General features: G+C 41.9%; 4 protein-coding genes and 1 pseudogene across 9 annotated transcripts; 3 read left to right on the top strand and 2 right to left on the bottom strand.

Moving 5' to 3' along the window:
* Positions 1-10,777: 10,777 nt before the first annotated feature.
* LOC129841969 (DDB1- and CUL4-associated factor 12-like) lies at positions 10,778-42,825 on the bottom strand. 2 transcript variants are annotated; one of them, XM_055910336.1, is made up of 10 exons: positions 42,420-42,824; positions 31,717-32,007; positions 31,267-31,539; positions 29,674-29,734; positions 21,263-21,456; positions 21,083-21,148; positions 20,646-20,808; positions 16,522-16,533; positions 15,758-15,936; positions 10,778-13,931 (listed from the first exon to the last, which is right to left on the bottom strand). In XM_055910336.1, the coding sequence occupies exons 1-10, from the start codon at positions 42,477-42,479 to the stop codon at positions 13,773-13,775; spliced, it is 1,458 nt and encodes a 485-aa protein (XP_055766311.1). In that variant the 5' UTR covers positions 42,480-42,824; the 3' UTR covers positions 10,778-13,772. The 2 variants fall into 2 exon arrangements, with proteins under 2 accessions (XP_055766311.1, XP_055766319.1); XM_055910344.1 differs by lacking the exon at positions 16,522-16,533 and having other exon boundaries at positions 42,420-42,825.
* Positions 42,826-51,559: 8,734 nt separating this feature from the next.
* On the bottom strand, positions 51,560-91,255 carry LOC129841959 (ubiquitin-associated protein 1-like). Its single transcript, XM_055910326.1, has 7 exons — positions 91,073-91,255; positions 67,261-67,301; positions 67,038-67,162; positions 62,195-62,971; positions 61,868-62,020; positions 54,743-54,844; positions 51,560-54,409 (listed from the first exon to the last, which is right to left on the bottom strand). Exons 2-7 carry the CDS (start codon positions 67,292-67,294, stop codon positions 54,269-54,271), a joined length of 1,332 nt encoding a protein of 443 aa, XP_055766301.1. The 5' UTR covers positions 67,295-67,301; positions 91,073-91,255; the 3' UTR covers positions 51,560-54,268.
* A 7,397-nt stretch (positions 91,256-98,652) lies between these two features.
* Positions 98,653-110,696, top strand: LOC129841914 (ubiquitin-conjugating enzyme E2 R2-like). 3 transcript variants are annotated; one of them, XM_055910297.1, is made up of 6 exons: positions 98,653-99,282; positions 99,664-99,850; positions 104,784-104,870; positions 104,959-105,056; positions 105,891-106,025; positions 106,158-110,696. In XM_055910297.1, the coding sequence occupies exons 2-6, from the start codon at positions 99,674-99,676 to the stop codon at positions 106,438-106,440; spliced, it is 780 nt and encodes a 259-aa protein (XP_055766272.1). In that variant the 5' UTR covers positions 98,653-99,282; positions 99,664-99,673; the 3' UTR covers positions 106,441-110,696. The 3 variants fall into 3 exon arrangements, with proteins under 3 accessions (XP_055766272.1, XP_055766265.1, XP_055766255.1); XM_055910290.1 differs by having other exon boundaries at positions 99,661-99,850; XM_055910280.1 differs by having other exon boundaries at positions 99,610-99,850.
* LOC129851623 (U2 spliceosomal RNA) lies at positions 106,857-107,003 on the top strand (annotated as a pseudogene).
* A 2,006-nt stretch (positions 110,697-112,702) lies between the features above and the next one.
* LOC129841934 (Rieske domain-containing protein-like) lies at positions 112,703-120,155 on the top strand. 3 transcript variants are annotated; one of them, XM_055910315.1, is made up of 4 exons: positions 112,703-113,492; positions 115,113-115,303; positions 117,446-117,480; positions 119,297-120,155. In XM_055910315.1, the coding sequence occupies exons 2-4, from the start codon at positions 115,138-115,140 to the stop codon at positions 119,597-119,599; spliced, it is 504 nt and encodes a 167-aa protein (XP_055766290.1). In that variant the 5' UTR covers positions 112,703-113,492; positions 115,113-115,137; the 3' UTR covers positions 119,600-120,155. The 3 variants fall into 3 exon arrangements, with proteins under 3 accessions (XP_055766290.1, XP_055766294.1, XP_055766283.1); XM_055910319.1 differs by lacking the exon at positions 112,703-113,492 and adding an exon at positions 113,510-114,559 and having other exon boundaries at positions 115,116-115,303; XM_055910308.1 differs by lacking the exon at positions 112,703-113,492 and adding an exon at positions 113,511-114,559.
* The last annotated feature ends 24,024 nt before the right edge of the window (positions 120,156-144,179 follow it).

The following is a 144,179-nucleotide window of genomic DNA, read 5'->3' as shown; positions in this document are numbered from 1 at the left end:
AGCTGGGCGAGAGCTTCAGTGTCCACATCACTAAGGAATGATCATGGTCACACACATCAATAGTCCACACACATCAATACAGTTGTGAAAAAGCCACAACAACGCCTCTTCCCCCTCAGGAGGCTGAAAAGATTCGGCATGGGCCCTCAGATCCTCCAAATATTATACAGCTGCACCCTTGAGAGCATCTCGACTGGCTACATCATCACTTGGTATGGCAACTGTTTGGCATCAGACTGCAAGGCGCTACAGAGGGAAGTGTGTATGGCCAAGTACAATGCCTTCGGAAAGTATTCAGATCCCTTGACTTTTTCCACATTTTGCTACGTTACAGCCATATTCTATAATGGATTACATTTTTTAAATCCTCAGCAATTTACACACAATACTCATTAATGAAAAAATGAAAACAGATTTTGAATTTTTTCTGCCAATTTATAACAACACTTATTTACATAAGTATTCTGACCTTTTGCTATGAGACTTGAAATTGAGCTCAGGTGCACCCTGTTTCCATTGATCATCCTTGAGATGTTTCTACAACTTGATTAGAGTCCACCTGTGGTAATTTCAATTGATTTGACATAATTTGGAAAGGCACACACCTGTCTATATAAGGTCCCACAGTTGACAGTACATGTCAGAGCAAAAACCAAGCCATGTGGTCGAAGGATCTGTCCGTAGAGCGCCGAGACAGGATTGTGTCGAGGCTGAGATCTGAGGAAGGGTACCAAAACATTTCTGCATCATTGAAGGTCCCCAAGAACACAGTGGCCTCCATCATTCTTAAATGGAAGAAGTTTGGAACAACCAAGACTCTTCCAAGAGCTGGCTGCCCGGCCAAACTGAGCAATCGGGGGAGAAGGTCCTTGGTTAGGGAGGTGACCAACAACACGATGGTCACTCTGACAGATCTCCAGAGTTTCTCTGTGGAGATGGGAGAAACTTCCAGAAGGACAACCATATCTGCAGCACTCCACCAATCAAGCCTTTATGGTAGAGTGGCCAGACGGAAGCCACTCCTCAGTAAAAGGCACATGACAGCCCGCTTGGAGTTTGCCAAAAGGCACCTAAAGGCTCTCAGACCTGATGAAACCAAGATTCAACTCAAGGGAAAGATGAACGAAGCCTAGCACAGAGAGATCCTTGATGAAAACCTGCTCCAGAGCACTCAGGACCTCAGACTCAGGCAAAGGTTCACCTTCCAACAGGACAACGACCCTAAGCACACAGGCAAGACAACGCAGGAGTGGCTTCGGGACAAGTCTCTGAATGTCGTTGAGTGGCCCAGCCAGAGCCCAGACTTGACCTCGATCAAACATCTCTGGAGAGATCTGAAAATAGCTGTGCAGTAACGCTCTGCATCCAACCTGACAGAGCTTGAGAGAATCTGCAGTGAAAAATGGGAGAAACGTTCCAAATACAGGTGTGCCAGCTTGTAGTGTCATACCCAAGAAGACTTGATGCTGTAATTGCTGTCAAAGGTGCTTCAACAAAGTACTCAGTTAAGGGTCTGAATATTTATGTAAATGTGATATATCAGTTTTTTTTTTACTTATATACATTTGCAAACATTTCGAAAAATCTGTTTTTTACTTTGTCACAACAACAACAATTTAACCAATTTTAGAATAAGGCTGGAACCTAACAAAATGTGAAAAAAGTCAAGGGGTCTGAATTCTTTCAGAAGGCACTGTATATCACTGGGGCTGAGCTCCCTGTCATTCCAGGACATCTATATTAGGCTGTGTCAGAGGATGGCCATAAAAATGGTCAAAGACTCCAGCCTCCCAAGTCATAGACTATATTCTCTGCTACCCCATGGCAAGCGGTACCAATGCACCAAGTCTGGAACCAACAGGACCCTGAACAGCTTTCACCCCCAAGCCCTATGACTGCTAAATAGTTAGTCCGGGTAAACTATTGGCTAACTATTTAATTATCTGCATCTCAACTTTTTTTCACTAACTCTTTTGACTCATCACATACACTGCTGTTTATTATCTATCCTCTTGCCTAGTCACTTTACATGTACATATAGTGCCATCAGAAAGTATACCCCTTGACTTATTCCACATTTTGTTGTGTTAGAGCCTGAATTCAAAATGTATTAAATAGATTTTTTTCTGACCCATCTAACACAATATTCCATGATAGCAAAGTGAAAACATGTTTTTTGAAATTTTAGCAAATGTATTGAAAAATAAAATTCACATAAGTATTCACACCCCTGAGTCAACACATGATAGAATCACCTTTGCAGCGATTACAGCTGTGAGTCTTCCTGGATAAGTCTCTAAGAGCTATCCACACCTGGATTGTTCAATATTTGCACATTATTCTTTATAAAATTATTCAAACTCTGTCAAGTTGGTTGTTGATTATTGCTAGACAGCCATTTTCAAGTTTTGCCATAGATTTTGAAGACAAAATTGTAATTCAATGTCATCTTAGTTAGCAACTCCAGTGTATATTTTGCCTGGTGTTTTAGGTTATTGTCCTGCTGAAAGGTGAATTTGTCTCCCAGTGTCTGTTGGAAAGCAGACGGAACCAGGTTTTCCCCTAGGATTTTGCCTGTGCTTAGTTCTCTTCTGTTTATTTTTTTTGTTATAAAAAAAAAAAAAAATCTAGTCCTTGCCAATGATAAACATACCCATAACATGACACAGTCACCACCATGATTGAAAACATGAAGCGTGGTACTCAGTGATGTGTTGTGTTAGATACGTATTCAGAACATAGTTTGCAGTTTTACTTTAGTGCCTTATTGCAAACAGGAATATATTTATTCTGTACATGCTTCCTTATTTTCACAATCAATTAGGCTAGTATTGTGGAGTAACTAAAATGTTGTTGATCCATCCTCAGTTTTCTCCTATCACAGCCATTAAACTCTGTAACTGTTTTAAAGTCACCATTGGCCTCATGGTTAAATCCCTGAGTGGTTACCTTCCTCCCAGGCAACTGAGTAAGGAAGGGTGTCTGTATCTTTCAGCCTCATATTGATACACCATCCAAAGTGTAATTTTAAACTTCACCATGCTCAAAGGGATATTCAAGGTCTGCTTTTTTTACCCATCTAACTATAGGTGCCCTTCTTTACGAGGCATTTGAAAACCTCCCTGGTCTTTGTGTTTGAATCTGTGTTTGAAATTCACTACTCGACCAATAGGCCTTACAGATAATTATATGTGTATTAATAAGCATTTCACTACACTATAAGCATTTCGCTACACTCGCAATAACATCTGTTAACCATCTGTACGTGACCAATAAAATTTGATTTGATTTGGGTGTAGGGTACAGAGATGAGGTAATCATTCAAAAATCATATTAAACAGAGTCCATGCAACTTATTGTGACTTCAGGCAAATGTTTTATTCCTGAACGTACTTAGGCTTGCCATAACAAATGGATTGAATACTTATTGACTCAAGACATTTCAGCTTTTCATTTTAAATCAATAAAATAAAAACATCTGTGACACAAAATCTCAATTTAATCCATTTTCAATTCAGGCTATAACACAACAAAATGTGGAAAATGTAAAGAGGTGTGAATACTTTCTGAAGGCATTGTACTGTATATGTCTATTTTGAGTTTATAACAAAAACATAAATACAACATGTTTCATGACCTGAAATCAAAAATCCCTGAAATGTTTCATACACACAAAAAGCTTATTTCTCTCACATTTTGTGCACAAATTTGTTTACATCCCTGTTAATGAGCATTTCACCTTTGCCAAGATAATCCATCCACCTGACAGGTGTGGCATATAAAGAAGATGATTAAACAGCATGATCATTACACAGGTGCACCTTGTGTTAGGGATAATAAAAGGCCACTCCAAAGATGTCTCAAGTTTTGAGGGAGCATGGAATTGGCATGCTGACTGCAGGAATGTCCACAAGGGCTTTGAACTGAATGTTAATTTCTCTACCATATGCTGCCTCAAATGTCTTTTTAGAGAATTTGGCAGTACATCCAACCAGCCTCACAAGCACAGAACAGGTGTAACCACGCCAGCCCAGGATCTCCACATCCGGCTTCTTCACCTGCGGGATCGTCTGAGGTGGGAGGGGGGGAATTCATTCTGATTGGCTAGTTCACAAGTGGGTGGGATATGCCCTCCGGGGTCCACTCGTGTCTGCACACCTGCCCAGTCATCTGAAATCCATAGATTAGGGCCTAATGAATATATTTCAATTGATTGATTTCCTTATATGAACTGTAACTCAGTAAAATCTTTGCAATTGTTGCATGTTGCATTTATATTTTTGTTCAGTAAATACTGGAGATATAACACCAGTCAAAAAGTACCAGTCAAAAGTTTGGACACACCGACTCATTTAAGGGTTTTTCTTTATTTTTACTGTTTTCTACATTGTAGAATAATAGTGAAGACATCAAAACTATGAAATAACACATATGGAATCATGTAGTGACCAAACAAGTGTTAAACAAATATATTTGAGATTCTTCAAAATAGCGACCCTTTGCCTTGATGAAAGCTTTGCACATGCTTGGCATTCTCTCAACCAGCTTCACCTGGAATACTTTTTGAAAAGACTTGAAGGAGTTCCCACATATGCTGATCACTTGTTGGCTGCTTTTTTCTTCACTCTGCGGTCCAACTCATCCCAAACCATCTCAATTGGGTTGAAGCCAGGTCATCTGATGCAGCACTAAGTCACTCTCCTTCTTGGTCAAATAGGCCTTAGACAGCCTGGAGGTGTGTTGGGTCATTGTCCTGTTGAAAAACAAATGATAGTCCCACTAAGCGCAAACCAGATGGGATAGCCTATCACTGCAAAATGCTGTGGTAGCTATACTGGTTGATTGTGCCTTGAATTCTAAATAAATCACTGACAGTGTCACCAGTAAAGTACATCCACACCTTGTCCTACATGCTTCAGGGAACCACACATGCGGAGATAATACGTTCACCTACTCTGCATCTCACAACGACACGGCGGTTGGAACCAGAAATCTCAAATTTGGACTCATCAGACCAAAGGACAAATTTCCACCAGTCTAATGTCCATTGCTCATGTATCTTGGCCCAAGCAAGTCTATTTTTATTGGTGTCCTTTAGTAGTGGTTTCTTTGCAGCAATTTGCTTCACGCAGTCTCCTCTGAACAGTTGATGTTGAGATGTGTCTGTTACTTGAAAACTATGAAGCATTTATTTGGGCTCCAATCTGAGCTGCAGTTAACTCTAATGAACTCTGGGTCTTCCTTTCCTGTGGCGATCCTCATGAGAGCCAATTTCATCATAGCGCTTGATGGTTTTGGCGACTGGACTTGAAGAAAATTCAAAAGTTCTTGAAATTTTCTGCATTAACTGATCTTCTTGTCTTTAAGTAATGATAGATTGTCATTTCTCAATGCTTATTTGAGCTGTTCTTGCCATAACGTGGACTTGGTCTTTTACCAAATAGGGCTATCTTCTGTATACCACCCTACCTTGTCACAACACAACTGATTGGCTCAACCGGATTAAGAAGGAAAGAAATTCCACAAATTAACTTTTCACAAAGTACACCTGTTAATTGAAATGCATTCCAGGTTACTACCTCATGAAGCTGGTTGAGAGTGTGCAAAGCTGTTGTTTCATAGTTTTGATGTCTTCACTATTATTCTACAATGTAGAAAATAGTAAAAATAAAGAAAAACCCTGCAATAAGTAAGTGTGTCCAAACTTTGACTAGTACTGTATATCAAGATACTTTTGAACCTCTATCGCTGACTCTGCTGGTGGAAAACAGTAAATGCACTGAAGCGTACAGATTCCTCTCCTTTCCTGCCTAAGCAAGTTCTGTCTGACTCTGGCATCATAACTTGTAAGAATGGGATAAGTTATGCTTTTAATCATCATTTTATCTTGGCAGGTTTTTTATTTGAGAGAAATAGTGCCAATTGACTACTCTTCCCTCTGCCAGCCTCTAGCTGACTCGACGGTTAAGCCGTCAACTTCTAGTTAATCTTTGTTTCAATTTAACAATTTACTATCTGTGATGTGCTAGATGCCTTAAGATTGATGTAAAAAAATCAACTGGAGTTGATATGCTTGATCCAATTTGCTGCAGCTCTCTGCCCCCCTGATTGCCGAATCTTATAAATCGTATTTTTAAACTGACGATTACAGTGTATCTGGTACTATCCCCAAGGTTTGGAAGGCGTCCAATGCACTCCCCCTTCACAAAGGTGGTGACCCTTGTGAACGAAATAATTATCGTCCTATTTCTAAACTTTCTTGCCTAGCTAAAATATTCGAATCTCAGCTAAGAACTTTCTTATCATTGAAATGTATTCTTAATGTACATCAGTTGGGTTTTAGACCAGGTCATAGCACTGTCTCTGCTGCATCCCTAGTTATAAATGATGTGGTTAACTGTATGGATAAAAGTCAACATTGTGCTGCCTTCTTCATTGATCTGTCAAAGGCTTTCAATACTGTTGATCACGCACTGATGATTCAGAGGCTGGTTTAAAAATTACTTGACATATGGAACTCAATGTATATCTACTGATGGTGTTAAATCAGGTTTCCTGGATATTACAAAATGTGTTCCACAGAAGTCAATTCTGGGTCCTGTACTTTTTACTGTTTACATGAAAAATATCGACTAATCTGTAAAAAATTGTAACCTGCACTTGTATGGCGATGATACTGTTGTGTGTGCTATTGCCCCCACGGTTGACCAGGCTCTAACTGAACTAGAGTCTGCATTCATTATATCACAGAAAAACTTTATTGACCTGAAATTAGTACTGAATACAGGTAAAACTAAATACAGTATATGCTGTTCTCTAGAGCGCATAAAAATAAGTCTGATGATTTAAGCATACAGTTGAAGTCTGACATTTACATACACTTAGGTTGGAGTCATTAAAACCTTTTGAACCACTCCACAAATTTCGTGTTAACAAACTATAGTTTTGGCAAGTCGGTTAGGACATCTACTATGTGCATGACACAAAGTTGTTTACAGACAGATTATTTCACTTAAAATTCACTGTATCACAATTCCAGTGGGTCAGAGGTTTACATACACTAAGTTGATTGTGCCTTTAAACAGCGTGGAAAATTCCAGAAAATTATGTCATGGCTTTAGAAGCTTCTGATAGGCTAATTGACATCATTTGAGTCAATTGGAGGTGTACCTGTGGAAGTATTTCAAGGCCTACTTTCAAACTCATTGCCTCATTACTTGACATCATGGGAAAATCTAAAGAAATCTGCTAAGAAAAAATTGCTACAAAAAAATTGTAGACCTCCACAAGTCTGGTTCACCCTTGGGAGCAATTTAACAAACACCTGAAGGTACTACGTTCATCTGTAGAAACAATAGTACGCAAGTATAAACACCATGGGACCACGCAACCGTCATACCACTCAGAAAGGAGACGCGTTCTGTGTCTTGGAGATGAACGTACTTTGGTGCGAACAGTGCAAATCAATACCATAACAACAGCAAATGACCTTGTGAAGATGCTGGAGGAAACAGATGCAAAAGTATCTATATCCACAGTAAAATGAGTCCTATACCGACATAACCTGAAAGGCCGCTCGGCAAGGAGGAAGCCACTGCTCCAAAACCGTCAGACTACAGTTTGCAACTGCACATGGGAACAAAGATTGTACTTTTTGGAGAAATGTCCTCTGGTCTAATGAAACAAAAATAGAACTGTTTGGCCCTAATGACCATCGTTATGTTTGGCGGAAAAGGGGGGATGCTTGCAAGCCGAAGAACACCATCCCAACCGTGAAGCACGGGGGTGGAAGCATCATGTTGTGGGGGTGCTTTGCTGCAGGAGGGATTGGTGCACTTCACAAAATAGATGGCATTATGAGGAAGGAACATTATGTGGATATATTGAAGCAACATCTCAAGACATCAGTCAGAAAGTTAAAGCTTGGTCGCAAATGGGTCTTCCAAATGGACATTGATCCCAAGCATACTTCCAAAGTTGTGGCAAAATGGCTTTAAGGACAACAAAGTCAAGGTATTGGAGTGGCCATCCCAAAGCCCTGACCTGAATCCTATAGAAAATTTGTGGGCAGAACTGAAAGTGTGTGCGAGCAAGGAGGCCAACAAAACCTGACTCAGTTACACCAGCTCTGTCAGGAGGAATGGGCAAAAATTCACCCAACTTATTGTGGGAAGCTTGTGGAAGGCTACCCGAAACGTTTGACCCAAGTTAAACAATTTAAAGACAATGCTACCAAATACTAATTGAGTGTATGTAAACTTCTGACCCACTGGGAATGTGATGAAATAAATAAAAGCTGAAATAAATCCCTCTACTATTATTCTGACATTTCACATTCTTAAAATAAGGTGGTGATCCTAACTGACCTAAGACATGGAATTTTTACTAGGATTAAATGTCAGGAATTGTGAAAAACTGAGTTTAACTGTATTTGAATAAGATGTATGTAAACTTCAGACTTCAACTGTATAAAAGCAATAGATACCATTAATAAGAAGGGCTAGAAGCATCTTATTTGGTGAGCTACCGAGTCGCTAGGACATGCAAGCCCCATACTATTGTGGAGGACTTCATTCTTCTTGCTCCCGCGGATATGGCTTGGACAACACTGGGTGAAAAGTCCCCCAAAAACTATACAATGTCTTCATCAAACAACACTGTTTCCCGACACATCAGTGACATGGCAGGAGATGTTTTGAAACAATTACTGCTTCGCAAACAAGCCAGTGAATTATATGCGTTACAGCTGGATGAGTCAACAGACGTGGCGGGCCTGGCACAGCTCCTGGTATATGTCCGATACGTTTATGGGGGGTCAATTAAGGTAGACATCCTCTTCTGCAAACCACTGGAAATCAGGACAAATGAGAGGATGTTTTTAAAGTACTGGACAGCTTTGTGACATCAAATGGACTTGGCTGGTCAAGATGTGTTGGTATCTGTACTGATGGCGCAAAAGCCATGACAGGGAGACATAGTGGAGTGGTAACGGGCATGCAAGCAGTTGCTCCCAACACCACGTGGGTACACTGCAGCATCCACCAAGAGGCTTTTGCTGCCAAGGGAATGCCTGACAGCTTGAAAGACATTTTGGATACTAAAGCAAGGCCCCTGAACTCTCGGGTATTTTCTGCATTATGCAATGATATGGGCAGCGACCATGTAATGCTTTTACAAGTGCTCTGGTTATCAAGGGACAAAGTATTAACTTTTTTTATTTTTATTGAGAGACGGGCGTAAAGTTTTCTTTACTGACCATAATTTTCACTTGTCTGACTGCTTGCATGATGACGAGTTTCTCACACGACTGACCTATATGGGTGATGTTTTTTCTCACCTGAATGATCTGAATCTAGGATTACAGGGACTCTCCACAACTATATTCAACGTGCGGGACAAAATTGAGGCTATGATTAAGAAGTTGGAGCTCTTTCCTGTCTGTATTAACAAGGACAACACACAGTTTTTTCCATCATTGTATGATTTTTTGTATGCAAATGAACTCAAGCTTAAAGACAATGTCAAATGTGATATAGCAAAGTACCCGAGTGAGCTGGGTGTGCAATTACGCAGCTACTTTCCCGAAACGGACGACACAAACTATATTCATTATCCCTTTCATGCCCTGCCTCCAGTCCACTTAAGATATCTGAACAAGAGAGCCTCATCAAAATTGCAACAAGCGGTTCTGTGAAAATTGAATTTAAATCAGAAGCCACTGCCAGATTTCTGGATAGGGATGCGCTCAGAGTTTCTTGCCTTGGCAAAACGCGCTGTTAAGACACCGATGCCGTTGGCACCACGTACCTATGTGAGAGTGGATTCTCGGCCCTCACTAGCATGAAAACGAAATACAGGCACAGACTATGTGGAAAATGATTTAAGAATTAGACTCCCTCCAATACAACCCAAAATTGCAGAGTTATGTGCATCCTTTCAAGCACACTCTTCTCATTAACCTGTGGTGAGTTATTCACCATTTTTGATGAACAAATAAGGTTTTGCATGTAAGATGGCTAAATAAAGAGAACAATTATTATATTATTATTATTTGTGCCCTTGTCCTATAAGAGCTCTTTGACAAAAACTCACACTCTTTATGTTTAATAAATGTATCGTATAGTGTGTGGCAGGCTTACAATGATGGCAAAACACAACATTTGAGAGTGCGCTGACCCTGGTGCTAGAGGGGGTACGCAGCTGGAGGCTAAATGTTTGAAGGGGTACGGGACTATAAAAAGTTTGGGAACCACTGCAAGTCTGGGGCAATTCACAAAGCTGATTTGAGGACCTTTACTGATTGTTTTTGTTTTTTATGACGGAGTTTTTCTTTCTGCTTGCATTTTGTATTTAACCTGTGTACTTTCTATAATTCAGGGCTCATCTATAAATAAGACCATGGTCTCAGTATGACTCCCTGATAAAAGAAATGTTAAATAAATGTTTTTGTTCAGTGTACCTCAATTACTTCGCACACCTGCACATCACCTCGGTACTGGTACCCCGTGTATATAGCCAAGTTATTGTTACTCATGCATTCATTCCTTGTGTTATTATTTCTCTCTTCATTGTTGGAAAGGGCCTGTAATTGAACATTTCACTGTTAGTCTACACCTATTGTTTATGAAGCAATGACAAATGCATTTATATTTGCTCCTCTGGCAACTGTAGGCCTACTGCATGCATCGCTCAATGACCAGCAATTTGAGCGATGAAAGAAATGCAGTGCTGCACACATCATGGCACAAATACAATTAAATAAACCACACAAACAGCATTATGAAATAAGATAAATATTACATCAATATACTTTTTTATTTGTATCATTATTTTCTTTAAAGATTTAATAGGGTGTTTTGGCTGTTGTTGATATCATACAATATCCTCAGGTTTAGTCATTTGTAAAAAAACAAAAAAACATTAATGAGGTGTGTATAAAATAGGTCACCACCAAAGTAAAGGCAAAGGTCAGTCCACACGCCTCAAACATATACATTAAAATGTATGCATTTTACCCTATGCATTTCACACACACATTTATATATCAAACACTCTTTAAAAGTGATGGTTATTTATTTGTTCAAATTATAGTTGTAATTGGGGTCTCGTTTTTGTTCTCGCATGATCATGAACACTTAACAAAAGTTCCATGTAAAAAAGCTAAATAAAATGTCAGCATGCAACAGTCTTTCACAGAAAGACTAGAGAAAGGCAACAAATCAACTCAAATCTACCCTGCCCTTCACACATAAGGAAAAGAGCAGCTACTCATCCCTTGATACATACAAAAAAATAGTATAGAAACAACTGACAAAAACGATGGTGCCTCCAGAGGTAATCAACTCCAACCCCTAATCCCTATGCACTTGTCCAGGGCCAGGTTTCCCGATAGCAATGGAACTTAGTATTTTATTAATGCTGCAGCTTTCCTACAAAAACAGCCAAAGATGTAACATGAGTTTCCCAAAACACAAAGCAGAGAGAACGTTCGCTAAGTGCGTCGTTGTGGCTTGTGTTGAGACGGATAGGATCTAAATAAAGACGGCGTTGTTCTCGGATCAGCGTTCTCCCTTTCAAATCATACCATTCAAATTATTCCACAATACTGACAATGGATGAGCTCCTATTAGAGATCACCTATGGCTACAAACATTGAGGTGGCTTATTCTAATGCTTACCCTAGAATGCACTAAATCAAGATTTGAAATCATGGGCCTCCCAAGTGGTGCAGTGATCTAAGGCACTGCATCGCAGTGCTTGAGGCAACACTACAGACCCGGGTTCGATCCCAGGCTGTGTCACAGCCGGCGGTGACCGGGAGACCCATGAGGTGGCGCACAATTGGCCCAGCGTCGTCCGTGTTAGGGTAGGGTTTGGCCGGACGGGATTTCCTTGTCCCATCGCGCTCTATCGACTCCTTGTGGTGGGCTGGGCGCCTGCAAGCTGACTTCGGTCGTCAGCTGGACGGTGTTTCCTCTGACATATTGGTGGGTTGGCTTCCGGGTTAAGCGAGCAGTGTGTCAAGAAGCAGTGCGGCTTGGCAGGGTCGTGTTTCGGAGGACGCACGGCTCTCGACCTTCGTCTCTCACGAGTCCGTAGTGGAGTTGCAGCAATGGGACAAGACCAATTGGATATCATGAAATTGGGGGAGAAAAAGGGGTGAAGGTACCAAAAATAATATACGTATTTAAATCATTGCGCTAATGTAGACTACACATTAAATCTATTGAGGCAAAAAATGTAAAGTCGTGTATAAATAGCTAAACTCAATTGATAAATGTATTTCAATATATAGGTCTATATGTAGCCTAGTGTATTTATCATTTAATTCAGACATCTCGGTTTTCGTTTGAAGAATCTTATATCCTTCGCTTGTTGATAACAATTGCCAAGACATTGGCAACTTTGTATTTGTAGTCACATTCGTTCTGAAGTTATCAGTGGTAACAGAAAGACAGATAAACGTCTTGATTTTGTGTTGAGCGGAGAACTGTGTAAAAAAAAGTGACGCGGAAGGGAGAAAAAAAAAACATTTAAAAAGACGCATTTTGCTGTTCTACGAGTGGTCTGAGGCAGTCGTTAAATAACTACCCTTTTCTTGTGCAACTTTAGTGACGATGGTTTTGGGAAACAGGTCGGACATTTAACGATGCTCCTACGTAGGTTCTAACAACGAACCAAGCCTTAAGATGCATTAAGGAAACCGGGCCCAGACCCGTTACTATTGGGAATGTCTCAGCAAAAGGCCAACAACTCCACGTGGCCTAACAAGGGAATCCCTGGACAACCACTGCCATGAGCAGACCACTAACTGGGGGAAGAACCAGAAGACACTGCGTTCCGCACGGGACTGGTGTTGAATACCCCTGACTAAGACCATAGCTAAGGGTGATAGTGAGAGGGGGGAAAATAAATAATTACGCTAATAGCAATAACAAGAACAAGTGTACGTTTTTCAAATCAGTCAGAATCTAAATAAAATAAGCAGTGTCCATGATTATTCAGAGCAGAACACCTATGTGGCATTTAGTATCTACAGTCATCCCTCCTTCACATCAGTAAAAAAAAAAAGTGGCTGGCGCTATCTGATTGGTAGTTCTCATCCACTGCTTCTTCTCACCTCAGGTCTGATTGGATCGTTTTTCCATCGCTACGGCTCTTTAGTTGCCATGGCACAGGGTGGTCCCATACCAGCCAATGAGCATGTCCTCTCTACATTTCTTAGAAAAGTGTAAGTATTCTCCTGTTTGTTCGAGCCTTAAGAACTTATTGTCCTCTTTTATATCACACCCCTTTTTTTTCAGAGAGAGAAGGGAAGGGGAAAAAGTCTCCCGAATGTCCACGCAAGGAAACTGTCGATGCCAGTAGGGCATCTGAAAGCAAAACAAACAACTTTCCTTAGGGGGAAAAAAACAAAAAACTGTCCAATCCATAGAGTGTATGCAACTGTTGAAAATTGTAATAAAACGTTACACTTTCATTTGAGTTTCTTAGAGGCAGACCTCCCAGCTCGCTACAACATCACTGGTTAATCATCAATATATATTGATGGGGAACTGAAAGGGGGAGCAGAGACTAGGGAACTGAAAGAAGACAGGACAAAGTACAAGGGAGGATGGAAGGATGCAACAAAGAGATGGTGACGAGATACATGTTGGTGAGGGAGGGAGGGAAAACACTGAAGGGATGACTGAGTGAATGTAACACCAAAAGGAGGAGCAGAGAGGGGGACTGAGGTGGGGTAAGGAGAGGTGGCGAGACACGAGAGAAGGCTAGCTCCAGAGTCCTGCGTAGTTGCCGTGAAGGCCTGAGCACAGCGGTCCGCCGGCCACAAACAGCTTGGTGCCAGAGTCGTCGTAGCAGTGTGTGTACACAGCGTTGGGGAACGAGTTAATGTCCGAGAAGTAGCTCCTCCACGTCTCGTCGTGATTCTGAGGGATGAGAGAAAGAAACAGGTGTGAGAGAGGGAGGGTGTGGATGGCAGAAAAACAGAGGAAGAGAACACTGAGGGAGAAATTGTTCTTATCGTTTTGTGCCAGGATCTTGTCAAGGCAGGTCCAAGAGAGACTAATCACTGAGGAGAGGTGTCACTTAACAGTTTACTTCCAGAATGTTTAAATATATCCTGTATAAGTTTATTGCAACGTTTGACCAGAAGATCTTAGTTTTCGACCCAACTTTCCACCAAAACCACATCTTCTTTTGTGTAAATCTTAAATAAGCTGTTCATAAATATGTTCTGTTTCATGACGGTACTGTTTCAATCTAGAAATGCTATGGAGACACACGAGCCACAGCCAATATAAAGAAATCAGTCAATTCAAATAAATTCATTAGGCCGTAATCACATGACTGGGAATACAGATATGCATCTGTTGGTCACAGAAAACTTTAAAAAAAGGTAGGGGCATGGATCAGAAAACTAGTCAGTATATGGTGTGACCACCATTTGCCTTGTCCAGCGCGACCTCTCCTTTGCATGGAGTTGATCAGGCTGTTGACTGTGGCTTGTGGAATGTCATCCCACTCCTCTTCAATGGCTGTTCGAAGTTGCTGGATATTGGCGGGAACTGGAACACGCTGTCGTACACGTCAATCCAGAGCAAACCTGCTCAATGAGTGACATGTCAGGTGAGTATGCAGGCCATGGTACTGGGACATTTTCAGCTTCCCGGAATTGTGTACAGATCTTTGCGACATGGGGCCGTACTTTATCATGCTGAAACATCAGGTGATGGCGGTGGATGAATGGCACGACAATGGGCCTCGGGATCTCGTCACGGTATCTCTGTGCATTAAAATTTCCAGCGATAAAATGCAGTTGTGTTCATTGTCCATAGCTTATGCTTGCCCACACCATAGCCCCATCACCACCATGGGGAACTCTGTTCACAACGTTTTCATCAGCAAACTGCTCACCCACACGACACCATACATGCTGTCTGCCATTTGCCCGGTACAGTTTAAACCGGGATTCAACTATGAAGAGCACACTTCTCCAACGTGCCAGTGGCCATCAAAGGTGAGGATTTGCCCACAAGTCTGTTACAACGTCGAACTGCAGTCAGGTCAAGACCGTGTGGAGAACGACGAGCACGCAGATGAGCTTCCCTGAGACAGTTTCTGCAAAATTCTTGGGTGGTGCAAACCCACAGTTTCCTTAACTGTTCATGTGGCTGGCCTCGACGATCCCACAGGTGAAGAAGCCCGACGTGGAGGTTACATGGCCTGCGATTGTCTGTACTGTCAAATTCTCTAAACCGATGTTGGAGGCGGCTTATGGAAGAGAAATTAACATTAAATTATCTGGCAACAGCTCTGGAGGACATTCCCGTAGTCAGCATGCCAATTTCATGGTACCTCAAAACTTGAGACATCTGTGGCTAGTTGTGTGACAAAACGGCACGTTTTAGAGCGGCCTTTTATTGTCCCCAGCACAAGGTGCACCTGTGTAATTCTCATACTGTTTAATCAGCTTCTTCATATGCCACACCTGTCAGGTGGATGGATTATTTTGGCAAAGGAGAAATGCTCACAAACAGGGATGTAAACAAATTTGTGCACAAAATTTGGAAGAAATAAGCTTTTTGTGCGTTTGGAAGATTTCTGGGATCTTTTATTTCAGCTCATGAAACATGGGACAAACACTTTATATTTTGTGTTTATATTTTTGTTCAGTATAGTAATAGGAACTTAACTTGAAGTGTTCTGCTAAGAGGGGTATACTTTACAAAGTGGAATAACAAATAAAGCGTACCAGCCAGCCCTTCCCTGTGGTGAGTTTAAGAATGCCCTCTCCTGGGCGCTGCCGGAACCCGCCGGCCGGGCTGGAAGGGTCCTCCAAGAACCTCTGGGCTCTGATATCATAGAACAGCAGGGAGCCTTGTCCCGTGCCCACTGTCACTATGTGCTCATAGAAACTCACAGAGCGGATACCTGGGAAGGAGAGCAAACACACAGACAAGTTAAACCTCACTTTTAATAGCTTCATAAATGTAAAAAAATTATCTATCACTAACTTTCCGTTCAAAAGTACTGCCTCTGCACTTGTTTGTAATGCCGCATTCAAATGCTCCCCGGAATCTCGTATTTCCCGACATGAGTGCTTTCAAGTGCGTTTGAAGTCAAAAGAACCCTTCAACCAATGAGATTTTAGCTAGCTGGCTAACGTGGCTAATAATAATTTAGCTAGCTTTTCTTACGTTTACAATACAACCAAACTATCTACATTATTTACATTAAAATAATGCACCAATAATGTAAATTGCTTAGTTTTATCTTTGGTTGAAAAGGTGAAAGGTCAGTGATGAAATGCCACAAGTCGTTAACTCCGGTATCATAATTTTCTCCCGACTTTCCCACTCGTAATCCCGACTTGGAAGGCCATTCAAGTGACATTTCTGAGTTGGAAACTCATATTTCCCGATAATTCCGACACCACTTGAAGGCAGCATAAGTGCAGGGGGTCTTGGAGAATGTTTGGGTTTTGTTTTGCTTCTTGGTGGAATGTGTTTGTAGTACCTCGTGTTGCCTCTGGAGAAATGAAATGAAATGAAAATTAAAAAGAGTTGACAGAACATTTGTATGCTATTATGTTGTTTACATACAGCGCATTCAGGAAAGTAGTCAGACTCCTTCCCTTTTTCCACATTTTGTTACGTTACAGCCTTATTCTAAAATTTATTAAATTGCCCCCCCCCCCCCCCCCCCTCATCAATCTACACACAATACCCCATAATGACTAAGCGAAAATATATTCAGACCCTTTGCTCTGAGAATCAAAATTGAGCTCAGGTGCATCCTGTTTCCATTGATCATCCTTGAAATGTTTCTACAACTTGATCGGAGTCCACCTGTGGTAAAATTAATTGATTGGACATAATTTGGAAAGGCACAGACCCACAGTTGACAGTGCATGTCGGTGCAAAAACCAAGCCACGAGGTTGAATACATTTTCCGTAGAGCTCCGAGACAGGATTGTGTCGAAAAACAGATCTGGGGACGGGTACCAAAACATTTATGCAGCATTGAAGGTCCCCAAGAACACAGTGGCCTCCATTATTCTTAAATGGAAGAAGTTTGGAACCACCAAGACTCTTCCTAGAACTGGCCGCCTGGCCAAACTGAACAATCGGTGGAGAAGGGCCTTGATCAGGGAGGTGACCAAGAACCCAATGGTCACTGACAGAGCTCCAGAGTTTCTCTGTGGAGATGGGAGAACCTTCCAGAAGGACAACCATCTATGCAACACTCCATCAATCAGGGCTTTATGGTAGAGTGGCCAGATGGAAGCCACTCCTCAGTAAAAGGCACATGACAGCCCACTCGGTTTGCCAAAAGGCACCTAAAGGACTCTCTGATTCTCTGGTCTAACAAAATCAAGATTGAACTCTTTGGCCTGAATGCCAAGTATCACATCTGGAGGTAACCAGGCAACCCTCCCTACGGTGAAGCATGGTGGCAGCTAGGGTTGCACAGTTTGGGGAATATTCAGAGGTGGAAACCTTCCGTGGGAATTAACAGGAATATGGGAATTAATGGAAAACTATGCAAATTAATACTATTTAAATATAAATGTTTTTTGCATTGGATATATTTACAATATCATATGGGGAGAGAAACATAAACCTTTTACCTTATCATAAGTAGACATAATCGCAAATGATTAAATCCTTCCAATAGAAATAAAAAAACAAATTGAACCTTAATTAAATGAGTTGACTCGTCACATGGGATGATTTCACTGAACAACAAAAGGGAATATTGAATGATCCCCAACGATCCATCGCATCTCCCAAAAACATTTTTCAACATACATCTGTAAAATGATAGTCTAGAAACTAAAGTTTTGATTGTCTTCCTCTCAGGCTTCCAGGTGGCTGATGAGATATGTTGGCACGACTGCCATATTGCATCTCCATCCCAAAGCCCTTGCTTGGCAGTGTACTTCGCCAGACTGCCAAGAACCTTGCCCTCATCCAGGCCACGGTGGCGAGACAAGGTAGCGATGACACCATAGGCGTTGTTGATCTCCACACCAGACAGGATGCTCTTGCTAGCATACTTGGGGTCCAACATGTACGCTGCGGCATGTATGGGCTTCAGGCAGAAGTCTTCACACTTTGTGATTTCTTCTCTCACATCTGCAAGCATAGTCTGAACATCAGACAGGATAGCATTGTCTCCCTCAATCCGTGCAATGGCTACTGCTTTGAGTTTCAGGCTGCTTACCACTCTCTCCCAAAATACATCATCCAGGAGGATCCTCTTGATGGGGCTGTCCATATGGCAGACTGTGCTATGGCCATTTCTTGGAGCGACTCCTTCCCCTCTCGGAGGCTGTCAAACATGATGACAACACCCCCCCAAAGGGTGTTGCTGGGCAGCTTCAATGTGATGCTCTTATTCTTCTCACTTTGCTTGGTGAGGTAGAGTGCTGCTATAACTTGATAACCCTTCACATACTTAACCATTTCCTTGGCTCTCTTGTAGAGTGTATCAATTGTTTTTAGTGCCATGATGTCCTTGAGGAGCAGATTCAATGCATGAGCAGCACAGCCAATGGGTGTGATGTGAGGGCAGAACTCCTCCACTTTAGACCAAGCTGACCTTCATGTTCACAACATTGTCTGGTCACCAGTGCAAATACCTTCTGTGGTCCAAGGTTATTGATGACCGCCTTCAGCTCATCTAAAATGTAGAGACCGGTGTGTCTGTTGTCCCTTGTGTCTCGTGCTCTTGTAGAATGCTGGTTGAGGGGTGGAGATGTAGTTAATTATTCCTTGCCCACGAACATTCGACCACCAATCAGAGATGATTGCAATACAGTTTGCTTTGTCTATGATTTGATTGACCTTCACTTGAACTCCGCATACAGCAAATGAGTAGATAAAGCATGTCTGGTTGGAGGGGTATATGCTGGTTAGGAACATTCAGAAATCTCTTCCAATACACATTGCCTGTGTGCATCAGAGGTGAAGCTGTTGCATACACAGCTCGAGCAAGACATTCATCAGCATCTCTCGGACTATGTTCCTCCATTGAGTCGAAAACAAATCTTATTCCAGGAGGACCATGAGCTGTTGCTATCGATAAGGTGTCTGGTTCATCATTATCACCTCGAATAGAAGTAGAGGGACTTCTGTCAGAGTTTGCTTGTTGTGAGCGCTGAGGGAATTTTATGCACGTGGCCAGATGATTTTGCATCTTTGTTGCATTCTTCACATATGGTTTGGCACAGTATTTGCAAATGTACACAGCTTTTCCTTATACTTTAGCTGCAGTGAAATGTCTCCACACATCAGATAGTGCCTGTGGCATTTTCCTGTAAAGATAAATAAAAAAAAGTTAAAAAATAATACAATTCCATGTACAGATAAATAGTTAAGCAGTTCTATTAAACAACTAATTTGTAAGATAAATGTTTTAAAATGAAACGTGTATGGAAACAGGTCAATTAATACTCCTCAGTTAAAAGCCTCAAGCAAGATAAAACCCACATGGTAGCAAAAACTAACTGGCAGAAATTGTTAACAAGTTAAAAATGATTTAAACACACTTTGCCGTAGGCTACTATTTACTAGTTAACAAAAACGTATATCTTATAAAATATATTCAACCCAACCAGTATTGTAATCAAAACTTACCAGAAAGCATGTAGTCCTTGGCTCAGACAGTGCAGTAGTGTGGGCTCAATAGCATCTCATTAGTGTGCAAGATATTGAGAATCAGCTGTACATGTGATGGAAGAATGCACTGTGCATGCAGAGGGTTGCAATTCCATTGAATTGGGGATAGTTTAACCAAAATATGCCAAAAGACCTAGAATTGCCTTATGAGTATCCCACAAAAAAGGTTCACTGTTCTAAGCTAACTTTGACGAATTTAAGCAAACTTCCCTAAATTCCAGGGCTTAAATTTACCGGAAAGTTTCCGACTCTTTGCAACCCTAGTGGCAGCATCATGCTGTGGGGATGTCTGTCAGCGGCAGGGACTGGGAGACTAGTCAGGATCGAGGGAAAGATGAACAGAGCAAAGTATAGAGAGATCCTTGATGAAAACCTGCTCCAGAGCGCTCAGGACCTCAGACTGGGGCGAAGGTTCACCTTCCAACAGGACAACAACCCTAAGCACACAGCCAAGACAATGCAGGAGTGGCTTCAGGACAAGTCTCTGAATGTCCTTGAGTGGCCCAGCCAGAGTCCGGACTTGAACCCGATTGAACATCTCTGGAGAGTATCTACAGAGAAGAATGGGAGAAATTCCCCAACTACAGGTGTGCTAAGCTTATAGCGTCATACTCAAGAAGACTTGAAGCTGTAACTGCTGCCAAAGGTGCTTCAACAAAATACTGAGAAAAGGGTCTGAATACTTATGTAAATGTGATTTCATTTATATATGTATATATATATAAATTCTAAAAACCTGTTTTTGCTTTGGCATTATGGGGTATTGCGTGTAGACTGATGAGGGAAAACAACGATTTAATCCATTTTAGAATAAATCTTTAACTTAAAATGTGGAAAAAGTCAAGGGTTCTGAATATTTTCCAAATGCACTGTATTCATTAATGCACCCTTTATATGTGCATTTGCGTATGTGTGTATGTCGGTATAAAACAGTGTAGTGTGGTGTCAATTCCTCACCGCTTCCTCTCTCCCGGGAACTGACTGATTTGATGTTGTGAGTGGGCTGGCGGGGGTCCAGGAAGGACACATGGGCCTGAGAGCCCACTGCGTACACCGACCAGTCCTGACCATACGCCAGACACACATTCTCCTTGCAGTGAGGCAGCTTCGTTGACAGCAGCTATGGACAACAGACACATATACTTGTTAGAGTAGTTAGGGCTGGTCATATAGCTCAACAAGGCTAAGGACAAACATGCATACAATCGTCTTGACCAGAAACGTTTGTTTTTTTGTGGTATGTGAGGACATTCAACAAAATGCAGTAGGGTTCAACACTGACTTATGAGAACACCAAACAAGTCTTCATAATCTTCAATGTCTGCAAGCACCATCACAGAACCAAGCAAACATTGATAAATAAGCAGAGCGGACCCAGAGATACTCAAACCGACCTTGCTCAAGTTTTGCTCTGCCTTCCAAAGGTGAAAATAGCCATCCAGGGACACTGCACCAAGCTCCTGAGAGAAAAAGTGAGAAGAGATAGCATGTAGGTCCCAATTACAACACAGATTTGTACTGGGGAACACAGGCAATGGTTTGTCTCTGAGGGCTAGGAGGGTGGTGTGGCTGACCTTGTGGTTGTTGTTGAAGGCCAGGGCCCTCACTTTGCAGTTGTACGGGTTAGTGTATTCCTTGGGGATGTCCTCCAGGGCACGGTGTGAGATATGAGAGTAGCAGGGGACCCCCTCCTCATCCTGCTGTCTCATAGCCTGGCTCAGCACCTCTTCGGACACCTCCCACAGTCCCATGGAACCGTCCCGGGACCCTGGGGAGTAGCAGCATATTGATTGGTTGGTGGATTTCATATGGAGACATTATATACATGAAAAACTATCGAGGATGAACAAAAGTTTGAAGTTCTCACGATGGCAATTTGTCACTTCAAATCTAATTTTATTGGTCACATGTGCCGAATACAACAGGTGTAGACTTTACTGTGAAATGCTTGCTTACGAGCTCTTTCCAATGATGCAGAGTAAAAAAGAAAAATAGTAACAAGGAATAAAATACAAAAGAATGAAGCAATAGACAGGGAGTACCAGATCAATGTGCAGGGGTACGAGGTATTTGAGGTAGATACAGTGGAAGTCGTAAGTTTAGATACACCTTAGCCAAATACATTTAAACTCAGTTTTCAGAATTCCTGACATTTAATCAGAGTAAAAATTCCCTGTCTTAGGTCAGTTAGGATCACCACTTTAGTTTATGAATGTGAAATGTCAGAATAATAGGAGAATGATTTAATTCAGATTTAATTTTTCATCACACAGAAGTTTACATACACTCCATTAGTATTTGGTAGCATTGCCTTTAAAATTTTTAACATGGGTCAAACGTTTCGGGTAGCCTTCCACAAGCTTCTCACAATAAGTTGGGTGAAATTTGGCCCATTCCTCCTGACAGAGCTGGTGTAACTGAGTCAGGTTTGTAGGCCTCCTTGCTCGCACACGCTCTATCAGTTCTGCACACAAATGTTCTATAGGATTGGGGTCATGGCTTTGTGATGGCCACTCCAACAACTTTGAAAGTATGCTTGGGGTCATTGCCCATTTGGAAGACCCATTTGCGACCAAACTTTAACTTTCTGACTGATGTCCTGAGATGTTGCTTCAATATATCCACATAATGTTCCTTCCTCATGATGCCATCTATTTTGTGAAGTGCAGCAGTCCCTCCTGCAGCAAAGCACCCCCACAACATGATGCTTCCACCCCCGTGCTTCACGGTTGGGATGCTGTTCTTCGGCTTGCAAGCATCCCCCTTTTCCTCCAAACATAACTATGGTCAATATGGCCAAACAGTTCTATTTTTGTTTCATCAAACCAGAGGACATTTCTTCAAAAAGTACGATCTTTGTCCCCATGTGCAGTTGCAAACCATAGTCTGTCTTTTTCTGACGGTTTTGGAGCAGTGGCTTCTTCCTTGCTGAGCGGCCTTTCAGGTTATGTCGATATAGGGCTCATTTTACTGTGAATATAAATACTTTTGTACCTGTTTCCTCCAGCATCTTCACATGGTCTTTTTTGCTGTTGTTCTGGGATTGATTTGCACTTTTTGCACCATAGTACGTTCATCTCTAGCAGACAGAACACGTCTCCATCCTGAGCGGTATGACGGCTGCGTGGTCCCATGGTGTTAATACTTGTGTCCTATTGTTTGTACAGATGAACGTGGTACCTTCAAGCGTTTGGAAATTGCTCCCAAGGATGAACCAGACTTGTCAAGGTATACAATTTTTGCTTCTGAGGTCTTGGCTGATTTCTTTAGATTTTCCTATGATGTCAAGCAAAGAGCCACTGAGTTTGAAGGTTGGCCTTGAAATACATCCACAGGTACACCTCCAATTGACTCAAATTATGTCAATTAGCCTATCAGAAGCGTCTAAAGCCATGACGATATTTTCTGGAATTTCCCAAGCTGTTTAAAGGCACAGTCAACTTAGTGTATGTAAACTTCTGACCCACTGGAATTGTGATATAGTGAATTATAAGTGAAATAATCTGTCTGTAAACAATTTTTGGAAAAATGACTTGTGTCATGCACGAAGTAGATGTCCTAACCAACTTGCCAAAACTACAGTTTGTTAACCAAAAATTTGTGGAGTGTTTGAAAAACTAGTTTTAATGACTCCAACCTAAGTGTACGTAAACTTCCGACTTCAACTGTATGTAAATAAAAAGGAGGGTTAAGTGACTAGGCACCAGAATAGATAAGCGTAAGAATAAAGAACATAGTAGCAGCAGCATATGATGTGTGTGTGTGTGTGTGTGTGTGTGTGTTTTCACATATGTAGTCTATGTGAATGTGTGTGGGTTTTGTGTGAGTGTCAGTGTCGTGTGTGAGTGAGTATACATTATATATACACAATAGTATGTGGACACCCCTTCAAATTAGTGCATTTGTCAGCCACACCCATCACTGACAGGTCTATAAAATGATACACAAAGCCATGCAATCTCCATGGACAAACATTGGCAGTAGAATGGCCTTACTGAATAGCTCGGAGACTTTCAACGTGGCACAGTCATAGAATGCCACCTCTCCAACAAGTCAGTTCATCAAATTTCTACCCTGCTAGAGCTGCCCCGGTCAACTGTATGTGCTGTTATTGTGAAGTGGAAACCTCTAGGAGAAACAACGGCTCAGCAGCGAATTGATAGGCCACACAAGCTCACAGGACGGGTCCGCCAAGTGCAACATTCACTACTAAGTTCCAAACTGCCTCTGGAAGCAACTTCAGCACAATAACTGTTAGTCGGGAGCTTCATAAAATGGGTTTCCATGGCTGCACACTTGCACACAAGCCTAAGATCACCATGTGCAATGCTAAGTGTTGGCCGAAGTTGTGCATCACGCTTCACCATCTGGCAGTCCGACAGACAAATCTGGGTTTAGCGGATGCCAAGAGAATGCTACTTGCCCGAATGCATAGTGCCAACTGTAAAGTTTGGTGGAGGAGGCATTATGGTCTGGGGCTGCTTTTAATGGTTTGTGCTAGGCCCCTGAGTTCCAGTGAAGGGAAATCTTAACGCTACAGCATACAATGACATTAACGATGATTCTGTGCTTCCAACTTTGTGGCAACAGTTTGGAGAAGGCCCAAACTGGTCCATACAGAAATGGTTTGTCAAGATCGGTGTGGAAGAACTTGACTGGCCTGCACAGAGCCCTGACCTCAACCCCATCAAACACCTTTGGGATGAATTGGAACGCCGACTGGGAGCCAGGCCTAATCGATAACCTAACTAATGCTCTTGTAGCTGAATGGAAGCAAGTCCCCGCAGCAATGTTCCAACATCTAGTGGAAAACCTTCCCAGAGGAGTGGAGGCTGTTATAGCAGCAAAGGGGGGACCAACTCCATATTAATGCCCATTATTTTTGAATTAGATGTTTGACAATCAGGTGTCCACATACTTTTGGTCATGTAGTGTATAGTGTTGTGAGTGTAGACTTACTGCAAGGTAGGGTCAATGCAAATAGTCCATTGAACTATTTAGCAGTCTTTTGGCTTCGGGGAGACAAGCTGTCTCCGAGCCTGTTGGCCCGAGAGCCGATGCTCCGGTAAGGTTTGCCAGACAGTAGCAGAGTGAACAGTCTGTCTTGGGTGGCTGAAGTTCTTGGCAATTTTCCGGGCCTTCCTCTTGACACCGCCTAATATCGAAGTCCTGGATGGCAAGGAACTCGGCCCAGTGATTTGCTTTGAGGTCGAGGGCGGTGCATTTGCCATACCAAGCGGTGATGCAGCCAGTCAGATGCTCTTGATGGTGCAGCTGTAGAACTTTGAGGGTCCGAGGGCCCATGCCTAATTTTTTCAGCCTCCTCGGGGGGGGGGGGGGGGGGGGGGGGAGGCATTGTCGTGCACGCTTCACAACCGTGCGGGTGTGTGTGGACCATGTTAAGTCCTTAGTGATGTGGACGCCAAAGAACATGAAGCTCTCGACCCGCTCCTCTACAGCCCTGAATTTCTCTTGTTGTCCCCAATCAGCTGCAGGGTCTTACTCATGTTGAGGAGAGGTTGTTGTCCTGGCACCACACTTAAGTCTGACTACCTCCCTGTATACTGTTTCATGATCGGTGATCAGGCCTACCACCGCCGTGTCATCAGCAAAGTTGATGGTGTTGGAGTTGTGTGTGGCAACACAGTTGTGGGTGAACAGGGAGTACAGGAGGGGACTAAGCACCCACCTCCTACCCTCACCAACTTGGGCCGGCCCGTCAGGTAGTCCAGGATCCAGTTGCAGAGGGAGGTGTTTAATCCCTGTGTCCCGAGCTTGGTGATGAGGTTGGAGGGGACTATGGTGTTAAATGCTGAGCTTTAGTCTATAAACAGCATTCTCACAAATACTGAACAAAAATATAAACGCAACATGTAAAGTGTTGGTCCCATGTTTTATCTATTTAACAGTCTGATGGCCTTGAAATAGAAGCCGTTTTTCAGTCTCTTGGTCCCAGCTTTGCTATACCTGACTGACCTCGCCTTCTGGATGGTAGCAGGGTGAACAGGCTGTGGCTTGCGTGGCTGAGGTCCTTGATGATCTTCTTGGCCTTCCTGTTACACCGGGTCCAGTAGATGTCGTGGAGGGCAGGCAGTTTGCCACCAGTGATGAGTGGGCAGACCGCACCACCCTCTGGAGAGTTTTGCGGTTGCAGACGGTGCAGTTGCCGTACCAGGTGGTGACAGTCCAATAGGATGCTCTCAATGGTGCATCTGTAAAATTTGTGGGTTTTCGGGGCCAAGACAAATTTCTTCAGCCTTCTTCACCGGGTGGATCATTTCAGATTGTCAGTGATGTGTATGCCAAGGAACTTTTCACCTTCTCCACTGCGGCCCTGTCGAAGTCCACAATCAGCTTTTTCGTTTTGTTGAGGGAGGTTATTTTCCTGGCACCACTCCACCAGGGTCCAGGTCACCAGGTCACCTCCTCCTTGTAGGATGTCTCGTCGTTGTTGGTCATCAGACCTACCACTGTTGTGTCGTCTGCAAACTTGTCGATTGAGTTGGAGGCGTGCGTGGCCATGCAATCATGGGTGAACAGGGAAAACAGTTGAGGGCTGAGCACACACCTTTTTGAGCCCCTTGTGTTGAGGATCAGCATAGTGGAGGTGTTACCTTCACCACCTGGGGGCTGCCCGTGAGGAAGTCCAGGACCCAGCTGCACAGTTGGGGTTCAGACCCAGGGACCCAATGATAAGCTTGGAGGGTACTATGGAGTTGAAGGCTGAGCTGTAGTAAATGAACAGCATTCTTACATAGGCAGTCCTCTTGTCCAGATGGGGTAGAGCAGCTTGCAGTGTGATTGCATCATCCGTGGACCTATTGGGGAGGTACTCAAACTGCAGTGGGCCTAGGGTGTCGGATAAGGTGAAGGTAATATGATCCTTAACTACCCTCTCAAAGCATTTCATGATGAAGTGAGTGCTATGAGGCGATAGTCATTTAGTTCAGTTACCAGGAACAACGGCGGACATCTTGAAGCAAGTGGGGACAGCAGACTGGGATAGGTAGAGATTGAATATCGCCTTAAATACTCCAGCCAGCTGGTCTGCACATGCTCCGAGGACGCAGCTAGGGATGCCAACTGGGCCAGCAGCCTTGCGAAGGTTAACACACTTAAATGTCCTATGCCGGCCACGGAGAACGAGATCTCACAGTCCTCAGGAGCGGCCCGTGTCTCCTGCACTGTGTTATCCTCAGAGGGCAAAGGTGTTTAGCTTGTCCGGGAACAAGAAGTCGGTGTCCGCTACGTGACTGGTTTTCCCTTTGTAATCTGTGATTGTCTGGAGTCCCTGCCACATACATCTTGTGTCTGAGCCGTTGAATTGTGATTCCACTTTGTCTCTATACTGACATTTTTCCTGTGTAATTGCCTGTAAACTATTGCTTTATCCATTCCCTTGTTACTACATTTCTTGACCAAGGATCCAATTTTATTTCATTTGTGTGCGCATGTTCTGGGATTGTCCCCTGGTATTCCATCTGACCCGAAGGCCTTACGAGTGTTAACATGTTTAAAAGTTTTACTCACATTGTGATCTCGCTCTGTGGCCAGTCATTCGGATCAACAGGGGCTTTCATGCAGTACTCTGTGTTGTTTTCCTTGAGGCAAGTGTAAAAGGCATTTCACTCATTTGGGAGTTCTGTGCCACCGGGCATCTCACTGCTGAATTTCTCTTTGTAATCCGTTAAGGTCTTCAAGCCCTGCCACATCCGACAAGTGTCAGAGCCGGTGTAATAGGATACCACCTTACTCCTGTATTTTTCTTTTGCATGTTTGATGTCTTGTCGGAGGTTGTAGCAGGCTTTCTTGTATGCGTCCATGTCTCGTTCTTTGTAAGTGGTAGCTCTAACCTTTAGCTCTAACCTGTTATGCAGGGTTTTTGGTTTGGATACGTTTGTTAAGTCACTGTGGGGGCGATAGTCTCTGCACTTATTGAGGAAGTCTGTGACTGACGTGGTAAACTCCTCCATGCTATCAGATGAATCCCAAAACTTATCCCAGTCTGTACTAGCAAAACAGTCTTTTAGCCTTGCATCTGCTTCATCGGACCACTTCCGTATTGAGCACATTACTGGTACTTCCTGTTTCAGCTTGTGTTTGTAAACAGGAAGCAGAACGATGGCGTTACGGTCTGATTTGCCGAATGGAGTGTGAGGGCTTTCTATGCATTTCTGTGGGTAGAATAAAAGTGGTCTAGTTTTAGCACCCCTAGTGGCGCAGGAGGCATGTTGGTGGAAGTGAGGTAGAACGGTTTTAAGTCACCCCACGTTAAAGTCTCCGCCAACCAGAAATGCTGCCTCGGTGTGTGGTTTCTTGTTTGTTTATGGCCCCATACAGTTTGTTGAGTGATAAAGTGGTGTTGGCTTGTGGATGGATGTAGACAGCCATGATAATTATGGATGAGAACTCTCTTGGTAGATAATAAGGTCTGCAGCTTACCATGAGGTATTCTATAATCAGGTGACTAAAAGCTTGAGTTCCTTCACACTGGAAGCAATTCACCAGTTTTTGTTTATGAAGAGGCACAGCCCTCCCCGCTTAGACTTGTCCGAGGCTGGTGTCATCCAATCGTACCGCTGCATGGAGAAACCACTGAGTTTTATGTTCATAGATTGAGCCAGCCAAGTTTCTGCAAGGCATATAATATTGCAGTTTTTCAAGTCCCTCTGATAGGAGACTCTTGAACGAAGCTCATACATCTTATTCTTGAGTGACTGGACATTTGCCAATAAAATGGGAGTGCCGGTCGATCTTCTCTACGTCTGTCTCACAAGGATGCCAGCCTGTCTACGCCTGTGGCGTTTTGGTAGCCCATGAAGCAAAGGAATAGCGTCCTGTGTGAACAAGGGAACAGCTGAGTCTAAGTTGAAGTCAGATTTGAAGTCAAAATCGAGGATAGTAACTGTCGATGCGATGTCCAAAAGTTCTTGGTGGTCATACGTGATAATAGAATCAACTTTCTGTAGACAAAACGTTAAGATAAACTTTTTTTAATGTCTCTAAATAGCATTTGCGTTGAAAATAGTAAGATGTCAGACTTCATTAAGCGCAATCTGTGCCATTTAAAGGCATAGTGTTGTCAACCAAGTCATTTCTACTGTGTTTCATATACATTTCCACACGGAGATTGGAGTAATAATGTGAAATTGTGAAAATTATGATAATGCCCTTTTAATTTAAGAGCTGTTCGAAAAGACCGCCTGAACCTACAGCCTGCTTTGGTGGGATGGAGTTTAGGCCTTCCATGGTAACATCACCATGCAGTAAATGAGTTATAATTTTCAGTTTTCCCCTGCCCAGTCAGACCACCCCCAGACAATCGTAGCAAAATTCTTGCTTGAGAAATTGCCCTTTGCTAAGAAGCTATTTGTTTATTATTTTTGACCATTTTAATTGAAAACAATCACAGTAAGGTACTTAATTACACAGAAAGTATTTGATATTGAGATAAAAACGGCTGCATTGGGGCCTCCCGGGTGGCGTAGTGGTCTAGGGCACTGCATCGCAGTGCTAGCTGCGCCACCAGAGTCTCTGGGTTCGCGCCCAGGCTCTGTCGCAGCCGGCCGCGACCGGGAGGTCCGTGGGGCGACGCACAATTGGCATAGCGTCGTCCGGGTTAGGGAGGGTTTGGCCGGTAGGGATATCCTTGTCTCATCGCGCTCCAGCGACTCCTGTGGCGGGCCGGGCGCAGTGCGCGCTAACCGAGGGGGCCAGGTGCACGGTGTTTCCTCCGACACATTGGTGCGGCTGGCTTCCGGGTTGGAGGCGCGCTGTGTTAAGAAGCAGTGCGGCTTGGTTGGGTTGTGCTTCGGAAGACGCATGGCTTTCGATCTTCGTCTCTCCCGAGCCCGTACGGGAGTTGTAGCGATGAGACAAGATGGTAATTACTAGCGATTGGATAGCATGAAAATTGTGGAGAAAAGGGGATAAAAAAAATTAAATAAAAACATTTTAACGGCTGCATTGGACCTTTAACACTTACCAGACACCGCCATGCTGTCGCTAATCCACGCAATGGAGAAGATCCAGTCATTATGGCCATCCTGAAAAATAGAGAACCCTCCCATGAAAAATATATATATTTATGTTTTCATTGTATTCCAGGAATTGTATGACAGGGTCCAACATTAACTTTTTTTTCCCTCACTGGTCCGTCAGGCCAGTTGGCCAAAAATCTACTAGCCCGAACAAAATTTCTACTGGGCAAGACATTGGGTGGTTTATAAATACATTCGTTGACATGCTTGTTTCATTCAGCTAGTAATAGGCTACATTTGGTAATTATGGTATATTAAAAAGCTGTGTAATATAATTTAGCAATGTAAGACATTACTCTATTCTTAAATAATTGTTGTATTAATTGGATTAACTTTTGTCTCTAAAGTATGTCATTTTAAAATAGGACGTTTCCCCTTTTAAGACAAGGGCTTTTCAAAAGAGATATCTGGCTAAATTACAGGGTTTTTTCTGGATCAAAAACAGGTTAGGTGGTGGGTGTGGCAATGAGCACGGTTGGACCGTCAAAATTTGAGAACATTTTAGAGAGCCCCATCTTGGCAGTGTCGAGAAATTGTAGCATGTTAAGCCAATTTCCTGCAATTCTACACATTTCTCCATGAAATGTTTGCTGTTTTAAAGCAAATTTCCTGCAATTTTACACATTTGCCTTGCAGCTGAGAGAAAATGTAGTAAATTTCCTGTGAGTCTACATATTTTCCCATGCAGCTGAGAGAAAGTGTTGCCTTTTTAAAACTAGTTTCTGGCAATTCTATGCATTTTGCCAAGTTGTTCTTTTGCTCAAACATAAAATGAATACTGCTAAATTGATTGTTTTTCTAATTTTAAATTCTCCCTGAAAGGCTAACATTTATTTTGGTGATTGCTAGTTCTCAAAGATTATATTATTTAAAAACATAGGTCCATTATCTTTTCGGCATACTTTATATCTGGTTCTAGTCGTTTAAGTTTACACTCAAAGCATTTGTCCATCCAGAAAATTATTATAATATTTTTTTTACACTGTTTGGACGTTGGCCCGGCCAAGGACTACAATGGCAGAAGAATCAATGCAATAGTCTCACCAAGAAGAATGCTAGGTGTCTTTTTTGTAGCTTATTTTTGCAGACTATCAACAGTAACAACTCTTTTCTTTTTGTAAATCTCTTTCCATAAAATAAATAAGCTCAGCGAGTGGATTGATGAGCGCTTTTTATTTTATTTTTTACTCTGGACAGCTTGCGTATGCCGTGTGAATGCATCAATTCATGTAATGCTGAAGAAGGTGACTCGCGAGGAGTGTGGTTGAATAAACAGCCAATCATATTGCTCAAATACAAATAGCATGAGTTTTCCGCATTTAGTCTTCAATGTTTTTCATTGGCAGACTGCGACAGAGCAGGTAAATGTCGAACTGGAACGCCAAAATGCACTGAGAAATTACTGGCCCAATCGGGCCAGTGACTGACAAGATGGACTGCCCCAACATGTTTTTACTGGCCCCGGGCCAGCGGGCCATTGTTAATGTTGGACCCTGTATGATCAGACTTTCTTTTAGACTGTCTCAGCCACCACTCACATCTCCCACGCAGACGGGGTCCAGGGTGGGCAGCCGGTAGACAGCCAGGCTGTTGGGGTTGTCTCCACCCGTGGCCAGCAGAGTGCCTGAGGGGTTAAGCTCGATGGCGTGGATCCCACAGCCTTGCTGATCCAGCCCGGACACTGAGCCACTTCCGAGGAAGGGGGCCCCTATTGTCCCCCCAACACCCCCGGAGCCACCTCCTCGGCCCTGCCGGTCCTTCAGCATGGGGATGCGTGTAATCTGCCCTGTCAGAACATCTGCCACAAATAGCTGTGGATAGGAGGGAAGAAACCTTTCGTTAGAGAAATAACACAAGGTCTGGAATCTTGTCCTTTTTATTCATAATAGGTCAGTTCAAGGTTTTCCGGTTAACAGAAAATGTTTTAAAAGTTTGTCCATTTTGAAAGAAGAAAAAAAAGAGTAAAGTAAAAGAGGGCAGTCTCTCACCGTATTGCACTTGGTTCCACACACCACCTGGCGGTGGTTGAGCCACTGCGAGGCGAACACCTTGTTGAGGCGGCCCAGGGAGAACTCTCGCTCCTTCAGGATGCCCGGGAGGCGGCCGGCAGCAAAGCCCCGCAAGCTACGCTGGAGACGCCACTCATGCTGCTGCTGAGGCCGGATCTCCCGGCCCTGGAGTGCGTACACCACCGAGCGCAGACTACGCCACCACTGCTGGGCGTGCCGGGACGAGGAAGACACGCGTGTCCGCTTGCACGCAGACTGGCACCAGCCCACCTGACAGAGGAGAGAAAAAGATAAAAAGGTTAACAAGGCTTAAATGAGACGAACAGCACCATGTAAATCAAGTACAGTAGCTAGATTTCCATCCAATTGGCGACAGATTTTTATCCACATTTCTCCCCCACCAGTGGTATGTTTCCACCAAATGGACTTGTTGCGGATTAAAATCAGTGCGAACGCTAGCGAACTGTTTCGGGTGGCAAGAATGCGGACGCCTTAAGATTAAGTTTTTTTGAAAACGGAGGAGACTGATTAGTTTGCATTACTTCAGAGAATACAAACATCTTCCATAGTGAGCAAGAGACCGAGAGTGGAGGGGCACAGTATAGGCAGGTCGGCCACCATGCAGACAGTCAGACCTGTGCACTAGGCCTATCTATCGGCAATCAAAAACATAAATCCCAATGTCTTGGCTTGTGATGTCTAGAAACTTCAGTAAAGCAGAACGTTTCATCAATGAATAGGTTAGGATATTGAGATGAGCGAGATGCAACACTTATCTGCGCATGTGCATGGATTCAATTCAAGCTGTTCAGTGTGGTACCCAGGGTACCAAAACAGCGGAGAAGTTGTGGAAATTGACCCACTATTACTTTCTGAATCTATGTTTAAAAATATATAAAAACAATTCGGATACAGATTAAGGATCCCGATTCAGTTTGTAAAAAAAAAATGTTTTATTGCTTTCACACCCCTACTGGGAACTCTGAAATAAACAAGCTCCGACTGGGAAAAATATTTTTGAAATGGTCTTCCAACTAGGAATTACAAATCGGAAACTTGGCATGATCCTAGAGCCGAGGTCACGATTTTTCCCAGTCTGAGCTCGTTTTCTTCAGAGTTCGCAGATGTCTTGAACACACCAATAGGCCCTAGCTCAGCTGTCAGAAGACAATCAGGGAAGTGGAAGAAATTAGGCTCCAGCCTAGGTTAGGTTCATTTTTAATATAAAGATATCAACTTAATGCGGTACATTTACCCTCTGCACCTTCTCGCGTAAAAAAAAAAAACGGAACCCTATCTCTCTGCCCAGTCTTAATCCCTCCTTACAATCATGGCCCCCTCCCTCCCGCTGCACTCTCTCCCTTCCATGCACAGTACACTCATCCCCTTGAGGCTATGGTCATCACTCCCAGCCCACTGACCCAGATACAAGGAGCCAACTAGGTCAGGATCTAAGCACACACACACCGTCAGAGACACATTATAAAAAAAGCAGGATCCGTACACACACACACACCGATATTGTTTTAAAAAAGCCATTAAATAAATTGTTGCAGGCCAAATTCTCCGGGAGAAGAAAAAATAAAATCCATTGCAAAATAATGCTTTTTTTATTAATTCATGGAAATACCAGTTGATGTGCTCCAACTTCAAAGGCAATTATATTTCATAAGCTAATAAATCCCCAAGCTGCCTGGAAATTAGTGCAGGGTGTGTGTTTCTATTTTTACTGACGCAAAATACTTAAATTGGTGACGCTTGTTTTGATTTTCCCCGTTTCCAGTGTGTCCGCTGAGAGGGGATTCTTTCTCCAAAACAGAGTAAAGACGGCCTCAAGATCACGCCTTCTTGAGGACAAAGTAACGAGGCTGATATGCATCGCAAGCAGCTCCAAGGAGTTGGACAGTTTTGACTTCCCAACAGTAGCAGCCACTTTGAGACGGCCAAGGTCCGCCGCAAACGCTAGTAAATTAGAGGCAAATTGTGTTCGTCGGGCTCGGTCCTAGCAGTTCTGCTGCCGCCCTAGGCAATATCCACATATGCCGCCCGGGTGTCATGTACCCAATAAACAACATTTACTATAATCATCCAGTAGAACTGTAAAAAGAAAAAAAGAGTGCGATATCATCTGAGCTTTGGAAACAAGTGCTTTTATAAATGCATGGCGAGGGCCTCGTTTCACAGGAGCAATGTAAAAAAATCTCTCTCTCTCTTAATGAACCAGCCTTAATGAATTTTGTTTATTTACATATCGAATTTGACTGTCCAACATCAGTTTTACCAGTTCTTTATTTTGTGGATGCCTAAAGTGGCCTTATTCCGCTGCTGTGGTGCTGAATCACAGCGGGAATGGGGTGTGGGGAGGCCTGCCCTGGTGTTCGTAGACAGGCATGTTTTGTGATTATTTTAGGCCTAATTAAAATGTTCATGCCTAGGCTAAATTAAAGTTAGAGGCCTAGGTTGTATTTGAAAAGAGCTGTGTTTTATTTGTTAAAAATGTTCATACAAATAGCCTATAGGACAAGAGTTCACAAATATACAAATATATTTTGAAGTTACTGTGTAGGCGACTTGCTCTTCTGGGTTAAATGTTTCTTTAAAAAAAAAATAGATATTCATTTATGATTTATAGCAGGGATGAAGGCACAACTTTTCAATACAACCTGTCATGTTTGTATAGATCATTCTACTTTATTATTACAACTTAAGGCTAATTTCTATTCTGTTAAAATGAATTACAATAATCTAAATGTGATTTTGAGCACCGTGAGTGGACGCCCTAATGCTTTATGCACCCAATGTATATGCATGTCCGGTAAATTACAACAAAAAAAGTGTCTCAAAAGCTAGAGGAAAATGTTACGATGTGACAGGGTCCCAAAAGACAGACAGCAAATGACACTGCACTCCATTTCAAATTTACAACGTTTTAGGAATTTCATTCCAGCTCATTAATGACAGATGTTTAATTTCAAATATTAAATGTTATTATCAATCACTTGAGTAACAGAATAAACAAACAAGAACTCAAACTCAATTCCAAAAGTTTTTTTTATAAGCTCATGGCTTTGTATTCTCTCTTACCCTTTAATCTGCCAGCACAGGCTCTGTACCAAGTTGTCCACAAAAGGACCCAGGGTGTGGACAACTTGACCTGCAGCCACCCAAACCGTGTCTTCCTTGGCTGGCAAGATGTATTTAGGGGCGGCAGGTAGCCTAGTGGTTAGTGTTAAACCAGTAACCGAAAGGTTGCTGGACCAAATCCCCAAGCAGACAACGTAAAAATCTGTCGTCCTGGCCCTGAACAAGGCAGTTAACCCAATGTTCCCTGGTAGGCCATCATTGTAAATAAGAATTTGTTCCTATATATATATATTTAACTTTTTTTTTTACACAAATCCTGTGTGGTTGGTTTCCCCTCAAGAACTGCATTTCAACAGCATCAGAGTCAGTTTTTATCTGTTACCAGTCCCACAAACTGCCTGTACTGTATATACACACAGAGTATACCACAATCCATGTCTCAAGGCTTAAAAATCCTTCTTTAACCTTTCTCCCCTTCGTTAATATACACTGATTTGAAGTCCATTTAATTAACAAGTTACATCAATAAGGGATCAAGGCTTACCCCTGGTCAGTGTGTCATGAAAATAGCTGGTGTTAATGTTTTGTAGACTCAGTGTGTACCTCTAGACTAACCCTAGACCCAGGGATTGATACACCCATTTCATTCCCTTGTTTATTTGAGCTAGCTGGACTCATTCCTCACTCATCCCTAATCATCTCTACTGTATATTTACATATGTCAATATGTTGATGTCTTTCCTACTGTATGAAGGGTTAAACTTTGTTTTCATTACGTGAAATGGTCAAAAAAAATAAGTTTCATTTCATTATAACCTACCAGTGGCACAGGGTTTGCACTTTCGTAGACATTTGTTAGATTGTAAATCACCTCAGACTTGACAACTGCAGTTCACAAGCACTGGCAGGGCAGAATACACCGATACAGACCAATATTGTCACTGGGGGTACCCGTACTTACTCAAGGAAGTAAACAAACTCCTCCTGACCGGTGAACATGTATGGATTTTTAAGACCTTAATAATGTTTATGAAATTAAGAACTTTACTATTCCATGCAATGCTCCAGTTATCAGAACGCATGATTGCAGTTCATATGAGAACGTGAGTACACCCGAAATAGATCACACACACAGATAAAAAAAATGGCCTGTTAACACTTCGGTGGCAGCAGGAAGGGCATGAACATTTTATCATGACCATGTTACGTAGTGATGCTGACTAATGATTACTGACAAAGAAAAGTGATATATAATTGGTTTCCTAAGTCCTTGATGAAAGTTAGGTTTGCATAGAAAGTCTGCATACAAGCATACTTGAAATGTGTCCACAATAATGACCTTTAATCAAAAACTTTACGGATGTGACACTGCCTGTCCAAGTCAGCATTCTATCTTCACTAGATTGTAGAATTCTATACTAGCACTCAATGGACAAACATTTGTTTGATATTGTGTCATTAACCTTCCGACTTGGTCAGAAACACAGGGGGACAGATGTGAGTACCAAAACAAGTTGTGAGCCATTGCCAAAAGCTATGAAATCTGGTTGACTGAATACTTTGAAAGACTTTGTAGTAACAATAACATTCAATTTGGCAAATATAAAGGCCAAATGTAGTCATTACCTCAAAACACACACAATTCAAGGCAAATATGAAAGTAGTTTAATTAGGAAATTAGCTATTTTCATGCTTAGGTTGACCTTAATATGGAATTGCTCATGTGTGTGTATCTGTTTGCTAGTCAGCTAAATTAGCTAGCTAGCTTTCACTTACCAGTAGACAGAGCTGGCTTTCATGATTATTACCCAGTGTCCAGCATGCTGCTAGCACTGGTTGTGCTGAGAAGTCTGAAATATGGTCCAACTAGCAAAATGTTGCACTAGGAAGATATTCTCAATCCCTTGCTGAATGAAAATCTCCCACAATTCCAGTTCATTCAGAAGCTCAAGCTAGCAACATCAAAGCAAAATTAATGACAGACCCACCAGTGTTTCCAACTCTACACAAATGCATATCGTCAGCTGTCACACAGACAGACAACCAGGAATCAATATTATTAACTGTTACGATATGCATTTGTCAGCTAAATTACACATTTATTCTATATCACTCAACTCTCATTTATGAGTCTTGTTTGTATTGAGAGGGATATAGCTTGGGATAAAGTTGTATTGTTGATGTGTTGCTGTAGTTGTGTAAGGATCAGAGGGACAGATAAAGTGTGCGAGACAAATTATCAACAGGCATATGCGTCATAATTACCTGGTGAAATTTGACCTGCAATATGTAAACAAAGCTGCTGTACTTATCATTCATAAAACCTTAATGTGTATCACTTTGAGGTGATCCAAATGGCAAATTCATCTTTCATCTATATATATACACACACACATACACAGTACCAGTCAAAATTTGACACACCTACTAATTCCAGGGTTTCTCATTAATTTTACTATTTTCTACGTTGTAGAATATTAGTGAAGACATCAAACCTATGAAATAACACATATGGCATCAGGTAATAACCAAAAAAGTGTTAAACAAATTAAAATATATTTTCGATTCTTCAAACTTTGCCTTGATGACAGCTTTGCACACTCTTGGCATTCTTTCAACCAGCTTCATGAGGTAGTCACCTGGAATGCATTTCAATTAACAGGTGTGCCTTGTTAAAAGTTATTTTGTGTAATATATTTCCTTCTTAATGCGTTAGAGCCAATCAGTTGTGTTGTGACAAGGTAGGAGTGGTATACAGAAGATGGTATTTTATCAAATAGGCTTTGTCCATATTATGGTATGAGCAGCTCAAATAAGCAGAGAAAACGACAGTCCATCATTACATTAAGACATGAAGGTCAGTCAATGCAGAACATTTGAAAGTTTCTTCAAGTGCAGTCGCAAAAACCATCAAGGGCTATGAAACTTGTAATTGCGATAGACATTTCTGCAAAAAAATATATATATATTTTTTTAACTATAAACCATTTTTTCCCGCTTTGTCATTATGTGCTATTGTGTGTAGATTGATAAGGGGGGACGATTGAATCCATGTTAGAATAAAGCTGTAATGTAGCAAAATGTGGATAAAGTCAAGCGGTCTGAATACTTTCAGAATGCACTGTAGATAGATATATCTATATATATATACACACATTCACGTAATGTGAACACCCCGTCAACAAGTCAGTTCGTCAAATTTCTGCCCTGCCAGAGCTGCTCCGGCCAACTGTAAGTGCTGTTATTGTGAAGTGGAAAAATCTAGGTGCAACAATGGCTCAGCCGCGAAGTGGTTGGCCACACAAGCTCACAGAACGGGACCACCAAATGCTTAAGTGAGTATTGTGTAAAAATTGTCTGTCCTCGGTACCAACACTCACTACAGAGTTCCTAACTGCCTCTGGAAGCAACGCCAGCACAATAACTGTTCGTCGGGAGCTTCATAAAATGGGTTTCCATGGCGGAGCAGCCACACACATGCTAAGATCACCATGTACAATACCGAGTGTCAGCGATGGTGGTGTAAAGTTCACCACAATTGTACCCTGGAGCAGTGGAAATGCATTCTCTGGAGTGATGAATCACACTCCACCATCTGGCAGTCCGATGGACAAATCTGGGTTTGGCGGATGCCAGGAACACACTACCTTCCCCCAATGCATAGTGCCAACTGTAAAGTTTGGTGGAGGAGGAATAATGGTCTGAGGCTGTTTTTCATGGTTTGTTCTAGGCCCCGTAGTTCCAGTGAAGGGAAATCTTAAAGTTACAGCATACAATGACAGTCTAGATGACTCTGCGCCTCCAACTTTATGGAAACAGTTTGGGGAAAGGCCCTTTCCTGTTTCAGCATGACCATGCCACAGTGCACAAAGTGAGGTTCATACAGAATTGGTTTGTCAAGATCAGTGTGGAAGAAGATGACTGGCCTGTAGAGAGCCCTGAACTCAACCCAATCAAACCCCTTTGGGATGAATTGGACGACAAATGCGAGCCAGGCCTAATATCAGTACCCGACCTCACTAACGCTCGTGACTAAATGGAAGCAAGTCCCCGCAGCAATGTTCTAACATCTAATGGAAAGCCTTCTACCAACTCCCATGATTTTGGAATGTGATGTTCGATGAGCAGGTGTCCACATACTTTTGGTCATGTAGTGTATATTAAACCAGACCAAAAAAAAGTGACATTTTATTTGGAACTTACTCAGTGGCTTTAAAGGGCGAATTGGCTCTGGAAGCCAAAACAGCCAAATACTCCATCTAAATGTGAATCGATTCTTAATTGCAGTACGGTTCTAGAAACATAAATCCCTCTACTCTAATATGACAAAATACTTTCACAAATACAAAATACACACTTAGGGTAGGTACACTGTTTTAACAGTTATTTCAATGACAACGTTTGTGGCCTCAGTCTCCGGTTACACACAGGTGTTCGGAGACGCTGATAGCTTATTAGCACAAGTAGTCCACTGTCGCCAGGAACAATTTAACCTTTTGTTTTTTGACAATAATTTCTTGTCGCTATGTAAGATAAGTTCCTCGTGCTTCGAAAACCGCACCACAAGCGATGTGTGTTAATGTTCAGAGAGCACCGCGGCCCTTAAAGCTGCAATATGTAATTTTTCAGGCGACCTGACCAAATTAACATAGAAATAAGTTCTACACCTGTCACACATTGAAAGAAAGTCTAAGAAGCGGTAGATCTATTCTATGTGCACTATTTCTATGCTTCCAGTTCTTAAGTTTAGATTTTGCGTCTTGTACTTTCAGTTTTGTACACCCGCTTCAAAACAGCTGAAAATACAATAGTATTGGATATGGAGAAGATGGTACAATGATTCCCTACACTAGAGGTCGACCGATTAATTGGAATGGCCGATTAATTAGGGCCGATTTCAAGTTTTCATAACAATCGGAAATCGGTATTTTTGGACGGCGTTTTTTTTTTACACCTTTATTTAACGAGGCAAGTCAGTTAAGAACACGTTCTTATTTTCAATGGCGGCCTAGGAACGGTGGGTTAACTGCCTTGTTCAGGGGCAGAAAGACAGATTTGTACCTTGTCAGCTCAGGGATTCAATCTTGCAACCTTACGGTTAACTAGTCCAGCGCTCTAACCACCAGCCTCACGAGGAGTCTGCCTGTTACGCCAATGCAGTAAGAAACCAAGGTAAGTTGCTAGCTAGCATTAAACTTATCTTATAAAAAACAATCAATCAATCATAATCACTAGTTATAACTACACATGGTTGATGATATTACTAGTTTATCTAGCTTGTCCTGAGTTGCATATCATCGATGAGGTGCGCATTCGCGAAAAAGGACTGTCGTTGCTCCAACGTGTACCTAACCATAAACATCAATGCCTTTCTTAAAATCAATACACATTACTATATATGTTTTAAACCTGCATATTTAGCTAAAAGAAATCCAGGTTATCAGGCAATATTAACCAGGCGAAATTGTGTCACTTCTCTTGCGTTCATTGCACGCAGAGTCAGGGTATGTGCAACAGTTTGGGCCGCCTGGCTCATTGCGAACTAATTTGCCAGAATTTTACGTAATTATGACATAACATTGAAGTTTGTGCAATGTGTGCAATGTAACAGGAATATTTAGACTTATGGATGCCACCCGTTAGATAAAATACGGAACGGTTCCGTATTTCACTGAAAAAATAAACGTTTTGCTTTCAAGATGATAGTTTCCAGATTTGACAATATTAATGACCTAAGGCTGCTATTTCTGTGTGTTATGTTATAATTAAGTCTATGATTTGATAGAGCAGTCTGACTGAGTGATGGTAGGCACCAGCAGACTCGTAAGCATTCATTCAAACTGTACTTTCGTGCGTTTTGCCAGCAGCTCTTCGCAATGCTTCAAGCATTGAGCTGTTTATGACTTCAAGCCTATCAACTCCCGAGATTAGGCTGGTGTAACCGATGTGAAATGGCTAGCTAGATAGCGGGGTGCGCGCTAATAACGTTTCAAACGTCACTCGCTCTGAGACTTGGAGTAGTTGTTCCCCTTGCTCTGCATGGGTAACGCTGATTCGAGGGTGTCTGTTGTCGATGTGTTCCTGTTTCGAGCCCAGGTAGCGGCGAGGAGAGGGAAGCTATACTGTTACACTGGCAATACTAAAGTGCCTATAAGAACATCCAATAGTCAAAGGTATATGAAATACAAATGGTATAGAGAGAAATAGTCCTATAATACCTATAATAACTACAACCTAAAACATCTTGCCTAAGAATATTGAAGACTCATGTTAAAAGGAACCACCAGCTTTCATCTGTTCTCATGTTCTGAGCAAGGAACTTAAACGTTAGCTTTCTTACATGGCACATATTGCACTTTTACTTTCTTCTCCAACACTTTGTTTTTGCATTATTTAAACCAAATTGAACATGTTTCATTATTTATTTGAGGCTAAATTGATTATATTGATGTATTATATTAAGTAAAAATAAGTGTTCATTCAGTATTGTTGTAATTGTCATTATTACAAATAAATTAAAATTGGCCGATTAATCGGTATCGTTTTCTTTTGGGCCCTCCAATAATCGGTATGGGCGTTGAAAAATCATAATCGGTCGACCTCTACCCTACACTAGCTTGTTTTGTCACCAACTGAAATTAGAATTTTAGCAACCAGGATATTTCTGCATAGTGCAGCTTTAACAAAACCCACCCCCTACAAAAGATGCCTTCCTCCAATGACTTACTTGTGTAATGTAATGGAACCAAGTCATGATCAAGGGCTGGAAAATACTCTCCCTCTGGATAGAAACTTGTTGCAGGTTTAGAAAAATCACTGTTTTCATTACTTTTAATTCTACCCCGTGATGTCACAGAGAAGCATATTTTTTAGCACTTTATATTTTTATGAAACTGGCAGTGTGCTGGAGATGATGAAAAGGACGTTTAAAAGTGTCCGAATTGTCCTTTAACATTGCCTTCCTAATAATAATAATAATACCTAACAACCTAGTCCAGTCTAAAATAATATAAGTTAGCTAACTAACTACAATAATTCCTATTATTTTACACTACTCTCAGATTTACTCTGGTATATCTCTATTGAATGACATGAAATCATATTTTTTCACCGTCCCCTACAACCCAATAGTTCATCCAATGCATAATTGCCTAATGTGGTACTGGTAGGCCTAACGCTAGGCTTAACCAACACGTCACAAGTATAGCTAAATGTATTGTTATAAACAGTTAGTTAACAAGTTAGGGAAACTGTCAATGTAATAAAATAAAAAACAAAGAGGAACAGTCAAAGGAAATCATGAAATAGATACGCGAACTAACGTTAGCTAACTAGCCAGTGTGTGCTAGCTAGCTGTTACATTATTGGCTAACAAGCTAATTTAGCAACACAGATTGAGTTCCGGTAGCTACCTAGCTGTCTATGAAGCTACAGTTATTTTATTACATTTACAAAAACAAATTGTGCATTTTAGCTGCGTGGCATGATCAATCAAGCTAGCTAACTTCCAACCTGTTAGCTAACATTGCTAAGTCAAACATTCAAAACAAAATGGTAACATTAGCTGGTTTGCCTGAATCGCCACTGTTTCCGCCTACCTGTTGTTGGTCCTTGGACTCCCCTGCCTTCCTTTTCCTGTTAACTGTTTTTCTCGCCATAATCTGACACACACAAGTCCCTCACCCACATGGAGGGTAATAATGACGCTAGGTACTGGGTCATATAATGGCGATTAGCTATTTTGTTGTCTGGCTCTGACCGTAACAGCATGCGGCGGGGAAGGAATATCACATAGGGTGATGTTGATTAGCTAACGTTGGTTTCCCCTCCGGCTTCCAAAACTAAAACTATAGCTACGCGCGTAGGTTAGCTTTTAACCTAAGAAAATGTGCTTAAGTGGAGGCTAAATGTAAGGCTCTCCTCCATCTCTTTTTATATATTTTCTCCACCCTTCTCTTTCTTTACAAATCGCGTCACCAACCGTAACAACATTGTGCTGCACGCAACCGCAGTACAATTCAACAGCAACAAAAACGTCGAACGTGCACATACGCTGAAGCGTGCGCGTTCATGAACCATTTGTAATTGACGTCATACTTACGCTCCTCAGGTTTGAGGAGTTAGCGAGGTAACTGGTCAACTCTTAGTTCGACTCAACTCAGGATAACCGCTCATTATATTGAAAACATTGACGATTTTGTCATTTTTAAATTTAATTTAACCTTGTTATCTAGACAAGTCAGTTAAGAACAACTTCTTGTTTACAATGACAGCCTACCAAAAGGCCTCCTGCGGGTTAGAGCTGGGATTAAAAATGTAGGACAAAACACACAACACGACAAGAGAGACACAAGATTCTCTCTGATGAAACCAATATTGAACTTTTTGGCCTGAATGCCAAGCGTCATGTCTGGATGAAACCTGGCACCATCCCTACAGTGAAGCATGGTGGTGGCAGCATCATGCTGTGAGGATGTTTTTCAGCGGCAGGGACTGAGAGACAAGTCAGGATTAAGGAAAAGATGAACGGAGCAAAGTACAGAGATATCCTTGATGAGAACCTGCTCCAGAGCGCTCAGGACCTCAGACTAGGGCGAAGACATGACTACAACACCATTAAGTTTGCCGATGACACAACAGTCGTAGGCCTGATCACCGACAACGACGAGACAGCCTATAGGGAGGAGGTCAGAGACCTGATCGTGTGGTGCCAGGACAACAACCTCTCGCTCAACGTGATGAAGACAAAGGAGATGATTGTGGATTACAGGAAAAAGAGGACCGAGCACGCCCCCATTCTCATCAACGGGGCTGTAGTGGAGCAGGTTGAGAGCTTCAAGTTCCTTGGTGTCCACATCACCAACAAACTAACATGGTCCAAGCACACCAAGTCAGCTGTGAAGAGAGCACGATAAAACCTATCCCCCCTCAGGAGACTGAAAAGATTTGGCATGGGTCCTCAGATCCTCAAAAGGTTCTAGAGCTGCACCATCGAGAGCATCCTGACTGGTTGCATCACTGCCTGGTATGGCAACTGCTCAGCCTGCGACGCAAGGCACTACAGAGGGTAGTGTGTACGGCCCAGTACATCACTGGGGCCAAGCTTTCTGCCATCCAGGACCTCTATACCAGGCGGTGTCAAGCCCTAAAAATTGTCAGACTCCAGCCACCCTAGTCATAGACTGTTCTCTCTGCTACTGCACGGCAAGTGGTACCGGAGCGCCAAGTCTAGGTCCAAGAGGCTTCTAAACAGCTTCTACCCCCAAGCCATAAGACTCCTGAACATCTAATCAAATGGTTACCCAGACTATTTGCATTTCCCCCCTCTTTTACACTGCTGCTATTCTCTTATCTATGCATAGTCACTTTAATAACTCTACCTACATGTACATATTACCTCAACTAATCGCTGCCCCGGCACATTGACTCTGTACCGGTACCCCCGTATATAGCCTCGCTATTGTTATTTTACTACTGCTCTTTAATTATCTGTTACTTTAAATTAAGGTATTTTTCTTAAAACTACATTGTTGGTTAAGGGCTTGTAATTAAGTATTTCACTCTAAGGTCTACACCTGTTGTGACAAATACAATTTGATTTGAGGTATACCTACCAACAGGACAATGACCCTAAGCACGCAGCCAAGACAACGCAGGAGTGGCTTTGGGACAAGTCTCTGAATGTCCTTGAGTGGCCCAGCCAGAGCCCATACTTGAACCTGATTGAAAATCTTTGGAGAAACCTGAAAATAGCTGTGCAGCAACACTCCCCATCCAACCTGACAGAGCTTGAGAGGATCTGCAGAGAAGAATGGGAGAAACTCCCCAAATACAGGTATGGCAAGCTTGTAGCGTCCTACCCTAGAAAACTCAAGACTGTAATCGCTGCCAAAGGTGCTTCAACAAAGTACTGAATACTTATGGAAATGTGTTTTTTTTTGTTTAAAAAATAAATAATTTAGCAAACATTTCTAAAAACCTGTTTTTGCTCTGTCAGTATGGGGTATTGTGTGTAGATTGAGGGGGAAAAAAACAATTTAATCAATTTTAGAATAAGGCTGCAACATAACAAAATGTGGAAAAAAGCAGGTCAGTGTCCCAACCGCGGGACGGTTGAGCTAATGTGCGCTAATGCGATTAGCATGAGGTTGTAAGTAACAAGACCATTTCCCAGGACATAGACATATCTGATATTGGCAGGAAGCTTAAATTCTTGTTAATCTAGCTGCACTGTCCAATTTACAGTAGCTATTACAGTGAAACAATACCATGCTATTGTTTGAGGAGAGTGCAGAGTTATGAACTTGAAAGTTATTAATAAACCAATTAGGCACATTTTGGCAGTATTGATACAACATTTTGAACATAAATGCAATGGTTCATTGGATCAGTCTAAAGATTTACACAGGCACTGCTGACATCTAGTGGCCAATATCTAAATTGCGCATGGGCTGGAATAATACATTATGGCCTTTCTCTTGCATTTCAAAGATGGTCCAAAAAAATACCGAAAACGTTTTTTTCCCTTTGTTTTATCTTTTACCAGATCTAATGTGTTATTCTCCTACATTAATTTCACATTTCTACAAACTTCAATGTGTATCAAGAATATGCATATCCTTGTTTCATGTCCTGAGCTACAGGCAGTTAGAAATGTCATTTCAGGCAAAAATTGAAAAAAGGGGTGGATCCTTAAGAGGTATTAAACAAATGTGGTTTCTACTGGTAATTATACTAACTATGGCATAAAGGAACGAGGAGCGGATAAGAGGCAATCTGTAATTTCGATTCAGACATGAATGAGCGAGCTAAGACAGACGCGGTCAATATAACTATTTGTTCAGCACTTTTGAAATGTACAGCGACAGAATTCAGAACATGGGCCGTCCTTACAGTATTCTCCCTGTACACCAAGTCAAAACCGTATAAAAAAATAAGGGGGGCATATAAGCAGACAGTAAAAGCTCTTACACTATTCAATGATTTCTCTAAAGCAGGCTACAAGCTACATGTGCACCACCAAGTCAAAACAGTAGTCTGAGCTATGAGGGCGAAAGGGACCAAATTATTAGAGCGAGGCACATGTGCTACTAACAGCTTACTACACAACATACACTTAGTATTACTTTCTTAGCTACAGTACAGTATACATATCTCCCTTGCATATTACATCCTTTAACAATACAATACATTTTTTGCTCACTTGAACAGGAAGGATGGTGCCGCGGTCCTTCTTGTGGGCAAATTTTGTCATGAAACTTTGATTAAAGTGCTTTCAAGACAACTGGGAACTCAGAAGAAAATCATGACATCAGGGATCTTCAGGTCTGAGCTAGAAAGAGGCCTGAGTTCCCAGCTTAGAATTCTGAGTTGGATGATCATTCAAAACTTATTTTCTCAGTTGGAGCTCGTTTTTTTTTCTGAGTTCCCAGTTGTCTTGAACTCACTGAAGTCTGAGATTTCCCACTTGTTTGACAGCATGGCTAATGTATTCAACCTTTTCTGGCACATGGTGTTGTGTGTGAATGTTAATCCTTTTCAACTTGGAAAAGAAACCCTTAAACCCAGACTTGGACGACACACCCTCTCCACTGAATAGCAGGCAGGGGAAGTAAAATAGTGATTCCTTTGCAACACTTGCAGTTAGCCACAGATTCCTTCCAAATCTCTCATTGTTGAATTTGCGATTTCCAACATAATGTTTATGTTCAATAGATGATGAGCACCGATACGTTTTCTCTATAATTTCTCTTCATATGACAAGGATTTGCTAGTAGAATGTCGACGTGATTCATGGTGATGGCTGCTTGTATAGTTTACTTACTAAGATTTTGAAAGTATGACGTTGATATGATCAGTCCAATCAAAGCTACCGGTAGATATAACATAATTTTATCTGTGCCGAATGACCTTGAGCCTTCTTGGATGGGCACTTCTAATGTAAATCTATGGCAGCACCCAAGGGGGCTTCAACTTTGTAGCTCTCCCTGTAGATTTTGCAGTAACCTAGTGTCACCATGAGTGACAGTACACTGAGCTAATCACGACGACGCAACTAGAGTAGATTACCAATCCCTACGCTCTGTATTTTCGTCTGGTTTGCCCCTCCACCGCAGAACGCACTGAGCTAAACTGAAACGTCTACATTTTGGAGCTGCCTTAAGAAAGCAAAAGAGTGACCATGATTGTATGCGGGTTTATTAACACTTTATTTGTATTTTGTTTTACATTGTTTGCAAACGGATATTTGACACGTATTAAGGCTAAAATAACATGCAAAACAGGCAACAAAAAAAGGTGGGGCTAGCTAAATGGGGCACAAAACAGGAGGGGTTCTGCCCCACCTGCCCTGAATGACAGGTGCTCCAATGAAGTCTGTGACTTGATATCGAGTATTATGCATCCATTTCATGTTGCACCATACAGGATGTGCCGTTCCACAAGTAAATTACGCAATTTATGAGGTTGAGTAGTGCTTTACGTCTTTGCACTTCTCCAAATACCATTTTAGAGTTTTGAAATTGTGTAGAAATGCAATAAATGAGCTTCAACACCCCATCCCCAACTAAAATATCACCCACCCTACCCTTTGCCATACCCTAGGTTTAGCTGAACTGATGCCACTGACTTAATTGTCACGAGAATACATAAAACAGTTGCATTTGGTATGTTCACTATGTAGCCCTAGTGAATTATTGTTGTATGTTCCTTGACTCACCTTATGTTCTATGGGAGCCACTGTACCAGCCTGCTCTAAACAGTTGTTAGCTAACGTGCCGACAGTTGCAGCTAATACACGCTAGCAGTTTATAAAGAATTTAGCTAGTCTCGTTCTTTCTACACTGAACAAAAATATAAAGGCAATGTGTAAAATGTTGGTCCCAGGTTTCATGAGCTGAAATACAAGATCCCAGAAATGTTCCATACCCACAAAAAGCTTCTCTCAAAATGTTGGGCACAAATTTGCTTACACCCATTTTAGTGAGCATTTCTCCTTTGCCAAGATAATCCATCCACCTGACAGGTGTGGCATATCAAGAATATGATTAAACAGCATGATCATTACACAGGTGCCCCTTGTGCTGGGGACAATAAAAGGCCACTCTAAAATGTGTAGTTGTGTCACACAACAAAATGCCATGGATGTCTCGAGTTTATGGAGTGTGCAATTGGCATGCTGACTGTAGGAATCTCCACCAGGGCTGTTGCCAGAGAATTGAATGTTCATGTCTCTACCATAAGCCGCCTCCAATGTTTTAGAGAATGTGGCAGTACGTCCAGCCGGCCTCACAACCACAGACCACGTGTAACCACGCCAGCCCAAGATCTTTACATCCGGCTTCTTCACCTGGGGGATCGTCTGAGACCAGCCACCCGGACAGCTGAGGAAACTGTGGGTTTGCACAACAGAATAATTTCTGCAAACTGTCAGAAACCCTCTTAGGGAAGCTCATCTGCGTGCTCATCGTCCTCACCAGGGTCTTGACTTGACTGCAGTTTGGCGTTGTAACCGACTTCAGTGGACAAATACTCACATTTGATGGCCACTGGCACACTGGAGAAGTGTGCTCTTCAAGGATGAATCCCGTTTTCAACTCTACCGGGCAGATGGCAGACAGCGTCATATGGGCGAGCGGTTTTCTGATGTCAACATTGTGAACAGAGTGGTGGCGGTGGGGTTATGGTATGGGCAGGTATAAGCTACGGACAACAAACACAATTGCATTTTATCGATGGCTATTTGAATGCACAGAGATACCGTGATGAGATCCATTGCCCATTGTCGTGCCATTCATCCGCTGCCATCACCTGATATTAAAGTATGATAATGCACAGAGCCATGTCGCAAGGATCTGTACACAATTCCTGGAAGCTGAAAATGTCCCAGTTCTTTCATGGCCTGCATACTCACCAGACATGTCACCCATTGAGCATATTTGGAATGCTCTGGATCAACGTGTACGACAGGATGTTCCAGTTCCCGCCAATATCCAGCAACTTTGCACAGCAATTGAAGAGGAGTGGAACAACATTCCAAAAGGCCACAATCAACAGCCTGAACAACTCTATGCAAAGAATATGTGTCGTGCTGCATGAGCCAAATGATCACTCCAGATACTGACTGGTTTTCTGATCTACTTTTTTTTTTAAGGTATCTGTGACCAACAAATGCATATCTGTATTCCCAGTACAGTATATTAGGGCCTAATGAATCTCTCAATTGACTTATTTCCTCATATGAACTGTAACTCAGTAAAATCTTTGAAATGATTGTGTTTATATTTTTGTTCATAACACAGTTCCTAGAGTTTCCCAGCCGTAGCCTGCCTAGGCTATATGCCTGTGATCAAAATCACAGGTAGGCATAACGTAGTTTTTTTCAAATATGTATTATTGGCTCTGGCAGTGTTATTATCAACACCAGACAGACACTTTTTAACTATACATGTCCGAAGAAGGCAGTGGGAGGCCCCTAAATGGCAGGTAATCCAAAGAAAGACGAGTAGGCGGCCGGTACGTTGCAATAAACTTTAAGTTAACTATTAACAGAATATATTTACAAAGGAATAGATGTCGGAGTAGTCAGCATAGTACATCAAGATGCACAACTGCAACGCGTTTTGACTAGTCTTCCTCAAGCAGTGGAGATCCATAGCGCCCACTAGCGTTTACCCAGGCTAGCTAGCTTTATAAAAGCCTGATTAGATCTAGCTTCAATCGTAGTATACTACTCTGGTTTGAGTGCCAGTGTAACGGATGTGAAATGGCTAGCTAGTTACGCAAGTTACTAGCGTTTCAATCAGTTACGTCACTTGCTCTGAAACCTAGAAGTAGTGTTGCCCCTTGCTTTGCAAGAGCCGTGGCCTTTGTGGAGCGATGGGTAACGATGCTTCGTGGGCGACCGTTGTTGATGTGTGCAGAGGGTCCCTGGTTCGCGCCCGTGTCGGGGCGAGGGGACGGTCTAAAGTTATACTGTTACACCAGTGTGCAGAATAATTGAAATTACAAACCTAGCACCAAGTTGTTATGACAGTAAACATTGGCTCAAAAACTGAAGTTGTTGCCAGTAACACAGTAACTTATTAACCCTTGAGATAAACAGTATAGACAACTCTGCTAGGCCGAGTAAAATGATCGGAGTGAGGTGTTCTCTCATTTGTGTCTGAAGGTAACTAGCAAGCTAGCCAACGTTAGCCAGTTAACAGCAGTCAAGCGCCCAAGCTGAGGTCAGAAAGCTCAAATCAACCCTACTCCTCCACCAGAGCATCCAGTGTGCGCTCTGAACGCTCCGAGAGCATATGGACAAACATTGGAGTTTGCAGCTAAGTGCACAAACAGATTTGAGGCCAGGCTACTTGTGGTGTTCACAGGTCCTAGAAGACTGGTTACTTAAGTAGTAGTAGGTGTAAGCAGCAGTGATGTAAAGTAACCAAGTAAACATACTTTTAAGTACTACTTAAGTCGTTTTGTGTGCTTTACTATTTATATTGGTTTACTTTTACTCCACTACATTCCTAAAGAAAATATATACTTTTACTACCATACATTTTCCAGAAGGTTGACATTTGTCATGAGTATTGTCCTGGAGGCAGAACGGAGCAATTTCCCCTTAGATAGGCCAGTTGCAATGTCAAAAATTGGCTATATTGTAAATATTCAGGAAAACTAAAAATGTGCTTTTTGGTCTTAATTCAAGGTTCGGGTTAGCAGTGTCGATAAGGTTAGGTTTTCAGATTTTATGACTTGGTGGCTGTGACAGTTGGGCAGCTCTGCAGAGTGGTCACTCACAACAAGATTCATGATGAAAAACACTAACCTGCACATTTTCTCTGACACCCAAAAGTAATTGTTACATTTCAAATGCTCAGGCAGAACAGCATTATGGTCCAATTTATGCACCCATCAATATAACGGGTTGTCAACCCTACTGCCTCCGATCTGGTGGACTCACTAAACACAAATACTGCGTTTGTAAATGTGGAGTGTTGGAGTTTGCCCCTGACCTGGCTGTCCTTAAAAAAAAGTAAACAAGAACATTGTGCCATCTGGTTTGCTTAATACAAGGAATTTGATGCATAGCATTTTTACTCAAGTATAAAAATGTAGTACTTTTCCCACCACTGTACTTAAGTACATTTTAAACCAGACACTTTTACTCAAGTAGTATTTGTCTTTTTCCATTAAGGTATCTTTACTTTTGTTCAAGTATGACAACGGAGTACTTTTTCCACCACTGGTAAGCAGTGTGGTTATTGCTCTATGCAGCCCCTCAATAGGCAGCCGAGCTTCAATCATATTGCTTTCACCTATACAGCTCTTTAAGATCTGTGTGAACACAAAAAGGCATTTTTCACACTGGCAGTTTCAAAGGGTTCTAAAATGGAACTGGGCATGGAACAAACGTAGGTAGATCATATAACAGTACAGGTCAGGCTCTGATGTCAAAGTTAGTAATAGAATATGAACAGAACAGCCCATCTGCTTTGACTCGGGCAGCAAAAAAAAAAAGGCACCAATTTTTTTATTTTTTTTTGCTGACCACTCCACAACACTGGAAGTTTCTCGCCTTTACCCACAATGCTCAGGGAACAATCATCTCTTTGCATGGTTGCTGATGTGTCTAACAATTGCCACCAAACCATTGTGCTGCTGTACAAACAAAGTGAAAAACATACCATAGCTAGAATTTATATAATTATTTGTTTTCCAAACCATTGATAAAAAACACCAAGACATCTTATCAATAGTAACAGCCACACCATTGAAAAGATGTGCATGTTTAATCACATTGAAGAACTGCCAAATTATTCAGGAGGATACAGATAAAAAAAAAGAAAATTATAAAAACTTTCAGGAGCTACCAGGAACACCACATATCATTAAGACATCAAACTCCAGATTCGTCATATCAGACCAGCCCTTCCCAAGACTCTCATTGAGAGGGGAGGGGGGGGGGGGGGGGGGGGGGGGGTTTAGACCCAATAATGTCCACAATGAATAAAAGCAGGCTAGCACTTTCTGTTCTCTCAACCATCAACGTGTTCTATGTGGCTTGGCTTCTTGTGCCCCCCTCCCCAAAGAAGTGTACAAGTTATCAGGAGGCTGAAGTTCACCTTTAGTTCAGAACAAGGTCTGGAGGTGGCCTGGCGTTTAGACGCTATGCTCACAGTCTAATAACGCATAATGGGATCTGGGGTGTTTTAGTATCTGCAGGCAAGTGGATCCTTCTGGGTTAAGGGCACAGTCATATATGTATTGGCAATATACAATCAATAGAAAGATCAAACTCTACATATGTCCTCAATGCCAGATTGTTCTTACAATAAGCCGAAGTAATTTTTGTCAACCTGCAACAATTGTTCGTTCACGAACTAGAACTAGATACAACCTCTGAGCGAAGTGCCAATTTTCAGTCACGTTCCTATGTACTGCTTTTCAGACCATCTCATAATGTGTCACAAGAGCCACTTGATTACCCGAAGATCAAGAATGCATTCTAAAGAGATCTCCCCATGATTAACAGAGGAGATCAAGACTGTTGAATTCTATAAAAGAGATCTCCCCTTGATTACCAGAGCGCGATCAAGACTGTTGTATTTTAAAGAAGTCTTTTGTCATCTTCAAAAAGTAATCTTGAATGGTGAATCGACTGGCTGCTTGGTTGGGAAAGGGCAGAGATACTTTTCTGTGCAAGATTCACACATGAAACGGAGAGCATCATCATGGCACTTCAAAAATACCTGTAGACTCATACACACAGATCAGTAGTCAAAAGGGTCGATGCAAGGTGAAAACATAGCTACAATGAAGTACAATTAGAACATAAAATATCACCATAACGAATTTGGTTCATATCTAACTGGTAAGACGTTTAATCTTCTGACCTGTTCTTGGAAGATTCCTATGCATGACACAAGGGGGAGGCCAAAACACACTCAGACCAGCATGAATGTGTGACGAGTCAGACAAACACTACTCATAGTTGATAGTGAAGCATGAACTCCAATAAATGAGGGGAGTAAAATGACCAAACAACAAAATCAAATATTTTCTTCTACAGATTTCATCCTCCAGTGAGCGTGTCTCCAGCAAAGGCCATCCGTCATTTTGGGATTTGCTCATTGCTCAGGGACGCCAAAAGTACACTGGGTCTGAAAAATGTGCCCATCTGTCACATAAAACATCTATTGCACAAACGTTTTGGTTGCAAAACAACCTAAAACTAACATTTCAATTTATCTCGTCTCTCTGTCCAGTCTATCGACCCCAATAGGGACCGTTTCAAAGCACCATCATTTTGCTTGCTTATAATTTTTTCTTCATATTGATCTCATTATTAAATATCACTGTACTTTTTAAATAAGTCAATATCTAATGTTGGTGTGTGTGCGTCTGTGCAGTTTGTCACATCTCTGTGCCATTGGGTGCTTGTATGCGTTTGGACAGGTTTTATATTTCCTGCAAAATAATTGACAATCTCTTCTCCACTGGCCTTGCAGTCGGTTCCAGTGCAGGAGGAGCCAACAGGCAGTAGGAACAGTTAATTACGGTTAATGCACTTCCTAAAACAGAAAGCAAAGAAAGAGAATTTTTAAAAAAGGACACCAAGAAAAAATGAAATGAATGTGTGTCCTTTCTAACAGAGACAAATGAACAAGCAAAGTAACAGCATAGAAAAGATGAGATCTGTGAAAGCCAGTCGCAGGAATAGGGCACTTCTTGGAGTCAGTTCTCTGTTCTGCGATGATGTGCATTTGCGTTTTTAGGTTCTGCCGCCGGTCGGTCAGTAAGTCACACATGGGCCGCTTGGCATCCCCTCCCACCATTTTGTAGGCCTGCTCTAAATAGCAGATGATGGCAGCTTAGATAGCTGGGAGTGTCAGTGTTAACTGTTAATCTGTAGAAAGTAGAGCCTGGCTAGTGGTTCCTCACAGTTCTGGGTCCATTGGTCCTTTGTCCCCTCCAAGTCCCACCCAGAGTCACTGCACACTGCCAAAGTGCTGTTCAGCATCGAGTCACCTCTATATGTTCCTATGGGAAGTTCAAGCCTCCTTCAAACCACCACGGAGCACACACGCACGGTGATCGACAGACAAGGTAAAACGGGCATGTGGTCAGCATAAACCAACCCCCTCAATTCACAGGTGCTCATTTGTGTCCATTTGCCCACTGCCCCACACTCTAGGAACACAATGTCTTATTTCTCACTTATGGAAGTGTATGTGTTCACTATCTTTCTTGGAGTCTCTCTTTTGGAGTCACTGTGTGTGAGTAGGCCTGAGTGGGGTCATGAGCGGACGTCATAGCTACATTGGGTGGGGTGGGAGTTCTCCCCTCTGTGCTGTAACTAGGTTGGGGCATGGGGACTGTGTGTGTTTAGGGGTGGAGGGGCAGGTGGTACTGGAAGGAAGCAAGCCTGGGGCCAGAGGGTGGACGGTTGGGGGGCTCAACTGGCTGAGGCGTGGGACATGAGGTCCTCCAGAGCCTTGTCCTGGTCGTTGTTGTGCAGCAGCAGCACCTCCTTGATGGTGTCCTTCTCAAAGCCCATCTCACAGAACCGCGTCATCAGCGATAGGAACTCCAAGGCCTGAGGAAATCATGAAAAATATGAATTCTTGTTACGGACTGTTTATGTACAATTTAACTAACAAAAAAATCGAATAAACAAAGATTGTTAAAAACATTTCAAAAGCATGTTGGAGGAGGAGAGCAGTAGATGCTTGGTGTATCCAAGTTCAGGGAAAACTGGAAGTGAATCCTACCTTAGGCCACTCGACATTTGTGTTCAAACACATCACAGATAAGAGTCAATAGCTGGCTATCAGCATCTTTGTTTCTGCATTGTTGAGTGCATCTGTATAAACATGCATATCTGTGTGTGTGTATGTGTGAGAGAGAGAGAGACTGTGGGTGGACTCACCTTCTCTTCAGAGTTCTGGAACATATCTAAGCACTCCTCTATGGCACTAGGATCAAATCCCCGCTCACAAAGACGCGCGTGAGTAAACAGGTACTCCAGCACCTGGGTCACAGGATGACAGATATTGTTGCTCTTTAGGTGTGGGCTTCCTGTGTAAGCCCAGACTTTATCTGCTAGCTAAGGGACGGATCGACATTTACAGAATGGTTACTTGAAGGAAAATGGGGGAGGGTCATGTAATTTGTAATTGATGAAATTTCTGTTTTAGGCTAGATAGATGTGCGCCTGATGCCGCCCCTCATCTCTGATTCGCCACTGGGTGCACGATACAAATGTGCCTTTTGGCTATTTAATGTGGTCTCAATCAAATTATCCATAGCCTACTAGCTACGAAGTGTATGCTCAGAGAAGCACAGAACAAAGTTATAATATTTCTAAGATACAGTGCCTTCAGAAAGTATTCACACCCCTTGACTTATTTCACATTGTTGTTTTACAGCCCAAATTGATTTTTCCCCCTCACCCATCTACACACACAATATCCCGTAATGACAAAGTGAAAACATATTGAGAAATGTTTGCTAAATTAGAGAAAATTAAATAGAGAAATGTCATTTAAATAAGCATTCAAACCCCTTTGCTATGACGCTCCAAATTGAGCTCAGGTGCATCCAATTTCTTTTGATGATCCTTGAGACGTTACTACAACTTGATTGGAATCCACCTGTGGCCAATTCAATTCTTTGGACATGATTTAGAAAGAAACACCTGTCTATTTAAGATCCCACAGTTGACAGTGCATGTCAGAGCAGAAACTATACCAAGTCCATACATATTCGAGATATAAGTGTGATGAGGCATATTTGAGGAAGGGTATAAAACAATTGAGTGTTGAAAGTTTCAGTGGTCTCCATTTGGAAATGGGGAAAAAATATGGAACTACCCAGACTCTGCCAAGAGCTGGACATCTGACCAAACTGAGCAACTGTGCAAGGAGGACCTTGGTCAGCGAGGTGACCAAGAACCCAATGACCACTCTGACAGAACTACAGAGTTCCTTGGCTGAGATGTGAGAACCTGCCAGAAGAATGAGTCTCTACAGCATTTCACCAATCTGGGCTTTATGGGAGTGGCCACTCATGAGAAAAAGACATATGACAGCACGCCTGGAGTTTGCAAAAAGGCACGTGGAAGACTCTGAGCATAAGACAAAAGATTGTGGTCTGATGAGACCAACATTTTACTCTTTGGCCTAAATGCAAAGCACTATGTCTGGACAAAACCAGGCACAGCTCATCACCTGTCTAACACCATCCCTATTGTGAAGCATGGTGGTGGCAGCATCATGCTATTGCAGGGTTTCCCATACTCTGTCCTCGGGACCCCAAGGGGTCCTTTTTAGTATTTTTGTCCCCGGCATTTTTCTCACCCACGTACTATAAATCTTATTACTCACTTTTGAGACATGCTACTATTTAGCAATTTTTTCAGTGAACTTACATGCATTTGAAAAAAAGGACAGCCGAGTATAAAAAGTTGAATTCCCCATTCCACTATTAAATATAAAAGGAACGTCAGTTTCACTCCTTTTAGTGGAATACTTAAGGTTATCCCGAACCAAGTTAAAGTAGTTATAGGTACCATTCTGTGGACAATCTTACGTACAAGACAATTTCATTTGAGAGACTCTCTCCTCCACGTTGAGCCATCTGAGGCATTCTAAGTGTGAATGGTCAAGAGTATGTGCTGGAAGTTTAAGAATAATCCTGACTAATTTGATCGGAGAGATCTGAAGTTTATTTTTAATTATCTTGTGGGCACTATTGTACCAGAAAGAGCATGTATAGTTTTAGTGGCGATGAACAAGATCCACTGCCAATGCCACCATTACATTCTTATCCAGATATTTAGAGGTTCTTGCCAAAAACCTAATTTTATGGTTCACTTTGGAGATAACCATCTGACAGTGGAGAGCATGGCACAAGAAATTATTTAGCACACATCCAAGATAATTAACTGAGTATTTTGCTGTGACTATATCACCTACTACCCCCTGAAAATCAGGGGATTCCCTCAGTTTCACTTTGGACCCATACAAGATGGGTCCAATAAGTGACAGCTTATTGTAATATAGCCATTTACTGACATTCAGAAGTTAAGCACGGAGGGCTTCCTCAAACACATTTTTGTCAAACAGTGCAGAATCATCTGCATAGGGGAAAAGGTCACATGTACAAGCAGTTTTCAGATCATTTATATTGAACAGAAATGGACCTAGCACACTCCTTTCCGACACACAGTTCAAGATTTTTGGGTTTAGACAGGGTCCCATCCATATCCACCATCTGTTTTCTTCCTAGTAGAAACATATATCGACAATAACCATACCACAACATTTCCAGCCAGATGTGGTCAGTTAGATACATTGCATTCGGACAGTATTCAGACCCCTTGACTTTTTCCACATTGTTACATTACAACCTTATTCTAAAATATATGTTTTTATTCCCCTCAATCTACACACAATACCCCATAATGACAAAGCAAAAACAGGTTTAGAAATTTTTGCAAATGTATTAAAAATGTAAAACTTAAATATCACATTTGCATAAGCATTCAGACCTTTTACTCTGTACTTCGTTGGAGAACCTTTGACAGCGATTACAGCCTCGAGTCTTCTTGGGTATGACGCTACAAGCTTTTGACACCTGTATTTGGGGAGTTTCTCCCATTCTTCTCTCCAGATCCTCTCAATCTCTGTCAGGTTGGATGGGAAAAGTCGCTGCACACCTATTTTCAGGTCTCTGCAGAGATGGTTGATCGGGTTCAAGTCCGGGCTCTGGCTGGGCCGTTCAAGGACATTCAGAGACTTGTCCCGAAGCTACTCCTGCGTTGTCTTGGCTGTGTGCTTAGGGTCGTTGTACTGTTGGAACCGTCGCCCCAATCTGAGGTCCTTGGCCCCCTGGAGCAGGTTTTCATCAAGGATCTCTGTACTTTGCTCTGTTCATCTTTCCCTCAATCCTGACTAGTCTCCCAGTCTCCACAGCATGACGCTGCCACCATCATGCTTCACCGTAGGGATGGTGCTTGGTTTCCTGCAGACATGACGCTTGGCATTCAGGCCATAGAGTTCAATCTCTTTGGCCTGAATGTTTCATCGGTTTCATCAGACCAGAGAATCTTGTTGATCATGGTCTGAGAGTCTTTACCTGCCTTTTGACAAACTCCAAGAGGTCTGTCATATGCATTTTACTGAGGAGTGGCTTCCGTCTGGCCACTCTACCATAAAGGCCTGATTGGTGGAGTGCTGCAGCGATGATTGTGGAGATTTCCTCTGGAGAATCTTCCAGAAGGACACTCTGGAGCTCTGTCAGTGACCATCGGGTTCTTGGTCACCTCCCTGACCAAGGCCCTTCTCCCCCAATTGCTCAGTTTAGCTGGGCAGCCAGCTCTAGGAAGAGTCTTGGTGGTTCCAAACTTCTTCTATTTAAGAATGATGGAGGCACTGTGTTCTTGGGGACCTTCAATGCTGTTGAACATTTTTGCTACCCTTCCCCAGATATGTGCCGCTACACAATCCTGTCTCGGAGCTCTACGGACAATTCCTTTGACCTCATGGTTTGGTTTTTGCTCTGACATGCACTGTCAACTGTGGGACCTTATCTAGACAGTCTCATAGCAAAGGGTCTGAATAATTATGTAAATAAGGTTTGTATTTTAACAGATTTTCAAATAAAAACCTGTTTCCACTTTATGGGGATTTGTGTGTAGCATGATATTAAAAAAAATATATATATTTAAATTTCAGAGTAAGGCTGTAATGTAGAAAAAGTCAAGGTGTGTGAATACTTTCCAAATGCACTGTATAGTAGGCAAGTGTCGGTGGAATGGGATTTCCTGAAGCCAGATTGGAGCTCATATAGTAGGTATTGTAAGGAAATATGACTATTTGCTCAAACAATCTTTTCCATGACCTTCAATAAAATACACAGGATTGAGACAGATCATAGGAACTAAAAATCGGCCTAACTTACTCCTTTTTTTATACAGAAGACTGACCCTTGCAAGTTTTAGTTCACTGGGGAAAATCCCTAGTTCAATAGACAGATTTACAAAATGTGAGTTACTCAGGGGATGATAATTACCATAGCATCCCTTAAATCTGTCAGGAATGTTGTCAAGGCTAGTTGCTTTGAAATAGTCAAGTTCTTTCAGCTTCTTTAGCACAGCTGACTCAGATGCTTTTTCATTTGAAAAAGTCTCTACTTGAATCCCCTGCTGTGAGTAAAACTGCTGGACTTGACTCTCCCCATAACCGGATTGACTAGGTAACTTGCTAACTAATGTATTAGCTATACCCAAGACGACTCAAAGCGGTTATCACCGCCAAAGATGCTTCTTCAAAGTATTGACTCAGGGATGTGAATACTTACGTAAATTAGATATTTCTGTATTTCATTTTCAATACATTTACAAAAATTTCTAATAACAGTTTGCACTGTCATTATGGTGTAATGTGTGTGAATCCATTTAAGCCATTTGGAATTCAGGCTGTAACAAAATGTGGAATAAGTCGAGTATGAATACTTTCTGAAGGCACTGTATGTACATAAAAAGGTAGGTATATAGTGACTAGGCAACACGATAGATGTGTGTTATTATTTACATTAGCCCAAAAACGTTTTTTTGTGTGTTATTATATTACAGCCGGAAAGTATTTCGCTACACCCTCAATAACATCTGCTAAATATGTGACCAATAAAATTTGATTTGCATCTGTTATCCTGAAGTCTAAGAAGCAGCAGATCTGTTCTATGTGCGCTATGCTTCCTGTTTTTAAGTTTTGTTTTTGCGTCTTTTACTTCCGGTCTTGTACATCAGGTCCAAACAGCTTAAAATACAATATTTTTGGTTAAGGAAAATATTTCCCACCGGTTTAGACTGTACAATGATTTTCTACACTATACTTGCTGTTTTCGTCACAAACTGAAATTAGGCAAACTATTAGAATTTTAGCAACCAGGAAATGGCGGCGCGATTTCTGCATAGTGCATCTTTAATCCATTTTGAATTCAGGCTGTAATACAACAAAATATGGAATAAATCAAGGGGTGTGAATACTTTCTGAAGGCACTGTATGTGACTGAAACGTGCTTGTCCCACCTAGCCATCATAACTCCAGGTAAAAGAAAAACAAATGAACACCCTTCCAAACGTAAAAAATATATTTTCACATCACGATCTTCCCCGGTACTGTAAAAAAAAGTGCCCATTCTCCACCTACACTAAACTACCTCAACATGTTTATGACCACAAATAACAATAATTGTAGTGACCCTGTGTTTATAAAACGCGGATATCGACTTTGCCTTTTCAGCGTACTTTTGTGGCACAGTCGCAGGGCTACGGGCCAGAAAGTTGAGGGTTCGCCGACCACCAGACAAGCTCGCTGGCTCTCCCTGCTTGTCATTAAACTAGGATCAGAACCGGCTGCAGACAATGATCAGCTGGGGGGGGGGAAAATCACATTTTTGACCTAATAATGCTATATTTATATAACATCTATGCAACACCGATTTCAGGTGCTTCAACATCAAAGTTTTTTTCAACACCACAATCAAATAGATTACGTTAATCTCTACAGACAGAAAATACATCCCTCCCTACCTTGTATCCAGTATTGAAGATTTGGCTAGAAAATTGTAACAGAAGTCCCTTTTCATTCATCAAATGGCATGACAGGTGCACAGTTTCGCTGCTGGAATTATATTTTGGACGAATGTGCGCAGATTGCCTACAGGAGACTTTTGAAATAGCCTAATCCGATTAAAACATTGTGACTGGTTGTGTTTAAGACACATAAAAAGGTATACATTTTAAACATTAAAAATAAATATTTAGGCTATATTGAAGCGTTAGGTTCTAGGTGTGCGAGGAATAGCCGCTTGGATCGGAGGCAGAACAGAGAGCGTGTTGAGCTTTCCTGAATAATTGGGCATGCTGAGAGCATATGTGTCCACATTATTATAGGTTGACTTGGGAGAATAATCAGCTGCAACACAGTGGATCTCAGTATTAGAATTTAAAAAATAAACTGCCAAACTGGCCTGCTACTGTGCCTTTCCGTTATTCAAATGCAATTTCATTTCCGTTTACAGCCTAGAGTATGTTGTACTCACTTGAATACAACAACGCAACTATTCACTGCATTATGGTGTTGTAGGCTAGTCTACATAATTCTTTTGGGGGGAAAATAAAAGTATCAATGGGGGAGCTTTTTGAACTGCGCGTCTCATGTTTTCACTTTATATTGAAAATTGGTGCAGCTTTTCATGATTTTGTGTATAGTATGATTTCTAGTTAGTCTATTGCAGATCTGGACAACCGATCCACCTACACTATTGTCACTATGAATGGTGGATAGAGGGCAGGATAAACCGTTAGACTACATTGAACTGTGGTATAGTTAGCGCGCAGAAAAGTCAAACCTGCAAAAGGGCGAATGTAAACCATGGAAAAAACGCACTATCCCATGCCCAATATATAAAGAAACACAACCACCCCCCCCAAAAAAAAGCTTAACAACCCTCCCATATTTGACCACTTCCCCCACCCCGGTAATTTTCTGTACCTTAATATTCTTTGTTGATTAGAGGGATAGCTAAATCCACAATATTATACTCGAGTGATGCTTGAGGATGGGTATCCAAATAAAGCTAGCAGGAAAAGTACCATAAACATCCACTGCGTATATCATTACATTGTTAGCTAATGTTTATTCACCATTAACAAGCCCCTAACATGTCTGTTGTGTCTGATGCCATCAGTGTTGAGGGTTGCATTAAACCAAGGTGGTGGATGGTGTCGAGACAAAAAATGCTACGTAAATTCAATTGATTTATTCACAACCACCATCCCCATTTTGTTGCCTGGTGGACTTCTAAAGCCGCATGTTGTGAACACACACAATCACATAACGATAATGATTTCAGAGTCAACCATGGGCGCAATGGGCAGTGAGTGAGTGACATCAGAATCAAATAGAACATTTCTTTATAATAGATCTCTATGGAGAAATGGGCTTAGGCTGCTGTGGCCTGGAGGAGGGAGAGCGGAGGGGCGCACCTGCTCCACGTTCTGGCCTCGCCTCTGCATGGCCCGCAAGACCCCTTCGTAAGAGTAGCCCATGGCCACTATGGTCTCCACACATTGCCGTTCACTGGGGGACAGGCTGAGCAGCGCCCCGCTGCATGGGAGAGGGGGTGGACCTGCATTTATCTATGGAGGGAGAGAGTTTTTGTAGCGTCATATCTGTATACGGGCAAAATATATATATACACATCTTCCTCTTGTCCACAAAACCTTGAAGCCTTTGAGAAGTTTCAGAGAATTAAGCAAAGCATTCAGTAATTGAAACTAGGCAAGGCATGTGTGTGCGCGTGCAAAGCTCACCTGCTTTAGTGCCCCATTTTGGGTGTCTTGGGTATGACTGGGTGGCTCCTCCCTCTTCTGCTGGGGTGCCGGCGGGCTGCCGTTGGGTAGGCTACGTGGTACAGGGGCCAGACAGTAGGAGTCAAAGGTCGAGTCCCCGGGGTCTGACAGCTTGGGGAAAGTCAGCGAGCGGATGTTGCAGGGCCGGTCAGGGTCCATTGTCCGTCCCCGAGCCAGATCCCTGGCTCTGTCCATGTCCTGTAGCACCACAAGCCCGTTGGGTTTGTGGGCAAAGACCGTTTTGGCTGGAAGGCTGGTGGCGGGGAGCTGGGGTGGAGGGGTGCTGCCTCGAGATGCTGGCCTGGGTTGGGGTGCCTCAGGCGGGGATGGAGTTTGTGGCTGGGGCTGGCTCTGGAGGATGTTGCGTAGCTCTTCCCTATCGTCCAGTGTCTTGAGCTCCAGCTTGTCGAAGGGGTCCTCCTCGCGCTCAAAGTCAGCCAGGTTAAGGTACTGTGGGGTCGGGATGCTGGGAGCGGTCTGCCTGGCTGGAGCAGGCAGCGGGGTGAGAATAGCATTGTGGCGCAAGCTGGCCATCAGCGGGTTCATTGCGGGCGGGAGAGCGTCCTGCTCCTCAGCAGGGCATGGTCTCTTCCCCCCGCAGGCCGATCCCCCGTCAGGGTCCTGGGCAGGGGGCGAGTGCTCCCTGCTCTCTAGCTCCGCCCTGGCTGCCTCTGCAGCCCGGGCCTCAGCCAGCTCCGCCCCCCAGCGCACGCTCCGCCTCTCCAGGGAGAAATCATACTGCAGTGCCCAGAGAAGAGGGAAGAGAGAGAACCGGCGGGACTAGTTAGTTGAGCAGCAGCAGACATGAGAGTTAAGGAATGGAGATTAATCAATCCAGCTGAATCTGGTCAAGTCATGAGCAGTGGTATAAAGTACTTAAGTAAAAATACTTTTAAGGTATTACTCGAGTCGTTTTTGGGGTATCTGTACTTTACTATTTATATTTTTGCGAACTTTTACTTCACTACATTCCTAAAGAAAACAATGTACTTTTAACTCCATAGATTTCCCCTGACACACAAAAGTACTTGTTACATTTTGACAAGAAAATGGTCCAATTCACACACTTATCAAGAGAACATCCGTGGTCATCTACTACCTCTGGTGAGTCCGCCAGATCAAACACAAATGCTTAGTTTGTAAATTATGTCTGAGTGTTGGAGTGTGCCCCTGGCTATCTGCCAAATTTTGCTGTCTGGTTTGCTTAATATAAGGAATTTGAAATGATTTATTCTTTTACTTTTGATACTTAAGTACATTTTAGCAATTCCATTTAGTTTTGATACTTAAGTATATTTAAAACCAAACACTTTTACTCAAATAGTAGTTTACTGGGTGACCTTCACTCGAGTCATTTTTTAGAGAGTTAACTTTACTTTTACTCAAGTATGACAATTGAGTATTTTCCACCCAATGGTGGAGTATGTGCACATGAGGAGCATGAGGAGTATGTGCACATTATTCAAATTATTGATGCAACCATGGTTTAAAATGACACACTACCTTGAATAAGTGCCCCAAAAAATGATGGGATGGACTGGACCAAGACTATTTCTCAATGCTAACATTGACATTTTAACAGTTAGAGGTGCCCCCCTAATACAGACTCAGGATGTGACAAGTGTGAAAATGTCTTAATGTTTAAACTTCCATTTGGTTATCGGTTTTACGTTAAAACAAAAAGATTCATAAAATTCCATGTGAATTCACAATGCAGCTGCACTGCTGTCAGCAATGGTTTGGGTCTCACGGTGCGTCCCTTTCAGATGGCTAAGCATTGCAACTGTACTACCATTGCTGTACCGCAAATTCCACCACAAAGTTCGCATTTCTTTCTCATTTAACTTCTCAAAAGTATTGCTGCGTGATCTGAAAAGTCAATTCATCAATAATACTCTTAGAAAAATGGTTTCTTTAAGTTTACAATCTGTAGAAACTATGAGAATAGAAAAGGTTCAGAACTTTTGTGAAACACCACAGCACAATTGAAAAATATAAAGCAAATTTAAAACTGGATGGTGTTCAGAGATGGATGGTAGGGGTTGAGGGTAGCTGAAGGATGGGACTAAAAACAAACAAAAAGATAACTAATGTAAAATATACTATATACATTTTATGGACACAGTATGTATAGTTGAAGTCGGAAGTTTACGTCAACCTAAGACCTAAGTGCGAGTCATTAAAACTCGTTTTTCAACCACTCCACAAATTTCTTGTTAAACTATTGTTTTGGCAAGTCGGTTAGCACATCTACTTTGTGCATGATCCAAGTCCATTTTCCCAACAATTGTTTACAGAGATTATTTCACTGTATCACAATTCCAGTGGGTCAGAAGTTTACATACACTAAGTTGACTGTGCCTTTAAACAGCTTGGAAAATTCCTGAAAATTATGTAATGGCTTTAGAAGCTTCTGATAGGCTAATTGACGTCATTTGAGTCAATTGGAGGTGTACCTGTGGATGTATTCAAGGCCTACCTTCAAACTCAGTGCGTCTTTGCTTGACATCATGGGAAAATCACAAGAAATCAGCCAAGACCTCAGGTAACTAACTGTAGCCCTCCACAAGTCTGGTTCACCCTTGGTAACAATTTCCAAACACCTGAAGGTACCACGTTCATCTGTACAAACAATAGTACGCAAGTATTTACACTATGGGACCACACAGCCATCATACCGCTCAGGATGGAGACGCATTCTGTCTCCTAGAGATGAACGTACTTAAGTGCGAAAAGTGAAAAATCAATCCCAGAAAAAGAGCAAAGGACCTTGTGAAGATGCTGGAGGAAACAGGTACAAAACTATCTATATCCACAGTAAAACAAGTCCTATATCGACATAACCTGAAAGGCTGCTCAGCAAGGAAGAAGCCACTGCTCCAAATCCGCCATACAAAAGCCAGACTACAGTTTGCAACTGCACATGGGGACAAAGATCATACTATTTGGAGAAATGTTCTCTGGTCTGATGAAACAAAGATAACTGTTTGGCCGTAATGACCATCGTTATGTTTGGAGGAAAAAGGGGGAGGCTTGCAAGCCGAAGAACACCATCCCAACCGGGAAGCAAGGGGGTGGCAGCATCATGTTGTGGGGGTGCTTTGCTACAGGAGGGATTGGTGCACTTCACAAAATAAATGGCATCATGAGGAAGGAAAATGAAGTGGATATATTGAAGCAACATCAAGACATCAGTCAGGAAGTTAAAGCTTGGTCGCAAATGGGTCTTCCAAATGGACAATGACCCCAAGCATACTTCCAAAGTTGTGGCAAAATGGCTTTAAGGACAAAGTATTGGAATGGCCATCACAAAGCCCTGACCTCAATCCTATAGAACGTTTGTGTGCATTACTGAAAAAGCGTGTGCGTGCAAGGAGGCCTACAAACCCGACTCAGTTACACCAGCTCTGTCAGGAGGAATGGGCCAAAATTCACCCAACTTATTGTGGGAAGCTTGTGGAAGGCTACCCAAAACGTTTGACCCAAGTTATACAATTTTAAAAGGCAATGCTACCAAATACTAATTGAGTGTATGTAAACTTCTGACCCACTGGGAATGTGATGAAAGAAATAAAAGCTGAAATATATCATTCTCTACTATTATTCTGACATTTCACATTCTTAAAATAAAGTGGTGATCCTAAGTGACCTAAGACAGAGAATTTTTACTAGCATAAAATGTCAGGAATTGTGAAAAACTGAGTTTATATGCATTTGGCTAAAGTGTATGTAAACGTCCGACTTCAACTGTATAAACTGGAAGTAGAAGCCTTAGTGTTATTGTCCATTAGGTTACTCCTATTAATGGAGGGGTGGTAGGGTTAGGGGGAAAATAAGGGGGAAAAAAGGATTGGAAATGATGCAGACAATTACATTGATAGAAGCCACAATCTATATAAAATATTAAAGCTGATCCACCCTCTTGCCTTTCTCTGCCATTTTTTAAACTGTTAACGACAATGACATAAGTGGTGGAGCATAGACTCCAGAATAATTAATTCCTCTACTCCTTGCACGTCGACTCCCAATGTCGACTCCCATTTCTGAGTGTCAAGATTCCTAAGATTAAGTATTTTTGAAAACGGAGGAGACTAATTACTTGCAGTACTTCCGAGAACAAAAACACTTGCATCTTTCATAGCGAACTAGCAAGGGACGGAGAGAAAGGGGAGGGGGCACAGACTGTCTGCCGCCAGGCACACAGTCAGAACTGTGCACTAGGCCTATCTGCAATGAAAAGCTGTATCTTGCAATAGAATGCTGTCTCTCACAATTTCTTGGCTTGCAATGTCTCGGAACTTCAGTAAAGCAGGGCATCATCAATGAATAGGTTAGGATATTGAGATGAGCGAGATGGAACACTTCACTCTCACACAGTATCTGTGCACGGGTTCGCATCACGCTGTTCAGTGCGGTAGCGAGGGCACCAAAACGGCCTCGCGCTTCAATTCTCTTACTTGTTACGGAAATTGTCCCACTAGGCCTATGCTGTTTGTTTTCTGCATCTACATCATATGGCTGAGTCTACCTTTCAATTACCCAACTTTCCCCAGGCCTTTATAGCCTTTCGTCTAGTTAGGCTATAACACAGAAAATAATGTTTTGTGATAACTGCACTGTGATCGTATTTTTTTTAATTGTGTAATTTTTGTAATATTGCGTATTTTTTAAAGTGTTTCGGTTACGTATTTTTCTTAAAGTTAAGGATCCCAGACTAATATAAAGAGGGTGCGATACAAATCACCCCCAAGCATCCCAGTCATTGAAACCCTTGATGCAACAGCGCCAAAGTCAGAAGACTTACCTGCAGATTGGCGAGCACAGAGTCACAGTCAGGCAGGCAGATGCCAACGGGAAGCCCCACTTTGGCAGGGCAGCGGAACTTATCGTTGATTTTGAAGGGAACGTCATCAAGGTAGCTAATGGGTCCTGGAAAAACAGTTTGAGGAGGCAGCCTGAATGAAAATTACACCAAAATGAGCAGACGGATGGAGAAAATTAAGAGGCAGAAAGAGAGACACACTCACCATTGTTGTGGGTATCAGACTTCCTCGCAGCCATTTAGAGTCTGAAACAAACACAGGGCTCATGAGTGGACGCAGTGAAACAAAACCAAGATATCAACACCACATCTACCATTACAACTGTATCCCTGCCTGTCCAGAGTTGCATCATGGTAAGGTTACAGGTTTTGGATACATAAAAAAATAAGCACATCTCATCACATTTTAACATTGCATTTAGGTCATTTAGCAGACACTTATCTAGAGCAATGCATTCAACTAAAGTTAGGTAACACCACATATCACAGTCATCTTTTTATTTTCTTTATTAAAACTGTAGATGTTTCAACCGTCATGTAGCCTACATCAGAATGACTATAAGGTGACATGCTTCTGGTAAGCCCCCCCTCCCAAAAAGCTCAGAGACAGCTAAGCAAGCCCCCCTCTGTGCAGACAGTGGCATGTCCCCGGGTGCACAGGGCCAATATAGCTAAAATACCACATACTGTCAATTATATGAAAAATAGTGTGATGACATATTTAATGGTATTTTGTGTTTTTTAAACCTGCAATATGTAACTTTTTGGGAAACCCAACCAAATTCACATAGAAATGAGAGTTATAGATGTGATTCTGATTGAAAGCAAGTCTAAGAAACTTAAATCAAGCTAGTTGTCTTGATTACTTTCTCGGATCATCACATATATATATTACTCTTACAGAATTTCCACGTGGGCAAGGATATTTGAAATTTAAATCAAAGCCTACTGGATGATAACTTGTTTATAACTAGAACAGATTAACTTATAACTTACGTTTTCCCCGACATAACCTAGGTACAGCAGATCCCCTTATTGTTTGAGACACTTTTAAATGTACCTTTAGAGGCCATGCAATTCAGTACTCATCTATAAAACAAAAGCTATTTAGATCAAAAGTCCATATTAACAAAGGAAATTGAAGGACTAACAGTACAGTTAGATAGCAATACAACCTGCACCATAGAGGCACAGAATAAGTTAGAGGTAAAACTAAAAAACATGGAGGAACTTATTCAAGAAAGATCCAGTGTAATATATTATACAAATAAAGCGAACTGAATATGGGGGAAATGCACCAATCTTCAACATAGAAATGCTACCAATTTTTTTTTATTGAAACTTGTTACAAATGAAGTCACGCATGATTCACCAAATTATATTTTGAAAGAGGAAGTACTTTAAGAATATGTTTGTTTCAGTCTCCTCCATCTCCACTAACCGAAGCGAATTGAATGCATTTTGTTCCTATTAATAATGTAAAATTAACATCTGTACAGAAAGACTCATGTGAAGGCCAAATTACAGAGGAGGAACTTCTTGATGCAATTAAAGCCTTTAAGACTGGGAAAACTCCAGGGCTGGATGGCATACCAGTGGAGGTATACCAAACCTCTTTTGGAGCATTATTAGGAGGAGCATTATTAACATATTTTAACCACCCCTATATAAACTGTAGGTTATCGGACACGCAACAAGAAGGTCTGATTTCATTATTACTGAAACAGGATCCAAGTGTGGTGTGTGTTATATATATATATATATATATATATATATATATATATATATATATATATATATATATATATATATATATATATATATCCAGTCCATTGAAAAAATTGGAGGCCTTTTACACTGTTGTGATGCAAAATGTCTAGGTAAATGCTTGGCGCATAGAATTAAAAAAGGTATTGTCAGATATTATTCATCTTACATTAGACAGGTTTTTACATGGACGATACATTGGAAACAATAGAATACTATGAAATATCCGGAAAACCAGGCCTGGTTTTCAAAGCTGATTTTGAAAAGGCTTTTGATAAAGTACGACTGGAGTTTATATATAAATGCCTAGAATATTTCAACATTGGAGAATCTCTTATAAAATGGGTTCAAGATGTGTATAGTAACCCTAGGTGTAAAATAGTAAATAATGGCTACATCTCAGAAAGTATGAAACTGTCAAGAGGAGTAAAACGAGGTTGTCCACTATCGGCATATCTATTTATTATTGCCATTGAAATGTTAGCTGTTAAAATTAAACCCAACAATAACGTTACGGGATTAGAAATCCATGGCTTTAAAACAAGTGTCATTGTACACTTGATTCATGTTGTTTTCTTTTAAAACCACAATTAGAATCCCTCCACAGCCTCATAGAGGATCTAGATACTTTTGCTATCTTCTCTGGATTAAAACCAAATTATGATAAGTGTACTATATTAGGTATTAGATCACTAAAAAAACTTTTACATTACTGTGTAGATTACCAATAAAATGGTCTGACAGGGATGTGGACATACTCGGCATACAAATCCCGAAAAAAAGAAATGATCTCACTCCAGTAAATTTTTATAGAAAGTTACCATAAATAGACAAGATCTTGCTACCATGGAAAGGAAAATACCTATTTGTTGAAAAATCACCCTGATTAACTCTTTAGTCATTTCACAGTTTACCCATTTGCTTATGCCTACACCTAGTGACCTGCCTTTTAAATTATATGAACAAAAACATTTGATTTTTATTTGGGAAGGACCTATTTATATAACAAATATGAATTCGGAGGGCAGAAATTATTCAATATTAAAGCATTAGACCTCTCACTACATGCATCAGTCATACAAAAGTTATACTTAAATCAGAAATGGTTCTCTAGTAAATTAGTAAGAATGTCTCACCCAATGTTCAAGAATGGCCTTTTTCCTTTATTCAGATTACAACTGCTCACTTTTGGTTATTTCTCCAAAATATCATTCTTTTTTAAACAATCCTTATAAAGTTGGTTGCAATTTCAGTTTAATCCACCAGAAAATACAAAACAAATACAAAGTTAAAATCAAATATAGTAATTGATAAAAATAAATCGATAAAATGTTTAAAAAAGGTTTCATTTTTGTAAATGATATCATAAATAGGACTGGTGGAGTTGTGTCACACATGCAGCTAACACAGACATATGGAAATGTCTGCTCTACCCAAACTTACAACCAACTAATTGCAGCATTACCACAAAAATGGAAGAGGCAAGTAGAAGGGGGAAAAGTAAGGAACTTGTCTGTCGACTCCTCATTAAAAACCATAAATGGTTAAAGAAAATTGTGATAAATAAAAGCATATACCAATTTAATTTAAGGACCAAAAAATGTACAGCTGTGCCATATAAATTGCAAAATAGTTGGGAAGAGATGTTCGATGTACCAATTCCATGGCACATGGTTTATGAATTGACACGCAAAATAACGCCGGATTCAAAACTTCAAATTATTATACAACATTCTTGCAACCAATAGAATATATATATATATATATATATATATATATATATATATATATATATATATATATATATATATATATATATATATATATATAGCGGATACAATCTTCCCAGTTCCGCAGATTTTGCTGCGAGGAGGCAGAGTCATTAGATAATTTATTTTGGTACTGTCCATATGTAGCTCGATTTTTGGTTAAAGGTCCAGGAATGGCTGAACAATTGCAAAATTTACCTAGAACTAACGCTGCAAATCGCAATATTGGGTGATTTTAAAAGTCATAACTTTATAATTATTTCAGCAAAAAAAAAAAAACTTTAATTTACAATCTGTAGAAGCTATGAGAATAGAAAGGTTCAGTACTTTTGTGAAGCATCACAGCACAGTTGAAAAATATATGGCAAATAGAAATCCAAAATGGATGGTGTTAATAGATGGGAGGTGTTGAATGGAGCTGAATGGTGGGACTAATAAAACAAGATACCCAATGTAAAACATACGGGGTCTCTAAAATGTATTTAGGTTCAGAAATTGTGAAATAGTACAGTTACAAATAGAAATCAAAATAGAAGGACTAAAAACAAACAAAATACCACTATTGTAAAATGTGTATAATATGAAGGTAAAAGCCTAAGTGTTAGTTTATTAGTTGACTCCAATTGGGGGAGGGCTGGTAGGATTTGCGGGGAATTATAACGGTATATATATATATATATATATATATATATATATATATATATATTTTTTTTTAAGTATGTACAGTTGAAGTCGGAAGTTTACATACACTTATGCTGGAGTCATTAAAACTCGTTTTTCAACCACTCCACAAATTTCTTGTCAACAAACTACAGTTTTGGAAAGTCAGTTAGGACATCTACTTTGTGCATGACAAGTAATTTGTCCAACAATTGTTTACAGACAGATTATTTCACTGTATCACAATTCCAGTGGGTCAGAAGTTTACGTACACTAAGTTGACTGTGCCTTTAAACAGCTTGGAAAATTCCAGAAAATTGTGTCATGGCTTTAGAAGCTTCAGATAGGCTAATTGACGTCATTTGAGTCAATTGGAGGTGTACCTGTGGATGTACTCAACGCCTACCTTCAAACTCAGTGCCTCTGCTTGACATCATGGGAAAATCACAAGAAATCAGCCAAGACCTCAGAAAACAAACTGTAGCCCTCCACAAGTCTGGTTCACCCTTGGGAGCAATTTCCAAACACCTGAAGGTACCACGTTAAACTGTACAAACAACAGTATACAAGTATAAACACTATGGGACCACGCAGACGTCATAACGCTCAGGATGGAAACGCGTACTGTCTCCTAGAGATTAAAGTACTTCGGTGTGAAAATTGCAAATCAATCCCAGAACAGCAAAGGATCTTGTGAAGATGCTGGAGGAAACAGGTACAAAACTATCTATAGCCACAGTAAAACGAGTCCTATGGTCGATATAATCTGAAAGGCCGCTCAGCAGGGAAGAAGCCCTACTGCTCCAAAACCGCCATAAAAAAGCCAGATTACGGTTTGCAACTGCACATGGGGACAAAGATCGTACTTTTTGGAGAAATGTCCTCTGGTCTGATGAAACAAAAATAGAACCGTTTGGCCATAATGACCATCTATATATCTGGAGGAAAAAGAGGGAGGCTTGCAAGCCGAAAAACACCGTCCCAACCGGGAAGCACGGGTGTATGTAAACTTCCGACGTCAAATGTATACACACACTATCGTTCAAAAGTTTGGCGTCACTTAGCAATGTCCTTGATTTTGAAAGAAAAGCAAATGTTTTGTCCATCAAAATAACATCAAGTTGATCAGAAATACAGTGTAGACATTGTTAATGTTGTAAATTACTATTGTAGCTGGAAACGGCAGATTTTAAAGTATGTACAGTTGAAGACCCACTATCAGCAACCATCTCTCCTGTGTTCCAATGGCACATTGTGTTATCTAATCCAAGTTTATGATTTTAAAAGGCTAATTGATCATTAGAAAACCCTTTCGCAATTATGGTAGCACAGCTGAAAACTGTTGTTTTGATTAAAGAAGCAATAAAACTGGCCTTCTTTAGACTAGTTGAGTATCTGGAGCATCAGCATTTGTGGGTTCAATTACAGACTCAAAATGGCCAGAAACAAAGGCCTATCTTATGAAACTCGTCAGTCTATTCTTGTTCTGAGAAATGAAGGTTATTCCATGTGAGAAATTTCCAAGAAACTGAAGATCCCGTACAAGGCTAGGTACTACTCCCTTCACAGAACAGCGCAAACTGGCTCTAACCAGAATAGAAAGAGGAGTGGGAGGTCCCGGTGCACAACTGAGCAAGAGGACAAGTACATTCTAGTTTGAGAAAGAGAAGCCTCACAAGTCCTCAACTGGCAGCTTTATTAAATAGTAGCCACAAAACACCAGTCTCAACGTCAACAGTGAAGAGGCGACTTGGGGGACGACACACCATAGAGGTTAATAACAAACCATCTGTAAATACCAATAAAGTTGTTATATTACAAGGCAAGCTGGTTTAGCCACATAAGACAGGAACCTTACCGCTAACCATGATAGGCTGAGATAATGAATGTGCTGGGCATGCCGAGAAATAAGTTTCGTATTGGTCTGCCGTGTAGCATCTTGTCAATAAAATGAGCTGCTTGTTGTCAGTAGATAATCCTTTCTAAAGATATAACGTTAGCCATGGAGAATCGTCAAATGTGTTGCTACTGCTCTCAATAAAATTGCTGCCCTGAATTTATCAGGTGCTATCGAACAAAGGTCAGTGGGAAAAAGTTGTGATGGGAAGATTGTCCTCCTGAAAGTAGTCCATGCTGGGTCTCTCAGACTCTGAAAATGAATCAGACCATGTGAACCAGGGTGACTTGACACAATGGGCCAAGCAAGCTGTACAAACAAAAACGACACAGGACGTCTTGTTCAATAAAAGGGGTTTCAGTCTGCCGTGAAGTGTTCATCCATGTATACGGGTAAGAGTCTAGCTAGTTTCAGACATTATGTGTTTCTAATTTTGTCAGAAGGTTGTTTTCATTGCAAGTTAAAGCTTACTGATAGCTAGCTAGCTGACGTTAGGTGTCTGGCTCGCTAGCTAACATTACGTATATGATCTGTGGAGTAGTATCTCAAAGCCATTTGCATTGCTAGTTATAGCCTAATGTTAGCTAGCTAACATTGGACCTATTTGGTTAACTTTAGCTAGCTATGACAAAATGGTTTGTATTGCTAGTACTCTATGGATTGGGATGATGGTTCATTGTTTAGCTAGCGAGCTACACGTCTAAATAAAAGACTCCACTTGATGATTACATAACCCCTCAAATTAGCCAGGTGTTTCCGACGGCGATTACGGCCATATATTGCATCTGGAATCTGTCTTTCAGCATCAGAAGAACACATCTGACTATCCACCAGTCATACAAGGAGAATGGTCTAATGCCTCCCATCAAAAAGAGAGCTGGCCCAAGCAAGCACTTGTTCATCGTGAGCGGTGTGTCTACCAGAAGATGGTTGCTGACTGCAAGACCACCTGTCAAGACCTACAGTTGTCTCTGGGGGGCCCTACTGAACCAGCAAGGAAAGACATCCGGATGCATTTACAGATTTTATTTTCCTCAAGTAAGCAATATGTCCTCCGTTATACTGATTAACAGCATAGCTGGATAGATGCACACAAAATATAAACTCAGCAACGTCCTCTCACTGTCAACTGCATTTATTTTCAGCAAACTTAACGTGTAAATATTTGTATGAACATAACAAGATTCAACAACTGAGACAAACTGAACAAGTTCCACAGACATGTGACTAACATAAATGGAATAATGTGACCCTAAACAAAGGGGGGGGGGGTTAAAAATCAAAAAGTTACATTCAGTATCTGGTGTGGCCACCAGCTACATTAAGTACTGCAGTGCATCTCCTCATGGACTGCACCAGATTTGCCAGTTCTTGCTGTGAGATGTGCCTTGGTGGAAGAGTGGGTTAACCTGCAAGTTCCAGGACATTTCTAGGGGGAATGGCCATAGCCCTCACCCTCCGATCCAACAGGTCCCAGACGTGCTCAATGGGATTGAGATCCGGGATCTTCGCTGGCCATGGCAGAACACGGACATTTCTGTCTTGCAGGAAATCAAGCACAGAACAAGCAGTATGGCTGGTGGCATTGTCATGCTAGAGGGTCATGTCAGGATGAGCCTGCAGGAAGGGTACCACATGAGGGATGAGGATGTCTTCCCTGTAACGCACAGCGTTGAGATTTCCTGCAATGACAAGCTCTGGCCGATGATGCTGTGACACACCGCCCCAGACCATGACGGACCCTCCACTTCCAAATCAATCCCGCTCCAGAGTACAGGCCTCGGTGTAACACCCATTCCTTCGACGATTAGCGCAAATTCGACCATCACCGCCGGTGAGACAAAACTGCGACTCGTCAGTGAAGAGCACTTTTTGCCAGTCCTGTCTGGTCCAGCGACGGTGGGTTTGTGCCCATAGGCGACGTTGTTGCCGTTGATGTCTGGTGAGGACCTTCCTTACAACAGGCCTACAAGCCCTCAGCCCTCTCCGAATATAGATTCCTTGTTCATGTGTGGTTCAGACAGACCAGTTCATCACTGGGGGCGAGTTCCCAGTCATCATCACTTTATGCAGTGCCTCTATTCACATTGCATGCTACAATTTTGTTTTTGTCCTGCTGCTCAGCCACTCAACCCCTGATATAACTACCATATCACTTATATCATTATTGATATTGTTCTTGTACACACTGTATATTATGTTTTCTCTACTGGCATTGACACTATCTATTTTTGATATTGCTACTATGCAAGTAACCAGTTCGCTGTACCGTTTACACCTTCTGTAGAGACCCATCCACTTGGCAAGAGGCGGCTGCGGGATATAACATATCTTTCACATGACCCATCAATTTAGACAAGTGTGTCATCTAATATTTATAAAACATTTTTATGTGGACACTTTGTTTACCTGAAATATTTCCTTATTGTAGGCTACTACTTTTACCACTTAGTCTTAAATCTTTACTACACTACTCATTGTTTAGCACATGACCTCACAATCCTTATAGAGATGGGTGGGGCTGGCTTAAGAGGCTGTGAAGAATGCTGAATGGGAACAATGCTGTGAGGAATGCTGAATGGGTGTAGACAAAGAAGAACTCTACAGTAGGTGTACCAAAACATTCAAGAGACAAAGTGGGGGTTACAAGTTTATCAACTTTTGAAGCAGAATAACTTTCCCATTGTTCCTCAAATGCAGTGTATGATTTACCATTGTGTAGCTCTGCTTTTATCCAATGTAGAACACACCATTTCAAATGTTGCTACATAAGACCGAATCAAGGCGGTCGGTCACATATAGTAGGCAGCACTATGAATACATTGTTGTTTGACATGACAAATGAATAAGCCAGATAGGTATTATTGTAGAAGGGTAGGACTAAAAGGTGTTGGTCAGCATTTCCCAGGGGACCCTATACAATGTTAAATACCCTTTCATCGTGTAGCTAGCTAGCTAACAGTCATGCTTCGTCTATTCCTCTTTTATTTAGAAGATACTGTACTGCACCAAAAACATGCTGATCGAGGCCTACACCAGCACTCATTTCAGGCTGATATCAGATAGCTAAATGTAATAAGTCAGATCAAACCTAGCTAACTAGCTAGCCATCCAACTAACTAGCAATAAGCATTAGAGGCTAACATGATTTATTGTCAGTCACAACTTGCTAAGAAAAGACGATACAAACTAAGTGTCATTATAGAACGCTTTGAAAGCAGCATCGTTGTCACTAACGTCTTGTTGCGCTTGACCATGCAGACTAAGTGAACGGCATGTGAAGTGCTCATAACTCTGTGGTCAAGCAACACCAACAACTGCTCTCCTTTAGTAAAATGGGTTAGGGCTTGTTGTGGGAAGTGGCATGCAGGCAATGATGTATACAGTGCATTCGGAAAGTATGCAGACCCCTTGACTTCTTCCACATTTTATTACGTTACAACCTTATTGTAAAATGTATTAAATAAAAAGGTCCTCAATCTACACACAAAACTGAATAATGACAAAGCGGAAACAGGTTTTTAGAAATTTTAGCAAATGTATTAAAAAATAAACAGATGATAAACAGACATGATTTGAAAAGGCACACACCTGTCTATATAAAAAGGTCCCTGCCAGTGTCCCTGTCAAGGTCTCCGTCTCTGACAGTCCATGTCAGAGCAAAAACCATGGATTTTGTCGAGGCACAGATCTGGGGAAGGGTTCCAAAACATTTCTGAAGCATTGAAGGTCCCCAAGAACAAAGTGGCCTCCATCATTCTGAAATGGAAGAAGTTTGGAACCACCAAGACTCTTCCTAGAGCTGGCCGCCCGGCCAAACTGAGAAAGATCGGCATGTCAGCCCGCTTGGAGTTATCCAAAAGGCACCTAAAGGACTCAGACCATGAGAAACAAGATTCTCTGGTCTGATGAAACCAAGATTGAACTCTTTGGCCTGGAGGAAACCTAGCACCATCCCTACTGTGAAGCATTGTGGCAGTATCATGCTGTGGGGAGGTTTTTCAGTGGCAGGGACTGGGAGACTAGTCAGGATCGAGGTGAAGATGAAGGGAGCAAAGTACAGAGAGATCCTTGATGAAAACCTGCTCCAGAGCACTCAGGACCTCAGACTGGGGCGAAGGTTCACCTTCCAACAGGACAACAACCCTAAGCACACAGCCAAGACAATGCAGGAGTGGATTTGGGACATGTCTCTGAATGTCCTTGAGTGGCCAAGCCAGAACCCCGACTTGAACCCGAACGAAATTGTAGCATCGTACCCATGAAGACTCGAGGCTGTAATCGCTGCCAAAGGTTCTGAATACTTATGTAAATGTGATCCATTTAAAAATAAAAATAAATTATATATGTAAACATTTCTAAAAACCTGTTTTTGCTTGTCATTATGGGGTATTGTGTGTAAATGGGGGGGGACAAATTTATCAATTTTAGAATAAGGCTGTAAAGTGGTTCGTCCTTTAAAAGTTGCAGCGTACTGCGGCGCAGCTTGCATGGTGCAGCAGAATTCTATGGCAGGTTATTTAAGTGTGAACCAAAGGTACCATTAATGCTAGTTAGACTACCGGAGGGCATCTTTGAGAAGTATTTTATAGCCTTCAATAGTGTCTGTACTAGAGAATTTAAAACCTTTTCTGTAAGAACATGGTATATGGGGCTGAAAAAGAAATGTTGCTTAATTCATTTGATTAATATTATATTGTTTCTATTCCAGGAAAAACGAAAAGCCCTCTGTTTACGTTAGGATGGAAAGGAAAATATGGAGCTGTACAACGTGACAGTCGGGAGTAGGCTACAGTGCTTGGCTATTTAGCTAAGAATCCCCGTGTCATGCGGGAGACCGGGGTTCAATTCCCCAACGGGGAAGGAGTAGGCTGTCCTTATAAATAAGAATTTGTTCTTAGCCGACTTGCCTAGTTAAATCAAGTTTACACTAAGAGCATAACATTTCAACACTATAATTGCAGTCTAACCAATACCCAAATGGAGATTCAGTGAAAATCTCTTTGATTTATCAAGACCAGTCGCCATGCTTGTCTCAAAGCAGCGCGAAACTGTGCTAAAATAGTTGTAGGCTATTGCTTCAAATCCTATTGCTTCTAACTTCAATATGCTCTTTAAATAAATAAAGACCTACACCACATTACTCATCACTAGTGAGACTCATGTCGCCTACGGTAGGTCTACAGTATATCGAAAAATACGGCGTGACTCGTCGCCATCAATTGCATAGAGTATTGGAGAATTCTAAATTAAAACCAAAAGCCGCCTCACGGGTCTCCCGGTTTCGGCCGGCACGGGTATAGAACCTGCATCTGTTTGCACTGCGGGAGCCCCCATCCACTCTGGAGCACCTATCCAAAGTATCAAAATACAGAGAGGTGTTGTTAAAGGTATATTGTCCTGCTAATAGGCCATAATGGGCTATTATAATACTGTACATGGTGTCCAGGTCAGGATACCCAAAACATTTCAGAAAGAATGCTGGTACTTATTTTGATCCAAAGCCATGAATGAGCGAGACACACAGCTTTATGTAGGTGCCGGCTATCAACTTGATTATATATGAGGTTATTTTGTTTTCAAAAATACGAAAGTGAGCGATTGTAATCTGAATAAAGGCCAAAATAATATTTGTAAAGGCCAATAGTTTTATTTCTGTTTTTAGAGGAAGAGAAACGCTAGGTCAATTGTTTGCCGCCCTATGGGACTCCCAATCACACTCCGATGTGATACATAATAAAACTTTTTATTGTATTATTTGTTTTGTCTTTTCTGGCGGATTAAACTGAAATTGCAACCAATCACGGGCGGTTGTGATACAGCCAACTTGTTTACCGTCATTAGATAACTTTGTTCTAATATTTCTGTACTCAGTGATATTTATTCCCATAGTAATTCGTTATGATCCACAACAAAATATCTGCATTTTGAAAGTATTTATTATTTTATTAACGAAAGCATAAAGATGCCATTATTTAGTTACATTGTTTTAGTTTGGACGTGCAGACTGGCACTAAGAACAGCGGGAACGTTTCCCCGAGTAAGTGGCATTATTTGTGCAATGCCCCTTAGTGTTGCTCTGTGCTACCCAGTGTGGCGGTCTACCTCCCCTCCCTCATGGGCTAGGTCCGTCTTCTGTACGCGGCTCTGCGGCCCATCCCCTGCCCTCGTACCTTGAACCTTGCGCGCTTTCAGTGGATACAGCTGGAGAACTGCATGGCAATCCCATTGTGCACCACCCGGGAGCCATGACAAATATATATTGTCCTGCTAATAACATGTGAGAATTTCCAAGGGGCTTTTACATAATTCTAAACTAATAAATAATACATTTTGGAGATTATTTATTTTTCATAACGTAAAACGAGCGAGAAAAAAGCCATTCTTGAACATGGGGTGAGACATTGTTAGTAATTTGTAAATAAAGCCAGTTTGTTATTTAGAAGTATTTATTTATGTTTTTAGAGGGAGAGATACCAAAATGCTACAGTCATCTCACGGGTCCCCCAGTCGAGGCCGGCACAGGTATTGAACTAGCATCTGTAGCAACACAGCTTGCACTGCTATGCAGTGTCTTAGACCATTGCGCCACTCAGGCGCTGTACAACGTGACCGGTCGGAAGTGGCTTACAGTACTACAGCAAGAGCAAAATAATCCTAACTAAATAAAATAAAAACCTTAGTGTAATAGCACTTTTAGTAAGTAATACTTAAGTCGTGCACAATGAGTTTCTATTTCGGTTTATGTCACCCATTCATTGTCAGTTAGACACAGTAGGACCCAAAAGCATAATCAGTGCTCCAACTCCCCCTTGCGCTGGTCTGGAGCAATGAAGTGGTGACGCAGGGTACCGCACTAAACGCAGGGTACAGTACTAAACTCTCAGCATAATCGCAAAGGTTTTAGTGGAGCAACCACTGTACATAACGCTGAAGTCGTAAGTTTACATACACATAGGCTGGAGTCATTAAAACCCGTTTTAGAACCACTCCACAAATTTCTTGTTAACAAACTAGTTTTGGCAAGTCGGTTAGGACATCTACTTTGTGCATGACAAGTAATTTTTCCAATGACTTTGTTGTTTACAGACAGATCATTTCACTGTATCACAATTCCAGTTGGTCAGAAGTTCACATACGCTAAGTTGACTGTGCCCTTAAACAGCTTGGAAAATTCCAGAAAATGATGTCATGGCTTTAGAAGCTTCTGATAGGCTAATTGACATAATTTGAGTCAATTGGAGGTGTACCTGTGGATGTATTTCAAGGCCAACCTTCAAACTCAGTGCCACTTTGCTTGACATCATGGGAAGATCTAAAGCACATATGTCAGAGTCAAGGCCCGCGGGCCACATCCGGCCCGCGAGAAGGTTTTTTACGGCCCCTGGGATGATCTTGATTTATTATTAGAACCGGCCCGCAGACCGCAGCAAGCCGGCAGCCCGCAGATCTTTTACACGCACCAATACTACATTTCCCACAATGCAACGGTGACGCACCGAGCAGTAGGCTGCTTCATTTCAATATTTATTGGCACAGCAGTCGTCAGCATCACAGTAAAATTAACTTTCAGATACCCATCAAAAATGGCAAAACGGAAGGTGGACACTGAGAACCGGGGGTTTCAAACAAGGTGGGAGTCGGAGTATATGTTCACGGAGGTAGCTGGAAAACCTGTGTGTCTTCTGTGTGGAGAAAGTGTGGCGGTACTGAAAGAGTATAATCTGAGACGACATTATGAAACGAAACACGCGGACAAAAACAAGAATATGGACATGGAACAAAGGCTACAAAAGGCAGAGGAATTAAAACGAGGCCTCAAATCTCGACAGGCTCTGTTCAAAAAAGCCAAATCACAAGGCCAGGCTGCTGTCAAGGCCAGTTTTATTTTGGCAGAAGAGATCGCTAAATCAGCCCGGCCATTTACGGAGGGGGATTTCATCAAAAACTGCATGATTAAAGTTTGTGACGAAGTTTGCCCAGAAAAAAGGCAACTCTTTTTAAATGTGAGTCTGAGCAGAAACACCATTGCCGAGAGAGTAGACCAGTTGTCCATCAATCTAAAAGAGCAGCTTGTGAAAAAGGGAAAAGATTTCATTGCATATTCCTTGGCTGTGGATGAGAGCACCGACACTTCTGACATTGCCCAGTTGTCAATTTTCATCCGCGGAGTGGACTCCAGCCTAAGCGTGACAGAGGAGTTTTTGGCTTTACGTCCTATGCATGGCACAACTACGGGGCATGATTTGTATGAAGAGGTGTCAAGATGTGTAAATGAGATGGAGCTGCCTTGGGAAAAACTCGTGGGTTTGACAACCGACGGAGCACCTGCGATGTGTGGACACAGGAGCGGACTGGTGGCGAAGATACGGGAAAAGATGCAAGAGGAAAACGCGACAGGTGAGCTGACAGCTTATCATTGTATCATACACCAGGAAGTGTTGTGCGGTAAAGCCTTGAAAATGGAGCATGTAATGAGCATCATCACGCGCACAGTTAACTTTATCAGAGCCAAAGGTTTGAATCACCGCCAGTTCAAGGCATTTCTGACGGAGTTAGAAACGGAGCATGGTGATTTGCCTTATCACACAGAGGTGCGATGGCTAAGCCAGGGAAAGGTGCTTCAAAGATGTTTCGAGCTTCGTGAGGAGATTTGTCTGTTCTTGGACAGCAAAGGGAAAGACACAACACAACTCCGAGACGAAATGTTTCTGTGTGAAATGGCTTTTCTGTGTGACATTACGAGTCATCTGAATGCAATGAACTTGCAGCTGCAGGGTCGGGATCATGTCATCTCTGATATGTACAGTACAGTGAAGGCATTTAAAACCAAACTGACTCTGTGGGAGACGCAGATGCGGAAAGAAAATTTGAGCCACTTTCCCAGCTGCCAGACCATGAAAGAGAAGCTCTCTACCAGTGCGTTCCCGAGCGCACAGTTGGCTGATAAAATAGGTATGCTTGCCGCTGACTTTCGACGCCGATTTGCTGACTTTGAAGCACAAAAAAGCAGGTTGGAACTGCTCGGTAACCCATTTGCTGTTGACATGGAAAGCTCACCACCAAACCTCCAAATGGAGTTGATTGACCTCCAATGCAATGATGCACTGAGGGCAAAATATGCGGCAGTGGGTGCTGCGGAGTTCGCCCGTTTCCTCCCCGACACAATGCCCCAGCTGCGCATCCAGGCTGCTCAAACGTTGTCTATGTTTGGCAGCACATACCTGTGTGAACAACTGTTTTCTTTGATGAACCTGAACAAAACATCACACAGAAGTCGACTTACTGCTGAACACCTCCACTCAATTCTGAGGATTTCCTCAGCTCAGAGCCTTACCCCGAACATTGATGAACTTGTGGAAAAGATGGGACACCACCAAGTATCACCCTCAACCTCAAACAAGTGAACATTACTGTGCAATCACATATTTAGAGTTTTTACTCAGTTCAAGTTTAAAAGTTAAAGTTTAATATTTGTTTTCACTGCATGTTACTTCTCCTTAAACAAAGTGTTGTTTTTGATTAATAGATTTTTGCACTTTATTTTATTGTATTTCAATCCAATTATATTTTAAAAATATTTCAGTTGAGTGGATGATAGAAAATTGCTATTATTGTTTTTTTCTTTGAAGTAAATTTAGCCCACTTTTGCTAAAATAGAAAATATAGGCTACTGATGGTGCCTTGAATACCGGTTTCTTTCATTTAATGTTCATGTTATGGGGATTTTTATATAAAGGAAATTTGTCTTTTGTGTCTGTTGAAAATTAAAGATTACTGACAGAGCCATAAGAAAATATTGCTTTATTTATCTGATCATATTGGAATATAGTTGTTAGGTTTTCAGTAGGTTCAATTAGGTTCACTAGACTATATGCGTCATTTAAAAAATTTTCAATGAACATTCGAACAGTCCGGCCCTCGGCTTGTAGCTAAATTTTTTATTTGGCCCTCCGTCCATTTGACTTTGACACCCCTGATCTAAAGAAATCAGCCAAGACCTCAGAAAAAAAATTGTAGACCTCCACAAGTCTGGTTCATCCTTGGGATCAATTTCCAAACACCTGAAGGTACCACGTTCATCTGTACAAACAATAGAACACATGTATAAACACCATGGGACCATGTAGCCGTCATTCCGCTCAGGAAGGAGACGCATTCTGTCTACCAGAGATGATCGTACTTTGGTGCGAAAATTTCAAATCAATCCCAGAACAGCAGCAAAGGACCTTGAAGATGCTGGAGGAAATAGGTACTAAAGTATCTAAATCCACAGTAAAACGAGTCCGATATCGACATAACCTGAAAGGCCGCTCAGCAGGGAAGAAGCCACTGCTCCAAATCCGCCATAAAAAAGCCAGATAACGGTTTGCAACTGCACATGGGGACAAAGATCGTACTTTTTGGAGAAATGTTTTCTGGTCTGATGAAGAACAAAATAGAACAGTTTGGCCCTAATGACCATCATTATATTTGGAGGAAAGAGGGGGACGCTTGCAAGCCGAAGAACACCATCCCAACCGTGGATCACGGGGGTGGCAGCATCATGTTGTGGGGGTGCTTTGCTGCAGGAGGGATTGGTGCACTTCAAACCAGATGGCATCATGAGCAGGAAAATGATGTGGATATATTGAAGCAACATCTCAAGACATCAGTCAGAAAGTTAAAGCTTGGTCGCGAATGAGTCTTCCAAATGGACAATGACCCCAAGTATACTTCCAAAGTTGTGGCAAAATGGCCTAAGGACAAGAAAGTCAAGGTATTGGAGTGGCCATCACAAAGCCCTGACCTCAATCCTGTAGAACATTTGTGTGCAGAACTGAAAAAGCATGTGCGAGCAAGGAGGCCAACAATCCTGACTCAGTTACACCAGCTTTATCAGGAGGAATGAGCCAAAATTCACCCAACTTATTGTGGGAAGCTTGTGGAAGGCTACCCGAAACGTTTGACCCAAGTTAAACAATTTAAAGGCAACGCTACCAAATACTAATTGAGTGTATGTACACTTCTGACCCACTGGGAATGTGATGAAAGAAATAAAAGCTGAAATATATCATTCTCTACTAATATTCTGACATTTCACATTCTTAAAATAAAGTGGTGATCCTAACTGACCTAAAACAGGGAATTTTTACTAGGATTAAATGTCAGGAATTGTGAAAAACTGAGTTTAAATGGATTTGGCTAAGGTGTATGTAGACTTCCAACTTCAACTGTACTTCATTGCATGCAGGAGAGAGACGACTTGAAAGTAGCTAACAGTAAAATAAAAAATGACATTACACGCGCACGAGTTGCGCATCACATTTAACAAATCAAACTTTGAAATTCCGTTATAGAAGGTAAATTAAAAACCCAAACCAGTCCATGTATCAATACAAGTATATAGTAAAACAGTCAATTACCTTGACAAACATTCTTATTTTACAACATGATCGACATCTACTTGAACTTGCCAACATTATCACTTCAATATGGACAAATCAACTCCTTTACAAGGAAGGAAAAAAATACCCAGACAACATGTTTTCTGAAGGAAATTGGAACCTTCACGAAGATGCAACTGAGCAGGAAACATCTCAATGAGAAATGCACATTTCAAGCCCAAATCCACATTTAAAAAAAGGTAGGGGTGGTGAGCAATGAGGCTTTGTTTCATCTGACAGAACTCCCCTTAGGACATTAGTGCTCCTTTGACATCCTGGGGAATAGCCTAGTCTTTCAGTCCCCAAGAAAGTTGGTTGTAATCAGTGAAGTCATGGGCTTTCTTTTTGTATCTGCATGACCAGAGCATAATAAGGACAGTGCGCTACTGAAGAACCATATCTGCCATAGTAATTACATATTCCTCTTTCTGTTCCTGATGTTCTTTTTTTGTGAAAATGTGTTTTGATTTGCATCTGTCACCACAAACCGGTAAATTGGTTATTCTGCCGCACGCCACGCCACAATCCCTGGCATTATAAATAGAGGCGTGTGTGTTAGTGTTCAGATTTGATTGGAGTTTGCGTTGGGTGCTGCTTCGGCTGTATTCTAAGTAGGCTATAGCATTACAGATGTCAACGTGCGATTGATACTGGGATATAAAACTAACAGAAGCAACTGCTCCAATGAATGCTCTGCCACATACCGAGGTAAAAAGGTTTTATATCAGACGTTCACTAGAAATTTGCCGTAAATGTTCATTCCTCTGATTACTACGAAGGATCTTTCCCAAGCAAATGCTTTTGTTAGGGACCGGGCAGATTGTTCTTTTTGACTGGGATGAAAGTGCAATCACTATGAGGGCCCTTGAGTGTCTCAGTGATGAGGTTATTTCTTTAAATATATGTACCTTTTAACTGTAAGATCTCTTTGAATGATTGTTACATAAACCTCAAATGTTTTTGAAAAAGCCTGGCCCACTTCATCAACTAAGTTTTGATTTGATAGAAATGATCAAATCATAACAATATGGCTAAGATAGTAAATCATTGAACATTAATGGATTGAATGGACCTGTTAAACGAAAACGAGACCTTATGTACTCGAAAAGACTGATGGGAATGGGTTGGACAGGTATTTGCCTCTTCATATAAAACAAAGACACAGGGAGTAGCTGTGTTGATTAATAAGTATTTACCCTTCTGTGTAACGAAAACAATTATTGAGCCACTGGGACGTTAAGTAGTGGTCCATGGAAGAATGTATTCTGAATCTTGGACCTTGCTTAATGTATATGCTGTGGGGTTTTGCTAAGCTTAGCGTGCTAAAATAACTATAAACTAGAAGGATTTTGCATTAATTAAAGTTTAAGCTACTGACTCATGTAGGCCTGACATTTGTCTTTGTTCTCAGGAGTAACAGTTCTCATAGCCTAACCATGAGGCCACAGCCTGAAATATGTGTGTGTATGCAACAATGTACAAGGCCTAAGATATGAACTATAATGTGTGTGTGTGTGTGTGTGTGTGTGTGTGGCAAGAAGGGCTCTGTACTGTGTGACCGAAACTGTGCTAATCTTAGAGAGGCACAGGAGGGGTGTAGAGGGAGGGGGGTGAATCAGGAGACTGCTGACTGTGGTGTACAATAGACAATAACAGATAAACTATACACACGAAGAACATCTGTGAGGTTCTGAGTTATGCACTATAACCCAATACTATAACACATGTGATTGAATATTAGCAACTGTTGGCCTGGGAGCCTGGGTGTCTGTGTGTGTGTGCTGGAAGTAACAGTTAGCCTCAGATAAGTGTGCTGGGAAGCTGTGGTTAGCCTTGAGCGAGAACAGTGAGCTTTGTATACAGGTGCAAAATAGCTCAGACAATGTTGCAGGGCTGTCTGACCTCAGTCTCTGGGGTGAGGGAGCGTAATCTACACAGCAACAGCGACGGGACACCAGAGAGCGCAAAGGGGCTGGGACCAGCTTAAGCGCCAACACCAACGATAGGCTGGGTGAGTCTAAACCACGCCCAATCTCTACTCTGACAGGCCGGCTCGGAAGCGGGAACTATCTCTGTCATGAGTATATTATAATATCTTTGTCAGGAACAAATCAGTTCTCTGTCTTGTCCTGCGTGATGACACAGTGAACCCGTATATATGGAAATTGCATTTGCCATTTAGTAACTCTTGAATTAAACAATTATTTTAAACAAGTTCAGGTGTGCTATTGTTCCTATCTCAGTTGAACCTTCGCAGCCTTAACAATGCACCTAATTACGATGATAATTTTTATTCAAGATATATTCCTCAAGGTAGTGGAATTTCAGGGAACACTTAGTTTGGGGCGACTTACATTTGTCTGGATCTGATTCTGGATAGATCCTCAACTAAAGCAACTTTATTGACTAAGTCAGCCAAATGTATTATCATTTATAAAAGACTTCAATTTGAAAGGCACATGGACAGCTCCACCCCCAAGATAGGGATTACTCATTCTACTCCTGCCCGCATAACCCAGATTGATTATTTTCTCCTATCAGCAGAGGTAACCCATAGAGTTGTGGAAACTGAGTATTTATCCAGAACTATCTCAGATCAAAAGTGTGAGGGGAGCTTGGATGCCAGATGGAGTTCAAGGGACCTATAGATGCCACCTAAACCCAAGTCTTTTCAAGTAGGCAGAATTTTGTCAATTTATCAAAGACCAAATAAAGTTTCTGTAAAAACTGTCCATCCTCTCCCTCTAGTTTTGTACTCGGTGATACATTAAAGGCCTTTCTTAGGGGTCAAATCGTTTCCTATACCAAAAGGTCAAAAAGAAAATGCACTGCTGAATTAGAGAATTAAATCCTTTCACTACAAAGGAGTGTGTGACCCTAGGGTGGCAACACATATTTTCAAAATTATTTCAATGGGTCTTTCACCATTCGGATTGTTTTATACTGTTCAATTCATGCCAGCTAACTAGCGATTAGCATTAGTGGCTAACACGATTTAGCTTAACTTCCTAAGAAAATACAAACTAGCTGTTTTCAGATGTAATAAACACAAACTAATATTGTAATTATAGAATGCATGTGGATTTATATTAAGATCAAAGTAGAAACAACATTGTTGTATGTGCTGCATTGACCATGCAGACTGAACGAAAGTGTCTCGTGGTCAAGCAACAACAAACGAGCTCCTTGAGTGACAGGGGGTGGGACTAGGTCTGTGTGGAAAGCGGCATGGAGAGAGAGCGGAGAGGGATGACCCAAGCAGCAGAGTAAACTATAAAAATTGACGTTATACACAGCGTATCACATTTAACAAATCAAACATTAAAATACCGTTATAGAAGGTAAAGTAAAAACCCAAACCGGTCCATGAATAAATACCGGTATATAGTCAAATATGGTATAGCGCCCAGCCCTAGCCTGGCAGAAAAAAAGCTGAGGAGAATTTGAGAACCATCAACACAGAACGGTCAATTGTCTCACAACCCGGAAGAGATGATTTCATTTAAACAATACACTTCTGATGGAACGGAACCAGCAATGATAGCCACATTTCTGTCTACTATTGAACTACCTCACACATGAAGAGAAAGCAATTCCCTCTCTACAATCTGGCAAATCACCAGGAGACAATGGCTTTCCCCCCCCAGGAGTTTTATAAAGAGTTTAAGGATTCGCTTATTCCTCTTGATGGATGTTCTAAAATAAGCTGCTGAGATGCAGAGCCTACCGGACTCCTTTTCCACTGGCATTATAACAATTATACAAAAAAAAAAATCCTCTACAATGCTCTTTCTATAGGCCAATCTCGCTACTCAATGCTGACTATAAATCCATTTCTAAGGCGATGGCTAGTAGATTAGGACAATATTTGCCAAACCTGATTAACACCGATCAAACGGACTTCATTCAGAAAAGATCCTCCACCAATAATTTCCGTAGGTTATTCAACGTAATGTACATGGCCAGTGTAAGGAGCGATCATAGTATAGCGGTATCGCTAGATGCTGAAAAGACATTTGATAGGCTGGAGTGGCCATACCTGTTCAAGGTCCTTGTTAAATTTAACTTTGGTCCTTCGTTTGTCAACTGGGTGAACACTTTATACCATAAACCGCAAGCCAAGATATCCACTAATGGCATGATGTCAGCCATATTCCCACTCTTTATAGGTAGACCGGGCTGATCACTTTCTCCACTCCTTTTCGTGCTAGCCATAGAACCCCTGGCGGAGGCCATAATGGATCCTGGCATAAAGGGCTTTCAGGTAGGCCAGATAACGCACAAGATCATTGTTCGCAGACAACATTATTTTGTTCCTCTGACTCGACCCCTCTCAAGACTTCAGATGCTTTTGGGTACATAAAGGTCTACATCAGGTTACAAAGTCAACATGGACAAAAGTGAAATGCTTTGCTACAGCATCTGTGAACAAACAGGTCCCTTCAGATGTTCGCCACAGCGGTTCAAATATCTAGGAATCATAGGTGATAAAGACTTAGGTGTACAACCTTAAATACACTGTCTTGGTTCAGAAGGTGGTGGATGACTTGACTAGGTGGATAGACCTGCCTCTTATATTATTTGCGAGAATTAGCTGTACTAAGATGAACGTTCTGAGTAAGATTATGTACCTATTTGAATCTTTACCCATAAAACTCCAAGGGTGAGCCTGGACAAATTAACCTGGGATTATTGTCTAGGAGGTCTCCGGCAACCAAATTTTAAGATGTATTACTGGGCAGCAGATATTAGATTCATTTCATTCTCAACTGAAACAGAACCAGCCCCTTTGTGGACTCAGATAGAAATGTATGCTCTTAATGATGTCAGGAGTAATACTATATTAACTAAAACGACCAATCCCTGTACCATCAATTTAGTAAGATCTTGGTATGAAATGCATAAGTTATTTGGTCTGAAACAAGACTTGTCCCCAAAAACACACCTGTGCAAAACAGACTCCTGGAATGAACAACTACTCCATGATAACCATGACTCATAGATTTATATCCATATATTTTTGTATTATTAGTGTAATTAATCACATCACTGAGAGGGCCTGTATAGTGACTGCACTTTCACCCCAGTCAAAAAAACCTAAACAAGAAATCTGCCGGTCCCAAACAACACCAAAAAATATTGTGAAAGATCCTTTGTAGTAATCATAAAGTAATGGAAATTGTTGTCAACGTTAACATAGGCTACCAGCAAATGTCTGTTATAAAACCTACTTTACCTCGGTCTGCCACAAACCTTCCTAATAGTTTGAGCTTCCATCCCATTGACAACAATTGGTGGACTTAAAATGTACTTTTTGCAGCAGGAGGCTACTATGAACTAAAATAGGCTCCCAGAAAAGACAGTAATGTGTGTTACTCAGCAAAATAGCTGTAGCCTATATCTTGAGGTTTAAGGGCCTGTGTCTATTGGCTACTGAGTAGTTTTTCAATATTGACAAGGCAATGTATTGGATGGGTTAAGTAAAAACCTGCAAGCACATAAGCAGAAATCAACACACAAAGTTTAGTAAGTGAGAGTGGCAAGACTAATTGCATAACTCACACCACTGTTCAGCAAGCACAGACCCATCGCCTTTATTATACTGTTACATAAGGCGGCCCCCAGTTACAGTTTGTCATGAGAGGACTCATTGGCGTACCATGGAGTGAGATCTAGCTCGATCAGCCAGAATGTTCTATCTATAAACAGTCAATGCAATGTCCACCACAGCAACATAGCTTAGTGTAGTTTACTCAAACCCTAAACAACAAAAACACCTGAAAATTTTAAGTAGATAGCTAACTGTGTTAGCTCATCGGGGAAACATTTAACGAGCCATAACGTTACTTGCATGACTCGCTACCTGCATCAGAGGTTAGCAAGAGTATCTACAACTTTAAGGTGACAGTTAGGTAATTCATTATAGATATCTGCAGTGTAAAGTTAGCAAGCTAGTAGAAAACGTAGATATGTTGTAGGCTACAGTGCAGTAAGGGATAACCCGCTAGCCACTTTGACAGCTAGCTTGCTAGATGTCGCTCCGCCTGGCCTGGTTAACTACTAATAGCGTCAGCTAGTTTTGAATGAGTGATTCAACGTAATGCGACCAAGGCAAGAGGGACCTGGCGGGTATGTTTAGAAAACAATTAATTGCCGAGTAGATTAACATAGAGGACGACATATAGCTAGTTAGCAAGTCGGGATGTTAACAGTTTCATGACGAGTTAACGTTAGCTAGCAAACGAGTAACGACGTTAAATGGATGACATGAAATAACCAAGCTAACGCGCAGGCCTTAACGTTACTTGGCCAAAAGACTGGCACATATAACTAACTAAGTACATAACTAGGTTACGAATACAATCAGACATATCGAATGCCCACATCTTAGCTAAATAGTTAGCTACTTAACTAGCTGGCCTGCTGCTGACTCGTTCACTCCCCCTGCCACCGCCCCTGAAAGAAAATGGACATAACATCTTCCATGAATCTTCTTACCAGTATCTGCTCCGTCTTGCGTCTCCAAAAACGTATTTACACCCCCCGGCAAAACACCGTCTTTAAACTTTCTCTAGACAGAAGTACGTTTTTATTGGAATCGAAATCTCTTTCCTGCATCATCGTGGGACGCCATCTTGATTTGTCAGCCTTCCTATGGTTCCTGTTTGATGTCACATTTTCACATCATGACGACACAGCCGTAGATAAATATTACTGCGTTCAAACCTACTGGGAACTCGGAAATCCGAGTTTTCAAAACAACTGGGAACTCCGACTGTGAAAAATCGATGTGAACGGTCATCCAACTCGGAATTCCAACTCGGGAACTTGGGCCTAATTCAAGAGCTTCGACTTTCCGACCTGAAGATCACTGACATCCTGATTTGACCACGTATTTTCTGAGTTCCCAGTTGTTTTGAACGCGGCATATGGTGCTTTCGGGACAACTGGGAACTCTGGGGATAATATTTTTGGTCAAATCATGAAGTCGGTGATAATCAGTTTGGAAAGTCGGAGCTCTTGAAAGATGCCAGATTTTCCAACTTGAAATTCCTAGTTGAATGACCGTTCACAACGATTTCTTCCCAGTCTGAACTCTTTTTTCCCGAGTTCCCAGTGGTCGTGAATGTTGTGTTGCTTCCATGCTGTGTTGTTGTCTTAGATCTCTCTTTATGTACTGTTGTGTTGTCTCTCTTGTCATGATGTGTGTTTTGTCCTATATTTTTATTTAATTCATTTTTATTTTTAATCCCAGCACCGGTCCCCACAGGAGGCCTTTTGCCTTTTGGTAGGCTGTCATTGTAAATAAGAATTTGTTCTTAACTGACTTGCTGACTTGTTAAATAAAGGATAAATAAAATAACTAAAATAACAACAATAAAACACTGAACTCGGAAGTAGGAGATTTGCCCTGCAATATTGAAGAGGAATTTATAAGTAATTTATTCTTTGAATGTATTTGTACTAAGATCTTGTTTAGATCAACTGGTGCTAGGGTTCGGCTTGATGGTAAAAATGTTTGACTTTGTTTGATGATAAGGATGTAGATCAAAACAAAGTATATACACTATATATACAAAAGCACCGCTTCAAATTAGTGGATTCGGCTATTTCAGCCACAACCATTGCTGACAGATATATAAAATCGAGCACACCGCCATGCAATCTCCATAGACAAACAGTGGCAGTAGAATGGCCTTACTGAAGAGCTCAGTGACTTTCAACGTGGCACTGTCATAGGATGACACCTTACCATAAAGGCTGTTCGTCAAATTTCTGCCCTGCTAGAGCTTCCCTGGTCAAGTGTAAGTGCTGTTATTGTGAAGTGGAAACGTCTAGGAGCAACACCGGCTCAGCCGTGAAGTGGTAGGCCACACAATCTCACAGAACGGGACCCCAGAGTCCTGAAAAATCATCTTTCCTCGATTGCAACACTCACTACCAAGTTCCAAAACGGCCTCTGAAAGCAACGTCAGCACAAGAACTGTTCGTCAGGAGCTTCATGAAATGGGTTTCCATGGCAGAGCAACCGCACACAAGCATAAGATCACCATGTGCAATGCCAAGCGTCGGCTGGAATGGTGTAAAGCTCGCCGCCATTGGACTCTGGAGCAGTGGAAACACGTTCTCTGGAGTGATGAATCACGCTCCACCATCTGGCAGTCCAACGGACGAATATGGGTTTGGCGGAATCCAGGAGAACGCTATGTGCCCCAATGTATATTGTCAACTGTAAAGTTTGGTGGAGGAAGAATAATGGTCTGGGGCTGTTTTTCATGGTTCGGGCTTGGCCCCTTAGTTCCAGTGAAGGGAAATCTTAACGCTACAGCATACAACTACATTCTAGACGATTCTGTGCTTCCAACATTGTGGCCACAGTTTGGGGAAGGCCCGTTCCTGTTTCAGCATGACAATGCCACAGTGCACAAAGCGAGGTCCATACAGAAATGATCTGTCTAGATCGGTGTGGAAGAACTTTACTGCCCTGCACAGAGCCCTGACTTCAGCCCCATCGAACACCTCTGGGATGAATTGGAACACTGACTGCAAGACAAGTCTAATCGCCCAACATCAGTGCCCGACCTCGTTAATGCACTTGTGGCTGAATGGAAGCAAGTCCCAGCTGCAACGTTCCAACATCTGGTTAAAAGCCTTCCCAGAAGAGTGGAAGCTGTTATAGCAGCAAAGTGGGGACCAACTCCATATTAATGCCCATGATTTAGGAAGGACATGTTCGACAAGCAGATGTTCACATACTTTTGGTCATGTAGTGTATAACGAATCTCTTCATTATGTAAGGAAAATATTACATGCATACATAAATGCAAGTAGGCAAAAGAAAGCAAAATATTTTTTAATTTGTCTTGAATTTGATCTGAAAATGCTACAAAGTCTGAAAAACAGTAAAGCAAAGCAAACCCTGTATTTTTGTTTAAATGTGTATACCCCTGTGTATACATTTTGTCTCTGTTATTTGGTATACTGTTTTGTAAGATATGTTTCTATATTGTGTTATATGCTATTTGTTGTTGATAAAAAAATTAACAAAAATAAAAAAGGATGGCATGCAATTTTTTTCATCGTATTCTCTTTGATAAAAATGATAAAACATTAAATTGCACATAATAGTTGGGCATGTTTATTTTCTAAAATATAATAAAAAGTAGGAAATGCTACAATTTTGGATTACACAAACATGACTGAAATTGGACAAAAAAATGTAATTCTCTCAGAAAATACAAAATGTTATTTAAAAAATCATTAAACAATTAAACAAACAAAAAATCCCATCCCAGTGCAATGTATAGTATTTTTTTTGGTCCATCATCCGTGGGCTACAGTGAAGAAATGTTCCCAAACATTTTCTTTATAGGATTTGTGTCACCCTAACCTGGATTCATTACTTATTTAAGCCCCGTGAAATATATTCTGAACTGAGGTCAGGAGAATATGATGGCTAGTCAGTCAAGTGTTTCCGTGGACCACTATAGGCCGGGAAAGAACAGCTAGTTTTCTCTTGAGCGCCCATTGCCAACGTCGTTGGGTTTATTGATAATTTTCATAAAACAGTGACTAGATTATAAACCCAACCTTGGGGATCCAATGTGGGTAGGAGATTGCGCAAAAGCATATCACCATGAGATAATTCAGCATTATGCATGATTACCTTTTCAGAACAAAATAGCACATGCGACAAGCATATATCTTCATCTGATCCTGACTACAAATTTCTTTAAAGCCACAGTCCTTGACTTTGTGTTTCAGACCAACGGCAGCCCCACCACTTGGTTTGTTATAAAGTTAAGGGATGGGGCTGAGGAAATTTAACTACTCTCAAATCCAAACCCAAGTCCCTGCGACTGTTAGTCCAATAGCTTAACCGTTACACAAAGAGGTCCAGGTTAGGTGTTGTTGTCAAGACTTCCGCCGGAGTCGGTCCCTCTCTGTAACGACTCCCACCGAAGGTGGCTCCCCTTCCTGTTCGGGTGGTGCTCGGCGGTCGTTGTCACCGGCCTACTAGCTGCTACTGACTTTCCCTCCCCCTCCCTTTTTGTTGATTATTGACACCTGTTTGTGGTTAGGGTGATTTGTGGGGCTTTATTACCCAGCAGCCCGGCCTGCTGGGTGTGCGGGAATGTTGTGTGTACAGTCTGTACATTCTTGTGTGTCAGGATACGTGTTTGTTGGTTTATGTTTATTTCGTGTTTCTCACTTTGCTTGTGGTGAAGCTGTCACGCCCTGGCCTTAGTATTCTTTGTTTTCTTTATTATTTTTGTTAGGTCAGGGTGTGACATGGGGGAATGTTTTGTGTTTTGTCAGTTTTGGGTGGTTATATGGTAAAGGGGGTGTTGGGTGTAGTGTATGGGTTTGTGTTGAGTGAATGTGTCTAGCTGTGTCTATGTTGGGTGTAGTTGTCTAGGAAAGTCTATGGTTGCCTGAATGGGTTCCCAATTAGAGACAGCTGATTTCTGTTGTCTCTGATTGGGAGCCATATTTAAGGTAGCCATAGGCTTTAGTTTGTTGTGGGTAATTGTCTATGTTATACGTTTGTAGTGTGTGTGTGTGTGTGTGTGTGTGTGTGTGTGTGTGTGTGTGTGTGTGTGTGTGTGTGTGTGTGTGTGTGTGTGTGTGTGTGTGTGTGTGTGTGTGTGTGTGTGTGTGTGTGTGTGTGTGTGTGTGTGTGTGTGTGTGTGTGTGTGTGTGTGTGTGTGTGAGTGTGAGTGTGTGTGTACTACGTTCATAGCTTCACGGTCGTTTATTGTTTTTTGTTAGTTTGTATAAGTGTTACGTGTTCATCTTCGTCGTTAAAATAAAAAGAAGATGGATTATTTTCGTCATGCTGCGTTTTGGTCCGTCTATCCCTCACACGATCGCGACAGAAGCATTTGGTTTAGAGGAGCGTCGTGTGTTCACCCGTGTGGGGAATTCAATTTGGAACGCTACTCTGAACTCTGTCTCCTGCGTTTGACTCTTTGCAAACACGACACCCCGGGCATTACACTCTCCTTGTTCGAGCGGCATTCGGCGGTCGACGTCACTGGCCTTCTAGCCATCACCATCCACTTTTCATTTTCCATTTGTTTTGTCTTTGTTTTTTACACACCTGGTTTCAATTCCCCCATTACATGTTCATTATTTAACCCTCTGGTTTCCCCCATGTTTGTGTGCGTGTTTGTTTTATTGTTAAGCTGTATCTGACGACTGGTATATTGTTACCGGGTTTTGTTATTACGCCAGTTTATTTCGTGGTACTGGTATTTTGTCCAGCACCATTGTATTGTGTTTATACGGGTGTTTTTTCTTGAATTAAATACCTTGTCTACGCATCTCAGCTCTCCTGCGCCTGACTCCTTTCACCAGTTACCCACAGCCTTGACAGTTGTACTAACATGTCCCTTTAATTCACTCTCACAAGTCCCTTGTGCCCATACCTTTGGGACATACTTTACCAGGGTGAAAGTCCCACTTCGAACACCAATATAGTGAATTCATGGGGTATCGCAACTCAATCGGAGTCTCTTAACGAGATTGCTGGGTGTTGATGTAAGCCTGCTACATCATCAGCTAATTGAAATTACCATTGAATAACAGGAAATATCCCAGATTGTGCCTTTAATAGTACTATCAGCCAAACTGGACTTCCTTTCCTTCCAATGCTTTGATCAAGGAGGCGGGAGATGCAAAATAAAAAATAATAATAATGAAGACATCCAAACTATGAATTAACACACAAAAGTTAAACAAATCAAAATGTATTTTAGATTATTCCATATGTGTTATTTCATAGATTTGATGTCTTCACTGTTATTCTACAATGTAGAAAATAGTAAAAAGAAATACCCTGGAATGAGTAGGTGTGTTCAAACTTTTGACTGGTACTGTATATATATTTTTTTCCCGGCACTCCTACTTCCTGCGGCTATGTGGTTGGTATGGTTTACAAACTTGGGAACCAAGCTCCAGTGTAGACCTGTTATCGCCAGGACATGTTGAAATATCTTCACGCCTAGAAAAGTCTCCCATAGCTTCAAAGTACTGTAACACTTGAATCAGTGGGATCTGTTAAACTCTATCAATCATGTTTTACAAGTCTCTTTAAAAAAACATGGTTATTTTTAAAGTGTTAAGATAAGGAATATTTAGAGATAGGGTACTTACTGGGATGTAGTTCCAGTCAGGGTTTTGTCTGCATGGCTTCCCAGAGGAATAACTCTTACTTATACTGTAGAGAGAGAGACACACCTCCACACCTCACCTCCTTCATCGCAATAAACTAAATAGACAGCTGCGTTGTGTGTGTGTGTGTGTGTGCGTGAGAGAGAGAATAAAATAATCTGCCAATATTCTTGATATTCTTTCATTTTACAAAAAAATCGAATTAAATAGTGCATATTGTCCATTGGGTTTTATAAAATGTATTATAATTCATTCTTTATATGTACAGTATGTGCGATATACAGTACCAGTCAAAGGTTTGGACACACCTAAGCATTCAAGGGTTTTTCTTTATTTTTAGTATTTTCTACATTGTAGAATAATAGTGAAGACATCAAAACTATGAAATAGCACATGGAATCCTGTAATAACCAAAAAAGTGCTAAACAAATCAAAATATATTTTATAATTTCGATTCTTCAAAGTAGCCACCCTTTGCCTTGATGACAGCTTTGCACATTCTTGGCATTCTCTCAAACAGCTTCACCTGAAATGCTTATCCAACAGTCTTGAAGGAGTTCCCACATATGCTGAGCACTTGTTGGCTGCTATTCCTTCACTCTGCGGTCCAACTCATCCCAAACCATATCAATTGGGTTGAGGTCTGGTGATTGTGGAGGCCAGATCATCTGATGCAGCACTCCATCACTCCTTCTTGGCCAAATAGCCCTTACACAGCCTGGAGGTGTGCAAAGAGTGTGCAAAGCTGTCATCAAGGCAAAGGGTGGCTACTTTGAAGAATCTCAAATATAAAATATATTTTGATTTGTTCAACACTTTTTTGGTTACTACATGATTCCATGTGTTATTTCATAGTTTGGATATCTTCACTATTATTCTACAATGTAGAAAATAGTAAAAATAAAGAAAAACACTGGAATGAGTAGGTGTGTCCAAACTTTTGACTAGTACTCTATATACTGCAATTCAGCTTTTAGATGAAATATTATCTTCTCAGGTAGGCCTATTAATAATTTATGAAGCAATATGAGAAATACAAGCAATAAGCATGAGGATTAAAGACAGATAAAAATAAATATCCAGGACACACGAAAGCAGCGTAAGTTATGTTGAATTCACCAATGGAAGCCATCAGGCTGTAATTTCATAAAGTAGATGACTTAACTGTTGTCTCATTTATACTAGCTTGTTAGTCCAATTGTACTTTCGTAGTAATTTATAACCGTGTGTGAATCCTTTATCTTATAACTATTTGACAACCAAGATTACATTTTCTGTAGGCTACAGCAATGACCCGTTGGAATCGAAACTTGGCAAGGAAATGTTTTAGCCTACAACACATTTAAACTTTCGGTCTTGTAGAAGATTCCTCATGTGTAGGTGTGTGTCTGGGATGAGGTGTGTGGCAATACACAGTGGTTTGACGTGCAGCCCGTTGGCAGTGCTTGCTGTGACTTGTAGTGCAGTGCATGGCAGGCAGTATGGAAGCGGGCCTAAATTAATTGACAACTCAAATCATTGCCCTGACCAGATTGAAACGTGTCATAGGCCGGATTCAGCCCGTGGGGCTTGTGTTTGATACGTGTTCTAGATTGACTCTAACTTGTTTTGTTATTGCTTTAATGGTATGAATTGTAAATGGGTTTGTCCTTGTCTCCCTAGGCAGAAGGGAGACTAGGGTATAGAAACTAATTACCATTGAGGGTTTTATACATTTTTTGTATAATTTTTGTATAAACATTGTCTATCAACTCTATCTGTAAATTATACGTGAGGAAAAACTATAGGCTTTAATTACATTAAATGATGTTATTGACGATACATTAAAAAACTGCCAAACAAAAACAAAGTGCACATCATTCTGAGAAGACCGCGCACGTTGGACGTGAGTCTAGGTACGCAAGTACGTCGTGGAGACACGCGCAATGATAGCCGGAAGCATCGATAGGGTGAGAATATAATTCGGTGAAATTCAGTGTAGTTCGTAAATGTAAAGGTTTCACTGTCTGCCTTTTTCACGAAAGTTAGCTCGATAAAATACAGACCTCTCGACGTGGCGGTGGAGGAAATGCTGTGGAGAAGGCAGTTCCTTTTTTCGACGAAGTTACTCGGTGGTGTTTGAGCTGACGTGGGGAGAAGTTCGAGATGCCAGAAAAGAGCAGATAAACAAACAGCCAGCGGATTAATCAACTGAGCGACTGTCCGAACGGGGGCTAACCAGGGGACACGGGGGAAATGTCAACGAGACCAATTCGTCGCTAGAGTTTTGGACCCAAGAATGGCTCAAATAATTTTCTAACGTTGTTGTTTACCCTCATGCCAAGTGCCAGCAGTGGCACAAAGAAGAAAAATACCACGCGAGGAGAGAATTTTTTTCCAATGTGTTCCTGTCCAGCTTGTCAAGATATAACAGTTCTGTCAATATGAAACTTGACATGATTTGACTGTATGCTTCACCAGTTACAAACGAAATAGTTTGCTATATCCCATTGAAAACAGTACAAGATAGTACAAACACTGCGTGGATATAGGTAATTAATGTTTAATTAGCTTGAATCCATTCGAGTTGTCAAAGGCCTAATCGTTGCAGTCAGCCTCAGGCTTTGCTACACGATACAGAACTTGTCCTACTTTGAATTTGACATGAATTTGCTATTTGCCAGCCTTGTCATTGCTCTCTTTGTACTCAAACTGCATGAAAATCTTCCTTAATAGCCCTATTAAACTATTGTATATTATTGCTCCTGAGGTTGAATAGGAGCCAACCTTATAAATGTATGACATGTGTATTTATTGTAGCCAGTAAGCCAACAATGTCCAGTTATTAGTTGATTTGTTTGTCATTATACGTCAAATAGTAAACCCACAAGGAGAAAATACATGAATTCTGAAATGTCCCCTGGTGTCAGAAGTGGGATAGCCATGGCCCACCATTCGACGCCCAGTTCCCAGAAGGCCCTGATGATGGAGCTGAAGTCCCTGCAGGAGCAGCCAGTGGAGGGCTTCCGCATCGGCCTGGTGGAGGAGTCGGACCTTTACAACTGGGAGGTGGCCATCTTTGGACCCCCCAACACACTGTACGAGGGAGGCTACTTTAAGGTGAGGCTACTGTGTAGGGGTGTAGCAGGTTTGTGTGTGGTGAGCCAACCGTGGAGGGAGGGGGGTGGGATGTACAACACGCTGCTTTGTTGCCTAGGGGTGTAGCAGGTTTGTGTGTATGTCTTCAGGTGTTTCTCCCTCCAATCTCGCTCTGTCTCTTTCTTTCTTTCCCACTCACCCCCCTCCCTAGCCAGTCTCCTTCCCACTTGCAGTTTGATCGTTATGCTCCAGACTCCTATTTTTAGCTGTGGAAGGATATAAATGGCACCTAAGCATAGAGTGAGCGAGGAAGAGAAGGGCATGATGAGACTCTTCTCCTTTCCCCTGAGTGACTTATTCAGTGTGTCTAGTCCACCACATTAGCATAGAAGTCTGGTGAGAGGGAGCCCACATCCAGGCCATGGCATGTACTCTTCCAAGTAGGCAAAACTGGTTGCAATGACATCAGTGCAATGATCATTATAACATATTTTGTGAGTGATGTCATTGTCAGGTTGTATACTGGTTTTAAAGGGAAGTTTTGTAAATGTTTTTCTAGCAACCACAAAATATGTATTTATCGGACCAAATAACTACTAGGGCTGTGATGATACCAGTGTCGCAATATTTTTTTCCAAAAATGAAAACCCAACGCTTGAAAAATAAATGTGATTCTGGATGACAACATAATGTTTGTTTCCAACATTAGGGCTGTTTTGCTAAAGAAGTTAAATCTGCTTTGTGATTTGTTTCCTTGCCGCGATACTGGTATCGTCCCGGCCTTAACAACTAAAATGTGATGTCTATCTTAGGAACAAAGATGTCATGTGACTGTAATCTAGTTACATGACGTCTTCTCAACCAGATAACCGATTTACAATTAGAGATCTTGATTTTATTTTTTAGGGTCAATACTGATTTTTGGGTCTCAAGGAGGCCAATATTTTAGACCGATAGTCAATATAATAAAATGTTAACATTTGTGACAAAATGCCATAAACAGCCATGTATGCATTAATGAATCAATTTGAAAATCAAACAATACATTTAACTTTGTTGTTACTAATCTAACTACACACCAGCATGGTAATTTAATATTATATAATGGTAAATCTCTTGATAAACTGTGTAAATTAAGATTGCATAGTCCTACTTACAATACATGTGTATTAATATTTAATAGGAGTGTGTGCATGCATTGCGTTACTGAACTTGTTTTGGCTGACCAGTGGTGTCTATGGTGCTACAGATAACAAAAAATCTGTTTGCTTTCCATTTGAGACTTATTAGCCTACTGATCAACAACATTTGCGTAGAAGCAACACTCCAGCATGTCATGCCTGTATGGAAGGACATCATATAGGCATTGCTGTTAGTTTGAGAATATAAAATAACATATATTCAATGGAAATTGGTCCAACATAACGTCATGATTTGTGATCACAGATAGTGTTGTTATTAATTTCATCAGGGAAAAGTTTTTTTTTTTTCAGCTGTCAGGACACATCTCTAAACAACTCAACTGCCAGGACGAAATTAGAAACAACTCAGTTGGCTAGTTCAACTATCTGTCAAGAAATGGGCAGATTGAAACTTGATCCTATTGCTACGATTGGCTAGAGCGAGGCTGTAACTCTGCTCTCTTTCACATCTCCTCACAGCTCTCTCCATTGCTCATATCACTTGTTACTGTTTATTGCTACTATGAGAACTAGCTCAATGGTGATGACATTTGCTTCCAAGCCATAAATTTGGATAATATCTAACAAGGAGCGCGAGGGTTGTAAAACAGATGAAACGACGATGGACGTTCTGTCTAAATTACTCAAATCTGCCCATAGTTTAAGAAGTGAGAATGCACACATGCTCGCTGATCTAAAGCTTATTGGTCTATAAACATGCAGGAAAATTCTTAGGTAGCTAAACCTATTGACAACCTTTATTGTGGTATTTTAAAACACTACTTTCCCTGTTATGACAATCATCTAATCCAACTATTAACTGTCAATTTACAGATATGATTGCGGCTGGTCAGATCAGCGCACCAGGAAATGGCTCGTTGCCAAAAAGGGTGCATGTTCAAAATGATAACCAGCTAACATTAGCTAACTATGTTGGGTATTAGCTCCTATCCGATCTTAGCACCATGTTTATCTAGTCAGCTAGCTAGTATAGTAGCTAATATAGCTAGCTAACACCACAGATGAAAGGGGTTAGTTAGCAAAATAACAAGAAGTCTATTGTTTGCATGTGTTAAGTGCTCTGTTTAGTAAAAAAATATAGGGTCTATACAAATCAAATTTTATTGGTCACATACATGTGTTTAGCAGATGTTATTGCGGGTGTAGCAAAATGCTTGTGCTTCTAGCTCCAACAGTGCAGTAATATCTAAGTTTCACAACATATACCCTAAAAAACATGTAAGTCATGTAAGAACACGTAAGAATGGATAAAGTATATGTATGTATGTGCATATATATTAGTTGAAGTTTGCATACACATAGGTTGGAGTCATTAACTCGTTTTTCAATCACTCCACATATTTCTTGTTAACAAAATATAGTTTTGGCAAGTTGGTTAGGACATCTACTTTGCATGACAAGTAATCTTTCCAAAAATTGTTTACAGACAGATTATTTCACTGTATCACAATTCAAGGTATTGGAGTGGCCATCAAAAAGCCCTGACCTCAATCCTATAAAAGATTTGTGGGCAAAACTGAAAAAGCGTGTGCGAGTAAGGAGGCCTACAAACCTGACTCAGTTACACCAACTCTGTCAGGAGGAATGGGCCAAAATTCACCCAACTTATTGTGGGAAGCTTGTAGAAGGCTACCCAAAACGTTTGACCCAAGTTAAACAATTTAAAGGCAATGCTACTAATTGTGTATATGTAAACTTCTGACCCGCTGGGAATGTGATGAAAGAAATAAAATATTAAATAAATCACTCTACTATTATTCTGACATTTCACATTCTTAAAATAAAGTGGTGATCCTAACTGACCTAAAACATGGAATTTCTACTAGTATTAAATGTCAGGAATTGTGAAACTAAGTTTAAATGTATTTGGCTAAGGGGTATGTAAACCTCAGACTTCAACTGTATACACACACATACATATTTATGTATATATGTCAGAGCAGCATTGGACTACGATACAGTGGCATTTATGGAGTACAGTATATACATATGAGATGGATGATGCAATATTTAAACAGTTAGTGACTAAGATACTGTAGAATAGTATAGAGTACAGTTTACACATGAGATGAGTAATGCAAGATATGGAGACATTATTAAAGTGGCCAGTGATTCCTAATCTGTCTATAGGCAGCAGCCTCTGATGTGCTGGAGATGAGTGATGTAGTATACAATACAGTATATTCTTATGAAATGGGTGATGCAATATGTAAACACAATTTAAAAGTTACTAAGATAGTGTGGAGTGCAGTTTATACATATGAGATGAGTAATGCTAGATACGGAACATTATTACAGTGGCTGATGATCCATTTCTAAATGTGTCCAGTGATTCCTAATCTGTCTATAGGCAGCCGCCCCTGACGTGCTAGTGATGGCTGTTTAGCGGTCTGATGGCCTTGAGATTGAAAAATAGCGTCTGTCTCTCGGTCCTAGCTTTGATGCACTTGTACTGACCTCGCCTTCTGGATGGTAGCGGGGTGAACAGGCAGTGGCTCGGGGTGGTTGATGATCTTTTTGGCCTTCCTGTGACATCGGGTGCTGTAGGTGTCCAGGAGGGGAGGAGTTTGGCCTTGGTAATGCATTGGGCAGAACGCACCACCCTCTGGAGAGCTTTGAGGTTGTGAGCGGTGCAGTTGCCATACCAGGCGGTGATACAGCCCGACAGGATGCTCTCAATTGTGCATCTATTAAAGTTTGTGAGAATAAACTGACGAGTTTCAGAAGAAAGTTCTTTGTTTCTGGCCATTTTGAGCCTGTAATCGAACCCACAAATACTGATGCTCCAGATACTCAACTAGTTTAAAAAAGGCCAATTTTATTGCTTCTTTAATCAGAACAACAGTTTTCAGCTGTGCTAACATAATTGCAAAAGGGTTTTCTAATGATCAATTAGCCTTTTAAAATGATAAACTTGGATTAGCTAACACAACGTGCCATTGGAACCCAGGAGTGATAGTTGCTGATAATGGGCCTATGTAGATATCAATTTTAAAAGCAGCCGTTTCCAGCTACAATAGTCATTTACAACATGAATCATGTCTACACAGTATTTCTGATCAATTTTATGTAATTTTAATGGACAAAAGCAACAAAAAAAAGCAAAAACAAGGACATTTCTAAGTGACCCCAAACTTTTGAACTGTAGTGTATGTGGCGATATTATTTTCTGAAGCTACTCTGAACATATCCCAGCCCGCATGATCAAAACAATCTTGAAGCGTGGATTCCGATTGGTCAGACTAGCGTTGAATAGTTCTCACCGCAGGTGCTTCCTGTTTGAGTTTCTGCCTATAGGAGGGGAGGAGCAAGATGGAATCGTGGTCCGATTTGCCAAATGGCCTTATAAATGCAATCTGGAAGGTAGTATAGCAATGGTCGAGGGTTTTAGCAGCGCGAGTACAAGTCAACATGTTGGTAGAATTTCGGGAGCCTTTTCCAGGAACCTGATCCAAATGGGAAGCAGTGAAGTGTATCAAGTAAAACTCACAACGACCTTATGTCTGCACAGGGCATGTTTTGAAACGATGATAATACTATCTGATGTGAAGCAGAGCAGTGCATCTCCCCAAAGGGCTGGGGCTGCTGGACACAATGTTCTCACAGACCTCCATGCCCGCTCATACATACAGACACACTGGGCCCCCAATAGCTCATACACATTAACATGATAGACAACCTAGGGGATCGTTCTCATGCTCTCTGAATTGTATCCAACTAATTGTCAGGGTCATTTCTGTCGTCTCTATCAGTCTCACATCAAGTTCCCCATCGACTACCCCTACTCCCCGCCGACCTTCCGTTTTCTCACCAAGATGTGGCATCCCAACATCTACGAGGTAAATGTATTCCCAAAGTATATGAATCCAAACATATTTGAAGAGTTTTCTCCATCCAGAATTTGACTTTTTTTTTGTGTTCCAACAGAACGGCGACGTGTGCATCTCCATCCTCCACCCTCCCGTTGATGACCCCCAGAGCGGGGAGCTCCCCTCAGAGAGGTGGAACCCCACCCAGAACGTCAGGTACCTCAACCCGCTACAAACATCGTGTTCATTAATTATGGCATGCAATTGAAAACGTTTAAAAATATTTCGCTACGGAAAACAAAAATAAGCTATTTTTATTTGCTGCCTAATGAGTACACTTTGGCTCAACCACAAAGCTCAAACACTTTCAGATACTCAAGATGCACTTGATATAGCTTGATGAAACGGTGGAATCAAGCGAGTAGTCCCAAAAGGGCAAACATTGCACACCTGTATTTCAAATTATTTCCCATTTGTATTTGACCTTGGTCGGTCTATCGCACTTCACATGTTTACCCATTTTGAGCACAGAAAAATGTAAATGAAAAGACAATCAACCTTTAGACTATATGTTGAAACAGAGGACTACACTTGCAGAAAAAGCCATTGACATCACAACCTTCCAGATCTTTGGGGGAGACCAAAAGACAATATGGAGTGTCATCATAATGCCTCAATTGCATGTCAAAGGTTTAAAGTGCAGAGCTCAGGAGTAGACACCGTCCCTAACAGTCAAAGTGCCAAAAAGATAACACATGCCAGTCGGCGAGTCACTTTCTCAACCCCCGGGGCAGGTTGAGAGTGCTGAGTGTGTGTTTAACCAAACATCCAGAGAGGAAGTAGCATCTAATGGAGCCACATGGGTGAAATGGTGAGGTAACATTGCTGTCACAGAAGAAGTCAGTTCAAGTAACTCAACCATTCAAGGAAATCAAGTAAAGCCACATTACTTAGAAGCTACGGTAAAGGACCCATTGTAAATTAAATATTCAGGTAATAGGTATGTTTTAGAGAACATAAAGTCAAATTTAGTAACGTGTGTGTGTACAGGACCATCTTGTTGAGTGTGATCTCTCTGCTGAACGAGCCCAACACATTCTCACCGGCCAACGTGGACGCCTCCGTTATGTTCCGCAAGTGGAGGGACAGCAAGGGCAAGGACAAGGAATACGCTGAAATTATTAGGTAGGAAGAACACATGCACACTAACCCAACCATTGATTTGCCTTTTTCACAACAAAGTTGACACACACACACACACACAGTCACAGTGAGTGAACCCTTTGCGATTTCTCCCCCCCCCCCCCCCCCCAACAGGAAGCAGGTGGTGTCCACGGTGGCAGAGGCGGAGCGCGACGGTGTCAAGGTTCCCACTACGCTGGCAGAGTACTGTGTCCAGACCCGGGTTCCCTCCCAAGACAGCAGCTCAGACCTGCTCTACGATGACCTCTATGATGATGATATGGAGGAGGAGGAAGAGGAGGATGAAGATGAGGAGGAGAGCGACATGGAGGCAGGGGGGACTAGTGGAGGAGAAGAAGGGGTCACTACTGGCTGCTATGATGACGACCAGGAGGATTCTGGGAACGAGGACTCTTGATGATGACGAATGCCCCAAATCGACGCACCACTCCCTGCCACATCCGATCCTAGCTCCCTTCTGATCCTGTTAAGCCTGGATCATCCCCTAAAACAAATACATGTGTCTGGTGCATTGATAGTAAATTAATAACTGGACAAATTAGTGGAATTCCAATTACAGGCGTGGTCGATCACAAAATAAAACTAAAATATCTCCGCGAATATAATTTGTGTAGTTAAGAGCAGTCGGAAATGTCTTAATTTGTCCTTTGATATTTGACTTGACCGCATGGTTTTGGTTTCTGTATTCGATGGTCACATAGTCAAAGCCTGCCTCCCTGATCTGATGGATTGATAGAAAGCAGACAGTTGATGATGAACACAAACAAACAGCCGATACCACAGGAGTTTGTTTTGTTGCGAGATGTGCAGGTAATATCTGCTTTTTGGAGAGGATCAAGTGTAGTATCTGTTCATATCAGTTTAATATCCAAATGGAATTTATGAACGGGGAGTCGGAAAAGGGGCTTGCTCCATGTAACGACCCAGTATTGCAGTGCTTCTGGGAACAGAGCACACACAAAAAGATGCAGCTGAATGGAATGTGTGCTACTGCGGTTGCTATTGTTTCTGTTCAACTGTCTGCGTTTTATCATGTCACTAGACGGATTTGCTTTAAGTACGTTCCGGGCTTAAGTCTTTAATTTTCTAACCAAATTCTCAGAACCCAGACACCTCTTGGCCCCTTCACACCCTGGTAGTCTTTCATATTCAAGTGTAAGCTGGTTGGCTTTCTCTCTGTGTGGATGGCTGAATTTTGGTATTTTTGTTAGCCTGGCAGGCTGTCTTGCTCAGTCAATGTGCCCCACTTTCCGTCTCTGGCTTGTCTCACCCTCGTTGCCAGCCTCAGTCGTTATGGCCGTTTGACAAACACACAAATCTACAGACAAACTGCCCTGACTGACCCCACTTTCACCCCACACCTCCTTTCACCTCTGACCTCTCCAGAGCTGGGGTGTGTTCATTAGGAACCAAATGGCAGAAAACTGACAAATGGGGAAGGACTACCATCTATTTTTGTTTTCTGTTGCAAAACAGTTTTCTACGGTGTTCCCTAATGAATACGACCCTGTATAGGGCACTAGGAGGAAGTGCTGTCTCGAACATAGAACCAAAGGAGTTCATTCTCCTCTACCGCCCGCCCTCCCTCTCCATCCATTCTTTCCCTGCCTCCAAACCTCAGGGCCTCCATAGACTCTCACTGGGAGAAAACCGGGGATGTAGTGGAGGACAAACGCACCTTAACACCGTCTACACACCTATATGTTGTGAAAAGTGTTCCTGCGCCTATTACGCTAAATTAGCGTAGTAAGCGTCTGCATCATTCATTCATTCATTCAGCGTTTACCCACCTTATTTCTTTACTACTACATCCCTGGAGAGAGCTCACACACAAACTGCTTCTCAGCTTGAGCTTGGTATTGTTTTAATGTGTGTTTTTTGCGGGGGGGGGGGGGGTTAGAGAGGAAACTTCAAATCTCCAACAACACCATTGGTCCCCATGTCTCCTACCTTTTTCCCCTCCAACCTCTGTTAGTTAGTCAGAGGAGGCTGGTGGGGGAGCTATAGGAGGATGGGCTCATTGTAATTGCTGCAATGGGATAAATGGACCGGAGTCAAACACGTGGTTTCCATATGTTTGATGTGTTTGGAGAAGCTATAGAGCCCATACTCTATAGCTTCACCCACAAGCCTCCTCTGGATTCAGTGTGTTCTCTTTTTTTTATTTTTTTTTATCGCCACCCATTTCTGTGTGTTGCCCTCTTCTATTGGCCATGCTTCACAAAACTACACCAGAAAAGGCTTCTCATCATACATGCTTGATATGCTTTCTTGGAATTGGCGCAAACTCCTGGAATTCCAGTAAGCAAGCCAGGTTAGGTGGTCAAAATGGAAAGTGAAGTTGAATGAGTGGAATTCTGTATTTTAATCAACTATTTACACATGCCAAGAGGCATTAGCCATTGTTTGTTAGTTAGCACATATAGCTAAAAGAGCACATTTAGTTGTCCTCAACATATATCAGCTAAGCTATGACTTGAGCACATGCCACATTGGTGATTCAGAGCTACATGGGCACTATTGCATTTTGTGTGAAAAAGGATGTTTCTTAACTCTGTTGCAAATACTTTGGCTAAAGAACACCATAGGCCCTAAGTAGTAATGCTGAAGTTGTGTAAGTGGGGCAAAGTTAGTCAGGCCAACCCATCAACTGTGCTCATTAGGCCTGTAGTTTTCACATGGGTGTGTGTGTGTGTTTTACCATTACCTGTTTAATGGAACACAGGACCTGTTACACCTTTCACTCACATGGAGGTGCTGGCCTGGATTGTATGCCAAGGAGATTACGTTTCATCACCACTTCCAGTGACGCTACAATCAATCAGTTATAGATAGGTGTGGAGTATTCATTTTCTGTTTGTAAGAGGGAGAGACTTGACTTCTGTCTGAGGAAGACTAACAGAATCAAAATGAGAACTTTTCTCCTACCTTGCTCTGTTGAACTGGGGCTGGCGTCAAGTCAAAAATTAGTTGACCGATGGATCACAAATGGATTGTTCTTCTCAGCCACTGGATGTTTAGGGATGTGATGTCAACGACCTGGGTGAGCCATGTCTCAATACTCTAAAACGACTTCCTCTCTTCACCCCCTTTTCTTCATGATCACTGATCGGTGAAAGGAGTGGATACATTTCTACCATATTGCTTTTTCCCCCCCAACCTGCCATGCTATTTCAGATCTGTGGTAATGAAGAGGGAAGGAAGCCATTGAAGAGTCTTGAGATGCAGCCGGGGGTACTGTCTCATGCTCACTGACATTTGCCTCCTGTATTAACTAGTAGGAGACTGTTGGAACAGTGTTTACCTGGTCGAAATGACACTCGACTAGAAGAACTACATGCTAAGCTGTCAGACTCAGTGTTGCAAAGGTGGAGAGCAGTGGACAATTTTTCTCATGTATTGTGTGGGTGAGTGTGTATTTTAAAGATGTTTTTTTTAAGGAGATTTTCCCTCAGGCTGAAAATGGTCTCGTTTGGACAAAAAACGACTGTGCCCACAGCCAGTGATGTGGACAATGCTGTCCTCCTTTTTTCATATAATTTTCTGTACCTTTTGTGTTGTGAGGATGCAAATGTCACCTATAAAATGTATATTATAAAATGTTGAATGGACAGGATTGTCTGAAATGTCTTCAAATGTTCATTTATTTTCTGTTGTGAATGATGCCATTTGTTTCCTAGAAAGCATTAGCTGCTGTACTTTGACATGGGAATGACAAATTGTTTTTCAAAGCAGGTAGTAACTGTTGTAAAGACACTGGGCCCTGTGAGTAGTTTTCAAATGCGCCTTTCCTTGAACCATAACTGAATCATCACAATTGTGTAGGTGAAAACTGGGGTTACCCTACATACTAAAACACTGATCTGACATGAGATTGTATCATCTTGAAAGTATCCAAACACTGCCCCAGTTTCTCATTGAATTTACCACACAACTGTGCAACACAATCCTCCCGCCCTTTTTAATAAAAGTCCTAATTAAAATGGTAAGACCATTGGGCTATGCAATTATGGAAAGGAAGCTCGAAGAGGGAAAGTGTCAGTGTAGCAAAATTAAATAAGTTTAAAATCCAACTTTTTGTCCAACTTTCAAAGGACACACAGTTTAACTGAAAATTAATTTAAGGTGAAATCAACCATGTCCTTTTGCATTCTCGAGAACATGTTGATGAAGCCATTGGAACTGTTAGGTCTGAGGACTTGAATTGGCTCACTGCTCTTGACTATTCTCAAATACGTTTACCACAGGAGTGCACATGTCCCCAATGGATGTAAAGACCTGCTCATTTTAATTAAAATATGAATCAAGATTCATTATCGTCAACGTTAAAAGTACCTTCATCTGATTTCTCAAGCATGAAATCAGCCACCGGCTGAATGATGCCCTGGCTGGCCTGAGACTTAACTGGTGCACCTCCTGTGAAATACAACTTTTTGTCTCCACCTAGTGTTGATATTTGTTGCTGGAGCACATCTTGCTGTCAGTGGAGTTGGTAACTACTGCTGACATTGAGATCATAAACCTAAATCACCATTTTACTGTGTATTTTCCATAAATATCTCAGGAGTAAAGCTGGAAGATTGGAGTCACACAAGTTATGTAATAAAGGTCAATTTTTGCAATAAAGTGCAATTCTGCCACTTTTTAACCTCATCTCCAGCACCCTACCAGTGTCTGCATATGTGAAAACGGTGCGTTTCTATGATCTATGGTTAAGATAAAAGTCCTAAAACATGCTTCTCTGTAGCTAGGTTTCCATCCAATTGAAGACAGATTTTAATGCGAATATTCTAAAATCTGCACAAAACTATACGTGCATTTTCCCACCAGAGATGTTTCTATCAAAATTACTTATTGCGGATAAAAGGCTGTGCGTGATGACGTAGGGCACATAAAATAACTTGGGTTAAATTCCCATGTACTGAATTAAAAATGCAAGTTAAATGGATTTCCATCGAATTTTTAACTCTACTGATGGTTTTGTCACAACTGTTGCGTTAGGACAATATAGCCTATATAGCAAATTGTAACATTTTACTGTTTCCACTATCCAGTCTTTACTTTTTTCATGCATCAGGTAATTCATCGGCATGACATGCTTAGATGGAAACCTGGTTTGTGACATCTCAATGTATAGGATTAGAAGTGATTTTCAAAACCTGAAACGAGTTTCTAGCCAGAAGGCATAGTATGGACGCCGTTTGGGTCTTTGCGTGTCAAAAAAGATACACGTCAAATAACACAATTCTATTATAGAATGTTGTGTGTGCTGAATTTGCACGTGCAAGCCAAGCGCCACCACTACTATCAGTAGCACTGTCAAAGCTGTACAAAAAAGTGCAAACAAGCACACACCCGCCATGAACGATGGGTTTACAATACAGCGTTGGTAATAGAGCATTATTTGTTCGACCGCAACTTCAGGGGTAGCAATACTACAACCAGCCTGAAAACAATGACCAGTAGAAACTGCAGTCATTTTTATTATTCTTAGCGATGATTTTGGAATCCTTGTAAGTATTAGCTAGGTAGCCACTTGTTGTTCGCCTATTGAAATTGAACTTCAGTTCATAAATAAATAGCTAGCCAGCTACTTAACCCTGTTGCCCAAAGCTAACGTTTATAAGCAGCCAGCTAGCTTCATCAGGCTAGTGATGCTCGACCGGACCGTGTTATGTGTTGTGAAAATAGCCATAATAAGGATTAGGCACAATAGTGAAATTTGCGGTTTGCCTTCAAAATATAAGTTCATATTTGAAAGTGATGCAGAAGATTACAATTCATGGAATATGTGGCCTAGATCAGTTTAAACAAGGCTAGAGTGTGGAGCAATTCAATTGTGTATAGGTCTACTCATACTTTTGGGGTGGGAGGTAGCCTAGTGGTTAGAGCTTTGGACTATTAATCGAAAGGTTGCAAGATCGAATCCTCGAGCTGACAAGGTAAAAAATCTGCCGTTCTGAACAAGGCAGTTAACCCACTGTTCCTAGGCTGTCATTGAAAATAAGAATTCAGTTCTTAACTGAATAGTTCAATAAAGGTTAAACAAAATTAACTCATTGACACCCACAGAACTGTGAAGAATTTATGCAAATATTAGCATCTTAGTTCTTATTGCGGGAAATCACCTCCCCAGTCAGTGCGTATTGACATTCATATTTGTTTTATTTAACTAGGCAAGTCAGTTAATTAAGAACCAATTCTTATTTATAATGACAGCCTAGGAACAGTGGGTTAATTGCCTTGTTCAGGGGCAGAACAGATGTTTACATTGTCAGCTCGGGGATTCTATCTAGCAACCTTTCGGTTACTGGCCCAATGCTCTAACCACTAGGATGCCTGCCGCCCCATGTCATTGATCCACAATCCATAGGTAAAGGAAATAAGTATGCCCCCAATGTAATTCTATAGTCTTAACACATTCAGTGTGATTTCAACCGATTTTTGTCAAATTAACAAATGATTGTCTATTGTTGAATTTATATAAGAACATTCCAACCTCGTTTAGCATGATCTATTCCATTATGTCATGATTCCACTATTTGTTTTAATTTGCATTACTTTCATTGGTAGACTTTTATTTTGAAGGCGAATCACAAATTCCACTTTGTGGCTAATCCTTATTGTGGCTAGCTTCACATAGGTGGGTCCGACCACCATTAATCAAATAAGAACTGTCTTCGATATTAGGGGTATTTTAGATGATGCCACCTAGCTAGAAAGTTAGCTACTAAAATAGGTTGTCGTTTTGCTGTTTTTGGGGAATAACATTGTTTGCATCCATCAGCTAGCTAGCTTGTTTTATGACCAGCCCTGTCCATAGCTTGGGGAAGTGTGTCTACGCTCGTGTGACAACAGCAGGTGCGCGAGACAACTTTACCATCATCATAGCATACGTATCGGTGAATCGTTGTGACATGAAATACGAGGGATAGTGTAATCAACGTATTAAAAATGTATGAACGTGTTAAATTATAAAGACCCAAACTGTGGGTATTTTCTTGCTCCACACGTTACCGCGAATCTCATATTGTTTGAAAATAACTTTTGATGATGTCATCGGGATTAATTTTTTTTACTTATTTTTTTCTTCTACAAAACAGAAATGCGCCGTTTTCACATATGTAGACACTGGTATTGTCCTGGAGATACTCAATATGAGTTTGAAAAGTGGCGGAATTACCCTTTAACACAAAAACAGTGGTAGTCAATGATTGGAAAATACATTAGCCTTTTCTGCCCATTTGTTTGGTGTCTATTCCTTGGGTGTATAGCTCATATAAGGGAGAGTGGGGTATGTTGAGCCATTTTTACATTCAGCATTACTACGTCAAGGGAAATATAGTATTCTTTCAAACAAATATGTCAAGATGTGTATCCCTGGAAATAATCAGAATTCCTGTAAACATAGCTCGTCCAAAAATGTGGTAAATTGAGCATCGGGACAGGGTAAGATGAGCCGCCTTATTTGTCCGCTAAATTCTTGATATGTTTAGCATGCTCAGAATCCATGTTATTAGACAAGATCTTGTATGCCTCTGCGACTCTATCGTAGCCTGTCTTTCGCACAGGTTATTTTTGTCAATGCCAATGTACCTCTACAGTGTCATTCGGTCAATTGTTTTAATCCCTTGCTGCTGATCGTATGGACTTTTTCTCTTCTTTCACTTCCTTGGTTGCTCTTTTAAGAACCTCAAGAGGGGCCAGACTTCATCATGTCCCGTGTATACAAACGTAAAACAAGCAGGTGTCTGCTCTGTTAACAATAAATTCATATGCATGACAAACTGCAGAAACACTATGCATTTTATGCATAAAACGGACAAATGTAATCATTATTTGTATGGGGTATGTTGAGCCATTGGCTAATTTGTTCCCACAATAATCTAAAATGTATTTTTATAGGAAGTTGTATACATTCACAACACTTACTTTGAAATTAGCCACTTTTCTTTTTAGAAATACATTTCTTGATTTCAGACACTGGACGTAGATCTCCTCATTTTCGCGTTCCGATTGGCTGAATGGCTACTGGCTAGGCAAGTGGTACGCTGAAAAAGGGGTCTGGAGTGTTCATAGTGATCGCATTAAAACAAAAAAATATACGAATTAATTAACAACAACAAGAAAAATGACAGCACACATCTTAAGATAATTAACATGTTCATAGTTAAGATGATTTTTGTATTTGAAATCTTTAGCAGGTTATCACTTTGTAATTCGTGTATGATATATCCATTTACTAAATCATACTAATTGATTCATTTTAAAATATGTAATCCTTTATCTTACAGAACAAATTATAGTCTGTCTGTGTGAATATCCACCTTGTGTTAGACAGAGATAAGAACAACGTCCCCCCTCCAGAAAGTGAGATGGGTAGATAGGGACAACTGAAATGGGCCGGAGGGGCCAGATAACGACATGGTATACCGCCTTATTAGACTAGGCCTCTGGGTACATAAAAAATGAGCTCATTACAACTTCTGCAAGAGAGGAAACAAGCTGCTACCAAGGTAAAAATTTTAAAACACAATTTAACATTGATTTGAAAGTGGGAATGGAAACTTGTTTTCACTTTCTGATGGAGAGAGAGGGAGATTGTTTGAATAAAAACAAACTATCTTCATTAAGGATAAAATACATTTATCTTGTTAGCGTCAACTGATTATTGTTGTGTATCTAAATAGGCCTATTAAATAGAATGCATCAGGGCGACATGAAATATGCAGCTTACTAAATGACATGGTTTAGCCAGAGGGTGTTGGACATGTGGCACAGACTCCTGCTACTCATACTATTTATGTGCTATCAGAAATTACTCAACTTGAACTGATATGCTCCTTATCTGTAATACATAAAATACTTAAGGATCAGATTCCATCAAGTAGCCATGACAGATTTATACTGTCACTTTAATTATATGGACATGCTCACAGACAAATGTTTTGAAGATGTGAGAAATCAAATACATTATGAATTGCATCTGCCTTTTAATCCAAAGCATTTTGTCACTGTTGATGTATACAACATTAAATATTGAACTGGCACTATATTTTGTACTACAAGCAGTGTTTGGAGTATCATCATATCCATGGAGGACATGGGAGAGGGGGAAGAGCCTGCAGCCAGTCTGCACTTTGTGGGCATGAAGGAGGACCTGATAAAAGCCAAGCGGTCGTTCAGGAATCTGGAGGGCAGGGACATACTGGTGCTCTATCACCAGGAGATTTTCTATGCTCTGGACTTCCACTGTTACCGTGAGTAGAATAAATGGTCTTCCTGTGCTTTGAAGATAGCCTAAGTCCCAGATCTGTTTGTGCTGTCTTGACAATTGCCATTACCAACTCCTAGCACCCTGTATATGTGGTGCTAACATGCTTCTTTTGTCCTGATATTGTCAACATTATGATTTTGACCACATTTTTTTGACAGGGGTAGACGATTAAAATACATATTGTGATCTAATTGTGATCAGATCTTCCTGCCTACCTACAGAGGTACACTCTTTAAAAAAAGGTTATATCTAGAACCAAAAAGGGGTTCTTCGGCTCTCCCCATAGGAGAACCCTTTTAAGGACCCATTTTGCTTTCAGGTAGAACCCTTTAGGTTCCAGATAGAACATAGAACCCTTTCCATGTAGAACCCTTTCCATAGAGGTGTAAACAGCGCTTTTGTTTGTTGTGCCAATGATAGGAGTTGGGCAAGACTTCACAAACAGATCTTTGACTCAAGCTAATTTGAAGATGCATTCTGCAACATTCTCAGTATTCAGACCTCTTGACTTTTTCGTAATTTTGTTACGTTACAGCCTTATTCTAAACATGGATGAAAACCTTTTTGTCCTCAGCAATCTACACACAATACCCCATAATAACAAAGCGAAAACAGTTTTTTTTTACATTTTTGCAAATGTATTAAAAACAAAAACAGAAATACCTTATTTACATCAGTATTCAGACCCTTTGCTATGAGACACGAAATTGAGCTCAGGTGCATCCTGTTTCCATTGGTACACAACTGTCTATAAAAGGTCCCACAGTTGACAGTGCATGTCACAGCAAAAACCAAGCCATGAGGTTGAAGGAATCGTCCGTAAACCTCCTAGACAGGATTGTGTCGAGGCACAGATCTGGGGAAGGGTACCAAAAAAATGTATGCAGCATTGAAGGTCCCGAAAAACACAGTGGCCTCCATCATTCTTAAATGAAAGAAGTTTGGAACCACCAAGACTCCTCCTAGAGCTGGCCGCCCGGCCAAACTGAGCAATCGGGAGAGAAGGGCCTTGGTCAGGGAGGTGACCAAGAACCCGATGGTCACTCTGACAGAGCTCCAGAGTTCCTCTGTGTAGATGGGAGAACCTTCCAGAAGGACAACCATCTCTGCAGCACTCCATTAATCAGGCCTTTATGGTAGAGTGGCCAGACGGAAGCCACTCCTCAGTAAAAGGCACATGACAGCCTGCTTGGAGTTTGCCAAAGGCACCTAAAGACTCTCATACCATGAGAAACAAGGTTCTCTGGTCTAATGAAACCAAGATTCAACTCTTTGGCCTGAATGCCAAGCGTCACATCTGGAGGAAACCAACCACCATCCCTACGGTGAAGCATGGTGGTGGCAGCATCATGCTGTGGGGGATGTTTTTCAGCGGCAGGGACTGGGAGACTAGCCAGCATCGAGGCAAAGATGAACAGATCAAAGTACAGAGAGAGCTTTGATGAAAACCTGCTCAGGACCTCAGACTGGGGTGAAGGTTCACATTCCAACAGGACAATGACCCTAAGCACACAGCCAAGACAACGCAGGAGTGGCTTCGAGACAAGTCTCTGAATGTCCTTGAGTGGCCCAGCCAGAGCCCGGACTTGAACCCGATTGAACATCTCTGGAGAGACTTGAAAATAGCTGTGCAGCAACGCTCCCCATCCAACCTGACAGAGCTTGAGAGGATCTGCAGAGAAGAATGGGAGAAACTCTCCAAATACAGGTATGCCAAGCTTGTAGCGTCATACCCAAGAAGACTCAAGGCCGTAATCACTCCCAAAGGTGCTCCAACAAAGTACTCAGCAAAGGGTCTAAGTACTTTTGTAAATGTGATATTTCAGGGTTTTAAAAATGATAAATTAGCAGCATTTTTAAAAACCATTTTTTGCTTTGTCATTATGGGGTATTGTGTGTAGATTGATGAGGGGGGGGAAACTATTCAATCAATTTTAGAATAAGGCTGTAAGTCAAGGGGTTTGCACAGGGGAGCATCTCTCTACCGTTGTGGTAAATTTACTTTGTTTTCTATGGGATATTTTCCCACATAACATCTGTATGGTGTGTCCAGTCAGCAAATTGTTACAGTGCCATGAACTGTTTTCATATTCTGCAATACTCTGATCCTTTCCTCTTTGGACAGATGCCGGGGGACCATTGCAAAATGGAGACATAGAGGTGAGTGACTTAGTATTGTAATCTTGATCCAAATAAATCTATTTCTTTGCCGATGAATAAATATCTCAGGTGCCCCATACAGCCGTGGTGCCTTTCATCAAGGCACTTAACCCCCAAACTGCTCCAGGGTCGCTGCTCTGCAGCTGGCCCTGTGCCTCTCCCGGCCTGATTGTGTGTTTGTGTGTTCATGTGTCTGTGTGCGCAGGGCTGTAACCAGGGTTTGAGTTTTAGTGAGGTCCCCACCCCCTCATTTACTGCATTTCTATACAATTAAACCACTTTAAAATGCTATTGGGGGACCAGCAAAAACAAGCAAAAATGACCCCAGCCTCGATCACGCTCATGCCTCGAGCACACCGACACCGTCATTGCATTTTGGTACACCAGAAGTACATTAATTTCCAATGGAACGCTGTGTTTGCCTTGCAGCATTGCATTGCAGACGCAGTTGCAGTGGGTTCTGTGTGGTGCATTGGTTGTATTTATCGAATTTACGCCTTGATCACACCTACAGGGTTTGCGCGAAATGGTACGGAGCATCATCTGGATATGTGTGCAACAAAAGTTCAACACTCACCTTCTGCTACCATTTCTGTCAAAACGTCTACGCATACAGTTTGACGCATATGTTTGACAAGTCAAATGTGTGCACCACACAGAACGCACTGCAACTGCCTCTGCAACGCAATGCTACAAAGCAAACGCAGGGATCCATTGGAAATGAATGTACTTCTGTTGTACCGAAATGCAATAACACTGTCGAGGCATTATGGATGGTGTGACGCAATGCTGAGCCTCCAGAGGCACACAGAGGCCAAACTGAGCTCTGCGCCGCATCTCCGTGCGCCTCTCAAATGTTTTAACAATACAGAGGGCTTCGTATAGCTCTGCATTGACATGATTGGTTGACGTTAGGTGAGGGCGGGAGGTCCTGTATAACACGAACTCACTTCCTTGACAATTTCCTTCACAACAGGCAACAGCTCTGAGCTGCTCCGAGAAGCGCAGGAAGTATGAATTCCCTGACTTCTGCAGAGGCCAGATCACCATAAATGCTGCACGTCCAATGCAGACTTCGGATTGACCATGTAGCGCCTTCCACTACAATATAAATCTCTGCCCGCTGCTTGCCACCTGACTATTTATACGCAACTATTCACCAGTTGTGCACTAATTTTCAGAGAATCGGTAAAAAAATGGCCTTTTATCCGGCATCTCGCAAACACATCTCGCTTACTTGAGCCGACCCTCACCTGGGGTTGTTCGTTTCACGGAGTTAACCGTTTGAGAGAGTGGTGAATGCACGGCTTCTGCTAAAAACGTAAATCCGGGGGACGCAGGCTAATGTAACGAACAATCCACTGTCATGATTCTTCTTGTCTACTTGTTCGCAAAGAGGCAGGCGCGATTAGAACTCAGTCAGATCAAAAATATAAGCGTTCACCGCTGGGACCAACATATAGATGTTGACCCGTAATTGATTTTCTTTATTGTGTACAAAATATATATTTTTTATTCTTGTACTTTTTTTCAAATGAGAAAAAAATACCTTAGTGTCCTCATAGGTAGTTACGGCCCTGTGTCTGTGCCAGGTTGGTAACTCTGTCAGCAAATAAGTAATTGGTTTCTATAATAAAGCAATATTTTTAAGTCAACATCCATTTCATATCTTTCACATTTACAATTTGCTCCACTATTCATGTACTCTGGTTGGAAACGAGGTACTAGCGACATACCTTTTCCTCTGTACGTGCATGCCCAATCTAAATAAAGTCTATTTGATAAATACCTTATCTTGATTTCATTCTTCTTGCAGGAATTTGACGGCAAGCTGTGCATAGTGTGTCCAAAGCACAAGTACAAGATCTCTCTCGCCGAGGGGGAGGGCATCTACAGGGCCACCAACCCTTATGCCCCAGTGCCCGCAACAAGGTGGTACTCCAAGGGCATTAAGCAAAGAGTCCACACGGTGACCGAGACTGACGGGGTCGTTTATGTCACACTGTCCCACATGTCCCGTTTTATCGAGTCTGACTACTTCCAGGGAGAGAAGGGCAAAGTAGAGAGGGAGAGAATGGAGGCCAAAGATTCTTCTAAGAAATCTAACACAACCTCCTGATGGACTGTATGTCAATAGTCTAAAATGGCTTCCTCTCCTTGCCTCCTCATCTGCACTGATCTGAAGGGAAGGTAAAGGAGGGAAGGAGGCGAGGAGAGGAGAGGAAGCCAGGTCCAACTATTAACATACATTTGGGGTTTTCCTAAAGTTTACTTGTCTTCAAATGGGGATGTAGTAATTATAGCAACCTTGACATTTGATTTGTGTCCAGAGACTTGAGCAGCCAATCAGATCTCTGACATAAATATGCTAAAGGCAGGATGTGAGTGAACTGAGTTTAAAAACGACCAATCACATGTTTCCTTATTGTATGGGGTCGGGGTAACGTTATCGTTTTTTTTTTTTTTGGTGAACATTTCATACATTCCACAAGAATCTGTTGTTTTTATGTGTTTTAGGCTATCACGTTACGTTATCTTATACAGATTATCTCACTCACTGCTCAGTCGACTTGTGAATTGTAGCTCCTTCTCACGTGGGATGAGTTAAGTCTACCTGGAGAGCACAACACTCCTGTGGTTCAGTAATAAAGCTAATAAAACGAGTGCTGATGGCTTGTTTTCTTTTGGTTTGGATGTGTAGCAGCCTATTATGTAATGGCATTATGTCCCAGTGGGGATGAGCAGGATTAAGAAGTAGGCCTAAGTAAGATGTGTATTCAGTGCTTCACAGCAGTACTGAACTCCCCTTTCTCTTGTTCATAGGAATACCTATTGATATTGTTAACATTGAACTCAATTAAATCTGTGGAAAGAGAAAATAACCCATAAGCCCATTGATTAGAATAATGCAGAAAAATACACTGAGTACACAAAACATTAAGAACATCTGCTCTTTCCAAGACATACTGACCAGGTGAATCCAGGTGAAAGCTATGATCCTTTATTGATGTCACTTGTGAAATTCACTTTAACCTGTCTCCTCCCCTTCATCTACACTGATTTAAGAAGGATTTTCAATCCTTGAGACAATTGAGACATGCATTGTGTATGTATGCCATTCAGAGGGTGAATGGGCAAGGCAAAATATTTAAGTGCCTTTGAATAGGGTATGGTAGTAGGTGTCAAACTCACCGGTTTGTGTCAAGAACTGCAACACTGCTGGGTTTTTCACCATCAACAGTTTCCCATGTGTATCAAGAATGGTCCACCACCCAAAGGACATCCATCCAACTTGACATAACTGTGGGAAGCATTGGAGTCAACATGGGCCATCATCCTTGTGGAACACTCGACACCTTGTAGATTCCATGCCCCGATGAATTTGGTCAACTTAGTGCATCTGCATGCATGTATTGCAATTGTAATAGTCTACATGTGCATCTCGAAAGGATAGCCAATAGACCTGTGTCAGTTACCTCTCTCTGAGAACGTTTTCAGCAGGTTGCAGCAGAACCAACCCAGCCGCTGCATCAATGGTCTGCAATAAGCACCAAATTAACATCCCCAGGACATAAATTCATTAATTTAAGAGAAATATATTAATTACAAGAAAAACGTTCTGATGGGATGAAATGTTAACCAAAAACATGGAAAACGTACACTGTTCAAATAGAAAGACTAAAAACACCATCATTGTGTACTGAAACCATGAAAAGTAGTGCACCTAAACTGAGATCTGGTGTTTGGATGGTCTTTGAATGTAACTCAATGTAAGTATTCTGATACACAGAATATGTTTTAAAACAGAATGGAAGTACTCTTAAACACTCAAAGGGGATCTTCAATCTGAATATCGGTGTTTTTAAAAGTATTGTGAAAAAAAATGCGGGGTTTCGGTACAAAAATATTTTTGTATACTCTCACACACAATCCTTTCCAGTGACTCATTTTAGAAATGTATTGAGCTTAAGAGCCAGAGCTGATATATTTCTCCATGGTTTACTGAAATATGTTCATATTTTAAAGAGGATACAAGAATTGAATACTTTTCCAATGGCACTAATTATAGACTATTACAGTTTCCAGGCTCATTGTGAGATTATAAATTATGTTACAATCAAAATATTTAACGTTATCTAAGTTATAGTAGAGGACACATGTACAAAGCTGGTGTATGTGTGACAATATGGATTTGAACCTGGGTCTCCTGCTTGTCAAAACACTGCCTTAGTCCATTCAGCCAGTCTTCAGTTTTAACAGCTGTGCTGACCACCCTTGTTACACTGAGCACATTGGGGCCGATTCAGTCTTGAGATAAATAGACCTACGTGGATTTGAGTCAATAAAACATGGACATTTGTTTTACTTATTCCATGTTAAATCAACATATCTCCACCTACATTTTTTTCAATACTTTATTTAAACAGATTATAAACAGGAGATCTCTGCGATCACTGCCTCATTGCCTGTATCCGTAATGGGTCAGCGATCAAACGACCTCCACTCATCACTGTCAAACGCTCCCTGAAACACTTCAGCGAGCAGGCCTTTCTAATCGACCTGGCCGAGGTATCCTGGAAGGATATTGATCTCATCCCGTCAGTAGAGGATGCCTGGATATTTTTAAAAAATGCCTTCCTCACCATCTTGAATAAGCATGCCCCATTCAAGAAATTTAGAACCAGGAACAGATATAGCCCTTGGTTCTCTCCTGACCTGACTGCCCTTAACCAACAGAAAAACATCCTATGGCGTTCTGCATTAGCATCGAACAGCCCCCGTGATATGCAACTTTTCAGGGAAGCTAGAAACCAGTATACACAGGCAGTTAGAAAAGCCAAGGCTAGCTTTTTCAAGCAGAAATTTGCTTCCTGCAACACAAACTCAAAAAAGTTCTGGGACACTGTAAAGTCCATGGAGAATAAGAACACCTCCACCCAGCTTCCAACTGCACTGAAGATAGGAAACACTGTCACCACTGACAAATCCACTATAATTGAGAATTTCAACAAGCATTTTTCTACGGCTGGCCATGCTTTCCACCTGGCTACCCCTACCCCGGTCAACAGCACTGGCCTCCCCTCTGCTACTCGCCCACGCCTTCCCCATTTCTCTTTCTCCCAAATACAGTCAGCTGATGTTCTGAAAGAGCTGCAAAATCTGGACCCTTACAAATCAGCCGGGCTAGATAATCTGGACCCTTTCTTTCTAAAACTATCTGCTGAAATTGTTGCCACCCCTATTACCAGCCTTTTCAACCTCTCTTTCGTGTCGTCTGAGATTCCCAAAGATTGGAAAGCAGCTGCGGTTATCCCCCTCTTCAAAGGGGGGGACACTCTTGACCCAAACAGCTACAGACCTATATCTATCCTACCCTGCCTTTCTAAGGTCTTCGAAAGCAGAGTCAACAAACAGATTACCGACCATCTCGAATCCCACCATACCTTCTCCGCTATGCAATCTGGTTTCAGAGCTGGTCATGGGTGCACCTCAGCCACGCTCAAGGTCATAAACGATATCTTAACCGCTATCGATAGGAAACAGTACTGTGCAGCCATATTCATTGACCTGGCCAAGGCTTTTGACTCTGTCAATCACCACATCCTCATCGGCAGACTCGACAGCCTTGGTTTCTCTAATGATTGCCTCGCCTGGTTCACCAACTACTTCTCTGATCGAGTTCAGTGTGTCAAATCGGAGGGTCTGTTGTCCGGACCTCTGGCAGTCTCTATGGGGGTGCCACAGGGTTCAATTCTTGGACCGACTCTCTTCTCTGTATACATCAATGATGTCGCTCTTGCTGCTGGTGAGTCTCTGATCCACCTCTACGCAGACGACACTATTCTGTATACTTCTGGCCCTTCTTTTGACACTGTGTTAACAACCCTCCAGGCGAGCTTCAATGCCATACAACTCTCCTTCCGTGGCCTCCAATTGCTCTTAAATACAAGTAAAACTAAATGCATGCTCTTCAACCGATCGCTGCCTGCACCTGCCCGCCTGTCCAACATCACTACTTTGGACGGCTCTGACTTAGAATATGTGGACAACTACAAATACCTAGGTGTCTGGTTAGACTGTAAACTCTCCTTCCAGACTCACATCAAGCATCTCCAATCCAAAGTTAAATCTAGAATCGGCTTCCTATTCCGCAACAAAGCATCCTTCACTCATGCTGCCAAACATACCCTTGTAAAACTGACCATCCTACCAATCCTCGACTTCGGTGATGTCATTTACAAAATAGCCTCCAAAACCCTACTCAATAAATTGGATGCAGTCTATCACAGTGCCATCCGTTTTGTCACCAAAGCCCCATATACTACCCACCACTGCGACCTGTACGCTCTCGTTGGCTGGCCCTCGCTTCACACTCGTCGCCAAACCCACTGGCTCCAGGTCATCTACAAGACCCTGCTAGGTAAAGTCCCCCCTTATCTCAGCTCGCTGGTCACCATAGCAACGCCCACCCGTAGCACGCGCTCCAGCAGGTATATCTCTCTGGTCACCCCCAAAACCAATTCTTCCTTTGGCCGCCTCTCCTTCCAGTTCTCTGCTGCCAATGACTGGAACGAACTACAAAAATCTCTGAAACTGGAAACACTTATCTCCCTCACTAGCTTTAAGCACCAGCTGTCAGAGCAGCTCATAGATTACTGCACCTGTACATAGCCCATCTATAATTTAGCCCAAACAACTACCTCTTTACCTACTGTATTTATTTATTTTGCTCCTTTGCACCCCATTATTTCTATCTCTACTTTGCACCTTCTTCCACTGCAAACCAACCATTCCAGTGTTTTTTTACTTGCTATATTGTATTTACTTCACCACCATGGCCTTTTTATATTTTTATTTATATATATATTTTGTTTGCCTTCACCTCCCTTATCTCACCTCACTTGCTCATATTGTATATAGACTTATTTTTCACTGTATTATTGACTGTATGTTTGTTTTACTCCATGTGTAGCTATGTGTTGTTGTATGTGCCGAACTGCTTTGCTTTATCTTGGCCAGGTCGCAATTGTAAATGAGAACGTGTTCTCAATTTGCCTACCTGGTTAAATAAAGGTGAAATTAAAAAATTTTAAAAAAGGAGGATAAAGAGAAGGAATAATAGTGGGACATGCGGAAGCGGGGATTGAACCCACTCAACCATATCTCCACATGACTTGTAAGGAACTTGTAAATCACATTGAGTTAAAGCCTGGGTCCCCATGTCAGAAGACAAATGTTTAGATTAAAGGTAAAATGTGAATTTCAAACATTGTGCTGCCATACTGTTCAGAATTCCCCCAGTCTGGGGCATGGAGGTGGAGAGAGGGCATTCATGGCAGGAGGGCTCTCTAGATTATTCTTTGGTCTAGTGTAAAAACAGGCAAGTTTGTGTGTGCCTCCCCTCTCTTTGGGTCCTTCAGAAACTCACAGGCGAGAGCACACCAAACGCTCAGGTGAAACTTTCCAAAACAATCTAAGAAAGTGTGCGTCAATGAACACTTGAGTACAAAATGTTTTCACATTGAAAAAGGAAACAGAAAAGGAATTCACTCAACATGAACATGTGTTTTGAGTAGCATTTCGGACGCAAATGGTCCAAGTCAAGCTGTCAAGTCAGGTTTAAGTCACTAGTGTAATAGTCCAAGCCAAGCAGCCACTTTGATTAATTGATCAGTTTTCTTTACGCTACATGTAGTTGTTAATTGACACGTTGTTGTTTGCACCTTTTGTGCATGTTTTTTAATGCAAATTACATCCTTTTTAGTTAATACTGCTGGTTTGTTTGCCTACTAGCTTTATGAGCTTCATCAATTTTTTATGCTTGCCCCACATGCTGCTACAGTGAATAGCCACTGCTAGTCTGCTCTAGCCTTTCATGCCACATTACATCCTTCTTTAAAATGTAATGTTATCGTGTTGCTATATTTGCATAGCTTTATTCATATATTTGGATTTTGCTTATTGATAATGATATTTGTAATACTTGTGTATTCATATAGACATTTATTAATATTATAACAGTTAATACGTAGTTATGCATTGTGATACTATTTCTCTGTCTCCATGCAGAAAACCATAAATACGGGTCAATTCTAACCAAAGCCATTCAAGACAAGGATCAGACTAATGCTGACTAAAATGTCAATTTTTTCATCTAGCTCAACTGTACTGTGATTCAATCCATAAAGACTCAGGTCAGAGATGTAGTTTGTACATGTGGAAAGACTCATAACTACATCTCTGCCTGTCTTCTCTAACCAGAATCCCACGGTAGATGGTCATCATCTTTCACCAGCCCTATACCCCTAATTCTTTGTATATTGTAGTACACTGTAGCCTGTTTCTACTGGCACTGAAGTCACCCCAGGTTGGGCCGGAATTGGTGGGCTAGTGTAACAGTATAAACTTTACGGCGTCCCCTCGCCCCGACACGGGCGCGAACCAGGGACCCTCTGCACACATCAACAACGGTCGCCCACGAAGCATCGTTACCCATCGCTCCACAAAGGCCACGGCCCTTGCAGAGCAAGGGGCAACCCTACTTAAAGTCTCAGAGCAAGTGACGTAACTGATTGAAATGCTACTAGCGCGTACCCGCTAACTAGCTAGCCATTTCACATCCGTTACACTAGCTCAAATTGCGTTTCCACTCCCTCCAGAAATGAGAAATTATTTAATGTTGCTAGGTAGCCAATATATGACTGCAGTTGGCTTTGCTGATGTTGCTAGCTAACAAGATGTTGAGGATTTAATTCTCCCTCATCATGGTGCATTTAACTTTACTCTATACAGTAGCCAGACTCAGACTCAGAGCCATGTATTTAGCTTGCTGACGTTAGCTAGATAGCTGGTTAGCGTCGTCGCTAGCATTACAGGCTAGCTTAATTCCTACCTTGCTTACCTTGACATTGGCTATTAGCTAGCTAGCTAACCAAGCAAAGCAGACGACAGGCTTAATAAAATGTAGCTAGCTAGCTAGCTTTCAATGCGACCTGGCCAGCTAAAATTCCTGCTACGTTAGCTAGCTAGTTTTTTTTTCAACTCTGATTTGCTAGCTGTGGGGTTTTTATAAGGTTTTTGACATGCTTAACTAACTATTCTTATGCATTAAAGTTTGAATTGCTGACTCTTGTGAACCTGCATTTTCCAGTGGTCTCTACTCTTACCAGTGCTCTGTCTAACCATGAATATCGGCCTGAAGTGTGTGTGTGTTAGAGAGAGTGCTGTACTGTATGAAATATGTGTGTGTATGCAACAAATGTATCAGTAGTGTGGGCGCTGTACTGTGTGACCGGGACTGTGCTAATCTTAGAGAGGCACAGGAGGGGGGTGAATCAGGAGACTGCTGAATAGACAATAACAGATAAACTATACACACGAAAAACATATGTGAGGTTCTGAGTTATGCACTATAACCCAATACTATAACAAACGTGATTAGCAACTATATCATATGTGATTGAATATTGTATTGTATGTGATTGAATACTATAACAAATGTGATTTGACATTGACAAACTGTTTGAGCGCCTGGATGTCTGTATGTGTGTGCTGGAAGTAACGGTTAGCTCAGATAAGAAGCTGGGAAGCTGTAGTTAGCCTTGAGCGAGAACAGAGGACAATGCATACAGGTGCAGATATCTCAGATAATGTTATAAAACTGTCTGACCTCAGTCTCTGGGGTGAAGGGGGGTAATCTACACAGCAACAGCATTGGGACATCATATGCGCTAAGGGGCCAGGACTGGCTTAAGGTGCCAACATCAACGATAGGCTGGGTGAGTCTAAACCACGCCCAGTCTCTACTCTGACAGGCCGGCTCGGAAGCGGGAAACAATCTCTGTCACGAGTATAAAATATTATCTTTGTCAGAAACAAATCAGTTCTCTATCTTATCCTGCGTGATGAAACATTGAACCCGTATATACGGAAATTGTATTTGCCATTTATTAACTTTTGAATTAAACAATTATTTTAACCAAGTTCAGGTGTTCCTATCTCAGTTGAACTTTCGCAACCCTAACATAGCTAATGTTAGATAGCTAGCATTTGAGGGCTGACTGTTCTCATAAACGTTTATTGTGTAGTGCAAAAATGAATGAAGGATCCAGCTATGGTGGTAATTTGTGTCATGTTTGATTACTGCAGTCCTGCTTGTCCATGAACTAGCTAACAGCAACAAGCCCAGAATGAGCTATCTAAATGTTGTCAGCATCCAGCAGTAATGAACTAGGTGGATGTAAAAATATATATATATATATAAAACAACTTTGGTGCTTGTATAGTAATGGCGTCACCAGCCCGAATTCTAATCGAGCTGGCTCTAATTGTGAAACTCGGTTGCGCTGGCCCGAGTTTCCCTCGACCCTGCTCGAATTTTAGAATTCCATTCGAGCCAGCTCGAATTTGGCTCTAATTTTAAGTGCCCATGGAAATTGGGCTTTAGATGTAGCCCTTATTCAGGACTCCAATTACATTACAGTGGAACCATTCCACGTCGCCTTTTGCCTTGTAAGGGAAATGCCCAGACGCTGAGTAGGTCCTGTACTTTCCCCAATCAAGCAATGAACCTGCAACTTACTGTACAACAACACCCACTCCTGAGAATATGAATACGCTAAATATGTTTCAGATCTTAGTAGAACTGTCTTTATCAATCTACAAATGTGAATGACCTGTTAAGGTTTTGTTGTCATTTGATAAAATGCCAAGAAAATAAAGCATTTAAAGCTTCAATGTATTAAATATTACTCTGGACAAACTTAGAAGTATATTTTCACCAAACAATCTTTTCTCGTGTTCTTTGCTTGAGCATAATACTTTGACCTTTTGGAATTACCAAAGAGGGGTTTATCAGCACACCATATAAGAGGGACTCCCATTTACAGTATTTTGAAACACCAGAAGGGATCTAATTCTGCACTATACAGGATTCGAAACACCAAAATTGTGTTTTGAAGCTTTAAAGAAAGGAAATAACACCAAAATAGGAGGGAACTAATTCTGTGCTAGACAGGATTCTAAACACTGTTAAAGTGTTTAGAATCTTTAAGGAGAGGAAACAACACCAAAAGAGAAAGGATTTAATTCTGCACTAAACAGGACTTGAAACACCATAATGTTTTCAACCCTTTCCGGTAGTGTTCCCTGTCTCTGGCAAGGTGTTGCACAACTCTTGATTAAGTGGTACAACACACTGTAACATGTTTCAGAACATCTCAGGGTGATGTTTCAATACTCCAACAAAGTTAAGGTTTTGTCTCCTTTAAGTTGGTTGCATCTCAGTTGCCACTAGTTTTAGTGTTTCAAAGCACTTAATTTTAACAGTGTAGCATGTGACAGGTGTAAAGGGACCAACCAGGAAGTTACCAAACTACTGAAGAAGATGAAAATGTGTTTCAATGATGGGTTTAGGGGATAGCTAGCAACTTATAAGCAATTACCCATTCCTATAAATGAGCAGTGGCGACTCGTCATTCAGGGCTACCCCATCTGTTTTGAGACCCACATTTTTAGCAAAAAAAATCTGTTTAGCATGTTACTGGATCAACTTCCGGGTTGGAGCGAGCGGTCGCATACTACTTCGCTTCGCAGGTAGTATAACTTTTCATTACATTTCATTACATTTCATTATAGTACAACGGTTTGATTTGTCTAATCTTAGCAATTTCTTCTTAGCTAGCTACATAGCCGTCTTTGTATCAAAGATAATTGCGTAACTATCGTATTTCGTCGTCCTAACGTAGTCTACACTGCTATCTGCCCAGCAGCTAGCCAGCTAGCAAACGTCCACCGTCTACCGAATAGCAGCACTGTAGAAACTATTACACTCAACGGAACGACTTGATTAGTGTAGTGTTAGCTAGCTACATAGTTGTCTTTGCTGTCTTCGTATCCAAGATAATTGTGTAGTTTAGAGCGTGTAGTTCTAGAGTGATTATCTTAATTTATCGAGGTTAGCTAGCCAGCTATTTGTCGTCCTTAACGTAGGAGACACTGCTAGCTAGCCAACAGCTAGCCAACGTCTACCGAATAGAACTTCCGCACTCGACAACCCGGTCGCATTCCGCTTCGCTCCACAGGTAGTATCACATTTTCATTTCATTTCATTACAGTACAACGGTTTGATTTGTTTGATCGTAGCTAGCTACATAGCTAGCTACATAGCCGTCTTTGTATCAAAGATAATTGTGTAGTCTAGAGCGATTTTCTAGGTTAGCTAGCCAGCTATTGTCGTTCTTTTAACGCAACGTAACGTAATCAACACTGCTAGCTAGCCAGCTAGCCCCCGAATAGCAGCACTGTAGAAACTATTACACTCAACGGAACAACTTGATTAGTGTAGTGTGAATAACGCAGCCACTGCCAGCTAGCCTACAAAGTCAACAACGCAGCCACTGCCAGCTAGCCTACTTCAGCAGTACTGTATCATTTTAATCATTTTAGTCAATAAGATTCTTGCTACGTAAGCTTAACTTTCTGAACATTCGAGACGTGTAGTCCACTTGTCATTCCAATCTCCTTTGCATTAGCGTAGCCTCTTCTGTAGCCTGTCAACTATGTGTCTGTCTATCCCTGTTCTCTCCTCTCTGCACAGACCATACAAACGCTTCACACCGCGTGGCCGCGGCCACCCTAATCTTGTGGTCCCAGCGCGCACGACCCACGTGGAGTTCCAGGTCTCCGGTAGCCTCTGGAACTGCCGATCTGCGGCCAACAAGGCAGAGTTCATCTCAGCCTATGCCTCCCTCCAGTCCCCCGACTTCTTGGCACTGACGGAAACATGGATCACCACAGATAACACTGCTACTCCTACTGCTCTCTCTTCGTCCGCCCACGTGTTCTCGCACACCCCGAGAGCTTCTGGTCAGCGGGGTGGTGGCACCGGGATCCTCATCTCTCCCAAGTGGTCATTCTCTCTTTCTCCCCTTACCCATCTGTCTATCGCCTCCTTTGAATTCCATGCTGTCACAGTTACCAGCCCTTTCAAGCTTAACATCCTTATCATTTATCGCCCTCCAGGTTCCCTCGGAGAGTTCATCAATGAGCTTGATGCCTTGATAAGCTCCTTTCCTGAGGACGGCTCACCTCTCACAGTTCTGGGCGACTTTAACCTCCCCACGTCTACCTTTGACTCATTCCTCTCTGCCTCCTTCTTTCCACTCCTCTCCTCTTTTGACCTCACCCTCTCACCTTCCCCCCCTACTCACAAGGCAGGCAATACGCTCGACCTCATCTTTACTAGATGCTGTTCTTCCACTAACCTCATTGCAACTCCCCTCCAAGTCTCCGACCACTACCTTGTATCCTTTTCCCTCTCGCTCTCATCCAACACTTCCCACACTGCCCCTACTCGGATGGTATCGCGCCGTCCCAACCTTCGCTCTCTCTCCCCCGCTACTCTCTCCTCTTCCATCCTATCATCTCTTCCCTCTGCTCAAACCTTCTCCAACCTATCTCCTGATTCTGCCTCCTCAACCCTCCTCTCCTCCCTTTCTGCATCCTTTGACTCTCTATGTCCCCTATCCTCCAGGCCGGCTCGGTCCTCCCCTCTCGCTCCGTGGCTCGACGACTCATTGCGAGCTCACAGAACAGGGCTCCGGGCAGCCGAGTGGAAATGGAGGAAAACTCGCCTCCCTGCGGACCTGGCATCCTTTCACTCCCTCCTCTCTACATTTTCCTCTTCTGTCTCTGCTGCTAAAGCCACTTTCTACCACTCTAAATTCCAAGCATCTGCCTCTAACCCTAGGAAGCTCTTTGCCACCTTCTCCTCCCTCCTGAATCCTCCTCCCCCTCCCCCCCCCTCCTCCCTCTCTGCAGATGACTTCGTCAACCATTTTGAAAAGAAGGTCGACGACATCCGATCCTCGTTTGCTAAGTCAAACGACACCGCTGGTTCTGCTCACATTGCCCTACCCTGTGCTCTGACCTCTTTCTCCCCTCTCTCTCCAGATGAAATCTCGCGTCTTGTGACGGCCGGCCGCCCAACAACCTGCCCGCTTGACCCTATCCCCTCCTCTCTTCTCCAGACCATTTCCGGAGACCTTCTCCCTTACCTCACCTCGCTCATCAACTCATCCCTGACCGCTGGCTACGTCCCTTCCGTCTTCAAGAGAGCGAGAGTTGCACCCCTTCTGAAAAAACCTACACTCGATCCCTCCGATGTCAACAACTACAGACCAGTATCCCTTCTTTCTTTTCTCTCCAAAACTCTTGAACGTGCCGTCCTTGGCCAGCTCTCCTGCTATCTCTCTCAGAATGACCTTCTCGATCCAAATCAGTCAGGTTTCAAGACTAGTCATTCAACTGAGACTGCTCTTCTCTGTATCACGGAGGCGCTCCGCACTGCTAAAGCTAACTCTCTCTCCTCTGCTCTCATCCTTCTAGACCTATCGGCTGCCTTCGATACTGTGAACCATCAGATCCTCCTCTCCACCCTCTCCGAGTTGGGCATCTCCGGCGCGGCCCACGCTTGGATTGCGTCCTACCTGACAGGTCACTCCTACCAGGTGGCGTGGCGAGAATCTGTCTCCTCACCACGTGCTCTCACCACTGGCGTCCCCCAGGGCTCTGTTCTAGGCCCTCTCCTATTCTCGCTATACACCAAGTCACTTGGCTCTGTCATAACCTCACATGGTCTCTCCTATCATTGCTATGCAGACGACACACAATTAATCTTCTCCTTTCCCCCTTCTGATGACCAGGTGGCGAATCGCATCTCTGCATGTCTGGCAGACATATCAGTGTGGATGACGGATCACCACCTCAAGCTGAACCTCGGCAAGACGGAGCTGCTCTTCCTCCCGGGGAAGGACTGCCCGTTCCATGATCTCGCCATCACGGTTGACAACTCCATTGTGTCCTCCTCCCAGAGCGCTAAGAACCTTGGCGTGATCCTGGACAACACCCTGTCGTTCTCAACTAACATCAAGGAGGTGGCCCGTTCCTGTAGGTTCATGCTCTACAACATCCGCAGAGTACGACCCTGCCTCACACAGGAAGCGGCGCAGGTCCTAATCCAGGCACTTGTCATCTCCCGTCTGGATTACTGCAACTCGCTGTTGGCTGGGCTCCCTGCCTGTGCCATTAAACCCCTACAACTCATCCAGAACGCCGCAGCCCGTCTGGTGTTCAACCTTCCCAAGTTCTCTCACGTCACCCCGCTCCTCCGCTCTCTCCACTGGCTTCCAGTTGAAGCTCGCATCCGCTACAAGACCATGGTGCTTGCCTACGGAGCTGTGAGGGGAACGGCACCTCAGTACCTCCAGGCTCTGATCAGGCCCTACACCCAAACAAGGGCACTGCGTTCATCCACCTCTGGCCTGCTCGCCTCCCTACCACTGAGGAAGTACAGTTCCCGCTCAGCCCAGTCAAAACTGTTCGCTGCTCTGGCCCCCCAATGGTGGAACAAACTCCCTCACGACGCCAGGGCAGCAGAGTCAATCACCACCTTCCGGAGACACCTGAAACCCCACCTCTTTAAGGAATACCTAGGATAGGATAAAGTAATCCTTCTCACCCCCCCCCCCCCTCCTCCTTAAAAGATTTAGATGCACTATTGTAAAGTGGCTGTTCCACTGGATGTCATAAGGTGAATGCACCAATTTGTAAGTCGCTCTGGATAAGAGCGTCTGCTAAATGACTTAAATGTACAGTATATCACAAAAGTGAGTACACCCCTCACATTTTTGTAAATATTTGAGTATATCTTTTCATGTGACAACACTGAAGAAATGACACTTTGCTACAATGTAAAGTAGTGAGTGTACAGCTTGTATAACAGTGTACATTTGCTGTCCCCTCAAAATAACTCAACACACAGCCATTAATGTCTAAACCGCTGGCAACAAAAGTGAGTACACCCCTACATGAAAATGTCCAAATTGGGCCCAATTAGCCATTTTCCAGGTGTCATGTGACTCGTTAGTGTTACAAGGTCTCAGGTGTGAATGGGGAGCAGGTGTGTTAAATTTGGTGTCATCGCTCTCACACTCCCTCTTACTGACTGGTCACTGGAAGTTCAACATGGCACCTCAAGGCAAAGAACTCTGAGGATCTGAAAAAAATAATTGTTGCTCTACATAAAGATGGCCTGGGCTATAAGAAGATTGCCAAGACCCTGAAACTGAGCTGCAGCACGGTGGCCAAGACCATACAGCGGTTTAACTGGACAGGTTCCACTCAGAACAGGTCTCGCCATGGTCGACCAAAGAAGTTGAGTGCACGTGCTCAGCGTCATATCCAGAGGTTGTCTTTGGGAAATAGACGTATGAATGCTGCCAGCATTGCTGCAGAGGTTGAAGGGGTGGGGGGGTCAGCCTGTCAGTGCTCAGACCATACGCCGTACACTGCATCAAATTGGTCTGCATGGCTGTCGTCCCAAAAGGAAGCCTCTTCTAAAGGTGATGCACAAGAAAGCCCGCAAACAGTTTGCTGAAGACAAGCAGACTAAGGACATGGATTACTGGAACCATGTCCTGTGGTCTGATGAGACCAAGATAAACTTATTTGGTTCAGATGGTGTCAAGCATGTGTGGCGGCAACCAGGTGAGGAGTACAAAGACAAGTGTGTCTTGCCTACAGTCAAGCATGGTGGTGGGAGTGTCATGGTCTGGGGCTGCATGAGTGCTGCCGGCACTGGGGAGCTACAGTTCATTGAGGGAACCATGAATGCCAACATGTACTGTGACATACTGAAGCAGAGCATGATCCCCTCCCTTTGGAGACTGGGCCGCAGGGCAGTATTCCAACATGATAACGACCCCAAACACACCTCCAAGACGACCACTGCCTTGCTAAAGAAGCTGAGGGTAAAGGTGATAGACTGGCCAAGCATGTCTCCAGACCTAAACCCTATTGGGCATCTGTGGGGCATCATCAAACGGAAGGTGGAGGAGTGCAAGGTCTCTAACATCCACCAGCTCCGTGATGTCATCATGGAGGAGTGGAAGAGGACTCCAGTGGCAACCTGTGAAGCTCTGGTGAACTCCATGCCCAAGAGGGTTAAGGCAGTGCTGGAAAATGATGGTGGCCACACAAAATATTGACACTTTGGGCCCAATTTGGACATTTTCACTTAGGGGTGTACTCACTTTTGTTGCCAGCGGTTTAGACATTAATGGCTGTGTGTTGAGTTATTTTGAGGGGACAGCAAATTTACACTGTTATACAAGCTGTACACTCACTACTTTACATTGTAGCAAAGTGTCATTTCTTCAGTGTTGTCACATGAAAAGATATACTCAAATATTTACAAAAATGTGAGGGGTGTACTCACTTTTGTGATATACTGTAAATGTAAATGTTATTTTGGCATTAATACGTGTTACATATCTGTTTGCAAACAATGTAAGAAAAAACATAATTGAGTTAACAAAGCCGCATACAAACATGGTCTCTTTTTTGCTTTATTGAGTATGGCAGCTCCAAAATGCAGGTGTTTCAGCCTAGCTCAGTGCTTTCTGTGGTGGTGGGGCAGCCAGCGGAAATACGGAGCGTAGGGGTTGGTAATGTTCTCTTGTTGCGCCATGATTGGCTCAGTGTTCTGTCACTCATGGGAACACTACGTCACCGCAAAATATATGGGTAGAGCTCGAAAAATTCAAGCCCCCTGTGTGCTGCCATAGAGTTACATTAGAAGTGCGCATCCATGAAGGCACAAGGTCATTGGTCACAGATAAAATGATGTCAAATCATGTTATATCTACTGTAGCTTTGATTGGACTGATCATGTCAACATCATACTTTCAAAATCTTAGTTAGCAAGCTAGCAGTCATCATCATGAATCAAGTGGACAATCTACTGGCAAATCCTTTTCAATCCTTGTCATATGAAGAGGAATTATAAAGAGAAATTAAAGATAAAACGTATCGGTGCTCATCGGCCATTGGACATAAACACAAACATTATACAACAAGTTGGAAATCGCAAATTCAACAATGAGTGGTTTGGAAGGAATCAGTGGCTAACTGCAAGTTTTGCAAAGCAATCACTAGCCTGCTATTCAGTGGAGTGGGTGTATAGTTCAAGTCTTAAATTAGCCCAACAAGGACCGCCACGCCACCTTCCTGTTCAAGTGAGCACATTACAACAAGGTGAGTCCAAACATGTATTTTATGCTGCTGCATTACTGATGTAATATGCCAGGGAGATATGTATACTGTAGCTAAGAAAGTACTACTAAATGTATCTTGTGTAGTAAGCTATTAGTAGCCCATGTGACTCACCCTAATAATTTGGTCCCTTTCCCCCTCATAATTTAGCCTATTGTTCTGACTTGGTGGTGCACATGTAGCCTGTAGCATGTTTTAGAGAAAAGTAATCATCAAATATTGTAAGAGATTTCATTGTCTGCTTATATGCACCATTTATTCACCCTACAGTTCTGAATTGGTGTACAGGGAGAATACTGTAAGAAAGGTCCATGTTCTGTATTCTGTTGCTGTACATTTCAAAAGTGCTTATTGACTACGTCCGTCCTAGCTCGCTCATTACTGTCTGATTAAAATTACAGATTGCAGGGCCTCCCGGGTGGCGCAGTGGTCTAGAGCACTCTATCGCAGTGCTAACTGCGCCACCAGAGTCTCTGGGTTCGCCCCCAGGCTCTGTCGCAGCCGGCCGCGACCGGGAGGTCCGTGGGGCGACGCACAATTGGGCTAGCAGCGTCGTCCGGGTAAGGGAGGGTTTGGCCGGTAGGGATTTCCTTGTCTCATCGCGCTCCAGCGACTCCTGTGGCGGGCTGGGCGCAGTGCGTGCTAGCCAAGGGGGCCAGGTGCACGGTGTTTCCTCCGACACATTGGTGCGGCTGGCTTCCGGGTTGGAGGCGCTGTGTTAAAGAAGCAGTGTGGCTTGGTTGGGTTGTGCTTCGGAGGATGCATGACTTTCGACCTTCGTCTCTCCCGAGCCCGTACGGGAGTTGTAGCGATGAGACAAGATAGTAATTACTAGTGATTGGATACCACGAAAATTGGGGAGAAAAGGGGATAAAATGAAAAAAAATTAAAAAATTACAGATTGCCTCCTATCTGTTTGTCATCCCCTTATGACATAGTTTGTACATTTCAATTGTCAGTAGAAACCACATTTGTTTAAGCAAGTCAGCCATATCAGCTATGTTTTTTAAAAAGGCAGTAAATGAGTTTGAATGAACTGTTTCGCTGCCAGACAAGTCTTCACTGATAGCCAGGTGTAGCAGTGGTAAGGATTCACTCCATGGTGCTGTAAAGAAAGCTTTGCTGTTGGGACAGGTTTATGTAGATCCTAACAGTTTGTGGGCACCGATTGTCACCATTATAGTGCAATTCATGTGATGTGTAGTGGCTTTGCTGGCATGCTTCTAAAAAAAATATTGTTGAGATTGCCGCACCAAGATTTACATGATAAAATCGCCATTGTAAATGTGTACTATTTTAATAGTATGTTAAAAAATAATACATATTGGCTGTTAAGCCAATTATAGGCTACTTTATGAATGTTGCCTCCCGTTTTAGTTAATTGTCTTGGTAATGACGTTTGTTTTTGATGATAATTATTAGGTAGAGTGGAGGTCGCTAGCTACAGTATAGCCTAGCTTTTAGCTAGCGGCTCTGTAAGCTAGTTTAACTTGCTAGAAAGTTATAGAAACAAATTGAGGAAAAAGTAGCCTAACTAAACGAAACATGTTTTATTATCAACTGAAACAATATGTTTCTCCTGTCTTGAATGAAAAGGTCATATTTTACAATCTCCCAAAATAAATGCAATCCCTGATGAGAGACTAGGCCACTGTAACGGTCTTGAGACGATAGACGCTGGGAGACAGGAAGAAAGTACGGGGTCAGGATTTAATAATAAATAGACATGAAACAAAGTAAAAACAGCATCTGGACAAAAGAAACAAAACAACATCAATGCAGACACGGGGAGTCCGGTGAAGCGCTAGCACGTGTAACGATGGTGACAGGTGCGCGTAAGGATGAGCAGCCTGGCGGCCTTGAGCTCCAGAGAGGGGGAACAGAAGCGGATGTGATTGTCACAGATCGAACATTTAGCCAGATATTTCACCGGATGTATAAATGTGAAGTATCCGGTTGGCGTTTCCACTCACTACCAAATATGGTGATTGATGAGCGGAATCCCAGTGGCTGGCGGTGGGAGAAGATGGAGCGAGATGGATTTTGGCCGACATTCTGCACATTTTCTCATCGATGAAACATTTGATCTCCATACAGTTTTCTGTTTCCAAAACTAGAATCTATAACAAACAGAGTGGACTGCGTTATGTAGACTTTACCCTTTGCCAAAGTTTCCTTGCTTTTTCTGCCCACTATGATTAATTTGCTCCAATTGGAAATGACATGCAATGGTCTATCTTGGGTTAGTTATAAAAATATTTCACTCTCCTCCATCTTGTCTTGCGTTGTGAAACGCTCCCTATGCTCTCCATCCTGTTGCAGAACGAGATTGCATGAAGATGACCTACGGCGTAATGAAATACGGCTTACTTAAATAAGTTGACATGTAAACGGGACATTACTCAAAGAAAACTTGAGCAGATTTTTGTTTAGACCTAGGCTCATGCAATGATGTGTGAATTAATGTTTAGTAACGGGATTGGCCTACCAAGAGTCTGAGAACAGTATTGCAATAATAACATTCAGCCTATTTATTTCCAATAATTTCACAATTCAAATTTTCAGGGGAAAGGGGAATGAGAAGAATAGTAAAAGCATGGCAGAATGTCTTATTAGCAGGCCTTCCTGCAACCGCAGGCCCAACCATTGCATGAGCGGCCTGCCAGGGGCATGGTACTGTTCAATGGATGTGGTGCTGAATTGGCGAGCTTTAAATGTAGTTCGCCCTAATCTTGGCAGTGTCCAGGTGCTGAATGTTTCTGCACCAGATTTCCGCAGGCAAGTAAATGCTGTCACAGGCTTCTTATTTAAGTTTGCCAAAATACGCTCTTTATTTAAGCATGTAGTAGGCTATCTAATTTCAAACCCAAATAAATGTAATTTAGGTTGCCAGGCCTCGATATATAGGATACAGTTGAAGTCGGAAGTTTACATACACCTTAGCCAAATACATTTAAACTCAGTTTTTCACAATTCCTGACATTTAATCCTAGTAAAACTTTCCTGTATTAGGTCAGTTAGGATCACCACTTTATTTTAAGAATGTGAAATGTTAGAATAATAGTAGAGAGAAGGATTTATTTCAGCTTTTATTTCTTTCATCACATTCCCAGTTGGTCAGAAGTTTACATACACTCAATTAATATTTGGTAGCATTGCCTTTAAATTGTTTAACTTGAGTCAAATGTTTTGGGTTGCCTTCCACAAGCTTCCCACAATAAGTTGGGTGAATTTTGGCCCATTCCTCCTGACAGAGATTGTAGGCCTCCTTGCTCGCACACACTTTTTCAGTTCTGCCCACAAATTTTCTATAGGAATGAGTTCAGGGCTTTGTTATGGCCACTCCAATACCTTGAGTTTGTGGTCCTTAAGCCATTTTGCCACAACTTTGGAAGTATGCTTGGGGTGATGGTCCATTTGGAAGACCCATTTGTGACCATGCTTTAACTTCCTGACTGATGTCTTGAGATGTTGCTTCAATGTATCCACATCATTTTCCTGCCTCATGATGCCATCTATTTTGTGAAGTGCACCAGTCCCTCCTGCAGCAAAGCACCCCCCACAACATGATGCTGCCACCCCCATGCTTCACGGTTGGGATGGTGTTCTTCAGCTTGCAAGCATCCCCCTTTTCCCCCCAGACATAACGATGGTCATTATGGCCAAACAGTTCTATTTGTGTTTCATCAGACCAGATGACATTTCTCCAAAAAGTACAATCTTTGTCCCCATGTGCAGTTGCAAACCGTAGTCTGGTTTTTGTATGGCGGTTTTGCAGCAGTGGCTTCTTCCTTGCTGAGCGGCCTTTCAGGTTATGTCGATATAGGACTCGTTTTACTGTGGATATAGATACTTTTGTACCTGTTTCCTCCAGCATCTTCACAAGGTCCTTTGCTGTTGTTCTGGGATTGATTTACACTTTTCGCACCAAAGTATGTTAATCTCGAGGAGACAGAACGCGTCTCCTTCCTGAGCGGTATGCCGGCTGCGTGGTCCCATGGTGTTTATACTTGTGTACCATTGTTTGTACAGATGAACGTGGTACCTTCAAGCGTTTGGAAATTGCTCCCAAGCATAAACCAGACTTGTGGAGGTCTACAATTTTTTTCTGAGGTCTTGGCTGATTTCTTTTGATTTTCCCATGATGTCAAGCAAAGAGGCACTGAGTTTGAAGGTAGGCCTTGAAATACATCCACAGGTACACCTCCAATTGACTCAAATGATGTCAATTAGCCTATCATAATTTTCTGGAATTTTCCAAGCTGTTTAACGGCACAGTCAACTTAGTGTATGTAAACATCTGACCCACTGGAATTGTGATACAGCAAGAAATGTGTGGAGTGGTTGAAAAACGAGTTTTAATGACTCCAACCTAAGTGTATGTAAACTTCCGACTTCAACTGTATATGGGATATATGTATCCTAGGATATATACTGAAAATAAATATAAACGCAACATGTGTTGGTCCCATGTTTCATGAGCTGAAATAAAAGATCCCTGAATTTTTCCATACGCACAAAAAGCTTTTTTCTCTCAGATTTTGTGCAAATTTGTTTACATCCCTGTTAGTAATCATTTCTCCTTTGCCAAGATAATCCATCCACCTGAAAGGTGTGGCATATCCAGAAGCTGATTAAACAGCATGTTCATTACACAGGTGCACCTTGTGCTGGGGACAATAAAAGGCCACCGTAAAATGTGCAGTGTTGTCACACAACACAATGCTACACAAGTTTTGAGGGAGTGTGCAATTGGCATGCTGACTGCAGGAATGTCCACCAGAGCTGTTACCAGATAACTGAATGTTATTTTCTCTACCATAAGCCGCCTCCAACGCTATTTTAGAGAATTTGGCAGACCGTCCAGCCGGCCTCACAACCGCAGACCATGTGTAACCACGCCAGCCCAGGACTTCCACATCCGGCTTCTTCCCCTGCGGGATCGTCTATGACCAGCCACCCGGACAGCTGATGAAACTGAATAATATTTATTTCTGTAATAAAGCCCTTTTGTGGAGAAAATCTCACTCTGATTGGCTGGGCCTCGCTCCCCAGTGGTTGGGCCTGGCTCCCAAGTGAGTGGGCCTATGCCCTTCCAGGCCCACCCAATCCTGCGCCCCTGCCCAGTCATATGAAATCCATAGATTAGGGCCTAATGAATGTATTTAAATTGACTGATTTCCTTCTATGAACTGTAACTCAGTAAAATCGTTGAAATTGTTGCATGTTGCGTTTCTATTGTTGTTCAGTATAGAATAGTGCAATGCGATTTCAAATTCAACATGGAAACTAAAGAGGTCAGTAAAATAATCTTAGTGTCCCCTTTGTCCCTTTGAATAGCAACATATTATGAGCTAGTTTCTCACCACAAAGGAGCATAATTATCAGTCGGGTTGAGAGTGATAGACTTAGCTGTGCTCAATCGCCCATGGAATAGCAGAAGTCAGTGGGCCAGGAATTTGTGTGGGGGGCATATGAATATGCTCTTGTTAATGATCCCGTTCTCTGCAGTAACCTCTGATGCAGGCTGATAGAGCCTCTATCCCCTTATGTGACGCATTGTATTGCATCAAGACAAGACAAAGCCCAAGGTAACACAAATAAGAAAGCTGAACACGAAATAACTAAGAAATTAAATATTAAAATATGCTATTAACAAACATTGGAGTGCACAATCACACAATGCTGAATTAGCTAAATATATATATTTTTAGGGGTCATACCATGCAAAGGTAGTCTAATAGCTTCTTATGTTTTAATCCCACTGATAGCATTATTGCGCAAAATAGTATGCAGCATCATCTGAATATGTGTGTAACAGAAGTTCACCATTCCCCTTCTGCTACCATTTCTGTCGAGCAGGCTACGCATACAGTCTGACGCATCTGTTTGATAAATACAAGGTAGGCACCACATAGAACGCACTGCAACTGAATCTGCAACAGAATGCTGCAAGACAAACATAGGGTTCCATTGGAAATGAATGTACTTCTGGTGTACCAAAATGCAACAGCACTGTCAGTGTGACTGAGTCATTACATGCTGACCACACCACTCGCGTTACAAAATAAATGTACACATACATGTTATTCAATTATTGCATCCAAACTGCTTGCGCGTGTCAATGAGCTTCTGCAAAGCCAGACACTAAAATAGAACTTGGTTCTATTTGTGATGCTTGAAGCGCTGCAAGACCCGCCTCACTCATCTCCTCATTGATTTTTAGGAGCACATACCCACGTGGGTGATTTAAGCAATAAGGCCTGGGGTGGTGTGGTATATGGCCAATATACCACGGCTAAGGGGTGTTCTTAAGCATGACGCAATGAGGAGTGCCTGGACACAGCCCTTAGCCATGGTATATTGGCCATATATCACAAATCCCATAGGTGCCTTATTGCTATTATAAATGGGTTACCAATGTAATTATAGCAGTAAAAATAAATGTTTTGTCATACCCGTGGTATACGGTCTGATATACCACAGCTGTCAGCCAATCAGCATTCAGGGCTTGATCCACCCAATTTATAATGAAAGATGAACTGATGTCCACACTTCAGTCCAGTTGGTGGTGGTAATGCACTTTAAAGTTGGTTGCCAACCACCAGATAAAGTCCAAAGAAGATGACTGAAGGAGGAGAGATTACAAGAAATTTACTCGGTTTACCCTTTTATCTGTGGATTAATTGTCGGAGTAGAGGACCTTGTGCATTTCAGGTAAAATAACAACCCAATATTTATATCCCAGGACAAATTAACTAGCAACAGCAAGCTAGCTACCTAAATTGCCATGAATATTTAATGCTTTTCGACCTGTTCCCAAATTAATATAGTTGGTTCAGAGTTTGTTTGTGCGTGTCCTGATAATGTCTGGTGTGGATGGACAAAATCAACATGAGCATGATGGTGCACACGGAGCATGCGCGCACCCGGTCTAGTCAGCATGTTAGGATACACAAAAAAAAAAATGGTTCTAGTGCCAAATTAGGGTTATTTGGCTTGTAACCATAGCAGATACCTTTTTGGTGCTATATTGAACTCTTTTTTTGAAGGTTCTATAAAGAACCATGCTCATGAGGTTCTAAATGGAACATTTATGGTGCTATAAAGAACCCTTTCCTAAGTTTCTACAAAGAACGGTTCTATATAGCATCAAAAACGTCTCCGCTATTGTTCCAACCTTTTTTGGTTCTATATAGAACCCTTGTTAATGGTTCTATAAAGAACTTTTCTCAATCTCAAAGGTTAAAATACCTTTTGAAGAACCATACATGTTTTTTTCTTCTGGTTAGCTCTATTATAGTGTTAAAATTCCATAGGTGTTAATATTGTGTTAATTGACAAGTTGAATCATGTGTGCTGGCTGGCGGTACCTGAGGAGAGAATTGAGAACCACTGATTTAATCAACAGTTTTCAAGTGACACAATGCCTTACATGAGTATTTCATGAGACACCATTACTGGCCATATGATATTTAACATATAATGAAATAACACAACCGATTAGATAAACTACAATGTCACTCTCACTCACGGTTGCACAAAAAGAGCGCAAACCAAGCCCCAAAATATTAGAATGAGCCACCGCACCTACATTTTAATTATCACTAAAAGATGGAACCCTCTTTTCTTAATGTATATTTTTTGTTCAAAGACAAGGACAACGTTGCTAAGCATTTGAGTGCAAAATTTGCAACTCTTTCTTCTGAAGACATGAATATAAAATATAAAACGTAATTTGCTATGTCAGTCATAGTGAAGGTCTTTGACTCCTCTGCATCAATAGGGTTGGAACCATAGCCGCGGGAAGTAGGGGTGCTGAAGGTGCTGCAGCACCTTGGAAAACATACAAAAATACAAAAAAACATTTATTAAAACATCGCTGCATCCCCACCCCCAAACTACTTATCGCGGCTATGGTTGGAACCATGGTCTTCTATACACTGAACTAAAGCAAACGCATCACACAATCCAAAACACGTTACACTTCACCCCCCTTTGACCTTTTCTTCTTCGCAGATATACATCCAAGTCAGAACACCACTGTGACTGCGGACTCAGACTGGGTTAGCCCACTGAGCTAAAGGGCAGCCGGTAGCCTAGCGGTTAGAGTGTTGGGCCAGTAACCGAAAGGTCGCAGGTTTGAATACCAGAGCCAGCAAGGTGAAAAGTCTGTCGATGTGCCTTTCAGCAAGGCACTTCACCCCAATTTGCTCCAGGGGATCTGTACTACTATGGGTGACCCTGTAAAACAACACATGCACCTATCTGGTAACAAATCATTTTTTTGTATAGGCATTAGCTCTGAGAGTCAACGCAAGTCTTCAGGTCTCACTCAGGCAAGGTTATTATATGGGCGTTGTTCACCGAACAACCTCTATTACAATTACAGTTAGGCCTCTTGTTTTAAGGTCCCTCACAGTGAACAACCCCCTTACGTCCTACTTATACTGCACATAACTCATTAGAATCGACTACAGTATCACACCGCATCAACCCTAACACCAATTTTTCCACCCGACTCAAGCTTAATCAGCATAATAGCCCACTTCAACACCACTTCATTATCATGTCATTATCATTGT

This window comes from Salvelinus fontinalis, chromosome 3 (assembly GCF_029448725.1).
Source record: "Salvelinus fontinalis isolate EN_2023a chromosome 3, ASM2944872v1, whole genome shotgun sequence".
Lineage (NCBI taxonomy): Eukaryota > Metazoa > Chordata > Actinopteri > Salmoniformes > Salmonidae > Salvelinus > Salvelinus fontinalis.
This window is presented reverse-complemented; position numbering and strand designations above follow the sequence as displayed.

What these genes read in the sequence shown, in the direction of transcription:
- LOC129841934 (XM_055910315.1), top strand. Translation starts at nt 115,138, where the DNA reads ATGGAGGACATGGGAGAGGGGGAAGAGCCTGCAGCCAGTCTGCACTTT. An exon ending in TCTGGACTTCCACTGTTACC is followed by an intron (nt 115,304 to 117,445) that starts GTGAGTAGAATA and finishes CTCTTTGGACAG; the next exon opens with ATGCCGGGGGACCATTGCAA. An exon ending in TGCAAAATGGAGACATAGAG is followed by an intron (nt 117,481 to 119,296) that starts GTGAGTGACTTA and finishes TTCTTCTTGCAG; the next exon opens with GAATTTGACGGCAAGCTGTG.
- LOC129841914 (XM_055910280.1), top strand. Translation starts at nt 99,632, where the DNA reads ATGAATTCTGAAATGTCCCCTGGTGTCAGAAGTGGGATAGCCATGGCC. An exon ending in GGCATCCCAACATCTACGAG is followed by an intron (nt 104,871 to 104,958) that starts GTAAATGTATTC and finishes GTGTTCCAACAG; the next exon opens with AACGGCGACGTGTGCATCTC. An exon ending in AACCCCACCCAGAACGTCAG is followed by an intron (nt 105,057 to 105,890) that starts GTACCTCAACCC and finishes GTGTGTGTACAG; the next exon opens with GACCATCTTGTTGAGTGTGA.
- LOC129841959 (XM_055910326.1), bottom strand. Translation starts at nt 67,294, where the DNA reads ATGGCTGCGAGGAAGTCTGATACCCACAACAATG. An exon ending in AAAATGGGGCACTAAAGCAG is followed by an intron (nt 62,021 to 62,194) that starts GTGAGCTTTGCA and finishes CTCCCTCCATAG; the next exon opens with ATAAATGCAGGTCCACCCCC. An exon ending in TCCAGAACTCTGAAGAGAAG is followed by an intron (nt 54,410 to 54,742) that starts GTGAGTCCACCC and finishes TGATTTCCTCAG; the next exon opens with GCCTTGGAGTTCCTATCGCT.
- LOC129841969 (XM_055910336.1), bottom strand. Translation starts at nt 42,479, where the DNA reads ATGGCGAGAAAAACAGTTAACAGGAAAAGGAAGGCAGGGGAGTCCAAG. An exon ending in GTGGAACCAAGTGCAATACG is followed by an intron (nt 31,540 to 31,716) that starts GTGAGAGACTGC and finishes TCCTATCCACAG; the next exon opens with CTATTTGTGGCAGATGTTCT. An exon ending in CCACAGGGAAGGGCTGGCTG is followed by an intron (nt 13,932 to 15,757) that starts GTACGCTTTATT and finishes CTCATCCCTCAG; the next exon opens with AATCACGACGAGACGTGGAG.